Source organism: Lipophrys pholis (genome assembly GCF_963383615.2).
Source record: "Lipophrys pholis genome assembly, chromosome: 12".
NCBI classification, from domain to species: domain Eukaryota; kingdom Metazoa; phylum Chordata; class Actinopteri; order Blenniiformes; family Blenniidae; genus Lipophrys; species Lipophrys pholis.
In genome coordinates this window covers 18,794,232-18,911,108 of record NC_137641.1, presented here as the reverse complement: position 1 = coordinate 18,911,108, position 116,877 = coordinate 18,794,232, and the positions used below count along the sequence as shown (strand labels likewise).

Below are 116,877 nucleotides of genomic sequence, written 5' to 3'. Positions count from 1 at the left end.
CAAGCTTGAGTTTCAAAGACAAACCACAAGACCGACTGCGTCTGGGTCTGACACAGGTTTTATGGTTTCAAGGACATTTCACATCATATTTGTTTGTCAAACGTTTTTTTGTTTTTGTTTGCGATGACGACACAAATGTTATTAAATTACACCATCCAAAAGTAACTAGAAAAAAATGAAATAACATAAATGTGGGATTATATTGTATTATTATTTTTTAAATTACACTGACGTAGAACTGCTGAAGGCTCTTGAGGGAACATTAGGATTTGGCTTTGAGGAACAATGAGAGTAAAAAAAACCCGGCATAAATCTTTGATGAGCAATAGTGAAGCAGTTTTCAAAGGTTTACTGGAATACCTTTTGATATAATGATAATAATAATGATCCACAGATTAAATGGAAATTTTATCCATTGTAAAAAAAAAAGACGACAAATTAGTCTTTCCTAAACAGTTTCCCACATATTCTCATGGAGTAAACATCTTGCTCATGACACATTTCTTTGGCGTGCACTGTCACTTTTTCCACTTTTTTTTTTCTTGACGTCAATCCATCAGCCTCTCTGCTTCTTTTCCAACTCCTTCACATATGTTTGTGGCTCCAGCTGCATCGGCCCGCCTGTGGAGGAAAAATCTGCACGCAGGACCGACAGATGTTGTCTGGCACTCTGGCTTCACGTTCAGCCTCATCATGATGTCCCCGAGTAGCTAAATCACCGGCCTCCCTGCAAAGGACACATTGTTCCTGATGGTTTTTTTTTTGGTATGCACCAGCAGAGTGCACTGAGAGCGGGGCGGAGTGTCTGGGAGAAGCCTGCTGACGTCTGGTCTCATTGCTTGGCTTCAGTTTTACAACCTCACCCGACTTTTCTCCCTCAAACGCACTGGAAGCGAATGAATTCTGGAAAGGGATCATTTGTCTGGGTAAACAGAGACAAACAGGTCTCCATAATTCATCACCCGATCCTCCGGGAGGACAGCCAGAGAGGGCCCAGTCACTCAGTCTGTGGTGTAACACCAGTGTAGCAGTGTCGTTGTGGGGCAGCTTTCACCTGAGGCAAAGCTTTGATAAACCCAGGGGGAGCTTCCTGTGGAACAACTCACTATTTGTTTACATTAAAAAAAACCTGCTAACTTGGCACAAGTTACAACGGCGTGAGTTCAAGTGAGCTAATGCTGCATGAGAGGGCTGCAAATTACACATCCAGGCTGTTGTAGTTATAAATATTGACAGAACAATAAGCTGGTTTATGGCGGCTTAGATTATTTTACAGTTTAGTACGAGGCAAATACACCTCCAGAGCAGCCTATTCTTGGCTACGGTGCAGAGGCAGGCCATTTCCTGTCTTTACAGCTGAGTGAAGATGTAAGTACCCTCTCGAGCCATTAAGGCGCACAACCTCAAGAGGTGGAGTGACCTAAAGTGTTCAGTAATGCCGTCGAGCAGGCACTTGGTTTCCGGTGATAAATTACTGTGCTGGTGCATTCAATAAAAGAAACGCGCAGAGACACTATAAAATGACAAATATCAGATTAAGCTTACATTAGTTTTCCAAATTAAAAGACATTTCCGGAACTTGAATCTTTAAATAGACGTAATAGCTTGGACACGTTGCAGACTTTTGTAAAGTGATTCCTGTGCTGAGCCTGCAGGGAACTGAATCCAGTAACCACCCAGTTGGAAAATAGTATAAATCTGAGATGACTAATTGTTTAACCTATTAGTTGATTGTATGAAAATTATTCTGGAACATTTTTGATAATGGATTGAATCGATTTTCAAGCAAAATGTCCGACATTCCCACTGAAAGCTTATTGGAACGTGAGCGGCGAGACATTTTAATACAACTTGGCAGCGTTAATCAGTAATAATTAGTGGCAGCTTCAATTATATGCTTGGTTAAAAATAGTAAACATTGTGTGAGTGAGAGCCAGTCGTGCTGGGAATGATAACAGAGGTGTGTAATTTTGCTTCTGGTTCAGTCTGTAATATTTGAAATATTGGAGAATTGGAGACCTGCAAATCCCAAAGAGAACACAATTTTGAAATCATTGGACTTTTTTTTTTTTTGTCAAATCACAAAACTTTCTTGAATGTTCTTTCCTGCAAAGTCCAATAATTTGGGCCAAATGGAAATCTGTTAATAACCCAAAGTAAATGCGTCTATAACTGTTAAATATATCAAACAAAACAAAAGAGTGTGTCTCTCTAACTGGACAGTTTGAATTATTTTTTTTTGGAGTTACAAGTGGGAAAAGTTTTGAAGACAAATTTAAGGTGTCCATTTCAGGGTCATACTGGCATAATAGAGAATTCTTCAGTTCATACAGCCCAATTTTAACTTGAGGAACCTGCAAATAACAACACCAAATATTATCTTTTTGTTTATGTCCATAGACTAGAACATGACTAAAAATGTTTCCATTCGTTTGAATATGTTATCACAAAACATGATGAATTTCAAATAGTCGATAAAAAAAATAAGAACAATTTCAACACATTAAAAAAAAAACTGTGAAATGTCCAAAAGCCACGCTTTTATCTTTTCATTTCCTTGCATTCACAAATATATGACTTTGCTGTTACTACTCAGGGCCCTCGGTTTCTGCAGCTTTCAGCATGCATGTTTTTTACAAAGTCACCCTCACGGTATGTCCTTGTTGTTAATGCTAAATAGCTAGAAATGAGGTAGTTAGCTTTCATTCTGCGTGAGTAATCTCTTGGCTTGGGTCTCAGGTCTCAGAGTTGTGCGCTGCTCGCTCCGCTTACTAAAATAATGTGATCTCTAGTGAACAGACGTTGCTTTTCTTAAAAAAAAAAAATTGAAGTTAAAATTTTCTCTTTGTCTGTAATTTATCTGTGGCCTGGAAGAGACCGTCATGCTCTGGTTCTGGCCCGAGGGCTGCATGTTTAACAGTGTTTCAATGGTGTTTTCTTTACAAGAATTACTCTAAAATGATAAAAAAAATAATTTATTGACTTTGAGTTTTAAGAACATGTTGTCTGAGAGTTGCTAATAGGAGACCAGTTTCTATGGATCTACAGCAAAATTGTGTTTATTTAAGGAGAGGTGACATTATTAAATGTTGGGAATTCCCAGTTCCGAGATAAATTGGACACATCATTACGATCATAAAAGAAGAATTTATCCCACCGAGGATGAACCCTGTGGACTTTAGAGAACACCTGATGCAAAATCAACTCCCAAAGGACTGAAGATTGTCCAACATAACGCTGCTTTCCGTGCCCGTCCATCAATCTTCTAAACTGCTTGATCCAACTCAGCATTGCTGAGCGGCTGGAATCAATCCCAGCTGACGATGAGTACACATCACCGGTCCATTACTGGGCACACACACCGACTGGCCTCTTCACATGTGTGTGTATACATGAGGAGAACATGCAAGCGCCACACAGAGAGACCCACAACTAGACACGTCCCGGGGATATTTTAACTGTGACATGAGAAGTGAGAGCTCAAAGAGCTGTGAGGTCTCTGCTTTTGTGTGCGAAGGCATTTTGAAACTGTTCATGTGTAAAATGAAACAAATCCCCAGATTCCACAGCGACCAGGGCTCCTTACACAACAGTGATCTGCAGTTTATTGTTTACTCTTTGGATTCTACCTCCTTCAATCTCTTCCCTCTTCCTCCATCCACATTTTATACCATCTCCCCTTTCCATCAGCCTCCTCCTCCTCCTCCTCCTCCTCCTCCTCCTCCTCCTCCTGACTCGCCCCGCTCTCTCCTTTCACCTCTCAGGGAATCAAACTGCTGCTCCTCAGCCAACCGGAGAGCACGGGAATCTATTAGGCACCATAGTGGAAATATGTCACCTGGGAGCCGATGTTACGAGCGATTTAGTGGGGAGGGAAGGATGAATAAGAGGAGGGATGGAAGAGAGGGGAGGTGTGCTGCAGTACCAAGGTGAGACAAGGTGGGGATAGGCATGGATGTCACGTAGAGAGAAGGCCTCCCCTCTCCTCTTTCTCTCTCTCGTTCTCTCTCTCGTTCTCTCTCTCGTTCTCTCTCTCGTTCTCTCATGCACACGCACACACAAAACACCACAGTTGAAATGCCATTATTCTCAGAGGTGATTCTGGACCAGTAATGAGATTGGAGGACTGCCTTGTTAGAGTTAAATTACACTTTACAATCCCGTAAATCCACCTGCTTGCCCTGCAGTGGGCCGAGTTACATGACAACTCATCTGCTGCTATATGTCTGAGACAGACCGATTCATTTCGTTCAATTCTCCCGGGACTGATTTTTCTTGTTTTGCATGATGCTGGTGAATCAATGTATTGATTGAGTAGATTCTTTTTGGAAACACTTAAAACATATTTAAAAAAAAAAAAAAAAAAAAAAGCCTGAAACCTGCTTGCTTTGCTTTGACACAGCTTTAGATGATAAAATGTGACAGGTTAATGGACTTTATATTGGTGATCAGACGGATGTTTTTTTTTACAACATTCTTTCCCTGGTCTTTTAAAGCCCTCGTGCCATAATTGGAAGTCTTTTGTTCATTAAATCTTTATTTTTAATTGAGCCGTAGCAATTATTTCATCATGACTTGACTGGAACACTTTGGGGTCCACAGGGAAACGTGCGCTCGTCTCACTAGTCCTATACAATGTGAATGAAAGCCATTAGCTTCGCCATCAAGTCTCTTTCAAGTCATTCGATATGTAACCTGGTGAAAAGCTCTTTGGTGAGCTGTATTGTTGATAAGTGTTTGTTTGTTTGTTTTTCTGAAAAGTTTGTGAAAGTTGTATCATGAGTCAGCATCATGCCTGGAGAACAGTGGTTCTGCAGTAATACATTTGTACTTGCCAGAGCTGAAAGTAGCTGGCAGGCATGGTGGCTTCACAGTTCCTAAATACTGGCACGATCAGACCAGTGAGACAAGCTGTGAAAAGTGCTCGGGCGCCAACTGTGAGGGGTTTTGTTGGTTTTGTAACCGCTCAAAGTTAGTTAACACAACACCTCGTGATTGTACTTTTGGTCCCATATCATCTCAGAGGAACGTTTCTCCCCATAGGTTAGTAAAGTTTGTAAAAGTACAATAGGAGTTTCTCATGTGGAACCAGCTGCCAATATCAATTGAGGTAGAATACAGTCTCTACTTTTATTATCAGGCTCAAAATGTCCTTATTTGATAACACTTTGGTCACTTTGGCCTATTTTCTAGTTGAGCTGCTGTATATTTTGATTGCTGGGAGGATTTAACTAGACTAAGCTAAGCACTTTGTTATGACATCCAGGTTCATCGTGCTCCTGGAAGTCTCTGTGGAATATGCATTGAGGAAAAATCATTTCAAGTTGAACTGCAGCTAAAGGAGCATTTACAAGGCTCAAACTTTCTGTGTGCAAATGCGGACAAACTAAATATTTCTATGCAATACGTGTTACATATAGGCCACAAACTGTTCCAAACGTTCAAAGAAAGCTAAATTAGAGTTACCGATGCATATGAATCACAGCTCTAGATTAGTAATAACTTGAAATGATGCTTATTTCTCGCCTCCACAAAACAGACATGCTGTGTTTTTTGGGTCGTCTGCTTGTTCAGAGGTCAAATGTCAAGAGTGCAGTGACCTCTCAAGAAATGTTAATGTAATAAAACACCTCGAGGGAGTTTATTCACACCTTTCATCCTGGTTTAATCTCTCCCAAAGATGAAATGATCATCACATTTTAGTCACCGAAGGGCAAAGATCAAGACTACCACAACCTCTTATTCAGCCCTTATCAGATTAATGTGAACATTTAAATTCTTTGTTGGTCTTCATTGTTGTTGCTCTCAAACTTGTCGTGCTCCAATAATTAAGGCTGACCTGCACGGACTTGTTGGAGTCAGCAAATGTCTAAGTGGAAGAATCCTGCAAACAAAACCTCGTCAGAGAAGGACAAAGTACTTTATTAGACTCTAAAGTTCTTTATTATGTTGGAAAAGGGTTTAGTTATTCTGATATGTAATCAAATGAATCATATAAACTTAAGTGGTGATTTCACAACATTCTGAAAAGTCAGATTTCTAAATATCTTCATTTTCAAATGCCTTTTTTCAATTTTAATACCATAAAAAATAAATTCCTCTGATAATTAGGATGTACGAGGATGTAGATTCGATGGAATTTTATTACATGAACAACATAAGCTGAAAAAAGAATGAAAATTTTCTTTCAAAAATAAACAACACATATATCTAACGGAGTTACCCAAGTACTGACAGAGTTGAAAACTTTGTCAGCATGACAATCTTGATACATTTCTTGATTTTTACAGGAAATTAGACTTTTCTATTTAGAAAGTAAATTATGATATATGTGCAATTTCAAAAGTCCGAGGTCAAATTTTTGATTATGATTCAAAAAGGCTTCCAGGAAAAAAGTGTTTTAGACCCGTAATTATAAATAAACCTTTTTATTGTACAATGGCATATATTAATTTCTTCATCATAATTTCGTTAGTTATATTCATGTTCACTTTGTAAAGAGGGTGCAAATGACTTTTTCACTTTCCGCTGTCAACAGTAATGTCATGTCAGACACGTCTCATTAGTCACTCTTCAACATCTGCTTCTTTGGTGTATTTTATAAGTTATTCAACATAATTATAAGCAGCTTAAGTGGTACAAAAGCCAAAAGCTAAAGTCTACGTGTCGTACCTGCTTTCTCTTTTCCTGTTTTATTTTGACACTCACCTGTTTCATCTCCACTGGGCATCTTGTTTATGAATGCGCTTCACCTGTTTCCTTCCCCAGTGTATATAAACCCCCTTCCCTCATGTCTGTGTGCCAGAGTGTCTTTTTATCTTGTGTCAAAACATCCTGCATTTGTGTTTGAGCTTCTCGTGTTTTTGGGCTTTGCTTGTGTTTTTGGACCTTCCGTTGGATTACCCCTTTCAGGACACCTTTACTTTGAATTATATATTTCAATATACTTTTGAATACATAAAATAAGTCCCACATTTCAGGTTAAAATTACTTTTGATTTTGAGATTTATTTTCTTTAATAATATAATTACAGGAGGCAACTTCACTCATGAATTATTTTAGAATCTATGACAGCTGAGGAGGTCAAAGTAAATGTATACTTCAATGAAACATTTATTCACTTCATAACCTGGCTTCCTATTTTCACATCTGAATAATATTGAACCAGAGTTGCTGGAACATGTTTGGAAATGGCCAACGACTGAAAGGCAAGGTCAATTGCAGTTTGTTGGATTATGTGAATGTAATAGAAAATCACTATACCTTATATCACATTCTAATGGAGACAAGCATAAATCCTATTCACACTTTGAGTGCAGCTGACATGCTGGACAGTCAAATGTGCTGCCTATTTCAAACCTTTCATCTCAATAGTCATTTTGCCTGCCATGTTGAGTGAGTCATTCATCTGGCCTGTGCTGGCAGAGTGACACACACATTTAAGTGTGACACACCTTTTTATTTAAAATATCAAGTGTTAATGTGTGTGAGCGAGCAGTCTCTGCTGTCAGAGTGTGCTGCAGGGAAAAGATGTCACAGTTTGACCTCATGGCTGAAGGAGCTGTTTCCTGACTCTTGTCGGCTCAGCCATCAGACGGGGAGCCTGCCTTTGCTCAGGAACTCACAGATGACAGAGCTGACAGTAATGGCTGCCTTTGTAGAGCAAAGGGCCATCTCGTCGCTGTCAACACCATCCACAGCTGCTGCACGAAGCACTTGTGCAGAAGCAGTTCTACTGGAAACCTGCACATGCTGCAAGCATTGAGAGCGGTGGCATTCAGCACTTTTCTCAAACCTTTTAAATGATGAGCTTTGTTATGAAAAGAACAGCAGCCACCAGAGATAAATGGTGCAAAATGCTTCGGATTTACTGAATGCATGTGTGGGATAGCAACTAAATACTTTCAGGTGTTTATTAGGAGAGGAGCAGGAGATGTGCAGTGTGAAAACCAAGGGAAGAAAATGATAGATGGCCTGAACAAATGGCGCACGGTAGGGGTTGTTCTTCATGTTGCATTGTGATTCCCCGTGGTCTCCCCCTCATCACACCAACAAATTGAGACCTTTAATCCCCCGCATCATCTCCGGGATTCCACAGGTCATTTATCGCAGCTGCCTGAATGTCACAGGGGCGTGGGTGGACGACGTGACCGCGGGATTCCCGTTAACTGGGGAGAATGACAATTACCATCCTGCCGCCTTTGCCTTCCACAGAGTAAAACATACCATGGTGGATGAGTCACTAGGAAAGAGGGGGAGAAAGAGAGAGAGAGACCCCAGTTTAGCCCTCTAATGAAGCTCATGTCCTTTGGTGATAAATAACGAGGGCTGCCCTGAGTCTCAGAGGAGGTGTGAAGGAAGTGGAGGAGGGGATTTGTGTATGACGCAGGTTCACCTTTTTAGGACTCGGTGGACACATGTGAACATCCGAACACAGGCGTCACTTTTGTCGAGGACTGTTATAGTTGCCGTCTGTCTTTGTCAGACATCTTATTTCATTAGTCGGTTTCATTTCCCGCCGGTCCTTATCCACCTCTGTCTATTAAATTCTTCCATCCCATCTGCCCACTTACAGCTCTCTATTTTGAAGTCTCTGTTCTCTTCTGTCTGTTTGTCTCCTTGGACTCGTTTAGGGTCAGCCATATTTTTCCAGGACTGTGCCAAATGCTCTGATTAGGTCATTCTCATCATTAGTATTCACAACAGCCATTTCCTTCAGTTGTTTTTTTTTCTCCCCTCCTCCCGATACAACAGAGTGGCTATTTTCAGGATTAATAAGAGCTAAACAGACTGGACACGTCTTCAGCACCATGGACAGAGAAAATGCTTCCATATACAGCAGTGGTTTCAATGTGTAGGGTCGGCCTGTACTGCCAGAATGTTGAACTACTTCTTTTTGTTTTTATCATGCTAACACAGGAAAACAAAACAAAAAAAACAACTTCAGGAAAAAATTATTATTGGTTTTTAAAAGGCACATTGTTAGGCCAGAATTTGCTGTTGAAATGAATAGATGAGCTTCAATTCAAAATCACAAGTGTCATGACAATATATTATATAAATACTTTAGGTACTTTAACATATATAGGAAGAGTTTGCTTTTTATTCCCTGTAAAGCACTACTTGGCATCATGGTTTTCAAATTCTTGAGAGCCCAATAAGGACTGTAATGCATGTAATGGCCAACATTCAGGTCTCACAGTGGAAAAAAAACAACAACAAAAAAAACATTGGTTCAAGTCTGGAATTGAGGTCCTATCTGTGTGGAGTTCTTCTAAAAAAACAGGCACCACATAGTCGTCACTTTCACATTTACACCATTACATGACCCTTCACATCTATAAAAAAAAACCAAAAAAAACAATTTCAACTCTGTTACAGGATCCTTCCACCAGCAAGGACAAATAAGGTTAAAAAAACAAAACAAAACCATAATTTCAACTGTCAAAGCCGTTATTACCAAGACATAACAGAATATTGCTGTTTTATTTTATAGGCATGTTCAGTGACAGGTTTAGTGTTTGTGCTTTTTTTAAATGTGTTTTTCCATTTTAACCTTTGTGAAAATCCCATCTGCTTTCCCCTGCCCCTGCTGTATACAGCAAAATCTTTTGAATTCTGTCTCTTCGGCCCTTTGGGTGAAATGTTTCTTAGGTTGGATTAATCTTAAATTTCCTGGCGGTACGGGTGTTCATGTCTGTCTCACTGTTGGCGGTTATGTTACACATCCAGGTTGATTCAATATCTTTTGACCATTTTCAGCTGAGATCAGCCCCACCTGGTCCGACACAGCCATATAGAAATTATTGGTCACTGGAGTTTTCACAACTTTAGATGTATGACTTGACGTCTTGTCGACACATTACTGAACAAGCTTCGAGACAGTCTCCTGCATCTCATTTGAATATCAAAGTTAACCCTCATATAGCAATTCTACCTCTGAGGCTGTATTTGACTCTGCAGTATGGAACTCTACTTTTCTTTTCTTTAGTTGATTAGAGGTAAAATGCTGTAATTTAGAGAAAATAATAGTGCGGATTCTGGGTCTGACAGTCAGTTATCCACAACAAACAGAATAAAGGCCTTTGTAGTTCAAACTGCAGGTCTGTGTGTGAATACAAATTGAAAAGATTCAGCCTTCACATCTGAAAACAGGACAAACAGCAGTTGAAAAAAAAAATGGTTTAGTGATTGTCAATATTTTTCTTATTGTCAGAAAGTCCCAAGAAAAAGACACACTCAACAATGTGTTGAGCATTCTTAGTGTTTATAGACAAAATTGGCCAAAGTCCCTTTCTTAGTGCATTTTGGGTTGTTATGACTTGACAAAAGATATAATACCGTAGCTGGTAAAAACGTGCATTTTTCAAGTTTTTGCAAGTAGATGAATGTTTAATATGTGTGAGTTGAAAATGTTGGAAATGTTTTAGACTCAGTGCTATTTGTAATTTAGTCCATTATTGTTTTGATCTGACGAACAACCTACACCCTTTTTTCTATGAGATGTTTACCAATCAGCTGGCGAGGATCAACAAAGACAGATGTGTTTGTCAGTGACATTCACCTCATAATCATCTTACAAAGTCTTGCAAGTTACATGTGTAATAAGAGTATCAGCACAAGCACAAACAAATAAATGCCAGAATTTTGGGTTTCTGAATCAGAACCGACATCACAGAGTGCTTGCCAAGGTTAAAGATGACCGCCGGAGTCTGGAGGTTGGAGGTGGGGGAGCAGAGTGGTACATCGCTGAGAGAAACATTGGAGAGACTTTCTGTGCAGGCTGAAGGATGCAGTGGTGATTTGGTGTGGGAGGTTGTGCGCCACAGGTTGTGAAAGGCAGAGTGACCTATTTACAGTGATATTTAAAAATCAGGAAAGTGAGACTGATTGGTTCTACAAAAACGTGCTGAAATGCAATTGGACAGAAGGAGTGACATCAACATTGAGAATCAGGTGCTTTTGTCAGTGTGGGAAGGTGGAAATGGTGAAGAAAGCAGCAGAAGTGTGCAAATTTGCCTTTTGATAAGATAAATATAGACATGACATGAATGGATGCATCTTCCTGATTGAATTTATGTATAGCTTCATTTCTGAATGAGCGCCACTCAATGAGGCCTTCAACTTTCTACTATAACTTCTATAAAACAGGTCCACCTTCCACAAACTCCAATAGATTCATATTTTTGTGTAAAAGTGGAAATCTTCAGATGGGAAATTTAACTCATTCATGTGTCATTTTATTGAAAACCTATTGGTAAAATTTTGGATTTTGGATGAGGCAGTGCAGTAGATGGGTGGATGTATGGTGTCTATCTATCTATCTATCTATCTATCTATCTATCTATCTATCTATCTATCTATCTATCTATCTATCTATCTATCTATCTATCTATCTATCTATCTATCTATCTATCTATCTATCTATCTATCTATCTATCTATCTATCTATCTATCTATCTATCTATCTATCTATCTATCTATCTATCTATCTATCTATCTATCCATCTATCCATCTATCTATCTAGGTTCTGAATAAATGCCATGTCTCTCCTCTGAAAGCTCAATTATTTTGGTGTGAGCAAAAACATCCTCACAACATTTTATTACTCATTCATAGAGAGCATCATCATCACCTTCTCCTTCATCTGCTGGTTCCACTCCATCTCCACACAAAATATAAACAGGCTGCTGGGTGTTGTTCAGACCTGCTCCAAAATTACCGGGTTCCCTGTCGGAGCGCTCTCCATCCTTTGTGAGCAACAGACTGTGAGGAAGACCAGCAGGATCCTTCGGGATCCGTCACCCCCACTGTTCCCTGCATTCCAGTGGCTCCCTTCCGGACGTCGCCTTCGCTGCCCAGACTGTCGGACTCAAAGGAGGAGGGCAACTTTTGTTCCCGGAGTGGTCCTTCGCCTCAATGCCCAGCCAAGCCTGACCTGCTGTCTCCCTGTCGGCGCCTACTCAGCCCCCCCCCCCAGTGACTACGAACTGAGCTCTACCTGTTCACTTTCTACCTCTCTGCTAAGTGGCTGGGACCACAATGAACTTTATATGAGGACTCTAGATGAGTATTTCTTGTATTCATGATATTCATTATGTGGTTTGTGTGCACTTTTACTAAGCTATGGTTTTGTGTATGTCTGTACTTACATGACTACTCAGCGTGGGCTGTTTTAAATTGCTCCTAGCGGATAAATAAAGTATTTTGAATCTTGAATCTTGAATCTATGAACTATTGAGGATTTTTTACATGCTTTTGAACATTGAAATTTTCTTCAGACATGAAAACCAAACAGAGTGTGAAGAAGTCACAAACAAGATCTCAAAATGAATATTAATAATCTATGGTGTCATTTAAATCAAACCTGGATATTAAATATTTAACATCCGCCAGCTGGAAATACACCAAATTGCATAAATTCTCAAATGCCACAGCAACACAATTCATTTTTTCTTATTTAAACTGACTAAATGCTTCAATTAACCTGCTGCTGGCCGCTTCTGATTAGCATTGGAGAACAAGGAGCAAACATACAGTACAAATATGGGCGCTCGCTATAGTTCCTAGAGCTCCATGGAGATCTGCTCGTGGCAGCGTACGCCATGCAAGGCCTGCATGCCAGTGCAAATGCTCATGGTTCATTTATCAGCTACAGTGAAAGTGTAATGCACTCACTCAGCCTTCTTAGGGAGAGACTGATGTGGCGGCTATCGTCCATATATGCAGAAGGGATAAATGTCTCCTGGCTGACCTTGTTTGTTAGTTTATCTGTCACCGGCTCTGTTGGCTCTGCGTGGCATGCTGTGAACGGGGCAGAGGAGCGGAGGCAAAGCCTGACAGGAGGTTCAGTGTACCTGTCGACACAGGCGGTTCAGATTTTTCTGGAAATGCAGGGGCACAAGTTGGGTGAAACAGTGAAATATCCAAGTCACGTCAAGAACAGTGAGTACCGTGCTTTTATACTCTAGGTCTTTGCAAGGACAAGTCCTCATGAGAGCTCTGTTCGGCTTGGGCAAGTTTCAGGATGACGATGCAGCCGGTTCCAGATTCAAAAGTGACATTTTTCAACACTTTACCTCGTTAGGGAGGGTACACTTGTTTTTTGAAGTTGCAGTAATGGGATGTAATTAAAGCGAGGCTGAGACCTCTCAGCACAAACACATTGACACACACACACACACACACACACACACACACACACACACACACACACACACACACACACACACACACACACACACACACACACACACACACACACACGCTCAACATACTTTCTCCCTGCCCAGGGATTACAATATCCATCATGGGCCCATGACAATCCCCCCTCCTCCACCAGCACACTTCATTTCTGTGCTTGGCTTTCTGTCACTTCACTGCTGCAATCCATCTCATTTGCACCCCTCCCTGCTGCATCAGGTGAGCGAGGTCCTCACACACACCGAAATAAACAGCAGCCGTTTGCTGGTCCTTCTTTGATTTGAGTGCAAAGATCTTATCCAATGCACAAATATAGTTGTTAACCTCCTCCCCTGTCAGCTTCAATATTCATTTACACAAGATAATGTGAGCAGGAAAGTGTTATTTTCTCTCTTCATTGCCCTCTGATGCCTTCCTTTTTGCTTTCATTCCATCATCATCTTTATTTTCCTTCATCTCCAGGCGGCCTGTCTGCCTCAAGAGACAGAGTTTACTGCAAAACTCCTTCATGTTATTATGGAAAAAGATATAAAGTTTGTTTAACAAAAGTGCGACACAGCACCGGGGGCCAGATTTATGCAGAAGCCAGTAGTCTGTTTGCTTTAAGGCTTTGAGAGGCATCAGTGCTGCTTCTAGATGTATTCAAGAGCTGCACTTTGAGTGGTGGAAGTGGTAATGGTATGTTAGCAGTGTCATCATTCACATATGTGCCAGTACTTTATTTAATATTTATAAAAAGTCTAAAGCCTTGCCAGCAATTTGAGCTTTACCGCTGTAGCATTTTAGACTGTCATACTGACATCACATATTAGAGCGGCTCAGCTGAAATGTATTTTGTTGAAGTGTTCCATATTAATTTATGATTTGATGACCACTGTGTGAAAAGTGGAGAGATTGTCAGAGTTAATGGAGGTCACTTTCACTGGGGAACACGAGTGGCTGCACCAAATATTGACGCAGTCTATTCAAGAGTCGTTACAAGATGTTTTTAACTGCAGTCACGGGACTACCAAAAATACGTCAGAATATTTTAGAGTTGGGGAAGTGTGTTCACAAAGTTGTGTGAAGATGTCCATTTAACGATGAGTTGTTGTTCTAAATGTGTGATAGAAAGCAAAACGGACCAGAAAATATTTCCCAATTCATCAGCTGGGTATTTTGCATACAGTATATGCAGCAGCTAACTGATTAAATACCAGGGCAAGGTAATGAAATGTACTTTTTTTTTTTTTTACGACAGTAACTTGTAAAATAATATTCAATTGTCTGTTTCAATTTGAATTTCTTAATATAGTTCACATAGTTGCATAAAGAAAGACCAACATAACATGAATATCTGTGTATAGATTGCAGGGGTATACTATGTATGCAGGGGCAGTAGAGCACATACTGAAATGTCCTTGGTAACACACTGAGTCTAACTTTGCTCACAATGGACGGTGAGTACCTTGCATGGTAACTCTATCGTTACCGCTGTGTGAATGAATGAGTGAGTGATTGAACCATTGACACTATGCATTGTGTCGTGTGGTAAAGCCAAAGAACTCATACAGCTCTACCCGACTGATGTAGTAAACTTCAAAATATCTACTGTTTGTAATACAAGACAACTGTCCTCTAACTCTTTCTCTACCCACCCCACTGAGTCTCCAATAAACAGTTATTACATGTTTGCAGAAATTGCACTCTGTGTGAATCTACATTTATTGCATGCTATGCCACGAGAGCAATGGAGAGCTGCACCTTTAAGATATGATGAAGGCCGTGCTTTGTGACATTTCCAAACAAATAATTATCATTGGTTTACCCACTGAGTTTATTAACAGGTGTTTTATTAAAAAAACGTCTCTTGGCTTAGCTTTGTGCAACTGTCACCTTAATGGTCACAAGCCCTGTGGCTTAATTAAGCAGTCAAATATAGTAAATGAGATTATAATGCACTTTCAAAGTTCATTACCGTCGGGAAGTATTGTTCTGTAATGTGAGTTCGACCCTCTACATGACCCTCGTTAAAATGAAGAGTACATTTAAAGAAACAAGGAATTTTGTGTTATTAAATATTCCCTTAGGTCTGGATGAAAGTTGAACGCGGTCTCGAATGAAGCCTTCTGAGATGTGTCGTGATCCACTATGGAGCTTTACTATGCAGTGCTACAACACCTACACAGACATTCACGATATTCATTCCCCAACCATCACCTTAAAAATTTCTCTCCATTTTCAAACATGATGCATCTGTTTCAATTCTCTTTTGAAATGTATCCCCCATGTGCACAGATTGGATATCTGGACCGCGTCGGAGGTAAAGTCACAATTCATTATCGCCGTATCGCACTTCTTCTTCAGCCCTGCTGTTACCCAAGTCCTCGCTTTGATGGTGTTTTTGATCAGCTGGTTTGTACTAATTTTCTCCCTGTCAGATGGACTGATTCGGCCTCAGATAAAAGAACTGATAGTATGTGACAGCTCACTGTGTTTTTATTGTATGACTCCAATTATAGGGCAGAATTTTAATGCTATTGAAAGCTCCTATAATCCACAGCGGTGTGTTCAGGGATGTGAGGCCATTGCTTGTTTGTCTAACTCACCATGCTAGAGTAGCAAAGTAGACCTTGGGGCTGACTATGTTAGCAGAGGTTTAAAAGGTATATTAGCTCAATAAATACCAGGTTTGGTCAATAGCCACTTCCAGATTCTTATACATTGAGACTTTCTGTGTGGAGTTCATCAGGGTGTTGTCTCCAGTTATACTAGTTAGTGTCTTTTGACAGTCCAAAAACATCTTTTCTTTTGGGATCTTTACATTTTGAATCGGCAGTGCCCCGAGGACTAAAGTGCTTATGTCATGTACAGTGCTGTAGACACCAAACAGAGATGCTGGGATTCTGTAAATGCAGGTGAGGGAAACTGGAAATAAAGACACATGTACTCTTTGGTCATTCCACAGACCAAAAACATGCATTAATTGGTGACCCTGGATTTGCTCTTAGGTTTACCCCCAGCTGAGATCCTGACCGCTACTCGAAGTTGAACAAAGAACCATAGACGATAGAGACCTCATAGACCTCATTTTTGAAGGCGTTAATGAGTTAGCCACCAGCCACCGAGGTCAGTGTCAGTGTGTGCGTCAGCAGAATGTTATTAACGTGAACCTGTTTTCAGAGTTAATTTAGATGCTTCGGTGTCACCATGAGGACAGACAGAGAATACGTTGCACGTTATTCCATGGATGCTGAACCGAGGAGATGAGTAAAGCAGGACTATAAACACACATGGAAGTCACCTTTGTGTGTCCAGCATTTTAATGGGTCAGTGAAGTTACAAACATGTATCCTGAGAGGAGCATGAATCTGAGAAGCACATTTCATGTTAATCCAGTATGAAGTCAGAGACATTTCACTGGAAACCAGATGTCAACCCTTTGAAGATGCTGGTGGGATTAACTAAACTCAGTGGGATTCAACCTCTTGAGACCACAACGCATGTGCAGAATAAACCCCTACAATCCGTCTTGAAATGATTTAAAGGTTATTATCCAATGGATATTCTAAACTGGATGACAGAGGTGAAAAGACACCGACAAGTGCAGCCATATATTCTGATATTACTGACCGACTGGACCCACAAGTTAAAATATATCTCAGTAACAGACACAGGTTTTTTTCTTCATTGAAAATATTCCTCAGAGAAACGAAGACGTGTTTGTAAGTTTGATGCTTTCAGATGGACTATACGGACCACTTGGCTTGCCGCTGCTGCAGACTCGGATATCGACCTGCTTTGCAATCAATCAAACAGTGAGTCAGGGTCAGGGGAGACACTAATATCTCGGGAAGATGTGGATTTATGGCAGCCATGTGTCCTCCTTCTCCTCCAGTTTCCACGGCCTTTCATGCATTTTGTCACTCCTTTTCTCCCCTTTTTGCACCATATCCCTGCACAGCAGTGTCCCGTAGAGACTCTTGATATCAATCGCATAACTGTGCTCCTTTTATGAAAGAGCCCTACTGCTCATTCATGCTCCCTCTGACCCCACATTTTCCATCATCTTCATCTTCTCTTTTCTGGCCTGTGAGAGACTCTGATGCCCCTGTCCTTCCATTCATTTGGTCCACATACTTCTCTGGCTCTCATCGACAGTCCATCCACACAGGCTCCCTCAGTCTCATCAGAGCTGCCTGGAATTATTTACTGCTTAATGGCCTACAGCAGCTCACACCAGCCCAGAGGTGCTTTGCTTTATTTATTGATTTTCATTCCTTTTGTCTTAGTGTGTGTAAGGGAAGAAGAGAGAGGCCGCATGTGTTTGCAGGACCAGCACACACTGGAAGATAAAAAGCCCAAGGACGTCCCGCACACTTCAGCTGCGAGTAAAATGACCTGTGGATTGAAAGATTGATTGATTCGATGTGTGAAGGCTAATCGAGTGTTACACGGTGATTCGTCTGCTGCCTGCACCTCGATCTGTTCCTATGAAATATACATGTACCTATGTGTGCGTTTATGTGTGCACACCACAAAAAACTAACACTCCCCATCCTCCATCTTCGAATACAATGATTAAGTGTCTTGGAACAATGGAAGCCAACAAATTTATTTAGGGCTGGATTTTAAAAGCACACTTAAGTCTGCACATAAGGGAATCTTCCTGCATGGAATTGCAATAAGAGAATGTATGTTTGGACATATAATTAGCTGCATTCACTGGATCTGTTGGATAGTTTGATGAATGAATAAACATTCAAAGGCACAAACAAACAAACAAATAAATGTATGTGTGTTTGTCTCTTAAATATTATGATATTCTAAGGTGAAAAAACCAGATCTGCACATTTCCTTTTGCAAATGAAATGGCAACTAATGAATGAATAGTTAGAGATACTATGTTACACAGTGTCTTACGGAGTTACAAGTAAATTACTTACAACTAAAAAAGCAACCAATGAAAAGATGTGATAACGTGTCTTTTTTGTAAATTCTATCAATTTAAGATGTTGAAATGCAGGTCAAGGTCGATGCTTTCTGGATGGTTTTCGGACTTCTTTTAACTTGTTGACATATTTCTCTTTTCATCAAACAAAAGGTGGATTTACCTTATATATTTATAACACGGTGTAAATGCATTTTATACCAGACCAATTTGGAAACGTGCACATAATGTGGGAAAAAATGTTTAAGAATATCACAAACTGCTTTTGTTTCATGAAGCAGCCTGTATTTAGGTAAAAGCTGTGGACTATAGTTCAGCGCTCTTTTCTACTGTTAAAACCCTGTTATGATGGATGGATGGATGGTTTATGCTCTAATATTATCTTGCTGAAATATGAAAGCCCTTCTTCAAAAGAGATGTTATCTAGAAGGAAGCAGACGCTCAAGCCAGATGTGTAACTTACCAGATGCACTAATGCAATGCCATCATCAGAGATACAGGTTGGACGGTCCCTACCAATTTTATTCTGCAGTACATGATTTCCAAAAAGATTTCCATATTATAATAACTATAATAGTTTTCCATTTCTTTGCCTCAGTTCATTGATCTGAATACTTCAATTGATGGAAGAAAGGAAATATCATTTCACACTCAAAAAGGGGAAATATGGTAATCCTTTCAAAAATAGAAAGTGCTCCTGTAAGTCACATGATCTTATTGTACTTGATTTAAAATACTACATTTTGAACAATGCAAATGGTTTCATTGAGGTTGTGGCTGGAGGTTGTGCCTCACAGAGGCGTTACACACAGTGAATGAACCCAGCTTTATGAGCTTTCAGTCCCCAACGCTCCTTTGAATACAGATAAGGCTGACAGGTCCTGTAACACCGCCTTGGAAAGACTAAAAAAAACAAAAACAAAAAACTAATCCAAAGCAGAAACAACAGCACACTCTAAAGCTCCTGTTATCTTGGTATTATTTAAAGAGATGCTCACGCAGACCACTGCAGAGCCTCACCCATGCTTCCTCTGTCCTTACCCGTGAATGAGAGTCTCCTCCATCTCAACAAAAGAAGGGTGCTTTCACCAAAATGACCGATTACGTAACACAATGAATGAATAACGAGAGAGGTAATCGCCCCTAACAGTGGATCAGGTGAATGGCAGAGGTGAATGACACGAGTCCCCTCATGGAGTACATCTGGTCCCCTCCCCTCAGTGAGCACTATGATGATATCAACACTATCCTCACATTGCTTTTTTACATCAATGGGAAAGAAAGAGAGAGAGAGAGAGAGAGAGAGAGAGAGAGAGAGAGAGAGAGAGAGAGGGGTCTGGGTATTTTCAGCCACTCTGACAGCTGTGCAGCTACCCCACGTACGTGCTCATATCCGGAGAGACAGACAGAGAGGGAGAGAGAGGCATAAACAGACAGAGAGAGAGGAAGAGAGAGAGAGAGAGAGAGAGGGAGAGAGAGAGAGAGAGAGAGAGAGAGAGAGAGAGAGGGGAGAGGCTGACGTCCGTCTTTTTTCGCTCCGCAGACGCGCGCGTGACCCATCTGCTCCTGGATTTCCCTTCAACTTTTTGCGGTTTATTTTTCTTTTCTTTTCTACTGTTTTTCCTTCCCCGGTCCCCGTCGTCCTCTTTGGAATGAACTGCTTCGCTGCCGGCGTCGTTTCCATGTCAGCATGGGAACTGCCGTGTCCAAGAGGAGGAATCTGAGAAACGATGCGATATCTTCTGTGGCAGCAAAAGTTAGGTGAGCTCCTCCGCCCGAGCCCGGGAAGTCTAGACGGGTATTTCGAGGCTCTCTGCGGAAGTTAGCGGGTGTGACAGCTGTGTGTTTTTGATGAATTGCCGGACTCAGTCAGCAGCACGAGCTTTGCAATGCGCATGAGACGCTCGCTGCGCTTTTCGTGTCTGCCGACTGTCCCGTCCAACCCCGGCGCGTGCAAATCAGCAGATATGTGCGCAAAAAAGACACGTCTGTTTGTTCCCTCTTGCTGCATCTGTGATGGGAAACATCCGGATCCCTCCAGAGAGGGTTTGCATTTATTCTGTGTAAATGGTGTTTTTTTTATTTTAGGTGTTTAATCAGCCGGAGACTTCATTTGCTCCCTGCGCGTCGGTTCCTTCACTGATGTTGTGAGTGAAGCGTCATTGTATAACCAAAGTCATGCAGATGTAAAGCAGAGTGGCAACGCTGATTGCATACATTGACTCATTTTGGCGTCACATTTCAACCCACTGTGACAGAGAACATGCGTTTTTGGTGCATTTTTCCTAAAAAAAAAAAAAAAAAAAGCCGAAAAAAAAAGAAAAAGCCTAAGCCATTTTCTCTCTGTGTCCGCATCACCCGGAGCTCACGGCGCGGTGATGATGAGGCGGATGTCTTCACAGCCCGGCGGGCAAATGAACCATCTATAAATCAATCTCTGCGATCGACTCAGTCGTCCGCACTGATCACTGATCACGGCCAGTCACTGGGTCAGTCACACAGGGCAGCACCAAGTGAGCTGCTGGTAATTTATTCAGCCTGGGCAAAAATTTAAAAAAAAATAAGTAAAACGACTGTTTGGCAAAAGGTCCAGCCCTTTAAAAGCTGTTAACGACTCACTCGTAGGAGACGTTTTTATGCGGAGCCCGCACAGCATCCAGCTGTTGGAGCACCATGCGGAGAGAATAACAGCCACATCCGACCCGCACTGTCTCCTCCGTCTGAGATGCTGAGCCAGAGCTGCAGTTTGCCCTAAGAGCACGTGTGTTCATGTGTCCACACCACGCATCAAGTGCAGACTGTGTCTTACAACCCTTATAGGTGAGGTCTGAATACAAATGCAGAATTTCTTTGCTTCACAAGTGGCCTGGCAGCGGGCCCTAATATGTGATTGTAATTCAGTCAATGAATGACCTTGACTTGTGCAGACTCCAACATCCACAGATGTGCGCTGATGTGCTGTTACGTCATTCTCCTTTGCATGTCTGTTGTCTTTCGTATATTATATTCTACTTATAGCATGGGGAGCTGCAACCAAGCGGTCGTTTTTGTTTCTGGATGCTTCTTGGAGAGGAAGATGAGGATGTGCTGCTTGTGCACAATGACATGTGGCTTCAGAGGGAGTCCTGAGCAGGCAGTCCTCTTTGAGCAGGGGTGTGTGTGTGTGTGTGTGTGTGTGTGTGTGTGTGTGTGTGTGTGTGTGTGTGTGTGTGTGTGTGTGTGTGTGTGTGTGTGTGTGTGTGTGTGTGTGTGTGTGTGTGTGTGTGTGTGTGTGTGTGTGAGAGAGAGAGAGAGAGAGAGAGAGAGAGAGAGAGAGAGAGAGAGAGAGAGAGAGAGAGAGAGAGAGAGAGAGAGAGACAGAGAGACAGAGAGACAGAGAGACAGAGAGAGAGAGAGAGAGAGAGAGAGAGAGAGAGAGAGAGAGAGAGAGAGAGAGAGTCCATCTCAAGGTTCAGTCTTTTTCTCTCAACAGGAATGCACCTGACACACACACACACACACACACACACACACACACACACACACACACACACACACACACACACACACAAACAGAAATACAGTCGTGTATTCAGATATTTATAGTTATTTATAGTTGCATCCAGCTCACTGTAATTCTCACTCACGGTGACCCCCCCCTTTTTCCCACAAACACACACACACACACACATACACGCTGAGTTTAATTTTTGGGAGTTAATGGCAGCGTGAACCTTGCCTCCAGTGGATGAGAAAAGCAGCTGAATCACATCCAATATTTATCAGCCCGTCACCTGCACATGACCCCCATGAATGTGGAATCAAGCACTGAACCGCACTTTCTTTTTTATCTCTCCTCCACACACATGACCAATGATATCTACAAACATGCACCAAGGTGTGTGTGTGTGTGTGTGTGTGTGTGTGTGTGTGTGTGTGTGTGTGTGTGTGTGTGTGTGTGTGTACACACTTCATTTGATCTACAGGTGCTTGTTCTTGCACCATTCCTTCTTGAAGGACAGGCTGGACCTTGCAGATAAGGGTGCCAGACTTGTTGACTCTCCTCTTTCTCATTACAGTCCCTTTATGCAGCAATTTATATTTCCATTAATAGATTCTCCATTTCATTTCATTTTCCATTTTATTTCAAGGATCCACTTAGTACATTTTGTGCTGAGTTTGTATCACATGCCATCATAGGACAGTGGGAGCTGAGCAGTAAAAAGCCTAGTGCCCTCCAGTGAAACCTTTGGATTCTGTTATTATCTGCACAGTACCTGTTGGGATTTCAGCCTTTTTACAGTTAGTATAAGACCAAACAAATAACTTTCCTTTCATTTTATTTTGATGATGTAAAAGGTATATGTACCTAGTTGTTTTAAACACATGAAAAAAATTACACCTTTGCTATTTAACGAGAAATCTTTTTTTTATATGTCACATGAGAAAGCTGGGTTTCCATCACTCCAAAGGACATTGCAATGACTTAATGTTAACCAGTTGTTACCTCAAAACCAATTTGATCTTCACTAGATGGGTTGGATCCTACAAATGTTGTGTGGTCAAATGATTCAGACCCCTTAAACAGAGTAAACCAAGGAAATAAATAGTTTTCATGCTTCTCAGGAGCATTGCATTGACTTAGATTGATTTTCTTTGTACACAATACCACAATTGCCAAATACTTACCCTGGCCTTTCCCTGAGGCATCTTAAAACATATTTCTAACTGGAAATGTGATCAGTGTTGTCCCTGGATGATTGCATTTCATTCCCACAAGAGTAATAAGTCTTTATAGTGTTAGTGTGGAATCGGATTTCTGTCCTCACAACAGAAATACAGAAATACGTTTTCCCCGTTTTCAAAGCATCGTGCACCAGGTTTAACTTCAATGTCATCCGAATTATTCTTGGCTCCCTTTAGGAGGCAGCTTTAATTAAAAATCTGTTATTAACAAATATGTTAAACAGTCACACATTCTGTTAACCTGTACAGCAGAATCTCCTTCAGAGCTTGCATGGACCACCACGGGGACAGAAAAATATTAAAGATTTACCATCCATCTCTGATACTCCTTTATCCAACCTCGGATTGTGAGAGGCTGGAGCCCATCCCAGCTGGTGTAAGCAGGATACACCCCGGACAGGTTACCAGTCCATCACAGACCCAACACAGATAAAGACGATCACACACTCAAACCTGAAAGCAATTCGGAGACACATGAACCTGAAATGTGTCTTTTGGGAGAAACATGCAAACACCACACTGAGAGGAACCAGGCTCGGACTCAAACCAGTGATATTCTCATGATAACCACCACACTATTGTGCAGGATGTGGTTCGGGTTCGATTGACCAATCAAGTTATTTCATACTTTTGCAGAAGTGATCACACAAATATTGTTTGTGTTTTTCAAGCTAAATTTGAAACAAAGTTGTTCACTAAACTTTGCTGCACTTTAAAGCTGTATTTGGGTGCTGACAACCTGACCCTTCGAAGGTGCGAAGTTTACAGTTTGCTTAAGTCAACTAAAGCTGATGGTCATAAACTAAAGGTCAACAAATGTAATGATCATTCATAAGGTTATGTGTCGAGGGCATTTCAGTGAAAGCCCCAGGTGTTAGTGTTAGTGGCACACAGGGAAACCCTCAGAGAAGATTGTTTAAATCAATAAACATCCACCCCTGAGGGACATGATGCCTTTTACAAAAAGACACCAAAGTTGTTCTAATAAGCATGTTTGAATACCATAAATACATTGGAAGCACTGGAGAGTGTGGCAATGTCATATTTTGCATGTTTATGGAACGCTGTTTATGAAACAGGTCACACTCAGCCCTCTAGCAGCTCCCGAGAAGAAACCAGTGAGGGGGGAAGAGAGAGAGAGCGAGAGGGGGGGGGGGGGGGGGGTGGGGGATTACAATTTGTGACACTGAGTGAGAAAGCAAAGCTTTGATCTGTCCATCAGCCTGAGAGGGGGCCTGTGCTGCAGAATTTGGCTGAAGGGCAGCGGACAACAGTGTGCAGAAGAGCTGTGGAGGTATGAAGAGCGGCACAGAAGATAAAAGAATTGGGTTTTGCAAATCAGACACAGTCTCTTCGGACAGTCAGGTGTCATATTGTTGTTGGCCTGCAGACACTGAAGGGGGTCCAGTTCTTGTCGTTTTTTGTGATCTTTATTTCTGAGCCACTTAAGCACCGATTTCTTCTTGAAGTCTGAATTTGTTTGTTGGTATCCTGCTTCAGTTTCCTTTCCTCTTTAAAAGTCTGTAAATTCTCACCATCGTGTTCTGTGCTTTTCAGTATGATTAAATCAAACCTGTTTGAATCAAATACAGCAACCTCTCCATCTCTTTACCTTTTCCTGTGTTCAATCAAATCAGTTCCTTTTCTCAAATACGCTGAATGAAGTAGATTTCATTGAGGACTATGTGAACAATGATGATGAATCCAGCAGTGACTTGGAGCTGTTTGTCTGTGTCTGCTTTTGAGTAAATTTTATTCAGTTTTTTCTTTATTATTTGACAAAAACAAGAGTTAAAAACATGCCCGTCATCACAGATGTAATATTCAAATTAGTAGAATTTCAGTATGAAGCTAATGCAATTGCAGATCAGTTTGTAAATAGACCAGGACATCAGACACTAACCTGTACTTTTCATATGACCTATCTGCAAAAAAACAAAAACAAAAACAAAACATAATTTTTCTGTTAGATGCTGGAAAGTGTGGTTGAAACAAAAACAATTATTTGTTAGTCAACACGTTTTGTATAAACATGTGGGGACATCAGGGAAAATATGCCATGATTGTTTATTTCATCAATCTGTGTAATACCTTGTGGTTTTGTTTACCATTCTCACCTCACAACTACATCGTCTCACTTCAAGTCTGGGCTTGAGTTCCCTCCTGTGTATAATGTACATGTTATCCCTGTGGAGCCATAGGTTTGTTTGTTTTTTACTCCATTTTCCTCTCAAAGTCCGAAGACGTGCATGTGAAATTAACTGATGACTCTAAATTGTCTGTAGGTGTGACTGTGAGTGACTGTATGTCTGTCTGTGTTCGCCTTGTGATGATCTGTCGGTGGTGCCTCCACCCATTATCAGCTGCGATCAGTTCCTTGAGTGGCCCACAGTCTGAAGTTGGATAAACTTTTAAGTCTAGCAGCTACACTGTTTTGTAGGGACATCCTCCATTTTTGAGTTTTAGACTTGATCATGATCATTGATGAATGGGGTCTTGATGATGGATACTGCTTCTGTTAGTCTCACCACAGGTTTCTTGCTGTGAGAAGTTCAAATATATGCGGGGAAAAGCCCCTTTTGTTCTTGCAAAGTTAAAAGTTGAATTGATGTTCGAACCTCTGCTGGGAAACACAGGAGTGCTGTGTGTGTGAATTAGTTGCATTGCGTCACTTGGCGCGACGTGCGATTGAAGTGGTTGCGTTCAGCTGCGTGTACTGACATTTTAATCAGTGGCCATGATCCGATGCTGGGCTCCCACACGTCCCATAATGCACCACAGCTTCAAGACTACAATTAACATTCCCGAGTCCCCTCGGCCCTCAGCGTGTGCAACAAGGCTCTCAACAGGTTCTCATCACCCCAGCTGTGCATATTTCTATGTGTGTGTGTGTGTGTGTGTGTGTGTGTGTGTGTGTGTGTGTGTGTGTGTGTGTGTGTGTGTGTGTGTGTGTGTGTGTGTGTGTGTGTGTGTGTGTGTGTGTGTTTGTTGGAAACCCAATTCAATTAGAGCATCTGAGAAGTGGATTCGATTAAGGAGCATTAAAAGTGAGGAATTTCTTTTCTTGGCAGCCCATTGTTTACAATGGAGAGACACCCAGAGGAGACATCAGCTCTGTTGACATTCAGGCCAGTGGGAAGACTGCCATGGGACTAATCACCTGTTTGCAGCCATCAGGTGCTTTACCTCTGAAGATATACAGCCAGTGTGTTAAATGGTATCCAAATCCACGGGGAAACGGCACAGTGGTGATTGGAGAGGTGTCTATATCAGAATGAAATACTGTTGCCGCTGGATTAAATCTGGGAGTCTTCAGGTTCCTCTGCTTTAGTCTTGGATAGAAATGCCAACATTTGCAGCCTGATTGTGAGAGTTTTTGAGAGAGAGACGCCATTAAATGAGTCTTAATATCACAAGGTTTTAGTTGACCAGATATTCATGTCTTCAACCCACAAAATATAGTATTTTAATCCATAAGCAATAAAACAATTAAGCAAAACTATTGTGATTGTATTGAAGTAGAGCCAATGAAGTGAGCAAGCCAAGCAATTATCTCCTGTTTTTTAAACCACTTTTTACCCAAGGACGGCATAGTGAGCCACTGCTATTCTCAATCCAGAAGAAGTGGTACGGCGCTAGATGACACATGATAGTGGTACAAACAATATAAAGTCAAGCAACAAATAAACAATAGTGACCACTTCCCATTGCTTTCCATTGCACTATTGGTATTACACACATTTGACATATTGTATCATTATTTTTATACTCATATACTGGTGATTTATCCACAAGAGGAGCAGTAGAACAGCAGTTTTATCAGTAGACTTTGGGGAAACAATTAAAACCATTAAATTTGGTCATTTTGATGACCAACCAAACATCGAATGAGTGAGTGAGCCACGACATGTTTATTGGTATCTGAAGAACGAAGAGGTGGTGTGGTGTTGCAGTGGTTAGCGCTGTCATTGTGGAGTTTGTTTGCTGTGTGTGTGCCAGTGTGGGTTTTTCTCTGGGTACTCCAGCATTTGGTGTATGTCTGTCTCTCTGCGTCAGACCTGTGTCCACAGTACACCTTCTCATGCCTCCACCTATCACCCAATACTGGCTTTGTCACACAGAAGGTCATAATGTTTGGTTCAACGCCAGATTTTCTAGTGTTTTCTTTTCCTTGAAGTATTGTTAATGGTTGTTGGGGTCTGAAGGCAATATAAAGCTGTTGCTTTATTTATTTTATTTTATATTTATTTATAACTATTGTCTTGCTAGTTAGAGGCTTTATATAGTGTGCAACAGCTAAAACCATTAAAGTTATTATATTATATATATTTGCCTCAATTACTCTTAAAATGAATTCAGTCCTCTCATGGGCCTGCACTGGATGAAGCAGTATCGAAGATGGATGGATGGATGGATGGATGGATGGATGGATGGATGGATGGATGGATGGATGGATGGATGGATGGATGGATGGGGAGTCCCACCCCGCACACACACACACACACACACACAACCAAACTGGTCTACAAAAATATAATTCACACTACAGGCATTTCAAACGAGCTGTGTTATCAATGCAATAAGAAATATTCCCCTGCCTGAAGTGCATAGTGTTGAAAAAATAACAACTGCAAAATAACTACACATTTTGCCTGTTGCAAAAAAAAAAAGATTTTCACAAATCTCTCCTCATACCAGACAATCTATTTATCTGAGGTGCAATTCATATCTCCCTTCCAGTTGCATTTATGTGTGCATGCTTTTACTTTATCTCACCTTGAGTCACTTGAAAACAATGCCCTGTTCTTTCTTCTAATAAACTATGGATGGGTTGTTTGGAGCCTATCCAAGGTGCGTGAGCATTTCCTGCACGACAGAGACAACCCAATGAGGAAGAACAGTTTGAGTGACTGCTCGTGAACACTAGGTGTCAAAGCACTTTGAAGCAGGTCAAATCTGAGAGAAAAAGTTAAACAAGAAGCAGAAGCGGTTTTAACAACATAAGTGATGTTCTTCCATCTTGGTCTGTTCTTAAGTACAAAGCAGAGGAGGATATTAAAAAGGGCATGTATACGGTTTTGTCATGTACCCATCTGTCAAGCGTCAAGTTAGAAATTGCTCTGTTTGGATCCATTATAAAAGCCGAATATGCTGAGGTGTCCCTCCTTGTTTTTGAGGGTCATTTCATGCGTCTCTGAAGTGGTTAGTGGAGTTCGAGGTAAAATGTGTTGAGAACGTGGAGTGTGGGTAATTGTGTCTGACTCATTCAGGTTGAGAAGTGCTCAGTGCTCCACAATATCTACTAAAGACAAAGGCAGAAAATATGCTCATATTCACTATTACTCTCTCACTTTGAAGAAAAAGGAAGAAATGACCATGCATATTGCCTATCGTTGTTCCCAGAATATGATTGGAGCGGCTCTATGACTCGAGTTCTGACCCTGTTATTTTAGCAAATGGACAAAAATGATATGTTGTCGCTGGAGTGAGGACGCCGTCCTGCCGCTGCAGTGATTATTACCCTTGTCTCTCAGGAGAAAAAGAAGTCAGGTTATTATTTGACTGATAAAATAGCAACCTTAAGTCAAAAATACGCTTTTCTGCCTCTTCTATTCTTGTAATCTGACACCACAGGGATTGCCGAGTCTAACCATAGCGCTCAACTTTAAGCAGGGTGTAGTTATGAAACTGGGGATGAGGGACATGTTAAGGTTGAACTACTTTAGGAGCAGAGCACGGAGTTAGTTTGTAACACCAAAGCACCTTCGACTACCAGAATATATTTTACCCAAACTACTTCCGGACACGATTGTGATGATTTATATGTACATTCACATTTTCTGGGTTTAAATTAAGCCAATTTGTAAGACTGTGTTCTACTTTTATTTCATGTCTTGCACAGCGATTTCCCAAGTTACTGCCATCGATCACAACAGCCAGTAGAACATATATAATCGTCATTAGTATTGTTTAATGCATTGTCACTGCACAGATCATCTTTAGTCACTTGTCCTCACCCCTGCTCGCTGTCATTTTAAATACAGAGTGTTGTCATGTCATGTTATGTAGCGTTATTAACTATTGGGGAGCAAAAGCTTTTGACCAAAACACCTTTTCTATTAAAGCCAAAAAAATATGTTTTTTCCAGAATTACCACAGTCCTTACTTTGATCAGTTTAGGGTTAGGGTTAGGGTTAGGGTTAGGGTTTTGTTTGTTTGTTTGTGGATAACAGTGTTATAAAAGCCATTCATGGTGGTTAAATATATATTTCAGTGTCTTCAGACTAATTTTCTCAAAAGGATGTAGAAAGTTTCCAGTCTAAATGAGAAATTTTGACAAAATGCAGAAATCCACACAAATTCAAACTTCAAAGTTCATGTGATCTTTAACTTAATATCGTCTGAGAGAAGACTGTCTTCTCTAATGCTCTTTTTCAGTGAACTCAGAACTGCTGTGAAAACTCGTGGAACACAGTATTTTTAATGCGACAAGTGATTTTCTGTTGGGCAGATTTTAGCTGGTAGAGTGAAGGTTTCACTCTCAGACAGCCTCGAGCAGCGCGTCACCGTCAGAATCCCTAATGTGGTCTTACTTCTATCCACGACACGAAAGCTTTATCTTGCACTCGCATTGCCACTCTGGTTTCACTCGTGTACACACACTTCCCGCCTCTACATCTGGAATCACCTGTTATTTGATGCATTGATGCATCTTATCGGGTTTGAGGGTAGAATCTGCATAATGTTCAAAGACTCCCTCCTGAAGGAAAATGTCTGCGCTTGTTTCTCCTCCATTGTCCTGAGTGTGTTCTCTCCCTCTGTTTCTTCAAGTTCACTTTGCCTTTCATTTTTAATATGCCCCAAATTCCCCTCGATATACGGCCCTATTTTTCCGCTATAATCACTTCTCTCATCTCAGAATCTCGCCGCCCCGTGTGTTTCTTTCTCCTCACCCCTGTCACGTGGATGACAGCAAGCAGGACAAATTTTACATTTGCCTGTCAAGCTCTTCCTGGCCTTCTTTCTTTTTCACCTGAACGCCGTGTGCCTCCAAACTGCCAAGCCAACACATCCGATATCCCTGGTGTGTCCTCCTGATCGCATAGCTTATATAGCTTACACATGGAGCATGTAGAACAGTAATAAGGGACAAACCAATACAGAGTGATTCCTTTTTAAAATTAAAGGATTGAAAGACGTTTCGCTCCATCCATTTCTAACTCAGTTTCCTCTCATGTTTAATGGATGAAACGCGTCTCTTGGACTATTGTTTGCTGATTCTAATCAAAGGGCCCGGCCTGTTGAATAATGAAACAGGAGGGTGAAATGAAAATGTCTCAGAGCTTCAGAGGGACACCTGCTGATTAGAGTATAGACTGCATTTATCACAACTGTCCGTAATGGAGATTGTTTCCTGTTACATCACCACAGGCAGGCACACACACTGACACGAACATATTTTAACCTGTTTCCCCCCCCAAATCCCTCTTTCGCCATTGTCTTTAAACATAAAACTCCGGCTCACGTGCCAAAAGGCATCTGCATGCACAAACAAGACTCCAGCGTGAGAAGAAGAGGAGGATTTCAGCAGAGATGATGCAAGAGACTAGAATTGCAATGGCATTACAAGCTATTTTTAGAAGTGTAGTGAAGGCAGTTCGATGGTGTCGCAGCACATGCAGAAACTCTAGGTCCTCAATACCATCCCCAAACCGTCGGGGACCGTGATATACTTTAGCCGTGGTCTTGCACCACTGAGGGTAAACAATGGGAGCGAGCCTGGAGTCTGCAGGAACAGAAAAACATCATAATTTATGAATGCTGCACCGCAAGAGGATATGAAAATCATAACAATATGCAAGTTACAATAAATTGGTATTTAATCAACCAAACTCTTCAGTTCTCCTCAAGGAGGCCCTTTAATTGAGTTTCCAGTCAAAGCTAAAGAATAAGACTCAAAGTTCTCAGAGAAATCGTACTATTTTTGAGGTAATAAATAAGTGCAAATAAATGTAAAACATGAAACAACAACATCAGAACAGACAGTTGCAGAGCGAGTGGCCGCAATGAGAGAAGCGTCTCTGGTTATCATTTAACAATTATCAACTAATTTCTGACACTTCTCCACTGCAATGTCGTCAACCTCTTTTACATTTGCAGCAGCTTCAATAATTGGGAGATTTTAGCTCTTGCCTGATGTTTTCAGGAGACATTATGGGTCAGTTTAAAACTGTAATCTTTCCTTTGTGCTGGTGGATGTACACTCTGGGATGTTATCCCGCTGAAAACACAAGACACTCATGCTAATCCTAGTTTTTTAAACCCTGGGGTAACACATGTAACTCAAAAATGCCTTGGTTAACTTTGGATATCGTCATCAGTCCCTGCAGTGAAGTAGACAGTACAGCAGCTCAAGTACAATAAGTCAAAAAAAAAGACTTAAAGGATCGTGGCTAGTCTATGGCAGATATTTGTCGCCCATGTCTTTGATTTATAACTTTCTTTTCGACATTTCACCTTCATTTTTAATATTTTCTGAAATTGTCAGTTTTTACAATGGTGATCTTCACATTCTTAACAATAGTGAACAATATTTCTAAACATGAACATTGATGCCTTAACTCCAAAATGAAAATGGCAAGCACATGTTCTTCTTTCTTCTTTAAGTTTCAATCAAGACTTTAAAGTCAAACATTAGTGGACGTTATCAAAACCTTTACATGAAATGAAACATCATCAAACTGAGACTGAAGCATTTCTGTCTGAACTCACTTCTGGCAGCTCTGCGGCTGACAGTTTCTTTCATTTCCCAACACGCACTCTACTACAGGGAGCAAGTCGCGCTTTATGTAGAGGTGAGAATGCACAAAGGAATTCAGTTTCTCTCTGAAGCGGTTCTTGGAGGTTTTCACATGAAAACTAATTCTATCTCTCTGCATGTGCTCCAAAAATCACAAACAATCTAGCGAGCAACGCTACGAACAGAAAGTCCAAAAGCGTCTTGCGTTATTCCCACTGGAGCGATTATACAATCTCGCCCCCTCTATGATGACAGGCTTGCCCCTTCTGAAGCATTTCTGGTTGGTTCAGAAGACAGAATCAAGTATTTGCTTTGAAGAATTTGCCTTTTGCTTCCATCTTTTTCCCTCTTCTAATAGGATTTCACAGTATATTGCAAATTTATACTTATTATGATATCAACATGTGCAACATGTTTATCCCAGGAGACTGATAGAACTGCACATTCAAAAAGCAGACTGAAATTTTAAATATGAAAGAAAAGTACGATTACTCACAATTAATTCATGAAATATGCGCTATTGATATTATAAATTAGGAAGACGAACTGTTGCTAAACGGTTTCACACATTTGTTTGACCACATGTGGCCTGTCATAATAGTAGTTTATGAAAAGATTGCTTTATATTTTTTGAATCGTGTCCTTACCCAAAGAATTCCAGTCCTCTTTGGTTTTACTTTAGAGATCTTCCATTTAACATGTGCAATATCTCTGAAAGACCATTTCCTTAAGAGAGGTGGAGGAGGAGGTAGACGGTGACAAATGGCATCCTGAGTTTAAATCAGAAACTCTTTAAGAGATGGGAAGTGTCTGTTCACCTCGGAACGAGGGGGAGAGTGTAAGTGTATGAGGCGGTGCGTTTGGGCGAGCTTTAATAATTGGCAGCTCTGTCAGGAAGGAGGTGTACGCCCACAGATTTCTCTGTATACGGGGGATTCTTCAGCACAAATGTGAGTGTGTGCCGCCTCTGACCCCGGCTCAATATGGACAGCGGAGCTCCCGGAAGCATGCAGGCTGAGCTGCTGAACGAGCTAAATGATGTAAACACCTAATTAGCTCCTGATATTGTGACTATGTAAACACAAGGGCTTATTTACAGTACACACTGGGTGCTGTTTGTAAAGAAACCAGGAGGGACTATTAATGCTTGATTAAACACACATTTTTGGGAATCGAATGTAGATGTAAAGTTCTGCAGACAAATAAAATAAAATGTATGGTGCTAATATAGTGCAAAATCACAACTGAAACAAGTGTATTGGGTGGAGGCTATAAATGATGACTCATCATGCCGTTTAAAATAGACACTTCCATTGTCCTTTAACGCTTGTCAACATTAGGATGTTATAAGAAAAATAACCAATTGGCTCTAAATGAAATGTGCAGTGCAAGTTCAGATTACATTTTTAGTTCAATTGGAATAGTAAGACTTTGATGATTTTCTATGTGGAATCTGCATGTTGAGCTTGTGGGTGTGTTTTTCAGGTACTCTGGTTTCCTTCCTCAGTCCAGAAACACGTTTGAGGTTAATTGTTGACTCTAAATTGCCTTTAGGTGTGAATACGAGCGTGTCAGAGGGATCCAACTCCTAACAACCATGAAGTGGATAAAGCTGGGTAGAAAATGAATGATTGAATGGAGGGAGGGGATAGACAGACCCCACGAGTGTGATGAGTACACAGGATTGCATTCTGTATACAAACAGCAAACTAAAACAACTATGCTTCATCTTTTCAGCTTGATGAACATGAGCATTCACAAGAGATAGTATTATTTTTTTAGAAGAATAACTGAAGAATAATGCCATAATTATTGTTTTATATATCCTGAGCTTACCGCTTTAAATGCTGCAAAGTGGTTTCAATTGCAGCTTCATTTTAATCAGTCATTTTACTTACGAATCATAATTACAACACACACGCGGAATTGAATAAAAACTTATTTTCTTTTCATTTTCACTGCTTGCCACTTTAACGTCAAAGCTGAATGCGACCTTGTCTTTGAACAAAGTCAAGTGCTTGCTAACATAATCAAAAGTGATAATTAACTAAATGTCTGTGTTAGGGTTGCCATGGTGATGGAGTCACCTGAGACTATTTACACAGCGCACCCAAAAAAAACATGTTTTATATTTATGTCCAACTTGTGCCCGTCTATTATTTGCAATAATAGATATCAAATAATGAATTGATTAATTATTATCATTAATATTTAATAATATGCAATTTGTAAAATTATAGTTGAGCATTAGGTCTTCAGCCATTCAGATTTAACATTAGATTTGTGCCATCTCACTCATTACAAACAAAACAAACAAGGAAATCTCGGGACTTTCATTATAAAAAGGCAAATTCCTTTGTCTTTTACAGCTCAGACTCCATTTCTGCTACTTTCCCAACCTGTTTGAGGACGTGTGCAGGTTTATTTGAGATGACATCTTATCAGGCAGAAGGCCGAACACCATTACCAGATCTGTCTTTGTGGTTCTCATTTGACGATTGGTTAACACAATGTGACTGAGCGATGTATTTATCTAACAGAACGTATCGTTCCTCAATCCAGGAAAAAAAAGAAAATATCTCCTACCTCTGTAAAATTACAATAAAACAAACAAAAAAAAATGCTTACAAAGTAAATCCTTCAAAGGTCTTTTGGAACACATTGTTCCTTTCGCAGTATTGCCATGAATAATGGGTTAGTTGCCAGCATAGTTTGGGTTACTCACAATTTCTTTCCTTTTCTCTGGGCTGTCTCTACTTATTCTTGAGTATGAGCACAAATCATTATTTCTAATAGTTATTGCTGCGGTACATTTCTCCTCAGTTATTACCCAGACTGACACTGAAAGAACATCCTCATGGTTATCTTTTTTTTTCATCCCTTCTCTCTCTCTCTCTCTCTCTCTCTCTCTCTCTCTCTCTCTCTCTCTCTCTCTCTCTCTCTCTCTCTCTTCTCCTTTTCATCACAGACATGCACTCGAGGAATATTAGCAGGTCAGTGTCATTCAACTGCGAAACCTCAGGCCAAAGTAATAAAAGTAGAAGCCCTCTTTGATATAAGGTTTCAGTTAAATGTGGTTGACGGGGTGTCTTTCGAGTATTATTGTCAGTCGAGTGCCTCTTTATGTGAGTGAGCAAAAGAAGGACGAAGACAAAAGAGGAGTTAAGAGCCAGATGTTTACAGTTTTCAGTGCGTCTCTAAGCAGTGATGCCGTCATGGTTAAGTTTTTTTCTCGACACATGAATTCAGAGGAAGCATCGCCACACTCGCATACTGTGTGTGTGTGTGTGTGTGTGTGTGTGTGTGTGTGTGTGTGTGTGTGTGTGTGTGTGTGTGTGTGTGTGTGTGTGTGTGTGTGTGTGTGTGTGTGTGTGTGTGTGTGTGTGTGTGTGTGTGTGTGTGTGTGTGTGTGTGTGTGTGTGTGAAACCACAGCGTAAGGGTGCTCGCGGGCTGCAATTAGATCCACCAACGCAAACTGAGGTCATCCCGAGAAATGAAGTCTACCTAAAACAATCCCTCACTCTATCTCCTCCTGCTGTCTCATACTCTGCCTCCCTCTCAGTCTGAGGCGGCCTGAAGTGAGAAGATAAAACGGCTGCATCTTAATCTGTGGGTGGCACAGGCCTACAAAGAAGGCAATTAGGATTACAATTTACAGTTCCCCTGTCCGTCTCTGCTCTCACCCTTTCCCTGTTCACTCTTTTTCTCACTCATCCCCTATTCCCACCCATGAATTAATGTCTTTGTCTGTCTCATAAATGTGTGTGTGTCCCAACAGAGCAGCGCGAGCATTTGGAGAGTACCTGTCCCACACACACCCTGAAAACCGAAACGGATCAGGTCAGCGTCTCTGCCATCCTGCCATTTGCTCATCCTTTTATCCTGTTCTGTGTGTCTCTTTGTGGTTTTAATCCTTCCTCCACCTGCATCACCTCATCCTCTTTTGAAATGCCAGGCTGTGTTCATTAGTGCCTCTCCAACAGCCGAAGAGAGACGATGATATAATCCTCTCTGTCATCCACAGCATTTTCTCTTCTTTTACCCCACTTCCTCTATTTACTTTCTCGTCAGCACCTGGGTGGACTTCTCCTTCTCCTGCACTTCAATTTGTCCTCATGTGGTTCTCCCCTTTTTTTTCATTTTCTAGCTCATCTTCTCTGTGACACCTTGGTGGGTCCTGATCCGGAGTCGCCGAGAGACGCCGTCAGCCCCAATAACAACAACCACGTCCATTCCTGCTCCAGTACCAAGGAGTGTGGAAAGACCCCTGAGCCCAGTTTAGTGAAACAGCCACTGGGCCTGCTCCAGCCAGCTCCTCCTTCCATAGCCATTTCCACCAAACCAGCGTCGCTGTCCCTCGAACGCAGCTTCTCAGCAGAGGAAGACCAGCAGAAGTGTGTGGAGTGCACCTTGCAGCCCGCCCGCGTGTACACCATTACCTCTCGGCACGGTATGCTGATGAGCAGTGGCCGGGGCAGCAAAGAGAGCCTAGAACTGGACGTCCTCAAGGAAAAGTCGGGGAGTGGTGGGGTGGGGTCTCGAGGCAGTTCGATCCAGCCCTCCACTTCCCCCTCCTCAGCCACATCGTCTCCAACCCAATACCACCGTTCCAGCGGCGGACGTGGCACCAGCAGCTCTGCGGGCCCCCACCATCACGGCAACCATCATCACCACCACCACGTTTTGTCGGGCACGAACGCGCCGTCCAGCAGCGGAGGAGGAAGCAGCGGAGCAAGCGGAAGCAGCAGCCAGCAGCAGCTCACTGTTGCGATGTCGCACTCCCATCATGGATCGCACCACCACGGCCACCACCATCACCACCTGGCCCAGCCGCCGCTGCAGACCTCCGTCAGCGCACACAACATCCGGAGCTGGGGCGAGGGCGGGAAAGGGGAGGCGGAGTGCAGCGGGCTAGCCTGCGAGTCGTGCAGCGGCGCGCCCTCGCGCAGCCAGGGATCGCTGGACCTGGAGAGCGCGTCCCGAGAGGCAGGCAAGCAGCACCGACGCCTAGAGCGGATGTGGAGTGTGGACCGGGTGACTGGGCTGGAGAGAGGTGAGAGGGCGGAGGACACAGAGGAAGGGAGAGGCGCCCAAATCCAAACTAGGGTGGGAAGGGAGGTGTCAAGATTGTTGAGGAAGCCCCAGTGGCTGGGATTAGTGGGATTGGTATGAGACGAGAGATGGAATAGCATTTGAGCTCTGTCGATGACGTGGCAAGGAACATACACAGTTAAATGTTTTCCTTGTTGCTTCATCTATTCTGTAATTATATAAATATAATGTGCTGGGATACAAAAATGTAAATATTAGTAAATAGATAGTAAAAGTGCTTTCAAACAATGCTTTCGTATTATAAAATAAAACAAACATCCACACTGAACATAGTCACTAATATATTTAGATTAGTTACTTAATGCTAATTTTGAGTAAATGCATGACACAAATTGACTTTATAAAAGAGGTTGATGGTTTCTTTTAAAGAAAACTTTTTTTTAACTACATTTATTAATTTTGCATTTATTTTTGCTGGGGGTCACAGTAATTCTTTACAACACCACAACACTCAGCAAACCTCTTAACTTTAAGAATGAAAAATATACTTAGAAAAGATTCTGTGATTAATACAAACAGTATAGTAAACTATTAGAAACACCTTCAACTTCAAAGCAATTAAACATATTTAAATAAGAGTAACATTTATATATTCATACTTTCATTTGAACACGTGTTGGTTAATTCATTAAGATATTTATTTGTTTATGGCTGCTTACGATCAGATCATTGATATGAACTTGAATGCAATTAGTGTTTAATTGATCTGCTCAGTAGTAAACATTCACATACATTTGATCTTGAGTCATTAAACTGTGAAACGTGAGTCTGGAAATAAAATATGCGCTTTGGTTTTTAATGAATTAAACAGAAAATCGGCATGAAATGAGCTCCTATCATTTTCAAATCTTCACACTTCTCTCAAATCTATTTCCTCTCAGGTCTGGTGGGATTTGAGGGTTTGATGTTGGATGTGACGTGGTGGTCTGTATTCCTGACTCTTCGTCTCCCCCGTTTCTCTCCTCTGCTGTCCCTTCCTCTGTGTCTCCCTCTCTCCATTTGTGGAGTGGTGCACTGTGAAGTGCTGTTGCTGGTTTTTGTGCTTTCATTGTTTTCCCTCTGAAATACATTTACGACAACCTTTGCCAGCATGCCACATGAATCTTTTCCCTTCGTCCGCTTAACCTCGCCATCCTCATTTTTCTCTCTAATTGCAGACGACACTAACTGGTTTCCCAAGGAAAACATGTTCAGCTTCCAAACTGCCACAACCACCATGCAGGCGTGAGTGTCCAACCTTCAAACCCACACACACACACACACACACACACACACACACACACACACACACACACACACACACACACACACACACACACACACACACACACACACACACACACACACACACACCAGGATACCTGTTGTTGGAAAGGTCAGCGTAAACGAGGCGTTCTAGTGTTTTTACATGTTTCGGGCCATTAACTACAATCAGGCCATTACCTGAATTCTTAACAGTACCACCAACTACTTTCCAAAGCATGTTATTGGTTTTCAGATTGGTTTTGTGTCTTCCAGGCCACCATTGATTTTCATTTCAGACAGCTAAAAAGAGAAATAAGCATCTCAAACTTGCTCAAGGACTGCAATCAATCACAGTGAATATTTTGTCAATTGCATTTTTTCCAAAGACATCAAAGCCCGACTCGACATTGAAGGGAGAAGAAAAAGAAAAAAGACTATTTGAAAATAAAATAAAACATATATTACAGCTATGGACTTTTTATAAAGAGGTAACAGACATTCTAAATGACAATTAGAGAGAAAATTAAAGAATTAAGCATCATGCTTTATATTGATCCCTATCCATATTTACTACATAATGAAATTGACTCTGAGCCTTTGTAAATGCTCAGATCATAACAACAGGAGATCCTCAAAATCGCCTCTAGCTTAGAAACATATTTAGCGGTCAAGATCTGAAAAAACGGACTCTCTCACAGTCCTAGAGATGTTTCTGTCCATCACGAACATATAATTGTCATTTGAACTTATTTTAATGCGTCAGATGGACGTTTGTTCGATGGTGTTTTGGTCACAAAATCAGACGCAGCCAAATCGCTGCTTAGTGATCGTTGGTGTGGCTCATTAAATAAGCACAGTCCAGCAGCAGTTATGTGGTGTGACAGGTTGACTTTTTATTCATGGAGGTCAAACAACGCCACACTCTCTGTTGTGTCTCTGTCTCATTAAGATTGTCTCCTCATACTGCATACCTAAAATGTTTTTTTTTTTTTCCTTTTCTCCCTTCTCTTTTGACTCTCTTCTTGCATGACAACTAATCTTGGGACGCTCCAACAGGATATCGTGAGTATCTTCCACTGCTTGCCTTTCTCACTTCCTCGACTTGCTTTTACCACCTGTCTTTAACCGCTGCTGCTAATCCTTAATGTCTACCATATAACCTCCATACCTGGGACGCACATGTTAGGGAATAGAAAACAAATCATTATTTTGTACAGTTTGAGAGTACACGGTGTGGGAGTATATGTGTGTTACTGTGTAACAGGCTGCTGTTAAAGTTGTTTTTTTTTTTTTTTGCTTTACATATACAGTATATTATTTGAGACTCCAAACTTTTCTAGAGGTCGAAAAATCAACATATATTCCTCTATTGATTTTTTGATAGACAGCTGTGGATGATTGGCTACAAGCTCAGTCAGCACAAATATCATCTTTTACCTCAAGTTAAAAGCCAAAAGGAGGAAAATTGAGTTACAGGATTTCTGTGCGGCAGAAGGGATAAAGTCCAGACGAAGCCAATGCAGCTGAGTAAGTCGTGCCAAACCCAGGTCCAAAGAGTGTCTCTCTGTGTGTGTTGGCTGCCCTAAAACCCTGACAGCTGCCATCCAGCTCGCAGCTAAGACAGGTTGGCACACACACACCGACCCGCCGCCACTCGGTGACAAGCAGAGACTGGCCATTTAAGATGTTTGTGACGGTCATGTTAGCGCTGTAATCCTGCTCCACAGTTTGCCCAATTATCATCGAATCTGTGTTGGCTGACTTAGAAGTTGTGTTTGTAGGAAATTTAGTGTTGGAGAGGTTTAAGAGGAACAAGTAATTATAGCACCGAAACATGCCCAGAGTCTTCTGTTCAGCTGTAGTTTCACACAAAGTTTGCTGTGGGTCAGTTTTCAGTGTCGAGTGAACAATTATCCTCAAAACCTGGAAGATAAATATCATATATATGAAAAGTGTGCAGATCGCCAGCTTTCGTCAGATGGTTCCTGAGCGTGAAGATTATCTGATCAATAATCAGATTACTGCTAACATTATTAACCCTGAAGGTGTTTTCATGCCATATGTCACCCTCCTTTGCAACCACATTGCACATAACTAAACCCAACTAACCTGAGCTGCTACTGAGCGTTTGACAAGTTTGCCTTGTTTTGTTTGCCAAGTTACAGACAAAAGCAGAAATTGGGGTTTATTAGTCTCTTGATGACATTATTCGTTTTGATTATAATCTAAAGACCAAACCAACAATGAGTGATTGTAATAAAAAGTCTCACCTTGGTCTATAATGAAATTAATCTGTGGCATCGAGCTCTATTGTTGGCTGAATTTTGTTCATTTTGTCGCTTTAACTTTATATTCTAGTTTCTTTTTTTGCCAACTAAGTAAGCAATGTAAAAACATAAATTTCTACGATGTCAGTAAAAAAAGAAACTGGAACATAGAGCTCTATTGTTATCCAAACATGATTCAAATTATTGCACTGAACCTCTTTGTTGACCTTTGGTGCATTCTATTATAGTTCCTTTCCAATAAATCAGTGGTCTGGGACTGAAGGATTTAATATGGGATACATTACCGCAATTTTTGAGAAGGACTCATGATAAAAAGAATAAGGTGAATATAAAATCTAGGAACTATTTGAGTAAAGTCCATATTTTATTACAGAATTTAACGTAGGATCATAATAAAATCGAACAGGATAGAAAAAAAAGCATCCGTATAACTGTTGCAAACTGCATATTGAGACTTACAGAATGAATTTTAAAGGCATTAGACAAAGCATCTGTATATTCATTGCAACTCCAATGAATAAACACAAATTAGTTGATTTTGAGAGGATTTTTTGCAATTTATATATATTTTTTTCTGTCAAAATTCTCAAAAGTCTGGTGTTTTTTATACATTTAGTTCTAAATTGTCACTGAAAGTAAAATATCATTTTTGATCTAATTGATTTATTTTTATATATTTGATCTTTTAAGATGTTTTTTTTCTTTCTTTCTTTTTTTACATGCCACTATCCGGAAACCAATTTTTTAAGAGACACACACATTGCTGTTTTTGGTCTTTTCAAGGTATTTGTTCCATGACTAATTAAAGTAACAACAAAGATAGACCCCTGTTATTAAAGGGACGTGTTGTTTGGGGGAATTTCTACAAGCCAAATTCCTCTACTCGCCCAGAATGCCAGTAACTATGGATGAAACACAGAATACCATTATCTTTAGCAGAATTGGAGATGCTTCATCTTCAGCTTTGTTTCAGCTCTCAACAAATGTTAATCGGCTTCACGGGACCGTTGGGTCACGTCTCTCCTAGTTAACAACAATTAAGTCTGCTGAAGACATAATCACACATTGAAAGTGATGCATTTCACACCATGTTTGTACTTTGACACATAAATGTCCGGCGTGAGCCTGGCAGTATCACATCCTGTCAGTCAGAGCAAGTTTCCACAGTGGCTCGTGTGAATGGACCACAGGTTTCCTCAATAACTCAACAGTTTCTGCTTGCTTGCAGGATTTTAGCAGAGATTAAAAAAAAAAAAAGTGTCCCTGAAAGCTGGATACAAACAAGGCTGTGAATAAGAAGTAATAAACTGACAGCACTGGAGAAGTTTTGGAGTGGAGCTGCTCCTTGAGCGCACAGACCTTCAGGAGCTATGTTCAGCTAGTGTACGCTCCAAACTCAACACAACTCTAAAATACAGGAGGATACAAAAACAAGCAAGCATGACTAATTCTGGGAAAGTATGAGAAAGTATAAAATCCCCCTCAAAACAATGTTTACCTTCAAGGAACGCTTCAAAGCCAAAATGTCATACAGGGTCACCAGACCAGTGTTTCTCTTGGGTGATGGATTATATCAGAAGGCAGACTGGCACATTTCTTGGCAGGGCAGAATAGAAAATGAGATTTCAGCGAGTGATGTGATTTCACCCTCTGGTCTTTGTAGTGCGAGCTATCTGCTGTCTACCTACAGCAGTGTCCTTTTCACAGCTAAATACACCCTGCAGCTAAACGCCGCGGCATCAGCCTCCCCGCACTGCCCTGCCCCTCGCTACGCTAGCATTCCCCCTCTCTCTCATCCCTTTAATACTGTGCCACGTCCTGGCAGGGCTTTCCGGGGATTTGTGCAGAGAAAGAGGAGAGAGAGGGAGCAGGATTCTGCCGAAGTCATCCAGAGGTACGGAGTGCTCGTCCACAGCCAGCGCTGTGCCTCGCTCGAGCACCGCTGGCACACAGTTCTGGGTTTGCCTCCGCCGTTGCTTATTTACAGCGGTATAATCTGACTAAGCCACGGAGTCAGAGTGCGGCTCCTGAAGGTGTGAGGACGTCAGCAGCTAACAGAAGCCGCTAAAAAAAGGAACCGCTCACCGTGCCCTAATTTCCAGGTCAAACAGACGTCAATGAAAAGTGAATCAGACCTTTATTCTTTGATGAATCATCCAAAAAATGCACAGTTTAAAAATCATAAATAAGCTGTTTCAAGCTGATAATTCAAATACGAGCAGAGTCATGAAATGCGTTGGGCTGTGAAACCTTCAGCAGTCAAACCAGCAGAAGAAGGTACTGTATGTCTCTGCAGCATTTTGAATATCATTGTTTATTTCTTTTAAAAATGGGTCACCAAGCACAAGCTAGAGTCTAAAGCCAATGGAGTGAGCTTCTGCAACACTCGGAGTCAAGACTTTGATAACAAGTTCAGGGAGCGTCCCACTCAGGCCCAGATGCTCTGTCACAAAGGGGCAGATGGTGACTGTGACACCAGGCAATACATCTCAATTACCCTGACATGTCCGTGTCATCCATCTGCAGTGTCGACGTCATTAACAGAGTGCGTTATTTCATCAACTTGAGTGATATGATGATGAAAAAAAAACATGGCAGAACAAACTTTCAGTGATACATAAATGTCTTCTTGTAGAATGAACATGAACATGTTACAACCAACGACAGTATTCAGACCCAGTGATGAACTTTAGCGGCCCTCACAACGATTGAAGTTAACCAATTCTGTTCAAAGCTATAATTATCCACAGGCAGAAATAATATGGGGGACCAAGTGAATTTCTGAACTTCCCCCCTTCTTTGTAAAAATATATTTCTTCTACTACCCATGTCATAGCAATACCTCCCCCAATAACCTCAAATGATAAAACATGTTCGTATAATTTTTCTATCCTTTTATTTCACTGCGGAGATGAGCGTTTGACCATCATCAACGTGCTGAAAGAGGATAAATGACGATATATCAGTCAAAAGAAAAACCTTGTAGTTTAACAATAAACGGCTCTGGAGACATTGTTTTCTCTTCAGTGGATCATTTTTTTTGTTTCTGTAACCAACAGACAACACTTTGAAAACAACAGAAAGCGTCTTTGGGTGAACGGTACGGAGCTTTTATATTTCCCAGCCTTTTCAATTTGATTGTTTCATTCTACACATGCAAGTCTGGATAAAAAAGCCTGGTTGTAAGAATGGAAGAGGCCTACATTACAAAGCACCGTGGAGATGATTATTTTATTACGGTGGCACTTTAGTAGGCAGGGGTTCTGCAAAATACAAGCGAAGCCTCATTCTCTCCATGAGGCTCCCGCTGTGTATGTACTGGCGGACTGAAAGGTTTGAGCTTTTTGTAAATCCAACACAATACAAATGAAGGTAAAATGAACTCCAGGTCTCAACAGAGCGAGTGAAGGAAGAAAAGTAAAAGAGCCATATCAGCATTTGCTGTTCATCAGCTCATTATCTCAAGAGGAGTCCTTTTCATTATTAAAAAACCTCATTTTTTATGCTCTTCAAGATGTTCACTTCCTCTTTAATCAAGCCTGCATGGTCTCCAATAACAATGCACCCTGAAACTTTTGAGTAAGTGGTGCTGTCTCTTTTCTTTTTAATCAGCCCTCTACTTTTTATTGCATTGCATTTCTTTTTTTGGTTTTTTAAATAAACTTCCTAAAATTACACTCTCCAAACCTTGTTTGCTCAGATTGGATCTCTCGTAATTTTGCTTACACAAACAAAGCACTGACTCTATTGTGTTGCTCAAACTAAGACTGCACAATCACCACAGGCTATATATTTTGGTTGTAGTCTCCATCATTTGCTTTGCTGCGTCACAACACAGAACATCAAACCTGAATACAACAAGAAAATGAAAAATCTAACCTCAATAACTAAAGCAACCAAGTAACTTATCATTACTCTCACCTGGACTGTAACACCACATGAGTGATCACACATTTCTGCTTTTCCATTCAAGGATTCAGGATTCAGTCTGGAATATTTACCCTTACGTATGTAATAGTAACATTTTTATTAGTTTGGAAGTAAATTATCCAAATTTATACAGCAATCTGTACTCAAGTACGGTCACTGTTATGTTGCTTCACTAAACTCAACTACAAGTGAAATGAAAGTATATACTTTTTCTCAAACCTACTCAAAGTATCGGTTATGTTTTGGTGTATTGAATTGCATTGTCAATAGATGGTCAATTCAATTGAATTTTATTTATTTGGTGCCAAATACAACACAATATACACAATAATAGTCCCTACGGGAAGCAGGGATACTGTGAAAAACCATAACTCTCAACCCTGTAGCACTCAAGGTTTTAGTTTACCTGTATGAAATATCTTCATTCCAATAACGTTTCTAAGTTACTGGAGTTTACAGGGGTCATCACAGCAAACCAGTGCAACTCTCTCTGTGGACTTAACTATTTTCCTTTCGGAAGTACCCATCGACTAGAGACCTAGACACTGATAGATGATTTGAAAGTAGTAAGTGAAACAGGTTACATGGTGTTAATTGTCCTTAAGTATGAGTAAATGTATCCACATTAAAAGAAAAAAAGTACAAAGACCACCTAGAATTATCACATGTTGATGATCAAAATAATGTGGGATTTTTTATTTTTATTTTACCTGAGTAACAGGTTAAACAAGGACTGGTTTGAAATGAGTAAACAGTTGTATAAAGAGCTGAAGAAGGGAGTGGGAGGAGCTGTCAGACTGTCACTGGCTGGAGGTGGATGTAGTTTCTCTCACTTGTCTCTGTCTAAATCCTGTTAAAGTGCAGGTTTAAGCACGGGACATTCAGACTGACAACTCTCGTCTGACTCATTGCGTTAGCGTGCAAAGGTCTCTTATTCAGAGCACGAAGCGCGTGGCGTTGCTCATGTGTAATTACTCGTGATTTGCTTGTTTTTAACGAGGCTGTTTGTCTGGGTTAATAAAGTTACGAGTGACATTTATGGTTTCATGTTACTTCTGTCCTGCTGACATCATTACGGAGGTAAACCGGGGACAAAAAGAAATCACAGACTTTTTTTCTCTCTCTCTCTCTCTCTCTCTCTCTCTCTCTCTTTCACGCGACATCTATATTTGTGCACTTCTCTTCCACCAGATAAACACGAATATACTTCCCACTCGCTCATAACCACACGCCGAGACCATTAATAATGAGTGTCGCCTGGTAGCTTGGTGCACTGATACTGTGTGCAGAGGCGACATGGGAGGGTTGCAGAGAGATAAAAGGATGTTTATCTGGGACTCTTGCATAGAACATTATGTCAGCATGAGGCAGCAAGTCACCAGGAAGGACTACATTTTTATTAAAGATGTTCAGTGGATTTTAGGTGGAACGTGGCCACAACAACATGTGTATTTGTTTAGCCTATGCATAATCAAGATATTTATCATTTCAATATCAATTTACTGGGAGAAATGGGAGGTTTTGAGAACAAACCTTTACTAGTGAAACTGCGTCAGCAGTTTTATCCTATTCAGCTCTTAATTAGTGTGGATTTTACTACTGCGTGTGTGTGATCCGCTGTTGGACGGGTCTAAAGCTGCGCTCCCCTCAGACACACAATCCCTGTTCATTTGGATAAGACTGAACACACCATAGTTATTACTTTTTATCCTAGACCGGCCTGTATTTCGATGTCATCTCACCCAGTTCACAATTCATTAGCGACAAGGATACACAGGATTCTGCTGAGTGATCTAATATCTCCAGTAATAGCCCAAATAATTGCCTTTTTCCCAATGCAAATCCTGTTATATATAGACAGTGGGAAATGACTTCCCACTTCTCCAGGATAATGAGTGTGTATCCTATATTAGCAGGAAAGTCTGAATATTTTGGATTTAACACTGAGTAAGCCTTTTAGAACTAACTTGAATAAGTTTCTTTACACAATTAGAGCAAAACCCCGAGCACGAGGAAACTACTTTTTTCACCTTTTATACTCAAAGACTGCATTAAGAAAACTCAAGGTTTCTGCTGCCTCGGCAGCTTCAGTTTAACTAAAATAGCCCCTTCGCCTTTAAGGTTTAACTACGGTAATAGGATGAGCTCTTCTTGAGAAAGACCTTTTATATATCTAATGTAAACAAACTCTAATATTTGTGCACACCTCTTCCCAAACTCAATATTTTAATGTGGTTGGTTACAAAGTATGTTAATATAAGCCGAATGAGTTTCTGATAAATGCAATAGTTTTGTTTGTTTGTGTTATTTCTTGTTTGTTCATTGGGGGTCATACAGTTTTGATGAGATTAGCACATATATCACAACACTGAGACCAGAACAGAGCTGATTGCAGCAAGAAGCTTGCAACCGTTTTGCTCGTGTGATCTTATGATCTAAAACTTCAGACGGCGAGGGTAGTTTGTGAAAACATCCTGTGTCCTGGTGACAGGCCCTTTTCAACAGTGGCTTCATGCAGGATCATCTTCATTTTCCTGTCACTTTTAGTGAGCTTGTATAAGATTTCCACGTCAGAATCAATAATTGTAATTGCCCCCTGTAAACATGATGTATTCCACCTTAACGTGAGCACAGAAACTGGTGACTCCCCCCATTATTCAGTGTAATATTTGAACTTTGTTAAAATTGTTCCAGAAATAGAGAAAATACAACCCTTGAGTGAAAAACGTAACTTATCTGACTAATTGGGAAAGAGTGCTACGTCACATCTGAAGCATCTGTAAAAATGTATCTTACCAGAGAGAAGCTTAACTAGACAGGAAAGTTGTTCCATTCATGTTCTGCAGTGAATGTAGTTCAGTCACACTCACTCACATTCACATCCAAGCGGGATTAAAGAGTCACCATTCAATGTCAGAAGTATGTTCCTAGACTTAGGGAGGAAAGCCTCATGCACACAGAAAGAATGGACTGAAAGTTGTTGGTAGGTTATTGTGCTCTGGTTTTACTCATCCGGCCCAATGGAGATCAACCTGAACTTTATATTTAGCCTCAACTGAAAGGAGCTCTTGGACTTTGTCTCAAACTTAATTATAGCGCACAGTATTGTTCCAGTCTTTATGCCAAAAGGAAATCTGGCCAAAACTCAGACATCTTTCTCCGAGGAGATCCACAAACAGATATTTCAAATGTAACAAATATAAAAGCGGGGCTTCCCTTTTGGCTGGTGTTATATGAATGAGTCTCCTGAGTCTCATGACGCAGAGCTAAAAAAGATGAAATGAGGCATTGTTGCCATATGAAACAATACTCCCACACCACTCCTCTGTCCACTCGCACTGACAGGGAAATGCATATATTTACCTAATTATCTCTTTTACAGCTTCTGTACAAGTGCAGAAGCTTGACACTGAAGTCTGCTCTTTTTGTTTCCCCCGGCTTTATTTCCCACCCACCCCTTCCTCTTTCTTTCTCCTCTTTACATTTTGGTCCTTCCTCTCATATTCCTCCTCCGCTTGGAATTTGCTACCGACAGGAACTTCCGGAAGCATCTTCGGATGGTGGGCAGCAGAAGGATTAAAGCACAGAGTGAGTCAGATGTGTGTGTGTGTGTGTGTGTGTGTGTGTGTGTGTGTGTGTGTGTGTGTGTGTGTGTGTGTGTGTGTGTGTGTGTGTGTGTGTGTGTGTGTGTGTGTGTGTGTGTGTGTGTGTGTGTGTGTGTGTGTGTGCTCAAATTGACTGTGATGTTGTTCACCCCGCCATCATCAGTGTGTTTTGTGTTTTCTTTTCGGTGTGTGTATGCATGTGTGTGGCACCAAGCACATCTGCATTACTGGGATTTCATGTGAACGGGTTCATATATTCGATCAGTGTGTGCTTGGTAAACCGGTGATGTGAGCCTGTGCATGCGTGTTGATGAGCGTGTAGGACGTGACGTAGGTGGCCTTTCGCTGTTGTCTCTTGAAATGTTTCTTTTTTGTTTGTTTGTTGATTTGTTTGTTTGTGTGGCTGCAAAGTTTGCAGACATGAAGACATGGCATCATTTTAAGGAGGAAACATAGTGAGGGAGTGACTGTCGGGTGTGGAAGGATGTGGTTGTGGGGTTATGTTGAAGCCATTACTTTCAGAAAGGGGGGTAGACGTGACTTATGAGATGTCATGTTTGTAAACAAAACATGTGGGGAAGATACTTAAAATACTTAAAAAGCAACACATGCGCCCTCTTTGGGACCGACACATGTTTACTGATGCACAAAGTCAACAATAGTGATTTTATTATTTGCCTTTTTGTTGTGGTGGTTATAGGAATTAGCATGTTAATGTATCAAAGCACTTGCTTTTGTTTTTTTAGATATCAAAACGATGTGTTTGGGTTCATGGTTATTAGCGATGTAATGTCCAGTTAAAGACAAATATTTTCTTTAGCTTCCAACACGACTAAAACTCTGATTGAATACATATGTTTTATTTTATTTTATGAAAAATGTCATGAATTCGAAATGGAGTTATCACCTTAAAAAAGCAACAATATTTTACTCAAAGCCACCCTTTGGGTTCTAATTCACTGGGAATTTACTAATCTGATCCAAACAAACTCTCTTCATTGAAGAGCACTGAGGCCTATCACTACTTGAAACTAAACTATCATGTGACAATTAATGAAATAAAGCACATAAGACAGGATTAACTTTTTTTTTATAGCATTCCTAAAAGACCCAAAAAGACTGAAAACAGTGATTTGTTGCCATAAAATGGGACGACAACAGTCCTTAGCTGTGAACGCTTCATTTCATGTAACACCATGCTTAACGTACGCCAGTATTAATATTGATCTTATGTTTTACTGGTATGAATTCCGACAACCACAAACATTGTGTGACCTCACGTGAGGTCCACATCACATATTCCTTCTCTTCTTCAGTTTTTCCAAAAGCTTAAGCGATCAACACGTTTGCGGATTGATAAAAAAACTGATTTCTCTAAACATATTTCACATGGGAATGATCGGATTGACCTGATTGGTAAATTGACTTCCTTTAACACGATGATCCCATTGGCTCAACATGCAGGCTGCTCAAAGTAAAAGTAGGTTTTGTCTTAATCTTAACAAGCCTGAAACCAATTAAAGCCCAAGCATGACATCAACTCTCACAATGTTGCTCATCAGCATATTTTTCTGCACTGGAGAGCGACTTTATTGCCCCAAATCTTGCTGCTGGTGACAGTAGCATTAAACTTATTCTACACCTCAGACATCCTGCTGCGAGGAAGAAATTGTTCTACTAGAGCTAATTTATTCCCCGAATAATCTCCTCTCACTTTCCTTCATAACTTGGGAGGGAATTGATCTCCTCATGGTGAATTTCTCTTCATGGTCACAAAGTTTGTGACTAATCAAGTCAAATAATATAAATGAATAAAATGTTAATTAGGTTCCCGCTGGCCTTGGGGGGGGATTAGAAAACAAAAACTTTCTCAAAGAACGAAGCATTTCACCTCATTAGATCACAAAACGAAACTTTGAAACGAGTGTAAGAGTTATCCATCAGAGGGAACCTTGCAAGTATGTCTTTTCAGGTGTGAGTGAGAAAACTTTCAAAAAAGTTGACCCTCTGAATGCGTCAGCTGTAAATGAAAAAGAAGTATCCACTCAAAAAGAACAAAATGAACACAGGGTGAGCAAGGGTCTGTCAGCCTCAAAAGCAATGGCCAAATAAATACAGCCCCCTGAGGGACACTGTTGATTAACCATGTCAAAACGCTTTCAAGTAGTCTAAAAATATTCTGAGAGCTCAGTGATTACTGCTGAAAGCAGACATGATCTTATCTTTGAGCAGCTCAGGAAATCTGTGAAAGAAGTCGTCTGTCTGAGTCCACGAACAAGGAGGAGCAGCAGGTGGATTGTCCGTCTCCTGTTTGTGTGTCCGTTTGGCAGCTTGTGCATTCGTGTTGAGGAGGGACGGTGTTGTGAGCACACTATAACCGTGCACTCGCTGCATCCGCCTTTCCGCCTTTGCACTATCGTGTGTTTTGGGGTGGTGAGCGTGTCGAGGAAGCGGCCCGTTTCGCAGGCCTCCCCGTGTGTGCGTATGTGCGTGCGTGACGATCTCTCCCCGCCTGCCCTAGCATTCGCTGAGCGTAGATCGAAGAGTTTCAGCCGTTCCTGGAGCGATCCCACCCCTGTCAAGACTGACTCTCCCAATGAGCCCAGAGACAGTGAGTGGACACGGACCCACACATGTGCATGCACACCAACAGAACGTCACACGCACACAGGCGCCGACACAAAGCCGCAGAGGGCAAAGGAAACCAGAGATGATCAAAAATTACTGCACAAATCACTTCTGCAAACGTCTGTTTGTGAGGCAAAGACCAGGCGAGTGGAGCGTAAGCTGGCAAAGCACCAAAGAAATTAGTTTGTTAAAGAGGAATCTACAAAAAACAAGGAGATGGTCCATTTTTTCTTATTAAGTCGTGTCACTTTGTATTTTTACTCATTCTTTTGACTTCTGAGAGCCAATTGTGAGTGTCACTCTCTAAACCTTGACAGGACACTTATTGGAAATCTAAATTTCAACCCCTCATGTTTGATGTAAGAATATTTAAAAAAGCGTTTAATCACCCGAATAACTTTATGAAGTAAGTAAAAATGCTATTTTACTCACTTAAAAAATATAATCAAAAATGGTTTTAAAGTGTGAAATTGGCCAAAATAACATCTTTTTTCAAATAATGCAGGAATTACAGTATGTTATTGTGTACTAAATTTCAATGATTTGATTTGTCGTGTGAGATACTCTAAAGTGTTTGTGTGATAATGAACATTTACAAACATGCCTTGTGTTTTATGTTTTCATAAATGCCCTATAAATTTGATAATACCCTACTCATTCCACACTAAAAGTGTATAGTGTGCATAGTGTAACTACTTACTCATGTGTTAAATAAATATTAGCTTTTTTATTAAAATGGAAAGATATGAGGAAGTTACCAGGTATTGTCATGTGGCTGTTATAAGGTTATAATGAGCTGTAAGGACGGGTGACGCCAGGTGAACCTCCTGGAGCTGCAAAAAAGGATCAAAGGAGGTCCTGCATTGTATTGAAAATAGAAAGTATGTGCAGAAATTGTAGGTCGGGGTAGTTAGCTGTATTCACGACATGAAGATGTAAGAAAAGATCTAAATAAAAAAGTTTTCCGCAGGCTTTTAATGGCTTTATAGTGAATCGTGCCAACCTCTATTATAGATCAGCAGCTGAATGGGACAGGTCTTTATTTCTTTTCACCAAAAACACTTGCTAAGAATGGAAATTTAAATCCAAGACTCAACCAGCAAATGGCATCATTTCCCATTGAAATACCATTAATATTAGTATTGATGAAAGGTTATTGTATTTTTAGCCTACATGTTCAGAGAAAATGATTGCAAATATACATTTGGAAGACTAATATAAAAGTCAGTTATCTGTCATAAAGGGATCCGAATCCCCCCTTTTTTTTTTTGCAATAATACACGAGGGACAGATATCCCACCCACAATAAGTACATTTTAGTTTCCTCCCTTGTCTTCAAACATGCTCTCAACAACTTCATCTAACATAACCTGGATGTTTTAGTTATATAACTATGGAATCGCTGTGACGGCCTCATACAGACGTGCCTTTTCACGATGATGTTTGGAGTCTGACAAAAGGGCTGCAGTGAAAACACATGTCGGTACATGTTTGGTGGGTGGCGTGATAAATTACGCACGTGTCCCCTGGTGCCCTCACACTGTGACTGGCAGATTGATTGCAACAAGGCCGGCTTTGTACTCGCTCAGTACTTTTGTCAGTAATTAATTTTTTAAACACAGGTGGCTCGTAAGAAAGTAAAAGCCACTCAGCAGCATTTGTCAGCAGCAAAAAACACTCCGACAATCAGCACGTTGATATACGAGCTTCGGTCGACGTTCGGTGAAGGTGTAATGATGCCGGATGATTGTTAGTCTGACATGAGTTCCATCTGAAAACGGGAGCAGCCTTTGAATACAAAATGTATCATATGACAGAATTATTGGTATATTGCTGTTGTGACATTGACCATTTTTAATTGTGTTGACTTTAATTACCTGAAGGTTGGATTTTTTGAAATTCAGCTGTTTCAAGGTTACCAAGCTATATAAAGGGCAACTTGTTACAAATGATCGGAGTGAATAGAGTTCAGAGATAATATTTCCATAAAATACCTTTTTTTTTCTTAGATTATTTAAGATTTTATTTATCAAACATAGTAAAAATCAATTTGAAATCTTTGTGCTGAGGGTTGGTATATTTAGAGTGCACTCTAAACGTCCCTGCAGGATAGTGAGTGACCAGAGGTGATCGGCCAACATCAGCAAATTAGAAATCTGGCATGAAATTACCTTTGTTTTTGTGCAATTTTTATTAACATTCGTGCATTTTGGAACTAAAGATATACTGATGCTTTGTCGTAAATATTACAATACAGTGTAAAAGAACATCTCAAGCAACTTTATTATAAAAGAGACTTCTGATTAGTTCTAAACTTAGTTTACAGACAATACGAGAAAAAACAACAACTTTTTTTGCACAAATCTTAAACTTTTGAGTGAATTACATGTTAGAAATGAACGTTTCCCCGATCAGTATAATTGTTGCGATTCTTCTAACCTCCTGTCTACTAATTAATCCTGAAACTAACTCAGACGGTTCCATGATAAGAGGAATATTAGCTTCATCCTGAATCTACAATACCTTTGATGCATTAGTAGCCTTAAATAAAAGTGAGCTTGCCTTTCTGAGATCTGTCTGCGATATATGGCATTACGTCTCAGCTGTGTCTCTGCTTCCTGAGGTTTTCATGATCTCATTAGTCGGCCTCTTTCACGAAGCTCTTACATTTAGACTGTTGAGCATTTTATTACAAATCATTGAACTTACGTTAGTCATGACCAAATTAATGAATCACTCATTTGACTGGCCCACACAGACACTGCAACAATACTACAATAATACAGCTCTGTGCACAATATTAAGGCTGCAGTAAGAGACACGTCGAGTGCTCAAGAGCTGGTTGCTTTTAATTTCCAGTAAATATTCAAATGTTTTTTTAGTTCAATCAAGACTAACTCACTAATTAGAAAACACTGGATTTCTACAGATCATCATATTTAAAAAACATTAGGATTGTCATGGGATTTTTTTCTTCTTCAAATTATTATTAGAATGTTAGAATAAACTCAGTAACTTGAACATTTAAAGCCACTTTTCAACACATTTTATCCACGTCCTCCACAGGACTTGGAATCTAAGAATAAGCTTGCAGTCTGTGGTGTAGGTTTCTTTCAGTCAAGCGTCGATGTGACATTTTGTCATCACAGTGTTTGAGCTCACTTCCTGGTTTTGGCGGATTGAGGCAAACTAACACACGATCACACGTACAAACTGACTGTCTCTGCCGTTGACTCTGACCCTGTCCGTCTGTCTCCTTATGACCGTGGGTATTTCCTCAACTGTCTGACCCTCTCTCTTTCTGTGAGTATGTCCTCCAAACTGGAGTGTGCGTCCCCGTCCAAGTGTGTCAGCCAGTGCAGATGTTGATGCGAGGGTGTGCGTGTCTCCGTGTGTCCGGGAGGCTTTCAAGTTTATGAATCAACGCACACTGTTTGCATGCTTTTTGTCTGTGTGGATGTGTCACTTTTTTTTTCTTCTTTTCTTCTCTCCACCCTCATCAGTGTTTCAGTGTTTCACGATGTGACAAAAGATAAATGAATTGTTCGTGTCTAATGGTGGTTGAGGCCTCATTCTTCCTCTCTTCTCGGTTGTTCAACCTATGGAGGTCCCTTTCAGTCATTAAAAATTCATTTTGCTAATCTTTTTCTCCTTCTCACTCTTCCTCAGTTCCTCTTTTAAAAACACTACAAGCCTTTACATTTGTTTTAACGTACAGTTAACATAGTAACAATACAGTTGACATTCAGGATGACCTGGGAGCTTTTTTGAGATGATGACAGATGAATAATAACTGATGAGGTCTCTTCATATAATTCATTCACGGTTCAGGGCATGTTCGTCCTGTTTAGGCATGCAGCTTTTAGTGTGTGGCTGGATTAAGTTTATAGTAGAAGAGAGAACTGAACTAATGTATGTAACAACCAAACCAACCAAAACAGGAAATTTTAGATATGTGTCTCTCTCCATAAATATTTATTAAAGCTGTGCAATATACGACCTAATAATACAAATATAAAAACATTTATTATCAACAACATAGAATTTAATCTTAGATTTCCTTCTCATGCCAAAAACATAGTGAAACGGTAAACACAAAAAGTAAGTGTGTATTTTTGTGATGCTTGCATGTCACCTGTCACATGTATGGAAACTTGTATGTAAATGTTTAATATGTATCTTGTATTAAAAAGCTTCAGAGTTAGTAGTTATCAAATGTTTCAGTTTTAGACTAGGATTAACTGCAGGGGACTTGTGATATGATGAATTCTGCTATTATTGTGGCTACTTACAACTACGAGTTTTCTTACAATTTATTATAAAGTTTATAGAAGAGGAGTAAAGTGTGGAAAAAACTATCTGAACACAAAGAGTTTTATATAAAAAGTTTCAATAAAGAAAATCTGAGTATAACTAGTAAAAATCACTTTTGTCATGACAGATACTATAGTGTGTCACATTTTGATAGAATTTAAACTTGAACATGTCTGGAGAATCCCTCCATAGTCCAGAGCTACGATGGGAAAATTAGAACATTGTGAGGTTCACAACAATTTGCTCCTCACGACTGGACGGCCACATTGTGACTGTACTGCAATAAATAGAAATTATGGATACTACTTTTGTGAAATATTCAATTGAAAACATTATAATGACAAATAAAATATTATCCTTCTAAAAACCTGTGAAATCAAAACTGTCCCACAAAGAGCAGCCATGACACTGCATGTGGCCCATGTCTGGTCTGTAGAGATCATCACTAGGGCTTACAACACCTATAGTTTAGGACAACAGTAAATCTTGGAATTCCCACACATTGCAATTGTATAAGTTGCAATAGATGATCAAAATAACATAAAGATCCAAGCCGGCACATGGATAATGGATGGAATGAAACTCCATCCCACCACTCAGACATCAGAGGGTTGCAGACAGCATCAGTAAACACGTGTATCAGATCATTATGGAGCAAACCGTACATTTTTCTCTAATCTCTTCAAGCCTGCTGCCACCCTGGCTATCAGTCATCTGACTCTGCTTCTCGCTCTTCCATCTGTCATCTCCCTCCGGCGCTCACACCTTTAACCATCCTTCCTCCTCTCCTACACACTTACCTTGCTTCACTTCTTGGCCACGTCTTTCCTTCACTCCAAAGTTCCATTTTTTCCTGTCATCTTTCTGACCTCACAACGTGACTCCCACCACCACCACCACCACCACCACCATCACCACCGACAGCCTCATTACTTCGGCCCGTTTCCTTACCTGTGTCTTCTGATCTCTTCTAGGTGGAGAACTGCAGACTTCCTGCAGCACTCTGGAAGAGGGAGGCCTGGATGACAATGTGGACTGGGAGGAGGAAAGAGAGATGGAGAGGCTGGCCTGTGAGGGGGATGACTTTGTGCCTCCCAAAATCATGGTAAGAGATCAGCGTCAGATTGATGTGCTGGAGAATGAAACAGAGACGCAGTCAGCAGGATATCTGATTTCTTTGAACACCTCCCAATAAAATGAAAATGCGATGGAAAAGTGTATTTTGGTCAAAATTCTCAATTGACAGCAGGAATATTCTGATTCGGGTCCAGGCTTTGCTTTTATGGACAGAGTTTGCATGTTGCCTGTGCATTTCATTTCATTTCATTTATTTATTCATTTGAGAAGCAGAGTAGTGCAAACCTTTTTACAGAAGAATAAATCAAGACAATTGGGCTCAAAAGAACTTATGTAAACCCACCCTTCATCTCTCGTGCATCTAAAACATCACTTGACAAAGTTACAGCGTAAACTCATTCAAACAACACATGCCCTGAGTTTATGCTTGTACATTAACAGTTGTTTATGGTTGAACGATGAGAAGTGAAAAGACCAAAACAATGTGAAGTCATACAAATAGCAAAGTACGTAGCTTACTTTTCGTTTAGGATCGTACAAATTGTCCCATGAGGATTTGTCGTTTATAGTCGTACAAAAATAAAAAACACCGTACAATATTGGAGATCTATACGTATAGCAAAGCACTTTTCTTTTTCATTTATGGTCGTACATAATGTCAGGTAAGGATTTATCGCTTACAGTCGTACAACATAAATGCACTATACAATAATGAATAATCTATAACCATGTAGAGACGACACGCTTCTGTGTATGATCGCACAGATAATACAAACTGTCTGCCTATAGTCATTTAAGAGACCTATACATATATATTGTATATACATATATGTATGTGTAAGATTGGCTTTTCTTCATTTTCCTCCCGCAGTGCAAAACCTTGCATTTGAAGTAAATAGCCCAAAGGTGCATGCACGCGTATGTACGTGCGTGATGCATGCCTTCACACATAATCAGCTGTGATCTGGCCAATCTCTCCTTATAAAGCTTTATAAAGCAATTTAGATGATAGACGAATGGACAGGGTTGTATTTTTTGTGACTTTGAGGCGATTTTGAGGTTTGAGATCCAATAGAAGTTGCACATCACTGCTGTGTTTCCAGTTTAACTCTGCAAACTGAACTATAAAGTATAGTCTTATCGAATAAGCCAGATCCTGCAACACCGAAGTTGGATTTGATGTTATTGAAGATAGGTGGACTGAACTTCTACATATTTCAAATTTAGTGCACATGAATGGGGGATTTTTTTGTTGTTGATACATTAAACCCATGGGGTTTTTTATAAATCAAAAATAGAGCATCTCAGGATATTAGACTGCTACATAAAATATTTTGTTCCCTTTTTATTCAGAACATAATTTTCACAGCTAAACTTTTTTAAAGATGCTTGAAACTTTTCAGCTTATTTTCTAAAATCTGTACACAAATAACCCCCAGTAGAAACAGTTACTGTCTCAAATGGGGGAAAGCACCTGTTTATCAGCTGTTTTACATTATATTGTGCAGCTTCTCCTTGATACAACAGTCAATATTTGCCAGTGCTTTTTTTTTTCATACCTTATCTTTACACTGTAAGACCAAAGCAAGGACAACTGTAACCTTGTGTTTAGATTTAACGTTGTTTTATATCTTGTTACAGTGAGGGATATTGGGTACAATACCTCAGAAAAGAAAGAATCTAAATTGCTAAATCAGTGCTATTTATTGACGGGAAAACAAAATGTTCTTATAAACTCGTAAATTACTAACGATGCCCAGCTAAGATGAGCCTGCTGCTGGGACCGAGATGTGATTTACAGGCACAGTGCCTGAAATGCTCTGAAGGCATTTCCTCTCACATCGCTGCATACGACACAGAGCTGTGCATTTCAAACAAAGAGGGTGTGATGAGAATTTTAATGCCTCTCCATTTCACTTCTCATTCCTTTTCCCATTTTCTACCCGTCTTCCACCTTTTGCTTCCTTCACGTCCAGTCTAACAAATTAAACGTGCCCTCTCTGCTCCCGCTTCACCTGCAGCTGATCTCCTCGAAGGTCCCCAAGGCGGAGTACGTTCCCACCATAATCCGCCGGGATGACCCTTCCATCATCCCCATCCTCTACGTGAGTCAAACACACGGCGGATGTGGAACAATCTGCTACATACTGTACATGTACATGTAGGACTCAGGTGCCCCACATCTAAACAGTTAAATTCTATAAAAGTAATGCTGTATTCTGTATTTTCCTTTAGGACCATGAACATGCAACCTTCGACGATATTTTGGGTGAGTGTTTCTGTTGATTGTGTGTTGAGATTTTGAACTTTGGAATATTTTTAGGTTTATTCACATGCACTGTGTTTTCACTTTGTGTTTTTGTTACATTGGAATTTCTAACTACTACTTCTATCACAGATTTCCATTATCATTGGCACAATTTGGCCCGTCCCCTTTAAATCAAAGTTTTGTAAAAATACAATCGCAGTTTTGTTCAGTTTTACTACAATTTATGACTTAAACAGCTAACAAATGAGGTTTTTTCTTAATCAAAATGGTTTGTTGTGTAGTTTCATATTGCATTTTTTTCCTCAATCTAACATTACACAGAAGATAACCATCCACCAAAATCAATGTATTATTCTATGTCATTTATTATTACTAGTACTATAATTGTTAGGGGAACATTGGAATGTTGTTCTTTTTTATTGAGTGGTTTGTTCCTATGATGAAAACTTGCACGTAAAGTCCAGATATAAAATAAGCAAGAACTCTCTCATGAAATACTTGAAAATCTTAATTATTCTTATTATAATTTTTTTATAATTGCAGTTTAAAGGTCAAAATACAAATCTTGGAGTTAACATTCTCAACATAAATAAAATGTAAATGGAATATTCAAAGGACAAAGAGTTTCATTTGAAACAGTAGAGGTATAGATAAAGAATCGCATATGACAACGTTTCCTCCTTTTCCTTGAGTTGAGCCTGAGGTGGGAAGTCTGACCTCACACTACAGGGGTCAAAGGTCAGAGAAATAGCTAAAGAGTGAATCTCTCTTGCAGTAAGATCATATCACTTGGATCTGGATAATATGGTGTATTTTCCTCAAGACCAGTGTCAAACCCTGCAAAAATGACTAAACGACTCCTTAGAACTGGTTTGCAAAAAAGCCTGAAATTATTAATCATCTTCAGTAGATATTCCCTGGAGTTTTAATGAACTCTGCACTGAATGAAGCTGCAGCAGAGCAGCTGAGAGGATGCCAGTGACTATCATTTGCACAATACCGATTTCGGATTTCCATTTGAATGTGTCTTATTGATCTGTTTTATTTCCCTGTGACATCTCGAGCTGCTGCGAGTTACACGCTGTTGAGTTCAGTTTAAATCCCGTCTGGGGCCTGAGTCCCCGTTACCTGATATTACACCTGTACTTGAACTCAGCCTCCAGAGACTTCCTTTGTGTTCACATCACCCCTCCCCTGCGTTGTCTCTTTATATTCTGCTTCTCCTTCCCTCCGCCACTCCCTGTCGTTCACATCAATCTCACCCCCATTTTGTTCTCTCTCTCGCAGAGGAAATCGACAAGAAGCTCACGGCTTATAGGAGAGGGAGCAAGTTCTGGCGGATGCTCATCTTTTGTCAGGTGAAGACACTGTATACCTTGTAGAATTGTAGATTTTACAAGTTAACTCCTCACTGTAGCATTAACACATATGTAAGTCGGGTTGCAAAATTAAAAAAGCCAACATTTCTATGCACAGTAACAACTGTGATGTGTTTGATTCTATTAGGGAGGACCTGGTCATCTGTATTTACTGAAGAATAAAGTGGCAACCTTTGCAAAGGTGGAAAAGGAGGAAGACATGAGCCAGTAAGTTGCCGTTGGACTTTTAGGTTCTGTGATACTTAACAAACAATCATGCTGTAGATTCTCACACGTGGTTATTGATGTTAACCCTCATTTTGATGAGGACATTGATGTATTTAGATTTTATGGCTGTAGTATTGTCAGAAAATGTACAATGAATAGGAGCTTCTGCCTCTTTTCTCCAGGATCTCCATGATTTCTGGCTGTTTTTTAATCGTACGAATATCCTATACTGTCCACCAGTAAAAGTGCTATTCTGTGTCCTCTGAAGAATAAACTTATTACAACCTCAATTTATTTAATGTTTAAAACATTTAAAAAGTCAGAACATGAGTCATTAGAGAGCAAACTAACAATGACGCCACCCTGGAAACACTGCAGAATAAAGTCTGTGGAAATAATGAAGTTATAATGTGAAAAATGTTATGAACCATTAAGCCGAATTTGACCGAACAAATTGGTTTATAAATGACATTAAGTCTCATCATGGTGAAGAAATTAGCAATGTCGTCTGCTCTAAACTTTATCTGGGGAAAAAAATTGATGTAATTTTCAACTTAAGTGGACTTTTAAGTTATGTTTGCACAGATATATATTTGATAAATACTTAAAAAACAAAACGAAACATGAAAATATTTATTCCAAATAATTTGGATTTTTTTTTGTTCCAAGTGCCTGGTTAAACTTATTTGCCTCATGTTTGCTGTGGCTGGAGTTCCAGGACATTAATACTCTTACTGTGAGCGATAAAACATCAGAGATGCTCTTTTGGGATGGAGTGGCGCTTTCTATTCTGTTCGTCATTTATGAGCCCTTCTATGACGACTTTGACTCCTGCGTATCAGGGAAGACTGTGTGAACAGGCGATGTTTACCTGCAGAGCTACAAGCACAAGCTTTACCTGCTGCTTAAGTATAAAAGACTTGTGCTCCGATGTAAAAACTGTTTTTGAAAATCTCAGCAGTGCGCCAATGAAAAAAATTGGCATGTGATTATCAAAGGTTTATGTTTATTGTCAGCCTTTCATATGGGCTGATCAAAAAAGAAGAAAACAAGCCGTGCAAGTCACTATGATTCTGTGTTTTTCAGATTCTGGAAGAGACTCAGTCGCTTCATGAGTAAAGTCAATCCGGAGCCAAACCTGATCCACATAATGGGCTGCTACGTCCTGGGCAACCCCAATGGAGAAAAGGTATTCAGATAATAGTGCATAATCCACAAAAACATACACACACAGAAAAAAAACATGGTGGCTCAAGAAACATTAGGCATTGTAATGGAGTGAACCAAGAGCAACACAATTTCAAGAAGAAGGAAAAAAAAAAAACCTCACTCGCTTCCAACCATATCATTTATGCTGATGAAAGTGACAATAACACACGTAAACTGAGCTGAACAAGCAAACAAACTTGCCTATTAATAAGGGGTAAATTACAGTAGCAGAGAGGTTCAGTATTTGTTCTTAAAAATGTATTCTGAGCTTGTTAGTTTAGCGCTTATGGTGTCTTAAATCTACTTTTCTCTGTATAAACCAGTGTGCGTTTGCTTCTGTGTCTCTTCATCCCTTTGATGGGACAAGATGATCCAGTCCATCCAACTTCTTAGTTTAAAAAATTAATGGATGGATGAATATACTGATATTATTATTGAATCGAGACTCTTACGTAGTCTTTCTTACGTAGGCAACTCATTCTCCAAAACTTCTAACTAGATGGATTGCAAACTGAGAGTATAAGACCAAGTATAATTGTCTTAAACTGTAGCAAATAAGACTTTCTCTGCAGCCTGTTGATACTGATTTCAAAGCTTTAGAGACTTGAAGTTTATACAGCTTTGGTTTCCTGGTATTTTTTTCCCCCCTGCTCAGTTTTCACTCTGATTTCCTTATATACTCTCCTGTTCACGGGCCTGTGCTTTCATTTCACTGCTCACCGCGTCTGTTTCCATCCCATAATCAGCATGTTATCCTCCTGGCTGTCTTCATTTCTTCCCTTCTCCTCTTCCACCTGTGTGACTATTATCTCCTACTGGGTAATGTTACTGGATGAAGCCGAGGAGCTCACAGGCCGAGTGACGCCGCTGATGTCAACAAATAGAGCCACATGCACACATACGAATACAACCGCGCACAAACAATCTGGCACTTGCGTACAGACGCACACAAACACCACAGCCAGCGGTGTTTGTGTGACCTAACTGTCTGTTCCAGTCACGTCTGCCAAATCTGCTTTGAAAATAAAGCGGATCTCTCCAGGGTTGATGGACAGTCTGTGGAGCCGACTGCACATCAGCGATATCTCCTCCCCAACAGAAACAAACACACGAGCATTTGTATCTCCAGTGTGTGAATACAAAACAACAAAAACATTTTTCTCTTGTCTCAAGAGTTTGGCTCAGTTCCTGAAGCTCAAAGTGATAGTTTCCAGCCAGAGACTCAGAGACGATGAATTCATTCAGCACCTTTGTCCAAAGAAAGTTTTAACTGCTTTAACCTTGAAACGTGTTTCTCATTTTATCTTTACCACCGCTACTATGACTTTAGTAGATCGACCTTTCATGCGTTCTATTTTGAAATTAACCATGGAAATGATTTCGTCGATCATGTAAAACTGGGCTGCAGTGATTATGCAGGGTAGATGTGGATGCCTGCATCAAGACACCCTGCAGGACGCCAGTCCATCACAGAGCTGACACCGACAGACAATTACGCATTTGCGTTCAACATGCCTCTCTTTGAACTGTGGGAGAAACCCGGTGTATCCAGACAAAAACCCACAGGGAGAACATGCAATTCCTCATATAAAATACTCCAAACCAAAGATCAAGCCAGGGTCTTCTCATTGTGGAGTGTTTACTCTTACAACTGAAGCTTCCTGACTGCAGATTTACAGCGATCACAAGTAACTGTGTATGTGTAATTCCTTACCGTAAATGAACAATTGATCCAGTTGTCTGTAATACACAGTAATGTTCATTTTTCTGATTCGTGTCAACACAAATGATGTGTTCCCATCTAGAGAATCTACGGACGCTGCTTCAGAGTTACTGGACATAGAAAGGATGAAAGCAGCCAACAGGAACAATTATCCACTGAAACGAATAACCGTGATCACGTTATATCAACTATGGCTGAATGCTTCCTGTTTTTACCTTTTAAATATCAGTCCTTAAACAGCATTTAGGAAGAAAATTATTTTTATTTAAAAATGAAATCTGTTTCTAATTCAAAGCTGTGATATTAGTGTTATTGTTAACCATTAGGCTGCTTTATTTCCAATAACAATACTTTGAGTGTGTTATTGCATACATCTATGTGCATGTGACTTAGGGGAAGAATTTCAGTGTTTCTGGAAACTCTACAGATGACAGCAGTAAATATTATGCATCCAAAGCCACGTTTTACAACTTTTGCAGAGAAAATTGTGCAGTTGTAGTGGAGGAGCTCAAATATTTTCATATATACACATAAAAACTGACTTTTTTTTTTTTTTAAGCGGTAATGATCTAATCAGATATCTCAAGAGTGACAAACAAACATCTTCCTTGAAAAATAAGCACAATTGTTTGTTTTTTAATGTCAAAGCAATCACGCTTTTAACAGTGGCATTAGCTGATTTCCTAATGTTAGTTATCTCGATGATAATCATTCAGGGCTGTTTGATTGTAAATGGAGCCGCATGCTGTCATCCCAGTTGGGTTAAGGCCTCCAGAGAAGCTCAACTTTCCCACTCAAAATGCCGTTTTACCGAGTGTAGCAGGTGGCTGGAGGACGGAGAAGTGAATGTAGAGGATACAGATGGAGACCAGTAGGTGAGCAGGTCAGACAGGGAGCGTGACCCAGTTTTCACACCGTGTCAGACATCCAGAGACTCTCCCGTGGGTTTTACTTTGTCAGCACTAAGTCTGCATCTTGTTATGGCTTGGGAGACGACAGCCATTGTTTGGCCTGTAAGAAGCCACCCAGGACAGACAGGAGACGACCCGGCACGCAACACGTTGTTTGTTATGTGCCTGCAGCTCTTTGTGTGCCTGCATCTCCCCACACGTTCTTCCCTTCCACATCAGACATCGAGCCATTTTCTTTTATGTTCTTCAAAGAATGGAAAACACAAGAAAATAAAAGCTTTGCTATACCAGCTCCATTTTGACACCCTAAAGTGGAAAACTAAGGCACATTTGCTCTTTGATTATTCCTGACATGGGGAGTTGTGCGTGACTAAATTCTAGAAGAAATTCCGTAAGCTTTGATTTAAACTACCCAAAGGGACTATAGATCCTGAAACTGATCTTTTTCTCACATTTAGTTACCAGGTCTTTTATTCTAAATAATGCTTTAAAGACAATGTATTGGTCAGACAGAGACAGGACTCTTTTCATTCCCACTGGCTTCACTATCACGGATTTGTCCCCTTTTTGTTTACACAGACTAAAAAAAGGTGTTTGACTTTTTTCTGTCTGATTTGGGGAGTCGGGGTCTTAATTCCTCAGACTGATTACACCATGAGAGTTTAGCTGAATAACAGCTCTGGTTATGTTCATTCTGTCTTTATGGTTCTCACTCAGTAATCATTCTATCTACAGTATGTCTGTAAACCACTGTAAGGACCACGGCATGATCTCCTCTGACTGTTTGTGTTTTTCAGATTCCTTTTGTGCTCTCTATCTTTTCACGTTGCTTTCATTGACGCAGTATTTTTCTGCAACTTGACAGATATTGTAAATCTCAGCTGCATTGAGAGAGAGAAGGACAGGATAGAGGTAGAGAGCCACAGACAAACAAGTCGATATCAGATCGAAATGAAAGTCAATGAAGGTTTTGCTTAAATTTTTCCTCCAGGAAGCATGTATGTTGCAAAAATATGGGTCCTAACTATGAACCCTGTGGAACTCCACAATTCACCAAGTTAGTACTTCAATCCCCGTGAAATGGTTCAGTCTCTGTTCTATGTAGTGCAATGGTAGTTGTATCCTCTGAGAAAGCGCACGCACGCACGCACGCACGCACGCACGCACGCACGCACGCACGCACGCACGCACGCACGCACGCACGCACGCACGCACGCACGCACGCACAGCAGTTAGATTAGTAAGATCTTACTTCCTTTTATTTCCTGAGTTAGCTCCATGTGTTTAAAACCTTCCTACACATGAGAACTTTAAACGGGGACACGAGGACCTTTTGCAAGCTTTACTGATTCATAAAAAGAAAGGGGGTCATATGGAAACCTTAAAGAGAAACGATCACCTCTGAAACTTGCTTCCTTATCTCCTTTTCTCTCCTTGTTACCTGCACAACAAGACACGGCATTTTTCTCTTTGGCAGTAACAAGCTAAATGCTTCGTTGTCCTTCTGTGCGTTTCTGTGTTTGTGTGCGGCGACTAAACACGCGGGTTGCCCCGCTGCAAGTGTATCCGAGCGCAGAGGGATTAATTGGGGCTTGCTTTCTTATCTCGGCCCAACAGCTGTTCCAGAAACTGAAGAATCTGATGAGGCCTTATTCTGTTGAGTTCGAGTCACCGCTGGAACTGTCGGCGCAGGGTGGGTCCAAACAAACATGCAAATGCGCTCACACATGCACAGTGATTCATGCACACTTACATATGCTTGTGTTAAAATTCAGTACATATGAAATGTTGCAGACACACACCATCTGTCCTTCACTGACTGGTGAAGGAATTCGCTGTAACAGCTGTGCACTTATGTAAACATTCTGATTTATAATCAGTGTGTCACTTCATATTTTCTTCTCATATTAAATATGTTTATCTGATTTTAATTGTATATATTCACATTTCATTTGAACTATTCCTTTTCCTTCAGACTAAATCAATACCTTTCATTTAACCAGATATAAATGAAATTGAGATTAAAACCTGTTTTTTTCCAAACGTGACCTTTTCAAGACAGCAAAGTTACAATACACACAAGTCCACGTTTAGTCATTTTATTGCTTTGAATTTGCCAAACTTTAGGATTTCTAATCGCTCCGAGTCTTCCTGCACCTCATCCCACTTCAGGTCTGACTCTTTGGAAATGCGTCGGTACAATAACCTGAGAATCCAGGCAATGATGGTCGAGGTTTCTAGACCTGTAAAGACACTTGTCAGAATTTTCCAAAGAATAGACTTAAGGATCAAAGCCAGCCAGCGAAAGAGTCTACAGTCAAATAAAGATCAACAAAGTACAGCAGCACAAAAAAATACAGTGCGCTGCAGAAAATAACTAAGTACAATGGTGCGCAGTGTGCAGAGAGGAAAGTCGCACTTTGTTAAGACACACTTCTTCCCATCACTGCAGATGAGAGCAAGGACGTTCAGTCCTCTTTTCACTGTGATAGCTGGCATCACACAAGCCTGTATTTAGTGTTCGGAATAAGCAGCGCTCTTTCACTGATCCAGACTGTCTCTTCTTTAACCCCTCAGACGTGTTCCCTTTCTGCGCTTTTCTTGCTTGGTGACAAAAAATTACATGCTCACATCACACAAAGCACTGATCATTTGTACGCCGAAAAAGATAGAATTATTTAAAAAAAAAGAAAATCTAATTCAACTTTTTCTCCTGAATAAATGAAACTGTACTGGATCTTCTGTATTGGAGGTAAAACTCAAGTTTTGTCTAAACATAACTACAATGGTATCAGACTCATGAGAGGCACACTGTAAAAACAAAGGTCAAAATGGAGGAAGTCGAGGCTGAGAGAGTGTGGCTCTTTGTTTATATGAGTCAACCTCCAAAAACATTGATAGCCTCTTTCATTAGATCGTTCCTGTCTCCTAAAAGCCCACACCCACCGCTCTGGAAGGCTCCCTCGAACACCTCACACGTTAAACCTTTATGAAAGACACATTCATACCCACAAGAAATACTGTACAATAAGATGAACTGGGCACCATTTGGGTTTCATAAAAAGATAAATGACAAGAGAACGATCAGTAGGGTTTGGTGAAAACTAGTGCTGAGGTTGTAGATTTTTGTTTGTTGATTGAGAAACCTAATTAAATCAATCCAATTTCCATAAAAGTGCTTTCAATTAAAAAAAGAAAAACTATTAAGATCAAATGCACAAAAAAACAATATGACAATCACACAATTTTGGAATCGAATGCAACAGGGAACAAATCTTTAGCTTGACTTTAAAAACGTCCATTACACAGGCCACTCTCACAAACATTTTCAATTTCAGGCGACTAATACAAAATATATTTGTGAATGTTCTGTGACCTCTCCTTGATTCCTAAACCGACTGACTGTAAGTGACTGTAAAAACAATTTGGCAACACTCAAAAAATCAATCCAACGCATTTTTAAAGTCGAATATGAAGAAGGGGACTTCGCGAAAGTCATTTTAATATTCTTCTCACCCTTGAACTACTTGAGAACTTTAATCAATGACAGTGCAGCCATACTTTTCTGACAGCTTCTGATGTCATTACAGCCGAACAACTCGAGTGAATGAACATGGTTTTGTTTTTTTCCCCAACTGTTGGTGATTGGTTAGGTTAAGGCAGCAAATATTTATGATGAAGTTCATTAAAAGTTCCTGGTTTCCCACATGTTGCTTAACTTAAATTGAAATCTTGACTTGGCCACATGCCCACATTAAAACTCTTCCTTAAGCTCCCTTTCTTACTAGGCAACTAGCAACAGCAACCCGCCTTATGTAAAATGCAAAAAAGAAAAAAAGAAAATGCATACATTAGCATCAAATTTGACTTGGAATGACACCAAGGTTGTAGTCTGTAAGTGTTCCATGAATGTTTTAGTAATTTCTGGCTACATTTGGGTCAATGTATGCCTGAAGTTTACGTGTATCTCACATACTTGCTCAACATTGGATTTGCACAACATTCTTGGACAATAGGCACACAAATGTGTGACAATAGATCATTTGTGACCATGCAAAGTGGTCTCTCCTCATTCAAGCGATGATTTTGTAATTAAAAAAGCAAAATCCAGCTCATCAAACATATGTAAACACTGCTAGATGAAGACCAGAATGAAGGCTCATCTCTTGAACTTTGCGATTTGCTGAAACTAAACTGAGAGAAGTCCGAGATGACTATGGAACTACTTTCCAAAGAAAGTCATGCAAACACAGCAAGCAAATCACAAAGTCCTTAGAGGCTTTTCAGTCCTAATTGTTATTGTTAGTTGAGGTTTATCCATCTCTCGCTTGACAAATCTACTCCTGTTGCTTAATTAAAATGAAAATTGTGCTAAATGCCTGCCATTTAAACCTTCCCTCTGTTTCTTTATTTCATTTAAGGCAAAGAAACGATTGAGTTGTACTTCGACTTTCGCCTCTACCGCCTTTGGAAAACCCGCCAACATTCGAAACTCTTGGACTACGAAGACTTTTTGTGACAACGGCACCGGGATAATGGGAGCAGCAGAGCCCTCCAGTGCCACGACGAACCTGTTGAAACTGATCCAGCAGCTGCACATTGCTCCGCTGTAGTGCTCGGCCCGTCAAGTCAATATAAACAGTCATGCCTGCTTTCATCCTGGAGAGGGCTGGGAGAGGAGAAAAGGCAATAGTAGAACAAAGAGGCTGAAGATGATGTAAATTTTGCTGTGCCTCTGCTCTCCCTCATTTCCAGAGTGAGGATAGCGGACTACAACTGCAAAAATAGCCAAAACATGACCTAAAATCGGGAAAAAGCCAGAGACAGCGGGACTTTCCACATAATAATCACCAAATCTGACTGCCTCTTGAGTTCAAAGTCCAAAATTCAAACGTGTAAAAAGGATATACCATTTTTTGTCATGGCTCTGTTGCAAGGACGTACTCTTTGATGCTGACACGCTTCGGAGAAATTGCTGAAACTCATCCTGCCATAATGTGGTTCTGTGTTTTGATTGGACCTCTCAGATAATCTCACATCCTGGAGACATACATATACATAAATAACCCATACGTCGATGTGTGTGTATATATATATCACATGAATATATTAGCATAGCTTTAGTCATGCAAATAATACTCTACATGAGATGAATGATGCATCATTTATTTTTTAATGTGCATTGTTGTGCAGTTTCATATGAAAATATCTCAGGTTTTAGCCATGAAGTAATTATTCTGTTTGTCTATCCTATCAAGATATTGTACTCCCCATTGCAATCACTTTGAATGAATGTATTATCTTTTTAGAAACACACGAGGAGACGTACAATGTGCTGATTTTTTTTTTTTATGTGTGTGTTTACCATGTTAAAAGAAAAGAAAACATGCAAATGTGTGTATTTTCTCCAAAAGCAAAAAGTATCACCACCATCATGCTCACATGCATCTGTATCATACGCATCAAACATGAATTCATGATGTATGATTCATGATGTCAAGAGGGATGTAACAGCCATCCGAGCACTCCTGCCCCTGTACTGGAGGAGTTGAACTATTAATCCCTCCTGCTCTTCTGCAGAAGGTTCAGGCCACTTAGCTGGCCCCTGTCATCAGTGCTGGCTGCTCTCACTATCTGCCAAAACACTCTTGGCTTCGCTCAACGGCAGCCAAACGAGCTTCCGCCACCTCTCACTTCTTTGGGCTGTGATCCAGTGTTGAGGAGCAGAGCTCTCTGAATTAAACAGATCTGCCAGCAGTTTAGGCTGTTAACAGCTTTCTGCTCCCGCTCCCCCCCCCACCCCCCGCCAGGTGTCAGCGAGTTAAAAAGGCCAGAAATATGCACCGAGAGTGAGTCTGTCTCAGACCGCCCCGCATCCAGAGTGACCTCGGCAGACCTACGCAGATTAAGGATGGTCAAGCGCTAACACACACATACAGATACACAAACGCGAGGGCTGTTCGAGACATGTTACGAGTCAAGTCTAAGGGTATCACCACTTTAAGTCTGCATGCTCATCGTGAGTCGTGTAATAACATTTTGAACAAGGGCGGCTGTAAGGCCAGAGGTTTAAACTTCAGTACAACACTAGCATTTAGAATATCCCTTTAGGTACCGCAGAAAGAAGGGACAGAAAGTTATATACTAGTGAGGTAGAAGTGCTGTTACAGTGCTGGTATATGGTTGTGCCATGAATAAACCACTAGATGTCTTTAAATCTGAAAGAAGGGCTTTTAATTTGTAATGGGAACAGGAAGCTGTGGTATTAGGCTGCCACGTCTCCGTGCAGCCTCGGGTTGATTCACTGTTGTTTTTGGGGTGCTTTGATATCATTCAATAAGTAACCATGGGATTGTGTTGTTTCAAAGATACAATCATAAACAATTGATGGTTTTGTCGGATCTGATTTCAAACCAGTCTCCAGAGAAAAAGTTGGTTGTGACGGTTTCTACAAGCCATGAAAATGCTGACGATTTAAATGCGTCCATTTTCGAGACCTACGGGTTTACACAAAGACGGGGGACCAGGTGGACAGGGGGGCTTCACATCCACAATTTTGAACATTTGACTGCAACTACTTTCTCAAAATTGTATCATCGCGGCAACTAAAGTAAATACATCAACAATCCTGTGACACAACTACATTTTATATAAAGGTTTGGGCACTCTGACTAAAGAAACGACTGGTTTTGGATTGAAATATGTTGTCTACTTGACTTAAAGCTCTTCCAAAACTCAGTTGGTAGAGTGATTTGTCCCCATGACTTGCAGTTGTGCCCAATCTCATAATCCTGGCCTATCCATGTGTTAGAGTGTTCTTAAGTGTCCAGATTGTTTCCAATGGAGGTCGGCGTGCAAATGTAGGTGTGAATGGCGAAAGGAAAACACAAGTGAAGTCAGTGTACCATCTGATGAGCAGTACCAACTTCTCTTTACAGTTTCGTCATAGTTTACAGAAATTTACTGTACCAACTGTTTTTCATGGAGACTTGGGAGGCAAAACATCTTCTGTGGCTCTGGGGGTCTGATTCCGTTGAGGAAATGTTTCCAACAGACAGCATGTGTACCATGATATTGCGTTTGAAAGGACGTTGGTCCAAATAGGGCAAATCTAATTGAGTACGCCATAAATCTGTATTGGTGAAAGCGTAGGATTCAAGGTTTATAGGACTTAAAATGATATTTTGGTTTCTGTGAGTTTACTTCCGACCTTCATTTGTATAGTTTTTACAAGCGCCTCAACTTTAGGCGCAAATCTAGATCACTGGAATGCCCCGATAACAAAAACAACTTATTATATTTCAGCTTCAAAAGGTTCTGACTTCATAAGTGACACTACAAAACAAAGCTGCAATTACACATTTGAAAAATAGGGGATTTTGATCATCGTCACTTGTTTTAAAGTCTGTTTTTCTTTACCGTTTTAACTTTCAACTATTGTCTTCAGTTCTTTCTAATGATAAACTGAGTGCATTTCAGTTGTGAAGACATTTTCCAGAAGAAAGCCAAATAAGTGGCAGATAAATCACAAAGAAATACACACTGACAGATTATTCAGCGGTGAAACTAATCATCAAATGCAACCCTAGTCCCAAAGCACAAATGACTCGGTCCCGTGGCCTCCACTTTGCTATCTAATTTCTCAGGTTTTTCCCACAAAAAACAGCAAACTTTCTTATATCCAGCAGAAGAAATTATTCAAAACCGTGTCAGACGGACGATTAGTTGAAATAGTGCTTATGATTTAATTGATGAGGGGTTGTGAACTGTGCAGCAGGTCAGTTACATCACAGCTCACTCTTCAGCTAATCCCAAACAGTTTCATATAATGAGGAGAACTCCTCATTGTCGGTAAAGTGTCACATCAAATCAGCTGCTGAGTGTTTGGAAGGAGAAAATTAGCAGTTTTGAACGGGGAAAGCTTTTAGACGAGCGTGGTCGAAGCTCTTGCATCCATACAAACACACGCAGATCAAGATACATCTGTGTACGGTAAATAGTTTTCCATCTGTCATTATTTGTGTGGGTTTGGTAATAGACGGCCATTCTGTGAAGGATATATTTATTTATTTTTCAGTTCAGGTCAACCGCTCTCAGAGTGCTCTGTATCTCTCTACCAGCAGCTCCGGTTTGCCCTCTCTGACATTGCATTGCTCACGATGCAGTTTGTCTGGCGCAGACAAGTGCTCTCTCAGCCCGAGTCGTCCTGCCTCACTATAGATTTGATATTCAACAATTACGCAACCTGTCCCTTCAGTTTTAATTCCAGCTCAACAAAGTTTCCCTCGATAGCTGCTGGGTTTAATGGGCTTCTTTTTTTCTTTTTCTTTGTTCTCTGAACTTCATCCTGTATTCGTTTTACTGATCAAAAACATGCACAGCATTTATTTTAAAAGGAGAGCACCGATTGAAAAAGAAAAAGAAAAAGTGCCATAAAAATGAAAATAATCCAAAAGGAAATGACTCCTTTATTTCTGACTGTTTCAATTAATAATGAAAAGACCATGATGTGAAGAGCACTCTGACTCAGGAGTTTGAGAGCGCTTTCTTTTGTTTTCTCCCTCAGCAAAAAAAAAATAATTACAAAAGAAAAAAAAAAAAAATCAACATTTCACCGGAAATCTAATTAAAGATGCAAATGTGTTTGATTGTGTGTCTTGTGTTGTTTGTTGGGTTCATTTTATCTGAGACGATCAGGGAGAAAGCAGGGGGGTGCAGTTAGCAGGTGGGAATATTTCTGGAGTTGGAGCTGAACAAACCCCATGACTGATCCTCACGTCACGACGTGCTATTTTTTTTGCATAAAGTGAAAATTGAATCAAGTGCTGAAAAAGTCAACTTTGCAGATTTGGTCAAAACTGCTACCTAATTAAATAAGTTGATTGAATTCTGTTTGGGACGGCCTAAATTAAGTACTGGTACTGAGTAGTTACAAGCCAAAAAACACAAGTATTGAGTAAAAACGTAAAGATGGTTTTAAAACTTAGCAAGGACATACATTTAAACCGAATAAATATATGTTAAAACAGTACATGAAAACAGGGTGACTTGACGTGCTCAAGAAAAAATTACTTGGGATTTACTTGAGACTTTCACATGTATGACTTGGTCCCATGTCTGACGCACACATGTGGACACTTGTGGACACACACCCAAAAGAGCCTGAAATCCCTAATAAATCACTAATAAAAATAGTTAACTTTTTATAAATCTTTATTGTTTTGTGAAATCTTGAAGCAAATGGTGAGTGTGTTTCTTTTCTCCTACAAACGGGGTTTGAAGAGTTGCTCCACCACCCTGTGGGGGCAAAAACAAAGCTGTCATGGTCATTTGCACAACGCCAGTATAAAAGCAGGTGTCTGACTCTGATTGAGTACCTTTGCATCACAGACTGTGACATTTCTGTCAACCTCCTCTTTTGAGTAGTGATAAATAGTCATAAGGAAATAAGATCAGCATGAAAGATGTTTATATGCATAATCGTTCTCCAATGGGAGGTAATCGACATATCATACGGGAGGGATTTGAGGTTTAATTGTTCCACTTACAATCAGTGGCCTGACTATTTTCAGAAGAAAAGACATGTCAAAGTGTAAAACTCTCCCGAAGATGGTTGAGTGTATTTTGTTGAAGGCGGGGACGCCTTATTGAAATGAATGTGAGAAAGTGAAGAAGAGAGTCAATCAAGTGGCAGAGTACCGACCTCAACCAGGTCATCCAGGCCACTGGGCAGCTCAAAATAAGACTCCCACTCTTGTGCTGGCGGGGCATTCACCACTGTGTATTCTTCAGGTGTCTGCAAGAACAAAAATATCAAAACTGTTACAGAAATGTTCCTGGTAAGAATATTAAACCAAGTCTAACAATAAAAGGTAACTTTACCATCAGTCGCCATGTTGGGCTGTCATCACCAACCTCCTCCTGAATGAAAAAGTATTCTGTGTACTTTCCCTCTGAGAGCTGGTGGTCCGGCAGCTGGCCCAGTATCTCGACAAGCCTCATCATCTGCAGGCAGAATCACAGACGCATCAGCAGAGGTTCTCACAAGGTTTCCACCTGGTTCTGGAAACATGTTGGAACATGGCAGATCTACTATCTGATATTCACGGTGGACAGGGAAGAGGTTGTCTGTGAAGTATCAGAAGGCCAGGACTCCCCACACATCGACCGCATCGGTGAACGGGAGGCCGAGACAAACCTCTGGGGCTCTGAGAAGGAAACACAGGAGAGCTGAAGAGCTGACCAACATGGAGCCTGATCGTGTAGATGACACCAGGATGTGAGCATACCTGTACCCAATCGGCTGGATCTCCAGCCCGGGATGGACTTGGGAAGCTGCTGGAACTTCTTCCCCAATATCCACAAGCTTCACTCCAAGGGGCCTCTTCTCGGCACTGACCAGCAGGATGTTGTCCGGCTTAATGTCAGCGTGCAGGATAACCAGTCCTTTTAGAGCGTTGAGCGCCACCAGGGGGCTTCACAGCAAAACATGAGAGGATGGGTTAGTGAGGACGCACTCACAGTTTCCTCTACCGACCAGATAAGATTATTGGAGCCAATCAGATAAACCTGCTCTACGATGTTGTGAATCTCACTGAGATAAATAGGCTTGAACTCCTCCAGTTCCAGCAGGTCAAAGAGGGTGATGTCGAGCTTTTCAAAAGCCAGAGCGGTGTGCCCCTCAAAGAATCTGTCCTGGTTGGTCTGGTCGGGATCCAGGACGCTGATGGCCTCATTCATGGATGGATAGATGGATGGATGGATGGATGGATGGATGGATGGATGGATGGATGGATGGATGGATGGATGGATGGAAGGTAGACAGACAGACTTGGATATAACAGGCTCAAAAATAGCTTATATCCACAAGCTGTCAATTGTCTCGTAGCTCACTCCTAAATGATAATGTCACAGGCCAACAAGTGCAATAGTCAGTCAAGTACAATATATATGCTTAACTCTTTATGAGGATGAGGAAAGTGATCATATTTGATAAATTCTATATTTTTTCCAAATAAACAACGAAACACGAGGGAGTCGCATGGATAAAGGTTGATTAAGGTGCTGCTGTTACGTGTTGACCCTTTGACCTCTCAGTGCACCTGATTGTGTTTAACTTAGAACTGTGAATTAAAAAAAAAAAAAAAAAAGTGCTGAACCTCATAAAACTCATGCTCAAGTGTCACTTATTTGTAGGAGGTCATATTAAAGGATTCCAATCCTTCACAATAACCCAGTAAGAAATCATTCAAATTTCTTATTTCATTTCTTTTCTTCCTAAGGCTGGGCTGCGACTAGATAACACACATGCAACAGATAACACACACTCATCTACTGTTGTCTGACAAAGTTATGTAATTACTTGGACTTCAGAAAACACAAGATACTTTCATCCATGAATGTAACAGAGTTCGTACACATCTGGATCGCATGGTTGGGTCAGCAGAAAGACACGCTGATCTTTGCACACACTGACATGTCCGTCCTCGACAGGTGACAGGTGACAGGCAATCTCTTGTCCCATTGAGTTCAGGCAGCGCATACATCACATCAGGTGGACCGCGGGGGACGTTGGGTGTTTTTCGATGGCCTTATGTTGTGTGCATTCCACACCTGTGCAGCCTCATCCAGCTCGTCCTGTTGAAAAGGTGAAAGACAAATAAATAAATAAATAAATAAAATACATTCAGCAGTAATAACCCACAAATAGGTAAAATATTACTTTTCACACAGTTTCACAGTCTTGGCGAATACAAGAGATTCAACTTCAGGATTACAATCCACCCAGCCTCACAAACACACACACACACACACACACACACACACACACACACACACACACACACACACACACACACACACACACACACACACACACACACACACACACACACACAGTAAGACTCACCTGGATGAGTCCCATGCAGCAGAACTGAAGTAGACTTTTGTCCAGAAAGCCTCCATCGAACAGCTCGTTGTTTCTGAGGATCTTTCTCTCACACAGTCCATGTTCTCTGCATTTGTCGCACATCCACCCGGATACCGTGAAGTCACCCGGAGTATTGCAGTTGGTTGCTAATGCAGTCTTCTTTACGGCGGTTGTGTCCCCGTGAGCGAAGTATCCTCTTCACCCGTCTGTCACTGATGTGAATGTTGTGCCGACTAGCAAGCAAATCCTTAATATCTTTATATTTTAACCCGATTTCAAAGTCAAAACCGATGAACGGGCGAATACCCTGGTCTGCGGACGACTCCATTGTGATGAACTCTGACCCGGAAGCATGGCTAATTTGCATATGACATCACAAGATACCAAGATGAAAAATTGACGAACTTTAACGTGAAAAGAGACATAAACCTCCTCCTCAACGGGCAACTCTTCATTTTGGTGTTGATTCGAAATAGTAGTGGATAGTGTGCATATTTCTTTTTGACAACTACAAAAACGCAGCATCTCCTGCTAGAGAATGGACCAGGTTAGTCTGTTTTAACAATACTTTGCATGTTTTGACTTGCTTCTGCTCCAACTGTCCAACCAATTTGAACCATTCGAGTATCAAAATGTGCAGCTTTTTATTTTTTAAGACAAACATGCATAACTTTTTAATATCTCTTCCCATTCCCATAATCCCACATCTGAGCTCCTTGCACATTTTCTTCCAATGTGGTTTTCATACTGCAAATGGCTAATAAACTGAAATGGAATTTGATACTGATATTTAAAAAAAATATCAAACAGTTAAACATCATGTCCCGTGTTTAATGATTCATTAAAATATTTAAACTTTTTCAAATATTTCCTTTGGAAACGGACGGGGAAAAATGTATAAAACACATAAAGATGTGTCATTATTCAGTCCCAGTTGTCGGTTTTCAACCATCGACCCAAATTAAATTTGACACACCTGATCTATTTCCTGTTTTTTTGTTGTTTTTGTTACATATTAAAGGTAAAATGATACATAAAAGTGCATGTCCTCTTCATCCTAAGCAGATTTCAATGAGCGGCAGCCGCCAGATGTTCACCTTGATAGTAAGTATGATGATTTGCCCGTCATACACAATGTTTACAGAAAGCACTGCGTGGCACTTTGTGATGGAAGTCAGTGGCTGTTACAGTTTTATAAATGTTGCGCCCTCGGGTGGCTGTTCTGATAGGGTTCAGGGTATTTGCAGTAACTCACACACACCAGGAATACACAAGTAGGCTAATCATTTGTCTCATTATTCTCTTCACCAAGGTGTTCCTGTCCTGGTGTAACTCTCAGCGCCTAATGCAGGCACTTAAAAGGATGTGGACCCGGGACTTCCTTTGGGCCTTGTTTGCAGAATACTCGGCCACTTTCATCCTCATCGTCATGGGTCTGGGCTTCACCATCAACCCGGGCGAGGGGAGCCTCCTGCCCACCGACCGCATCCTCATCTCTGTGTGCTTCGGCCTCAGCATCACCATCTTGGTGCACTTTTTTGGGCCCATCAGCGGTGGGCACATCAACCCAGCCGTCACTGCCGCCATGGTAGTGACGAGGAAGCTGAGCCCGGCGAAGGCTCTATTCTACGTACTGGCTCAGTGCCTGGGGGCGGTAACAGGTGCGGGGATCCTGTACTTCATCACGCCGCCAGCTCAGCGGGGGTCCCTCGGCGTCACCACGGTGAGAACTCCACCTCGCCTCAGAGAATCGTGAGCACGACCACTATTCTCCTCACTGATTGGACAAATGTTTTGTTTATAGGTAAACTCGGACATCCATGTGGCACATGGATTTGTGGTGGAGATCATCATCACCTTCGTGCTGGTTTTAACCGTCCTCGCCAACTGTGACCCCAAACGGACCGACCTGAGGGGCTCCGCCAGCTTCGCCATCGGCATTGCTGTGGCAATAGGTCACTTATTTGCAGTAAGTCGATGTTTAAGCTGTTCAAATCAGATTTAGCCCGAATCGATTGACTTCCACTTGGAATATTTGAACATCATGGTGTTTGAGAATATTTTAGAGTAGTGACTTTCTTGTATTAAAAAAAACCCCCCAATATATCAGTTATATAGGATTAAATGGATTAATATCCCATAAAACATCTTAACAAGACTCAATTCTCACTGGATTACGGTAAACTAATCCCTCCACATTTCAAGGTACTAAGGTTACTATATTGACATTCATACACTGCCATTTACATGCATGAAACAAATCCATTCTTATGTGACTCTGTATGAAAATTAAGTTTCTTTTTGGAGACAATGGAAATTCCTCAACAGCCATTTTTGCGAGGGGAAATCGCTGTTCTCTCTCATACAGCTCGTGTAATTTCTTTCCCTGAGTGCTCGACAAACGCATGCAGCGTGTTCATATAATACAGTTTATTTACTCTCCATTCCTCAAGATTTAACATATTCCATAAAGCAGAATAGGACATGAGCTTATTCTTCATTCTGCAGCTTGAAAAGTGAAAATGCAGTATTTTTTTCTGTTGTAGATTCCGTATACTGGAGCCAGTATGAATCCGGCTCGGTCATTCGGGCCTGCGATGGTCACAATGAACTTCCAGGACCACTGGGTAAGACATGGAGCAGATTATCAGAGCAGATTAGGCACTAATCATTCCGCTGGACGATTGAATTGAAAAAGGTTTAGCTTAGGCTAATTTTGTCAGTGTGTTGATTGAGAGAAAACCCAAACAAGTTACAAAGATTGTGAAGACCTGCTGTGATGGTTTTATGTGCCTACTCCAAACCTGTGTTGGAAGTTTGTTGACTCTAATGGTGATTATCCATTACGCAGTTCTAGCACTACTCCACTCGACTCGCCTCAGTTTCAGTGGTTTTCCATTACAATATAGTCTAGAAAAGTACCTGGTATCAGGTACTAACAAGTAATGGAAAAGCCGAAAAAATCGAGACGAGCCGAGTAGAAAAGTGGAGAGGAAAATGGAAAAGTCCCATAAATGTACTATTGGAGTGTGTGTTGAGTTCACCCACAGTCATCTCCGGGTATAGATGATGGACGGATGCTCACCCAAGGGTTGGTCTTCCTGGTTTTTGACAGGTCTACTGGGTGGGACCCATCCTGGGGGGCCTCCTGGCCGCCATCCTGTACATGCTCCTTCCCGACTTCGAGACGACCCAGAGACGACCTGAAGTTGCAGACGTTGAGATAGCACTTGAGGTTTTAAACCATCGACCCCAAAAAATTTGACACACATGATCTATTTTCTGTTTTGTTTTTGTTTGTTTTTTACATATTAATGGGGAAATGATGCATAAAAGTGCATGTCCTCTTCATCCTCAGCAGATTTCAATGAGCGGCAGCCGCCAGATGTTCACCTTGATAGTAAGTATGATGATTTGCCCGTCATACACAATGTTTACAGAAAGCTCTGCGTGGCACTTTGTGATGGAAAGTCAGTGGCTGTTACAGTTTTATAAATGTTGCGCCCTCGGGTGGCTGTTCTGATAGGGTTCAGGGTATTTGCAGTAACTCACACACACCAGGAATACACAAGTAGGCTAATCATTTGTCTCATTATTCTCTTCACCAAGGTGTTCCTGTCCTGGTGTAACTCTCAGCGCCTAATGCAGGCACTTAAAAGGATGTGGACCCGGGACTTCCTTTGGGCCTTGTTTGCAGAATACTCGGCCACTTTCATCCTCATCGTCATGGGTCTGGGCTCCACCATCAACTGGGCCGCAGGCGAGGGGAGCCTCCTGCCCACCCACCGCATCCTCATTTCTATGTGCTTCGGCCTCAGCATCACCATCTTGGTGCAGTGTTTCGGGCCCATCAGCGGTGGGCACATCAACCCGGCCGTCACTGCCGCCATGGTGCTGACGAGGAAGCTGAGCCCGGCGAAGGCTCTATTCTACGTACTGGCTCAGTGCCTGGGGGCGGTAACAGGTGCGGGGATCCTGTACTTCATCACGCCGCCAGCCCAGCGGGGGTCCCTCGGCGTCACCACGGTGAGAACTCCACCTCGCCTCAGAGAATCGTGAGCAAGACTACTATTCTCCTCACTGATTGGACAAATGTTTTGTTTATAGGTAAACTCGGACTTCCATGTGGCACCTGGATTTGTGGTGGAAGTCGTCATCACGTTCGCGCTGGTTTTAACCGTCCTCGCCACCTGTGACCCCATATGGACCGACCTGTGGGGCTCCGCCAGCTTCGCCATCGGCATTGTTGTAGTGATATTTCACTTTTTTGCAGTAAGTCGATGTTTAAGCTGTTCAAATCAGATTTAGCCCGAATCGATAGACTTCCACTTGGAATATTTGAACATCATGGTGTTTGAGAATATTTTAGAGTAGTGACTTTCTTGCATTTAAAAAAAACAACAATATATCAGTTATATAGGATTAAATGGATTAATATCCCATAAAATATCTTAACGAGACTCAATTCTCACTGGATTACGGTAAACTAATCCCTCCGCATTTCAAGGTAATAAGGTGACTATATAGACATTCATACACTGCCAATCACATGCATGAAACAAATCCATTCTTATTTGACTCTGTATGAAAATTAGGTTTCTTTTTGGAGACAATAGAAATTCCTCAACATCCATTTTTGCGAGGGGAAATCGCTGTTCTCTCTCATACAGCTCGTGTAATTTCTTTCCCTGAGTGCTCGACAAACGCATGCAGCGTGTTCATATAATACAGTTTATTTACTCTCCATTCCTCAAGATTTAACATATTCCATAAAGCAGAATAGGACATGAGCTTATTCTTCATTCTGCAGCTTGAAAAGTGAAAATGCAGTATTTTTTTCTGTTGTAGATTCCGTATACTGGAGCCAGTATGAATCCGGCTCGGTCATTCGGGCCTGCGATGGTCACAATGAACTTCCAGGACCACTGGGTAAGACATGGAGCAGATTATCAGAGCAGATTAGGCACGAATCATTCCGCTGGACGATTGAATTGAAAAAGGTTTAGCTTAGGCTAATTTTGTCAGTGTGTTGATTGAGTTACAAACAAGTTACAAAGATTGTGAAGACCTGCTGTGATGGTTTTATGTGCCTACTCCAAACCTGTGTTGGAGGGTTTTTTTTACTCTAATGGTGATTATCCATTACACAGTTCTAGCACTACTCCACTCGACTCGCCTCAGTTTCAGTGGTTTTCCATTACAATATAGTCTAGAAAAGTACCTGGTATCAGGTGCTAACAAGTAATGAAAAAGCCGAAAAAATCGAGACGAGCCGAGTAGAAAAGTGGAGAGGAAAATGGAAAAGTCCCATAAATGTACTATTGGAGTGTGTGTTGAGTTCACCCACAGTCATCTCCGGGTATAGATGATGGACGGATGCTCACCCAAGGGTTGGTCTTCCTGGTTTTTGACAGGTCTACTGGGTGGGACCCATCCTGGGGGGCCTCCTGGCCGCCATCCTGTACATGCTCCTTTCCGACTCTGAGACGACTGAGAGACAACCTGAAGTCAAAGCAGCACTTGAGGAAGTCCATTTGGAGGAAATGCAGATTGGGGATGAGGTGCTGTCCTCGTCAGGAACAGGAAATAGAGATCAACCTGTAGAGCATCACCTCAGTCAAACTGACGCCCCCCCCCCCGCCTCCCACACCCCACTCTGGATTAGTGTTGGAGTCAGTCTATGTTCAGAATGACTAATAAAAGCAGATAACTTTTTCCTTGTGATCATTATTAAGCACATTACAGATCGGTAGCAGTGTAAGACTTGTAGCACCGCTCCCAGCAGCTCCACCGTCACAGCCGTGTAACACTGCACTCCATCTTCAGTGCATTAGTCAGGGAAACTTCAAATGCTGCTTTCATTCAAACTTTATTTACTATGTTTCCGCATCTACATGATGACTTCTCTTTTCCTGTTCTACTTAGCAGTTTTATATTAAAAACTTTGATGAACAAGGATTTTTATTTTGAAGGACTTTGGGCTCTTATTTTGAAAGCCAGTTCACCCCTATGCCTAGCTAAACACCTAATATCCATTTGGAAGTCTACATTGGAATTTTTGATAAACAAGGGCTTTTATTTTGAAAGAGTTTGGGGCTTTTATTTGTAAAGTCAGGACATGCAGGTTAAGTGGTCACAGTTAATTGACATGGTATTGCATAAGTACATATTTTGGAAACAACTCCTCAGAATCCACATTGTTCGGGCAAATATCTTGATAAAATTGTCATTTCCTGAGAGGAAAATCTGTTGTCTTTCAGTCTGTGTGAGTTTCAAAGCAGTCAGATGTAGACTTTAGACACTAGGAGGCACAGTTTGACGCAGATGCACGATTCTGCTCCATCTGACAAAGAAATCTTCATTGACACAGACCCGCATATGCCCCTGGTTCAGAGTTTTCATGAGCACGCCAAACCTGTAGGGGGCAGTGTACCGAGAAGCACAATGTCATGATAGCCAATCAGACTCCTGGAAAATAAATCAGATGTGACATAAATGTCCGCCTACCCCTCTTTAGATGCAAACGGAGACATTGAGTTTTTCTAAATCTCCACTGTGGCGAGAGTTTTCAGAAATCATCATTTGTGGTGACTCGTGGCTGCGTTGATGTGTAAACGTAAGGCTCAAACGCAGAGAATTATCACAGCTCTCTATTTGTTTCACTAGGAGGGTTCTAGTAATCCTACCACAGTTTGGCATACAAGTTAAGAGAAGTAATTATACTGTGATTATTAAACGTGTTGATTTTATTCACTCACTCGCTGCCAACAACAGCTTAAAATCAAATCGAGGCTTACCGACCTTCAGGCTGCGGACTTACAGCGAGGCTGTGTTTCGAATGCAGGGAGAACTTCGCAACAACGCCGTGATCAAACTGTTTCAGTGAAGCTTCATAATGGATGCTTTTGCTAAAGCAGGTCAATGTGAGACAATCTGATCAGATGAAGAGCACGTTAACTCCCATCCATCTTCTATACCACGACTCAAGGGAGAAGAATGCTTTAATTCACACCCACAGGCATTAAAGTATATACAATTAATTGCATGTTATGTCCCGTGAAACACATGTTTTGGGTCTGTATTAGGAAACACAGTAAGTTTGGGAACATTCAAACTGCACAGAATGAAGCCGCAGATTGTAGACGGTGAGAAGTCCCCACACACACACACACACACACACACACACACACACACACACACACACACACACACACACACACACACACACACACACACACACACACACACACACACACACACACACACACACACACACACACACACACACACACGTCAGATGAAAAGCTCTCAGCCCGGCCAGAATCCACCTGCTGTCTGTAACGTCGGTCTGATTCATGCAGAGCTGCAACCGACTGGAGAAAAGTGGACCGAAGTGGTTACTTTGAAGTGCAGAGTCCAGGAAAACGTCTATCACGAACGTTTCTTCTGAGAAAAACTCAACTCGGTTGAATCTCAGTGGAGGCACACGGAAACTTAATGAGAGGTTTGTCAACAAAAACAACACGGGTTATGTTTTAGGTGGAGCTTAGTATGCAAAGTAAAATGCAGATAAGGTTCTCCCGATACTCGATGGAGTCGTTTTACGGCGCTTTATCTTTCTGTCCCAGAAAAGGCTTTGGAGCCATAATCTCCACGCACATTCTGCCTTCTGCACGTTGCTTTTCTACTTCGATCTTTCTTTTCCTCCACCCCCCATTGAAGTGGAATGCCAGATTAGCATTGAGCGTATGCAAACATCTCAGGCTGTTAATATTCAACTGTGATCTGAGCGGGACAATCAACAGCAAGTCCTAATTGTCCAGAGGTTTCCTCCCACCGCAGCCTTTCCCTGTTATCCACATGTGGCAGACGCAAGCTTGATGGAGAAATTGTTGAGTGGCAGCGCACAGGGAAATGAGGAAACACAGTTTGTTTACACTGGTAGTTACAGTAGTCACTTCCTCCGAGTCTCTAAAGGTCATAAGAAAGCTCTGCAAAGCACTTCCCGGGGCTACAAAGCTGCAGAGGATGAAAAGTCACGTCTGTCTTTAACACTGAGGGACACTTATGTATTTAACATATCACAAATCAGAAAATATGTAGTTTGGTAATTTTACATAAGTGATTTCTTGTGTGTAAGCAGCAGACGGTCTTTCTATTCGATTAAAGTCAAAAATTTCATACAAAACCAATGTGAAGATAAACTGCTGCTCAAATTATATGTCGTTTCTGACAAATGGAGGGTTAAAAACAAAACTAAGACAATAAGAGTGTAAATAACTTTCAGGGGGGGTTTTAGTGCAGTGTTTCGCTCGTGCAGCCATTTAAATGAGAAATAAATTATGCAACCGAAGCAACACATGTAACCTGCTTTGCTGCACCATTCCAGAGGTGCTCCGGAGACACATGTGGCTCTCGGGCCACGGGTTAAAGGGGTTAACATGTTTGTCTCGCCTCACATCAAGAAGGGTGGAATCTGACTCGAGGGTCTTTCTGAGAGGAGGGTGCAATTTCTCTGGGTACCCCAGGTATGCTTAGACTTAAAAGGAAATAACAAAACTATCAAAATATATATTTATATAGAATATTTCTGGCAACCAACAAGAGTTGTCCAAAAGTACTTAAGTACAGTATATAATGAACAGTTACCATTTTGAGGAGCACATGTTTTTTGCAGATTTGGATTTGACCCTAAATATTTCAAGAAATAAATAGTGAGAGTTTAAACTTCAGTTAAAGAACAAACAGATGAGGAATAGATGTAAAAACTGGGATCCAAAGGCAATAATGCGCATAACTGTTCTCCATAGTCGTACCTCTATAGTTTTCTATTGGAGCCAGTCTGTGTGTTTAATACAAATGATGAATTGATTCCTTCTTCAACATAAAAATAAAAGAAACATTGTAGTGAAAAGGTCAGTACCTGATCCTCAGAGTTCTCTTGTTGCTGCCTCCAGCCTTCTGGTACCTCATGGGGGAGGGCCGGCCAAAACTGTGAAAATCACTGGTTTCGACATTATAATACGATGGACTGTGAAGTAGAAGTACCAACCCACATGGCTTTTTGAATGAATTATTCCCAAAACTCATTCAGTAAGAAAGAAGTTGATTAAATAAAAGTCCACTTGACACAGACCGAGCCGAGTTTCCCATTAAAGCAGCTTTCCATAGAAACAAGTAGGGAAGCAGAATGTGCGCTCTGGTAAAAATCAAAAGCAACAACTAATGTGGAAACATGCCACAAAAACCTTTTTCAGCCATCCAACGGCACACATGGCACTGATAATACTCATAATAAATAACATAAAGATGCATATGGAAATCAGCCCCCATGAAAGCATTGAACAACAACCACAAATGAGCTCGGCCACTCTGAGACGGAAATCACTACACGTGCCAATCACAACGTCTATAAGTGACACTTCCGCAGAAACAGGGAAAGGAAAAATGTTTGAGAAGGTGCGTTTCCTATACAACAGTCTGTGGGTGGCGAGTGGATCAGCGAGAAGGATTTTCCACTCACAGGTAAAGGCCACAGATCTGAAACCGGACAAGAGCTTAAGTACAAGATGATTAAAAACAAAATGCACTCAGTGTGTGTGAAACAATATGAACATCGTTCATTTGAAGCTGCGTCTTGCTCAGGTATTGATAGTCGACCTTTACCGAATGATGGCGCCACTGTATGTGCTGCAACATTTTCCTTTCCTTGAGCAGAACAAGATGTCCAGTGCAAGGTTCCAGGGTTCTCTGTTAGCTGCCATGTTCATGTCCAAGATACTGGAATTAAGGAAGTTGTGAAAGTAATAAAGTTGCATCAATGAACTCTTGCATTGCTTTCGATTGTCTCTCTCAGTCAGAGCCGTCCTAATGATACACCCTCCTGATTCTAGTAGTGTGAGGCAACGGTAGACACCAGTCGTATCAGGAAAATCTTTCATTTAAATGATAAGATTGAAAGTAATAAGAAGCAGAAACAAAGTGCCAACAGACTTTCTGCTCATTCATCACAGGTACTGTGGGTACATCCTGATGTTACACACACGTACAACTTTTGATGACATCAATAGTGAAGCTCAGAAGACAAAAGACTGAGAGACAGCAGCTCTGCAACTCCCCAACTGCTGTTCATGGAACGACACCAAAATAGCAGAAATTCTACCACATTCATGAGACTAATAATTTCCAAATAAGTTATTGCAAACGGCGGGATTACATTACTTCATGAGGGATTTTCCGCAACCCTGCTCACACCGGTACTCCTAATATTCTTAGAAAATAACCCTTCAAACCCTTTTGGTTTTACTCTTGAAATCGACTCAGTTGGACTTTTGTCTGCAACACGTTGGTCAGTTTGAAGATTGATCAGTGACTGCTGAGCAGCGACGAGGGTTTAAAGTCTCTGTTTGAATTAAATAAATAAATAAACACCACAGAAACAATCAATCTTTGATTTCCTCTTAAATGCAGTGAAGAAGTGCCAAAACAATACTCCAAATCGTACTTGGGTACAATAAAAAAGTATGTAAATGCTGAAGAGGCGTCGTTTCTCCTGCTGTGACAGACGGTAAAGTGACATTTTCTGCTCTGAACTTACAGAAATCCTTCATTTCAGATTGACAAGAGCAGACATTGTCATGCACCTCTTTACGTGCTCTGAATTTAGATGTTGATTTTTTTTTTTACTATCGAATACACAATTGAATCATTGTGCGGTTTATAATCACCAAGGCTCACTCAGGGAAGTCGACATGCTTCCTTTAGGAATTTGTTCTGTAGTATAGATCTTTAAAAGACCGTTGTGGTTTTATGTAAATCAAACACAAAAAACTGTATGATGCCTGGATTCAGACGAGACCCAATGAAGCGGAAACTTGTCAACTTGGGAAGATGTCGAGGTAAGAACCTGGCAGAGAGAAGACACAAACATCTGGCTCCCCTCTTTAAAATATCATCAAATTCAAATAAAGACTCAGAGCAAATAGAGCTGAAAGCGAGAACAAAAGGAAGTAAATCACTGTCACATATGTTGCAGGAGTCGTTAAGAAACTCTTAAAGAAACATGACATCCTCGTAAAGCCGGAGGTAAAACACTTTAGCCTATGCAGAGCATTGCTGATCAATGCAGAGCGAATAGGCATGAAAAAAATGTTAGAGTTATTCCACTAGGAATTCAGTCTTTCATTCATCTTCCACACCATTTGTCCAAATTAGGGTCACAGCATGTTGAAGCCAATTCAGCAGACGGTTGTGCAAAGGCAGGTTACAGCCACTTCATCACAGGGACCAACACAGAGACAGACCAGCACACACAATCTTTCACACAGCAGGCAGTTTCAGGACACCAAATTAACTCCAAATGGATGCATTCTAGCGAGGAAAGTGGAAGAACATGCAGACTTCACACAGTAAGGCCCCGGGGGTTAATTAATCCCAGACTTTCTCACTGTGAGGTGATAAAATAGTAAAATATTTTTTTACAACTGTGATTGTGTGGCTTTGTCAGAGAAATACCACCCTATCCATATATTATTACAGTATTGGCTGCAGTTATTACATTTTAATAGGATTTTTTCTAACGCCACGTCTCTCGTATGATAACTTATTACAATGTTGGTAAAATTATTTTACCATGTTGGCTCAAAAACCTGATTACACTGCTGGCAAATTATTACATTATGGGCTTTATTACATATTAAACAGGCCATACTTATTACATTATTGGTTGTTGGCAGGTATTTTACACAGTTTGTCTCTCCAGGTGCAGAATCAGCAGCAACGATCATGTGACCGTGACAATACAGAGGCCGCAGAAAGACTTAATCCAGAAATAATTCCGGAGAAAGGAGGCTGCATGTCTGAAGAAGCATGTGTTTCTACAGAATGCTGATCAAGGCCTTTGTTGTTTTGTTTTGGCTGTTTCTGTTTTTACCTCCAACCAGTAAACAATTAACTGAGCATGACGACTGAGGCCTCCGATTCTGTCACAATCAGCACTTCCTACATGCTGATGTGGAGGTTTTTCGGCTCCCTCGCACAGCCCAGCTGGGAGCACAACGCACCAACCAGTTCAAGACCTGAGTGAGCCCCCGAGCCTTTTCTTACGCTGGGTCCTATATGGCCAACGTTACTTTGTGCTGCAGTGAGCAAGATTGTGAGGGATGGACGCTCCGGGGGACTTCAAACAATTCTAACCTGCCCTTTTGCTTCTACGCTGATGTTCTCAGTGCTGGAAGAGCTGATTATGAGGTTTAGTCTTTTACTCTCACACACACTCCCAATATGTACTAAAGAAACTTTATTTGTGTGAATAGTTTTTGTTAGATTTCATGCACATAAATTTGATTTTTTTTGGTGGTTAAGTGGATTTCAGTCTCGCCTCAATCGGAATATTCTCAGTTCAATGTCTGTTCAACTCTGCATGTTCTCCCTGTGCTTGTATGTCTTAGGTGCACGTACATCGACTGTATGCGTCTCTCTCTATTTGTTCCTGCAACATGTGCAACTTCACTCTTACCCCCATGTGCATGTAGTGCAAGTGAAATGGATGGATCATTCAAACTGAGATTTACTGTCAAGGTATTGAGTTTTACAAAAGGGCTCGTCTACACAGAAAACCTCAAGAACAAATGTGAATGTTTGACTTTTTGTGACTCAAAGAAACATCAAATACAAACTGTGAGTGTGAAAGTTGTTTCGCGTGAACTGTAATGCATCCCTGCTTGCACAAGAGGTCAGTGTGGTGCTGGTTTTACTGTGATGTGTTGAATCACCTGTGTAGAAGAGATTTTGAACTCCATTCAGTTCACTTCCTGTTTTAGTCCTTTAAAGAGAGTTCAGCAAAATAAATTAGTAAAGATCAACATTTTATATCATTTCAATGAGTAGAATCAGCTGCAAAATACACAACTGACCATCGATCGCTCATCTTTCACAAGTTATCACCTAAAATATTCTCTTAATGACATGGACAACTCAATGTGTAAAACTACATTGCTATTTCTGTCACTGGTTGTGGGTTCAAAGTCTGTCATTTCAAAACCCAAACAAATGTAGACAGTGTGGTATTATTATTAACTTTAGTAGAGATGTATAACAAAGGAAAAAGTAACACTTACAGAAAATACAGGTGAAGCCATTGAGGGTTTGTCTTCACCATTTATATGTTAAGGTTTAAGAGCGTGAGCCACACAGTACCGCTATAGGCTCCACTCACACTGTCACTTACTAATTAGTAGTTTCTGGTTGGATTCCATAATTCCGGTTTTGCACTGAAGCAAATATTTATCCCTTTAAATAAGATTCACTTTTGCATTTTACATTGAAATTGATTATTGTTTCAGTTTTATTCTCCACATATTTATTTTGATCATGATTTCCTCTCAAGAATAAAGGAGAAAAAACAATGTCAGGGAAAGAGCAAGAATCAAAAATTAGATCAAATATCACTTGCAGATATTTGCAGAATGACAGTGTATAATTACAAGTTCGTGAATATTTCAGACACATTAAGCCAGCCTTTAAAAATGTCTCAATACAAAGAATTTCACGGCATGAAATCTTTAAACCTGAAGCAGAAGAATGAAACTGCTGTTGCAGATGTGAACAGAACACGATGGGACATTCAGCCTCTCCTGAGCTTCACACAGATGTGACGGTGCACAGCGCCCACTAGTGACCTTCTTGTGTAACTGTAAAATAAACCTCAACACAATGACGGCACCACAGGGATTACAGAAAGGCAATAATAGTTTTATTCAAATGATTAACAAGGTACAGTATGTATAGAATAAGTAGTTTTTAGGTCGCTGTTTCTCACAGAGGACCTTCCATGCTATGACGATACGGCGCTATGCGTTCAGAAAGTTGGCATGCATTCAGGGGAAAAGAGCCCCCAAAGCTCTCGATAAAAACAATGACACGACAGCATGAAAAACCATTTGTGAACAATAAAGGTTAGTCACTCAGCCTGCCTTGTGTCGCCACGAAGGGCAGGCGCATTGAAACAAACTACAAGTTTAAATATTGGATGTAGAAAAGTTTTATCTTACAGGTTTTTTTTCTTTCTTGTGGCGTCCTCTGTCACCCTGCATTCACACTCCACACGGCCCTTTAGTTGATGCTCACAAAAGTCCCTTTATGTCAGAAATGGGGATTTGAGAGGCAACATTTTACACAACATGAATGAATTATTTGCCGTCATCATTTGGGAATTGCACTTCAAATGCTTGTTTGTTTTTTTTTGTTTTTTAAATCTGTGGAAATCTTAAACCGACATGTGTCGGCATGAGTCAAAAGCCAGAGTTTATTTGCTTACACACACTTTTTGCCAGCAACATTTAATACAATAAAAATGACTTTAAAAGCACAATTTCCATACTTGATGGCGATGATGTTCGAAACTTATTTGCAGATAAGTGTGGGGGTAAACATGTTAGCCGAGTTTTGTTCTCTTGTAAACGCTCCCAACTGGGAAATGGGATGTTTCCAGCTGGTTCCCAGCTCCGTGAACGCGCCGTCTGTGTTCCAGTGAGAGGATAGTGATCGATCAGCCACATACAACGAACAGTCTGCATCCAGCCACTGAGTGCGCACGCTGTACATGACAATCTGACAGGGCGTACTGTTGCACCATTAAGATACATCATGTGCATAGTACTAGTCGTAAAAACAGACATACCGTAGGTACAGTTCAAAGTGACATGCAAATAGTAAGTAGAAAATAATTCCAGTCCCTTTTATTTTACATTCAACACACAAGTGCTGAAGTAATTAGTGCGTGGAAGCATTTAAAGTTAGAATCAATCTTCAGTCAATATTTGAGGTTGACAGGACAAATGTTAGGTGATTATCTATTTATACTGACGCTCACGTCTTTGGGGGGGAAACTGCAATGAAGGGAACCGAAGCGGGTAGAGAAAAGTAGTTCAGAAGAAGAAATATTTGCAGAGTGGCCTGCACCGCCAGCCAAAAGATGACAACACGTTTTTAACTCCTACGGATATGTCATGCATAGATTTGTACCGAACGTCTGCATCTGCACTATGCTGCCATCGTGTCATCCTCACACCAGTCACCAGCTCTAATACTTCAATCACTGGATTTCCTTTTTCTATACAAAATCATATATCTCTCTCTTTTTTGGTGTCCTGAAATGTGCACTTTCAAAATAACATTAGTAATTCTTACAAAACAAAACGAGAAAAAAAACATTCTTAATTTAAACATGAGGTTCAGTTTCAATTTGCACACAGACTTTGAGAAGTGAAATAAATACATGACACAGGTTAAAAACAAAAAATGTTTAAAAGCCCTAACCAGTTTCCCAAAACAGGAACACGAACGTCCCTAGTGGTAGATTGGAGTATTGTAGGGAGTAGGAGGGAGTCTTCTTTTTCAATAATTACATAAAAATGACTACATATGCATCATTCTTCAATTCATCATATTACATTGGAAACACTCCGAATGTAAAGCAGATAAACTTAATTTTACAAAATGAATTTGCAGAAAGGCTTCATGGCAGTAACAAACTCACTTCAGTGCATTGCAACATTACAACATACTGGACCTACAGGTGCACCTCCAAAAATATTAAATAAACAGGTAATGATTGTTTTTTTTTTTAATCAATTAATTTTATACTCACAACATTAACTGAAACATTTCAAGCATTTATAAAATAATAATTGTAATAATCGCAGGCTATGTTGAAATAATAAAAGAAAAACATCTGATATTAAAAATTAATCATATTATGAAATATAATTTTTTTTTAGTTCAATGACTTACAAGCTAAAATTCTAAGAAATTAAAACAAAAAGGTCGAAAAAGTTAAATTTTAAATGTAAAAATTGATCCTTTTTAATCAAATAAAGTGTTTTTATTTTATTCATTTTTAGAGTTGCACCTGTACTATTCAGTATTGAACTCTGTTTCTTTCAATATCATTTATTTATCAACTGCTGTTTTGTGCTCATTAGGTGATACTTAGCTGGAAAATAACACAAAAAGGGAAACCGACTGTAATAAGTATGAGAACCACTGGTCTAAACAATACAATTTTAACAATAAGTAAAAAAAAAATATGACCTTAACCTGTTTTTATTCTACACAGTAACGTTGCACAGACACATTCAGTTTGTTTCTAATCTAATTAGGTAGCTCCATGAAGTTAAACACCTAAAATCATATTTTTCAATCTAAGAAGAATCGCTAGAAGTGCTAAATCTGCTAAAGAAGAAAAATCTAGATGTTTTTTTTACGGTCATGTTTTTACAGTGATGATGAAGGTGATTGTTCACAGAGCACTATGTCAACTGATTTAAAGCTTTCTATTGATTGAAATATGCATGAGACTGAAAAAAAAAAAAAAGAGTTAAACAGGGATGTCTATAAGGGTGGGAATGTTTTTTTCTAAATAGCTTATATAGTGTTTGCATTGGGAGAATAAACACATGCATTCAATACAGTAAACATTTTTCTCAACTCCCTTTTTTTTTTTTCTTCTTCTCATTTTTGGGTAAACTGTACATCTGCTTCACTCAGAATTATGTTACAAAAACTGATCAGTGCTGCTCCGAAGCAGAGAGAACCAGACAATCATCAAGAAACCTGCGGCGAGGGTGAAGACCACCATGACCATGTCCTGTTCCCGTGCCCTGCGGGGGGCGGGGGGGGGGATAAAACCGTACAATTGAAGCCTGAGACGAAGCATGCTGGGAATATAAATGCATGCAGGATAATAGGAGGAGGAGGAGGAGGACAGCAGGTTGGGGGAAAAAGGCGGTGAAGGATCATTTGGAAAGCTCCAACATGAGAGTCAGAAATCCCACAACCCCAAACTAAGCTGAGGGGCGGGAGAAAAACAGGAAATGATCGTCAAAGTGCCTTAAATATTCATCCTCCCTCCTCGTCTTTCAGAGTCCCACTCACTTGTCCACCTCCCCGGAAACGTACGTAGGTGTTGGGATGACAGTATAAAACTGTGAGTAAAGGGTTGTTGTCTTTTTTTTTTTCCTTTCTATTTTTTGCAGGCAAATACTAGCGTGTATATCAAACCCTCCGCATCAGGAAAGAGCCTCGTCTTCTCCCACGTAGGGCAGGTCCATACTTCTCATACCGTCACCACTCTCCTGTTTCCTAAGTAACACAGCACAGACAGCACGTTAGCTGCAGCGGTGCGGCGGGCCTCCCGTCAATCCCACGCCACCGAGCCTAGAAACCAGTCAGCCACTCTTAAGGATAGAGAGACAACCATTTATCGGTCACATAATGAAAGGCGGTGCACACTTCATTCAGTCACTCGCCTCTGAAGCACACACAGTGTGCAAAGAGACACTCGAGGAGAAGAGGAGAAAGGAGAAACAGAGGAGGTCAGAAATTACAACGACGGAAAAAGACATTGGAAGATGTTGTTATGTTGAAAGGTTATTCCCTTTAAAAGACACGGTGGCGTTCATTTACAGGCATGTGCTTGCAATGGAGGAGCAGAAAGCTTCATGCAGGGGATGAGGAACAGTTCTTCAAGATAGACGGATGCTTTTGTATGGATATTTTGGTTTTGACTCTTATCACAAAGGCAAAGTTTCATGTGTACTTTAAATATCATTTATAAGTGGCAAGTGTGGTGTTACTGTATGTCAAGTATTAGCTGCAGCTAAAACTTAATTATGTCTGACACTAGCACAACACCTGTGTTTAACAGCTCTTTATACCACACACACACGCAAGTGTATAATTATAATTGATGACATATATTTATATAGGAAATATACCATTTTAAATATTATTTTTGGTAGCGTTTCCTCCCCATTCCTGTACAAGAGATTTGAGTGAAATAAACCTAAGGCCTGTCCAGTGAAGATGCCTGTCTCAAATAAAGGCTGAATTTCATGATTACGACTATTAACAGTGCAGTTTCTCCATTTACTAACATTGATCAGACATTACATTATGACCACATGCCTGAGATTGTGGAAGCCTCACTTTTCCTGCCCAAACATCCCGGACCCACTGAAGACTTCTCCAGGAGTGCTGTGATATTTGACGTTAGCACTGGAGTGAATGCTTCGAGTCCTGGACATTGCGAGGTGGTGCCTCCAGGGGACCATGTAACTCTCTAGCCTGAGCAAAGATTTTTCTTCCTCAGATAAATGCTGACCATTGCAGACCGGGAACACCCCGTATGAGTTCCCGGTCTGATGTATTCTATTCTTTAACACATCAACGTTGAGGACAAATCATCCCCCGCTAACAAGTGTCAAGATAAAGGGATCACAAGTGTTACTCACCTCACCTGTCAGTGGTCATAATGTTATGGCTGATCTGTGCAAGCTATCAGAGGATTAGTTTTTTTTTTCTACACTGCATGACACATGCTTCTGCAAAAGCACCCTCAGCATGTAGCACTGCTGGTATTACAAACAGAGGAGAAGAGCACAGCATTCCTGCAGATGGCTTGTTCAAACACCCCTCCACGAGCACAGGAGCATTTGACTGTCGCAGCCATGTTGGGATGTACAGCTGCTTATATCATGCCAGGGGTCTTAAAGTACTCTCTCTGCAACTTAAATGGTACCACAGCAGGCAAGAGTTGTCCTAAAGTTTATTTACCTTTTTTGGCTACAATGAATGTAGCAGTATCTCACATTGCCTGCTCTGCCTTTCCTACAGAGCAGGAGAGGAGGGGAAGATGATAAAAGTCTACCAAAGGTCTCCCACACACACACACACACACACACACACACACACACACACACACACACACACACACACACACACACACACACACACACACACACACACACACACACACACACACACACACACACACACACACACACACACACACACACACACACACACACACACACACACACACACACACACACACACACACACACACACACACACACACACACACACACACACACACACACACACACACACAACTTGAGAAACACATACTGATGAAAGCAAAATAACAGGAAACCACAACAGCTCTTGATGACGGTGTGGCAATGGCAGCACGCTGCTTTAAATACTGTCGCTAAAGTTTTTTTTAATTGGTGAACCTGAGCCTGAGTCACAATCTGTTTTGTGTCTGTCCACTTACGTGAGCATTTGCCCCGAAGCGCACAAGTTGCTGCGCTCTTCTTTCCGGCCCCAGTCGAAGGGATTCCCGAAGGAGCGCTTCCTCAACATGGTTCTCACCAGGATCTGTAAGAAGTAAATGAACCACTGAAGCACACAAATCCAAAAGCTGTGATCAGAAAGAAGAAAAACTTTGTTTGAGGCAATTTAAATTAATCAAACTTCAGTTTAAAGCCTCAATAAAGTGTCTTAATCCCTTAATCTACTCTGTAAAGGTCATAGTACGAGTGCATCTCAAAAAATTTGAAAACAAAATGATCTATATTTTAACGATAATTTAAAAAAAAATGTTTAGTAAATTTCACATCAACTCACACAAACTGTTTCTACTCTTTCAACTTAGTTGAGCCCAAATTGTGATATTTTTCACAGCATCCATTGTTGGAATAAATGTACTCACTACATACTGAAGGGCTAGAATTTAAAAACAATTTCTAGGATGATAACTAAAGGTATTTGTAATACGAGGGCAGAAATGATTTGCTCCTGTAGTTTGAGTGCAGCTGAAAAAGAAACTAGAACCGTTTGTGATATTTCACTTAACGTCACGAGAAAACACAAATTCTCTCAGCCGCATGTCAAATGGTTTCTGAGACGCTCACCACTGTCGCCAGGCTCGGGATGTGTTTGACAGAGTTCTCCACTTCCTCCTCGGTCACCTCAATCAGCATACAACAGTTGTCGTCCTCGGGGGGAAGCGGCTCGGCGCCGTGTCTCGTTACCCATGGGTGCACCTGAGCACAAGTTGTTACGTACTTCAACCCCAGTTTGTGTCACAAACACAGACTCAGACTCGGCGGCTCTCAGGGGCCACCGTGACAAATTTAATAAGACGGACGCAACAGGTCTGACAGTTTCTTCGGCTTTTATTTACCACCTTTCAGTTAAAGATACAACTGGAAGTGCTTTGCTGTCGGGGACAGACGACGACTAACAATGACAAATATAAAACACGCCAAATGTTCCAAACGCATTAAATTGTCAATCAAACTCACTGCTGCACATGAAACACAGTGAAGCATCAAAGTCAGAGGGTTTCCAATCCTTCACACAGTTGAGCATGTGGTGCTACATCTAAAATATTTAGTTGTCTTGGAGCAGGACGACATTAAAAACCTGTGGGACTTTGAATCTAAATGACCTGACAGGGCCACAGAGGAAGAAAATCTCCGATGTGAAGGAAATCAAGGTCATTCAAAGGTTCATAATCCAGCAGCAGAAAATTTAAATCAACTCTGAAATGTAAGAACTTGTTGATCAGTGAACCTGGAGTTATCAAATCTCTCACCTTAATCTGTGGGATTGATATTCTCGTCTCTGGGTTCTTGTCCAGCATTTTAAGGAGCAAATCTTTGAGATCATCTGATATGTCGGCACTGTGGTGACAGAAAAATAAATCACAACAACATAATTAAAGAAAAGGTGACAGTCGAGTGTATTCAATCAAACAAATGTCATAAGGAAGTGAGAGGAGAGGAAGAGCTTACTGTTCTGGTAACACCACAGGCTGTGTTTTGATTTTCTGATGCAGACTCAGAATGAGCTCATCCATAAATGGACACTGTGAACACAAGACATTGTTTCATCCACAGGACGCAGACTGACATCTAAAGGAAAGTTGACAACTATTGGCGACATCAATGACATCCGTCATTGCACCCACTCACCACTCCGAAGACGAAGCAGTAAAGCGTCACTCCCATCGCCCAGACGTCCAAGGCCTGAGCAAAGAGCCAAAAAATTACCCAACAGAAATTCAGTATTAATAAATTAAATATGTCCACAGGCTTAAGAAATACAGGCGAGTATACAAACTGAAATTGAATATGAGCTAGGTTAGCATATAATTGAATCCCCCCCCAAGAGAGGGCGCTATTTAGCCTCACCTTTCCAGAGAAGTTCTTTCTGGTCTCAGAGAGTGTTTCAGGGGCGAGGAAAGCAGGTGTTCCCACTGTGCTGGTCAGTAACGCATCGGCCCCCTCGAACTGGTTACTGACTCCAAAGTCTGCTATCTTGATGTGGCCATCTTCTCCCACCAACAGGTTCGAGGGTTTCACGTCTCGGTGGATGATCCTCTGGTAATGTACTGACATAATGATGGTTTCTGAATTAAAACGTCATTCCAGCAATTACGTAAAGATGTATTTATGTTATTTCAAATAGGTGAAAACAAGTCAGGGTATTTTCACAGCTACTACTTGTAAAGAAATCAGTAGTCGGTCTGACAAGATAAAATCATACTGGCTTAGAGTCTTGAAGAATTTGTGGTAGTGAAAAGGTGGTAGAATAAAACCTCCGTCAATTATGTGATACGCCCCAAGTTTCTACATAAGATGTGAAATCAGAAGAAAAATAAAAAACAAGTGTGTCATGTGCACTCTTCTTGGTAATGACCACTTAGAAGGAGAAAAAAAGAAATGGTTCTGACTATTTTTGTGTCCCTGGTGCAGAGCCCCCCCCTCCCCTTTCCTCAGCACTAGTCTCCTAGACGACACTTAGTGCAGAACCTGTTCTCTTCAAACTGAAATGCATTAAAGGAGACATATCATGCTTTTAAATCCTTCCTTTTTACATATAAATCATACAGTTGTGGTCTATACAACGCGAAACTGCAATGCTTGGGTCTGAATTCCTCATTATTATAGCTCCACAGGCCCCTTTTCAACCCCTTTTCTGATGCGCTTCTGAGAGCAACTCGTTTTGGGGCAGTCTCTTCATACCCCGCCTCCTCTCCAGGTTGCAGAGGTGACACTCGGTTCAACGTCACCCTGTTCGGCCATCTTTGTAGTTTGATAGAACAGATACAATTATCTAGCGGCGCAGAAACTTTATATTCACACATTATTTACAAAATGTCAACAACGGAAGATTTGTCCATCCAGCCATACATGTTGGAGCCAGAGTCGGACCCGGCGGAGCGAGATGAAAATGACGATGATGCACCTACAGAACAACGTCTTCATATGGATGTAACGCAATGGTGTGTTACTATATTTACACTAACTTCTCCATCCATGCCCACTACTACAATACTGCCTGTATTACAACGACTATTTAACACAGAAGTTACATTATAATCTAAAACGAGCACACAGCGCTAACATATGAAGACGGTGCAACTGCTAATGCTAACAAAACAATGACAGGGACGTCTTATCATCACACTTTTTAGCGTTATATACAGCTTACCGAAGTGCTCTGTTCGTCGTCTCCATAGATAGAAGGAACTGACCGCTCAATCAGACGAAGTCTTTCGGCAAATCCTTCTTTATACTGGCGGAGGTTGCTGAAGCAGTCGTCCTTAAAGTGATTCGCGCACACAAAAATGACCTTACCCACAGATGTGGGTACATTTCTGTGAAAAATAAAACTCAACCAGGCACTTCGAAAAGGTTCTGATGCTGGGAGACGGTGTAACGAAGCTTGTGGGTTACTACATCCAACAACCGAACATTTCGACTTATCCTCTCGTAACTTCGGTTGGACTACAAAATCGCAGCGAGAAACAAAAATGGCGGATTGCTCGAAATGTCGATGTCCTAATTTGGCAGTTCCGCTGAGAATACTGTGACGTCATTGTTCAAAAAACGTAATAGAGAATAGAAAAATCGAAACCGATCGCAAAATATGACCAAAACAGAATATAAAGATATCAACGGAGCACCTGAAGAGACTACTTTGAACTTTTCTGTACTTCTAAACACTCTAAATATACAACAACATGCATTTAAGGGCTAAAAAAGTGGATTTAGCATGATATGTCCCCTTTAAGAGCCACTGAGATGATGTGAAATGAGCCTTGTGGGTGGCTGGAGTCAAGAACAGAACAGATGAAGGACTTATTTAAATGACAGGGAGGAATTACAGCATGAGGGGAGATCTTGATCGTACAGTAAGAGCTTTTTTCTATTACCTCGGTCATGCAATTGTAATTTTGACATTTAAAGTCGTTGATGATTCACTTACATCTCTACAGGAATTTTACAGAATTGTTACAGACAAATGGTACGTATGTGTATAGTTTTTGGCATGAGATGGTTTCTCCTTTTGCCAAAGCTGTTGTTGTTGTCCTAAAGCTGTTCCTAAAAAATAAACTGAATAAAAAATAAAGTAAATAAATAAATGGGGGTTAGGGTTTCTGAATTTCTTCTAAAATCAGGGTGCCATTTGACAGAAAGAGCAAGGACACGCTGATTCTGGACTACAAATTCCCTCTCGTTTTGTTCTGGGATTCTCGGTTAAAATGTTTAAAATGCGTTAAATAAAATGACGTAAGCATATCTGAACACATCGGTCTCAAAGCTGTGTGGAAGAGTGAAAACAGGTTTTGTGCGACTCACAATACTCAATTCCCCTGAGTAGATCCTGGAAGTAAAAGCGCGCCTGGTCCTCGCTGAAAGGCTTATCTGTCGGCACCTCCATCACAGCCCTGAATACACACCAGGCCGCAGAAACAGGTACACATGCAACCAAGCGCACGCACAATTAGCAATCACGACTAATGAGGTTGAGCTCATTCCAGTGTCACAATCACAATCACCATAAAAGAGGCTTAGCTTACCCTTGTTTCACCAGCTCAAACACTGTGACAGAAACACACATGAGGTTAGTGAGCAAAGCTTTCCAAGTTTAAATGACCTTATTTTCCGCTTCATGTACCACTCTGAGGCTGTGCGATGTGTGAGTGTGACTGTGAGTGTGTGTTTGTATGTGTTGTTCTGAAGGCTGAGTGTCTGGCCACAACATACCCATGTACAGATGGTCCTCACTGGGGTCATCCAAAACCTGGCGCAGAATCACAAGGGAATGGAAATGAGTGTAAAAACACGCGCGCACACACACATATATACACACACACACACGCTCAATAGATAATTTTAGCATGCGGTAGAGTAAAGTACACCTTTTGTAAAATCAATAATGAAACCAAATTCTGTTTTCAGAGGCAGGAGCAAAAATACGAGCGTGTGAAGTGTGTGAAAAAAGTCTCAGTATAACAGAATTCAGCTGTATTTGTTTTCCATCCATATGCTTCTAGTCACTCCAGGTCAGAAAAGATATGTTTACACATTTTCACAACACTGATGAATTGTAAGCATTTATCTATCCTTCCTTCTGCCACATTCAACACATGAAGCACAATCAAGAGACATAATTAGAACACTTAGAATGTACTACACTCGTGTGCCACTAAAGCATATTTTTCCAATCTGTTGATTGCCATCGAGCAGTAGTTCGTGTAGCATTGTATGATTAGTTTAAAGAGCAGACATTCTGTAATCTGTAATTCTTTAGTATCCAAGTGCCAACATAATCTTTAAAAGTATAAACAGTGAGGAACCGTGGCAGCGGTGTTTCTGATCCACTGAATTCCATCGTAACTGTTGAACCGCCTCCCAAAAGCCTGAGTAGTTCTGCTGATCGCAACAGATGTTTAAAAAAACTGGTGAAAATAAACATGCTGTAGTACTCATAGATGACGTTGTGTTTGTAACTTACAAGTTCATCTAGAAGTGAACTGTTGGTGGTTTGTGCCTTTTATTTGAGTGACTGTGCCGCGTGCAAAAAAGCTCAGAGTTACAGACTCGAAACAAAAACCTAGTGAGAAGCTGAACACTCTGTAAATCTATTTCTATTTTTGGTCTATATTCAATGAGATATTTAACCTGTTGTACTCATGCTTTTCATTTTAAATGAATATGAGTCCAAAAATATGAATAAACATGAAAGAATATTTAATCGCACAACCCTCCACTGAGGTCTGAAAACCAAAAATGATCTGGACACGCTAACAAATTAAGTTAGTATTAAGTTGAAACAGCATGTGTCGAGTTTTAATCCTTGTACTCCTATCATGTTATCGTGTCATCTAAAATTACACGTTTTTTCTTGTTGTTTTTTTAAAATCGATCGCCATCTTTCTAATATGACAATTTAGCCTTCTGGTACTGAGAATGACATTTGTGTGGCCCGCACTGTGATCTAATTTGCTCATTCCTGTCATACACTGCTTATGATACCCAGATAATTCTTAAACTACCAAAAAGCAGAGAACACAACATTGCAATAATACAATCATTATGGTAGACCAGAGCAACGTCCAATAAGAAACGATATTCACCACCTCACAAATTTTTGGAAGATGCAAAATAAGAAAAACAAAACATCGTAATTATTCAATTACTGATTTAGAAAAGGGGTGGAAGCATTAACCCATTCCATACTTTTGACCATATTACATTTAAAATGAATGTCTGAATATCACAATATTCATCTGAGCTTAAAAAGACTCACCTCTACTAGTTTGACTACATTAGGATGGTCCAGCTTTTTAAGGATGGCAATTTCTTGATAGACCCGCTCCAGTGGCCCTTTAGGCTGAGGGGGGCCCTCGGGAACTGCTCTGGCTCCACGAGGAGGAGGCCTCCCTGGTTGAGGACATACGTATCATGTTTCGGGAAACGGGTGACGGGTGAGGAACATGCAGTGTTCATGCACCAAACATTAAAGACTTTGCCCTCCAATATGTAAAACCAACAGACTTACGTGGGAAACCTGCCTGCCTCATCAGTCTCCTCTTGGACAACACCTTCATTGCCTACAGGACAGAGACGGAAATGCAAATGTATTTGGAGAAGGTGAAAATAAAAGTAGAGTGGATAAGAAATCTGAAAAAAAATCCTTATTTAACAGTACTCCCACTCAAAGACAAACTGATGACTATCTTTGTGTCTATATATTCTTCTCTTGTCCTGAACATCTTTTTCGTGTCCGTGTCACCCCAAGACCCAAAGTTGGATAGAGTAGTAATAGAAGATGGATAAAATGGAAGGCATTGGCTGTTCCAACAGCCCAGCATGAAGTGACTGTAAACAAAACAAAATTCAGCAAAACTAACTCATTTATTTATGTCATCTGCAAATGTCACCTTTCACCCTTGTGAAGAAATGAGGTTGTTGTGAAATTAGACTTATATAAGGTTTAAATGCAAATGTAACAAGAAATATTGTTAAAAGCTTAAGAAGACGTTTTTAATCCGAATCGCTTCGCTTGTGAGCTTGTAGATGTCGAATAGTACATTTTTCATTTGTATTTTCTGATGAAAACTTTTTGCACAGAGATATAGAAAGAAAAGAAAAAGAAGATGCTTATGAAATCAAATTCAATCGGCCATTTTTATCTATGATAGAATCGAATGAAGGCATGAGAAATGTAATTGTTTGGATTTCAACTTAATTCTTGATAGTTTACCGTCACTGTTAATTTAGGCAATTATTATTTATTATTATTTTAAAAACAAAAAGGTTGAAGGCAAACTACAAATACCAGGATAGGCTTTATTTATACACTGCAAAAGTGTGGAACGCAATTTGTTTGAGAGGTGTGTGATTTTTAATTTCCAACAACAACATCAACTGAGCAGCACAGAGTGAGTGATGGCACAATTATTTTATATTTATCTTCCTCTGAAGAAACTCACTCCTCCCTTAATAGCCTCTATACTCTCGGTTATTATGGCAATGGTATAATCACTAAATGCGACATGTGGGCTTTGTCACTTGGGAGGAATATTAAAATAATCCCCATGTCATTGTCAGTCGCTATCATGCAGCTTAATGAGAACCGCAGCAATAATCACAAGCAGACAACCGAAAAGCCTCCGCTGATGTGAGCTCAATTATCAGGAGACACTTTCATATGTGCGGTTTTCACGTAGAATCGCATCTGCAGATGTGACAAAAGTGTTTGATTATTTGTGAGATTCGCGTGAGGAGCGCCTCACTCAGGCCGAGAAAGTGTTACCGGTTCAAAGGAAGTCGCATCTGCAAGCAAGAAACTCACGTAGTATGTGTTGTCATCCTCATTGTAAGCCAGCTTGACTACACCGTAGGAGCCCTGGTCAAAAGAGAAGAACAGCCAAAATTGAGGTTGAGCGGCTTTCAGTTATTCATGTGACAAATAAAAAAATAAAAAAAATCACACGATGTGAGATGCAAACATTCCAAATGCTTACATATACAAACGAACACCAACAAATACACAAGCATGTACGCACAATGGAGGTGAGTGGGCTGACGGTGTACACTGAAAGAGCACCAGCTGTTCAAAGTGAGAACAGAGAAATTCAAATCATCTCTCCATCTCACGCTTTTATTTTTTTCTATTGCGGGCTAATTAAGGAAACTGGATCTGCTTTGTGTCATCAAGCTCCCTCTGCCCACACACAGGAAATTCAGGATAAAAAGTGAAAAATCTGTAGCCTCTGCAGACAAATTCACGCACAAATAACAAACCGGGAGAGAGGGTAGGAAGAGTTCCTGCTGGGGGAGCAGATTGCACATTGGTGAGAGAGGACAAACAGCTCATCCAACAGTCCCAGATACAGTATGAGCTGATAGCAGGAGCCTGTCCAACAATCCTTAAAAGACTTTAATTGTCTCTGCTGGGCTCTGCAATGCAACACATGAACATGTCTACCTACATGCAAAAAAACCAGACATGCAGTGTGCCTTACATGGCCGACAATCCTAAACACACACCAAATGACTCAAGCACACTTGTATCCACTAAGCCTTTCACAACCCTTAGAGAGCGCTATTTATACCAGGCTCTCATCCATCTTCCAACTCTCCCATGGCCTGGTGGTTTACACAGTTTTCGGGAAATGAGGACAGTCGAGAGAGAGAAAGAGGATATCAGAGACGGTTACTGCCAGCCCTTGATGGTGTGCACTACATGACAGGCATGCGGTCGGCGGAAGGGAAAAGAAAATGGAAGAGACGGAGATGGGGAGCAATCAGCGAGTTCTCCCTGATGGGTACCTTTCCAATCTCGTCTTTCAGCTTGTACTGGTTGAGCTGAACACAATCCTTGAAGACAGAGAGAGAGAGAAGAGACAGGAAAGCAGAGAGAGAGAGAGAGAGAGAGAGAGAGAGAGAGAGAGAAAGAGAGAAAGAAGAAATCACATCAGCAGTTACAGACCCCAGAAACTTTGATTTAAAAGCTTTTCCTGAGACATCCAAAGCTATCAGCATTGACTCTATTTTACATATTTTTGTCCTCCATTTGCAGTTTCAATATTTCTGCACCTCCCTGTTCCACGAAGAGTCTTTCAAAGTGCGTCAGATTTTTGTGTTCTTGTCGTGCACATCGGTATGAATCTGGAATCACTTTTGTCGTGACACATCCAGGTGTGTGGTTGGATGCGCAGATAAATCCAAAACAAAGACTTGCACTTCATCTACATTTTGGCAGTAATCCCATCTAGTAATCTTTCCGTTTGCATGAGGTCCTCGAGGCCGGATGCCGAGGCCAGCGATAACAGTTTTGGATCATATTTGATAATCTTTCTGTCATGATCCGTGTTTTGGGTTGAGCTTTATATATTTCTTTCTGCTTAGATTCTTTCATTGTGTCTCTTTTGTGTCATGTTTTATACGGTAGTATTGTGTGTTTGTATTATGTTATGAAATGTACCGCATTGATCCAAATATCAGATGGCTTTCTGTGCTGGAAATAGCTCTGAAATAGTGGGATTGTCTTATTATTCCTCAGAAACAAGACGAGCATATTGTGATGTGATCTACCGATACCAGAGTCAAACGTCAGATGCACACAGTAAACTTAGTGAATAAGGAGGAGGGATGGCAAGCCGTTGGGGGCTGGAGTTTGCGGTTAACAAGCTGTTCAGCGGTTTAAAAAAAGATGCTGTATCTTAAACGCTTTGGACGGCAGCAACCAGAGCGTGAGTGCGACTGTAGCTGGAACAAAACCGAGGCAGGAGCTCTGTGTGAGGAATGAACTGAGGACACTTGAGACAGGAGACTTTACGTAAGACCGAATGTAACCAGGGAGCATGTGGGCAACGGTTTAATTCCATGTGTTTTTTATCGGGAAAATAAATAAATAAACCACATATCTTTGTAAAAACAAGATAGTTTTGATCTGAAAAACCTTTTTCTAAATATGACCCTTTGAAAGGTGATTGGTTGTCTTATGATGAAGGTCATCTTACATTAGAACCAACCAATAAAGTATGTTTTGCATGTTTGGATTTGTCATTTCTCTTCAGTTTCATCTAAAAGTACTTTCTCTTTTGTCATGTCTGGGTCTTTGCTTTATCAATTTTCATTCAATCAGTAACAATGATCGACATATTAAAATCAAGGTGAATCAAGGATCATGAGATCCAGATGTTTGATTTAGCACAATTTTCAGATCAGATGACCTCCTGACACATTCTGTGGAGTTGGGGACTGAGGCCCTCACTCAGTCAGCATTGGGGGTTTGAATCAGCAAACTTCTTGGTTACAAGCTTGTTTCTCTAACCTCTAGACTACCCCTTCTTTTATTGTGAAAATACTTATCATTAATGCTATCAGCGAAGACATCTACAAGAAGGTTTGCGTGGCCATTGGTGCAAGTATATATCTTATGAATGACTGTTATTTGTTGTTTAAGCATTATAATTAGAGTATTTAATTTCTTTTTTTTTTACTTGATTGAAACCTTGATATCTTATGATCTTTGGTTAACCGGGGACCTTAGTTCAGGAATTTAAACAAAACTTTTCGGACAAAGAACTTAGAAATGTTTATTCTGTAAGGATTAATACTGCACTGTTATTCTAGTGTATATAAGTCATGTGTTTATCGTCTACTTTGCCAGTTCATCTTGTACAAGGTTTTGTCTTGTTGTCTTGTTGTTTGACACTGTGCTTCTTTAAATGTTGTTATCTTACTAATTTCAGTATTATCCTGCTTGAATCCCACTAATCAGCTCTATTAGTATAAACCTATATTAGCTCCTAATTTGTATCAATGTTTTATATGCTGTTCATTTTATGTACCAATGTAACACTTTCATCAGAAAACAGCGCGATAATTCTTTAATTCTTTTCTATCTATCTATCTATCTATCTATCTATCTATCTATCTATCTATCTATCTATCTATCTATCTATCTATCCTTACCTCTACATCCACAAAGCTTGGTCTTTACCAGTGTGCTGCTGCTTTCAAGAAAAAAAGCAAAAGCAGTTCTGCTTACTTTCCAACAAGGGTAATATTACCGCACACTAACATGTGTTAGTCAAAAGAAGCACCTCGCATAGTGTGCCTGCACATCAGCTTGTTCATTCATGTGTAATGCTTTATGCAATACACAATCCTGAGGGAACTACACGGGCCCTATAGTGCAGAGATGCTAAATTGTGTAATCACAATCATTATTATTAATCCAGTGGCTGTAATCTCATATTGCCGATTTTCTGCAATTGTGGGTTATCATCAATATAGGGCAAACAGAACTGCCTTAGCTTTACTGGGGGTTGTTATTGTTGCTTGTTGACGTAAACATCAAGCCATGAATACAGCAGAGAGTAATCAGTTTGATAAAGGCAGGTTTAGAGATTGGAAGCATCAAAACTTTAGACTGAAAAGATGATTAGATGAAGCACAATCCTACCTGGAGGTCTGTGATGGAGACGCTGTGGGACTCCACAGTGGGCCGGCGGGGCAGGCGTGGAGACGAGTGAGGCGACGTGATGGGGGAGTAAGGTAACGATGGGTAGATGTAGCGTCCGTTGAGCCCAGGGGAGCTGCAGGGTGATGTTGCAGTCTGCGAACGTTCCTGCAAAGACAGCTTCCTGTCCGACAGGTTTAATCTTCCCCTTTGCTCCAGGCCTCCGGGCAGCAGAGCCTCGGATCGACCGACTGTGTGGGACAGCAGGTCGCAGGACGGAGTCCGGAAAGGTGCGGCCACAGAGGAAGCCGGCTCGGGTGTCTCAGAGCTGTCCATCTCTTCTACCTGACATTGGACACGTTTAGATCTTTTTTGAAATCGATTGTCTTTGTGTAAAATATGACGTTAGTAGTAATTTTCTCAGACAAATTTGAGGATTTAAAATCAATGCAGCAACATTTTTATTCAAATCTGCCATTATATTTCAGTGATTCCATTTGAACAAAACGACAATCCAATGCAATGAATTACTTTCTGAAGGTTATAAATTCTCCTTATTTCTTGTGGAAGTCTTGTCTTGATTCCAGTCATGCTGCTTTATTTCGATTGTTGATCATTCAAAGAAAAAAAATATTCAAACGGATGTATCGTTAAGCCTGTTTTGTACACTTCATTCATTAGAGAGCCGAATATCCAATTAGACTGCATATCTTGCGGAGGTGGTGTTAGCAGGGTATGTTTCATCTCACCTCATCCTCGCCAGCCTCTCCAGGCGGTCTGCTGGGCTCGTATTCTGTGACCACGATGAGGGACTCCATGGGGTCCGGCGAAGGCGTTTCCGAGTCAGCGTTCAAAGGTGGAGCGGGGCAGCTGCACAGCAGGTCAGGCAGGGGTTGCGAGGGCTGCACTGGAGGCGCATGGCTACCACAGGATGCCGGAGGTTCAGCAGGCGGCCAGGGGGAGACGTGACAAGGAAACATGGTGCCCCTTCGCAAAGACTGACAACCACTGCTCCATCAGATGGGAGCCTCCCGGGGAACGGTGTCTAAGAAAAAGTGGAAATAAAGAGATGAGGAAAAAAAATCCTTGTATTTGCTGATCTATGAATACATATTTATTCCTAATCTTTACCGTTCTCCTATGTCTCTTGAAATAATACCAGTACCTTAAACCTCATGTATTCCTTTTCCCATGTACATTTGTCCATCGATGACAACCATCAATAGTCATTTCTCACCAAAGCACAGACTATTTTTCCAACTTTCCCTCCTCTTAGTGCAATATGTTTCTTAATGTCGTTTGTCTGTTTCCTTGCATTTGCAGTTTTGACCCTGAAGTTTGAAAGTTTTTTCAAGCAGCCTTAACAAGGTCCACCTTCATTGATGCTTTTATTATGTTCAGGTAGTTCAAGGTTTCATATTGTACAAAGCAACTCTCTAGCTGAGAACTCAAACTCTATTAACGCTTTAAAAAACAAAAATCCAAATCTCAATTACTTTCAAAGAGTTCGATTAAATAGGTCTAGATTCAAGGGATTTCTTCTGTGTGCATGTGTAAAATTATGTTCGCTGCCAAGAGCTTCAGAACTGTTTTGTAAATTTTAGCAAATTTGTATTTACAACTAGATTCAAGACACACTATTAGATCATTCTGCATCAGTCCCACCCTAAAAGGAGACACAAGATAGCCGCATTACAAGAACGACGCTCAGGATTTTATTTACCATATTAATCAGATGCGCAGTTACTGTGGATATACAAAAGAACAAACCACAACCTTACAGAGGGAATCCTAAACACACAGCAAACTGTAAATGACGTTTGTAAAAAAGAGCTCTGTGTCTGGATGGATGGATGGATGGATGGATGGATGGATGGATGGATGGATGGATGGATGGATGGATGGATGGATGGATGGATGGATGGATGGATGGATGGATGGATGGATGGATGGATGGATGGATGGTTACTTGGGGTCTCTGAAGCATCCATTACTTTGACTAATTAAAAGAGTACATAAGGTAGGTGAGTTTTTAGCAAAGAACACTTAACAGCTTGTGTCAAATGATGTTAAAATACCCCAGAGGTTTAATTACCTACACGGCTGGAGCTGTGGGTGTAATGAAAAGGTGTGGGAAAAACAATTAGAAATGCAGTTCAGTAGTTCTGAAACATACCAAGTTACAGCTCTTTCCATGTGAAACATTCACGAAGCATGGGCTTCTGCAAAGTGCTAATTAATACATGCAAACACATCTAGTATCACATATATCAGCTTTAAGAGGACAGATTTGATGCGTCTATAAAAGCCACCGTTCAGGCTGCTTTTGATGTCAGTTACACAACATCCTTAATTATTATCTGCAGCAGGAGAAAAACATTTTTTTTTTGTGTAACTTCAAGAGGAGCATTTCCATTTTTAAGTCCACTCAACTTATTATCTGCCCATTATCTGTGAGAGGTATTGGAGAGAGAAGAGAGGCAGCGAGGAGACGGCCATAAACAGAGACAGATTCTTGATTCCTGACAGGATTGTGGCTCTGTCAGTGTGTGGGAGCAGAGTGAACCTCACAGATGCAGAAAAAACAAAGGGAAGCCATAAGGTAAACAAGCTCAGCCCAAGTTCAGAATGAGGACTGTGTGTTAGAAGAGACACTCACTCCAGGTAGCTTCTCTACCTCCATTGTCAACCCATATATAGTATATATATATATATATATATATATATATAGTAGTGATGTAAATTAACCAAAGGGAAGGAATAGCAATATATATATAGTGAGTTGCATTAAGAATAACAGTTTCATCTGTAAAACACACAACTTTGAGATAAAAAGGGAGAATTAAAAAGAGCGAAATCACTTTAAATGATTGCGCCTGTTAGTTAGCCGACATAAAAATCAAGTTTGACTTTAAACACACATCATTAATGCAGTCTTTTTTTTTTTAACCTTCTGTTTACATTAAGTTTGGAAGAATTAGAGAGAGAAATCTTGCCATTATGTGAAATTGTGACAGATGTTTTTCATCTAGAAAGACAAACTAACACTTACCATCAGAAACATGAAGTTAAGAGAGTTCAGTATGACATATCACAGTTACATGATAAATCTTTTAGTTGTTTTTTTTTATAACCACTTGATTCAGGTTAGGTCACATTGGACAGATGGACTTAGGAGAATATAAAAGGGCTCGGTTCATCACAGTTCTCCCACACAGACGGACAATCGTCCTGCACACACATTCACATGAAGAGCCGATTGGAAATACTTCAAACCAACCATGCAAGAAAAGTAACTACCACAAACAAGTTACAAATACAAAAGAGATTTCCCATGTAGACCAGCTTTTAAGCAGCCCCTAAGGCCGGAGTGAGCTGAGAGCCTACAATCGTAAATCTAATTAGACAAATATCTGATTTGTGCTGTTTATATAAAAATCAGATATGGTCCAGTTTTGCCTGGAGTTTGAAAGTAGCCTGATTAAACAAACAAACAAGTCTTTAGATTTTGAGAAGACGATTGAGCAGCTGATGCTGGTGAAGGATGAACCGCTGTTTCACCTTGAAAATACTTTGCAGTTTAGGTATGTCACAAAGTCTTGACCGACAAATATAAAGAATGCATTCAAATGCAGCTTGAATCAATGCCAGCTTGTTAGATTTTACTACATGCTGATAGAATTAGGAATTAAATCTGTACAATTACAATAAATCTTGCTAATAATATCCTGTTAAACTAAAAGTTTCTACGCTAACATCATTGCAGCATGCCATTTGTAAGTTTAATGAACAGGAATAAATAAATATCTTTGGAGTTTGTCCTTTCCACTGTCGCTTATGCTTGCTCATGTGGATTTGTTTGGTTTCTCTCTGTTAATAGCACCTAGAAATAACTGTTGTATGTGGTGCTGTATAAATAAAGTAGAACTGAATTGATTGACTCAACACTTTTGGACATATGTCGTCAAATGATTGTTAATTCTTACAATGTAGCCTCCACCCTGTGGACAACGATACCATAAATAACCTAAGTGCTCCCTGAAGCCCTGATCCCATGTGATCGCAGGAGCACGCTGAAGAACAAGGGGTGAGATTTGAGTCCCCGTGAAACGCCAACAGATGCTGCGGCACTCCAGATGCCGGACTGTGCCTCTTATCATAACAAAAGTCATGTGACTTGACCTTCACTATCTGGGCTAAAAGAGGAGGGGGAGGACTTATCAGAGCCTGTGGGGGGTCTGAGCCATGTACAGCATTAATAACAACACAGACACGGTCCTAAAGACATACCAGTACAAAACCAGGCCATCTGGAACCAGAGGAGGATCCCCGGCTTCATTAAAAGATCAACGGGGCCACGCTGTCAGCATTCTGCGGAGCCGTGCAAGGGATAAGCTCCCGTAAATGGAGGGATGAATGTCCTCGATCAACTTTCCGGCTGGGCTATCACACGATAACGGCTGACTCTCCCAGAGAAAGAATCAGAAAAATGTAACTGGCAGTCCAGATATTCAACTCAGAAAAGGCATCACGATGCTGTCTTGTACTGGAAAGGTCTTCGGAGCAGTTCGTCCATTACAAACTCTACATTAAGAGGATTATTTCCTAAAATGGGGAAGATAGTGCAGCACAACTTTCCTAAATCCAACATAATTATGATGGAGATCAACATCTTACATCTTGCGCTTTTGTGATGATTTACACAACTGTAACAATATGATCATGGTAACAATATAATAATATTCATGTATCATCTTCAGGGCAATGCTACTAAAGGCTCTGCCAGTGTATGAATGTACTACTGAGTGTTATTAAATCCAAGATAGTACATTCTTATAGATCAACAATTTGCACACACACATACACACACGAAGCTTAAGCCACATCAGAGTCCCAAACTCTCACAATGTGCTTTGTCGAACATCAAGTACTAGTACTCTGTTTGACTGTCACATTTTATTTCCATATTTTTCTCTTTATAGGGCTATTATTGTTCAGAGCTGTTAGGATCAAAAAAGAAGATTAACAATTGTTGTGTAAAATTTAGTATATAGTCCAGGTTTTCCCCAAAACCCAGGCATCCCTTGACTCATAAATGTTTGTTGTTGTATCCTTCAGAGCCCTCAACTTATAAAGAGGCAATCCGACTAAAGTTAGGTCTCAAATGGTAAATGTCACTTGATCAAAAGTGAAAAGAGAAGTGGTCTATTCCACATTAATGTCTACACTCATATAAGCCCACAGCACCAACATAAAGCAGAAAGCTGACAGCAGCAGCAACGTTACATAATAATATTCATTTCGTGCAGCTTCACCCTGAGAAGTATTAGAGGCATCAGACCACAATAAAGACACTTTTTGCAATAAGACACAAACAAAAGACGTTTTTTTTTTGGAGGGATTTACATTTAGATGATCCGCTGGGTTTGTTTAGCTTCCCCACACAGTGATTGCTAACTTCACTGACAGCTGCAGCGGCCATGCGCCTGTTGTTATTCACGCTGACACTCGGTCTCAAATGTTGGGGGGGGGCATGTGTTCACCAAGGTCCCACACAGTGACAAGCCCGCAGCCTCCATCCTGCAGCCTCCGTCCCGCAGCCGAGCTAAACGTTAGCAGCATCTGTCCACATCCAGATGTTGCTGCAGGAGTCAGGGATGCTAGCCGCGTCCACAGCACGGAGACACGCAACGTCAACAGAACCAAACACGCCCTTCCATTCCGGTCAAACGGTGCCTTACCGTGTTACTTCGTTCCCGTGGTGGGAAACCTGCGGGCTGCCCTGCGTCTCTCCGCCGGCGGTGGGAGAGGATCCGCTGCCCCTCCGACAGCTAGCTAGCTGCGAGCCTCACGGAGAACCGAGCGGACTGACAGGCAGCGGGGTCCTGTGGACCAATCCAGCCGAGCCGCGGAGTCTCGTGCTCCACACCAAGGAAGTGTTAACAGCTCACGAACAGTTCTCACTTACTTCCAGCCGAGGTGTTTCCCTCGCAGAAGCTGCCTTCTGTTTCCCCTTTTTTTTTCTCCTGTTTCTCACGACTTCAATAGAAAACACTCGAGGGTTGTGTTGTTAGGGGGGGGGGGGGGGGGGGGGGGGGGGGGGGGGGGGGTTCGCATATCAACACTACGTGATTACCTGGCTCCCCCTTGTGGTGGTAACGAGATTTGCAACCTATGATCACCAAATCAGGCTTGAGGACAATAAATTCAAACCCGATTCCAGAAGTGGAAAATAGTAAGCAAAAATGCCCTCAAATCCAACAACTAATCTATTTGGTTGCCTGTATTTACGGTGTTTGAGCGGGTTATTTGTCTCACTGCAGGTTTCTGACAGGATTGCCAGGAAACTGCAGGTCACTGTATTAAACAAGTCTCTTCTCACTGACAACAGCCCCTTTTACTTTAAGATTGTGCAGTTTATGCCAGATTGCTTCAGGTTTTCAGTTGAATGTGTTCCAGCCTGGTGACTCAACTTGCATAGATTCAGTAAGATGTGTGATTTGTTCAATTAAAGTCATTGGTTTAGTTATTTGCTTTCCTGTGTCACAATTTTTATTTTTTATTGGGCCAGATCAAATGGATTTCTTATATTGTACAAGTAAAAGTATTGTTTAATTACTGCTTACATTGTATTGTAAAAGCTTGTTTTAATTCATTTTTTGGTTAAATTCTTTTTCCACACAAAAATGCAAATCAATAGATTTACATAATCTAAACAATACACAATAGCATCTTTTCCTTTCTCCCATTTGTTTGCCCTCTGGGTGACTGGTGACCTGTCCACAGTGTACTCAGTCTATGCCCATTGTAAACTGGGATTTGTTACCATTAAAAAGTGACATTATGTTAGATGAAGCAGCATAGAAGTTTAAGTAGATAGGGTTAGGTTTTGATAGTATTTAAGTAGGAGTAAAAATGTATGTACACAACACACAATTTTCCAAAGTGAAATGTTTATTTCAATAAAAAAAAAAGCTAAATCAAAGCACGAATCTGCAAATTGCAAGAATGACAAGCCTGTCCAAGTAATCCAATCCAGAAAAGACAAAATTTAAAAAGAGAAACAATATACAATGCAACACTGTCAACACAGATGGAGCAATTATCGCCTCTTCTGGAAGATGTTCCCTCTTCCCATTCCACCACGACCCCGCCCTCTTGCAGCCACTGCAAGACAAACATAGAAACAAAAAACGTTTTAGGGAAATTTAGACCCCAAGGAAACGTCTCGCTGATGAGTGGAAGTTGTCCCGGAAGAATCTTGACTGGTTCACTCACTTTATCAATACAGATAGTAAAAAAATTATGTAAATGTTTGCATACTTTTGGCTGAAACTTTATAAGAAAAGCCGAGCACTACTTCTGTTTTTATTTATGATACAGCTTATAACTAAACCAGTGGCTCTCTCCCATGACCCCACAACAATGAATAATGAACAATGTTTCCCTACAATCGCCACTGGTTTAACTGCAAATGTGCAAAAGAGAGTCCACATATCAAATTATGAAGTACCAGAAGTTTACAGAGAACGAAAAACATGCTGTGATTCACAAAATGCCAGTGACTTAGGCAAACACCTGTCCCAAAAGCTCCACACTCACCTTGTGCTTTAAGTATAGCTGCCTTGCCCCTTCCTGCACCAGATCCCTGGTTCTTGTTCTTCATACTCTTTAACATCGGTGCATTCTTTAACATATCAGGAAGGATCAGGAAGCGGATCTTGCTGCCGCGGATGTAAACTTGCTCCAACTGTGCAACCCGGCCGTCACGGTAAGTCACAGTGATATTGGACATCTGTAGGAAAAGATTGACTTATTCTTCATAAAGCAGAAATGTAATTGATGCAGGTCATTAGATTATTGGTTATCCAGGTGAACAGAGGTAGTATCTTATTCAAAGCACATTACCTGTGTAGTATTGATGTATTTTTAAAATATACCATATATATATATATATACACACACACCCAAATCAGAGAGGTATACCTTATGGGGTAGAAATGCTTAGTCAAAATTGGGTCCTTTGACAATAAGGATTACAAATGATCAAAGTTGCTGCAAATAAAGTTTTGGAAATTTACCCAAGAACTGCAAAATCTACATGTATGGTTTGCACGAGACGGCATACGTGTTCATTAGCTCAAGAATGACAAGTTGTGTTTGTTAACTGGATAATTTTTTACCGAAGAGTTTAGGTTGAGGGCTACATATGTAAATTACATTTTGTGTTAAGAAAATGACTATTTGCTGTGTGGAACACTTTGAAACACTCAAGAACTGACCCCAGATTCTAGAAAATGTCTCGATAAAAGATTATTGCAAACAATTCAGGTTAAAATAAACTGGGATGGAATGTCAATAACATAACCAAACCAGGACACTATAATGAGTTTGTTCATCATGAGCGAACCTGGCAGTTCATGTTGTCTTCAGCTTCGATGAGTTTTCCTCTGTAAACCTCTCCAGTGTTGGTCTCACAGGTCACTATGTGTCCTTCTGCTTCATGCAGGACCTTGATTGGCACACCGATGGACATTTTCAACCGCTTTCCTGAAATAATGAAACAAAATGTGATCAAGAACAATTCCAACCTCCATGGTATATTTGTATTCTTGAATGCGTGTGAAGAATTTAGAAATCTGGAGGGAGGGAAAAGGGGCATTTGTGTTACCTGCGTAGAATAATTCACAAATGCTACGTATTCTGACGCGTTTACGTGCGTAAAAAAGGAATCCTCACGATTAGTTTACCTTTAGTTGAAAAACTCGTTGATTTAAACGCTTCAGGAGAGATTTAGCAAACCAGGCTAATTTAGCCACATTAGCATTGTTAGCAAATATAGAAAGGCTTCACACAATCATTGACCTTTGTTTGGCTTTTGCGCTGCAGTACATATAATAAATTGCATTAAAAGGGATTGTAGACTTAATTTAACTATGAGAATAGTTACAAATGTAGAAACTTTCGAGTCCGGCTAGCAGAGCAGTCCCACGTTAGCTCCCAAATGAATGAGCTGCAACAATAGACACGCAAACATCCACAACATTACCAAAACCACGTTTTTATAACATGATAAACACCAGTTCACAATTCTTACCTTGACTTTCTTAAGAATTGCTTTCTTTAGTTGTGATTCTTGTGTGGGTCAGCAACGTGCGTTTAACGCTTCAGACGAGCTTTTTGAGCCTTTTTTCCGCCTACCCACAATGCAACAGGGCTTCAGCTAAACACTTCCTGTGACCTCTGAGGTGCATTATGGGATATGTAGTTTAAACAAATGGGCGACCTGCGGGTTTCCTCTGACCCATGTGTCTAGATTAATCTGTTGGTTTAATTTAATAAGACACAGATTGTTTTAAATACATAATTTGTTGTGTAATAAGTGTAATAACGACAGGAACAAACACTGTTTGAAGACTTACCAGAAGTTTTCAGGTTAAACATACAATGTTCTTGGAAATCCTGCTAGTGTGTCCCAGATAAGTGACAGTATGCAGGCCACATTATTTTAAAGGCAATGGTTCCTCCGACCAGACAATGCTTCATTTTATTCTTTCATTTTCCTTCAGCGTTGAGATCATAAACAGTTCAAAGTTTTACTTTATTGTCAGTACTGCTACACATGGACACATATAGAGAATGGAAATGGCATTTCTCTCACACCCTTATTTAAAACCTCTAATCCACATGTTGAGAAAGTACAGGTTAAACATAATGAAGCTACATAATTCAAAGGTGAAGAATATATGAGCTACAAAATATACACTCACATATAAATATAATAAGTTAAGAGTCAACTGAACTAAATGCAACAGTGACATTGAACACACAGTGCAGCTGGGTAAGCTCATACTGATGTTTACGTACTGTAAAGTGATGTCGTGTCAGACAGTCCTTATGTCACTCTCAGTCAGTCCAGTTTAGCGGTGAGTGACCAGTTTGTGTGTGCAGGGGGCAGAGGGGGGAGGGAGTGCATAGCTGGTAAAGAATTCAGCCTCCTGACAGTCTGATGGATGAAGCTGTTCTGCAGTCTGCGGGTCTTGGCCCTGAGACTCTGCAGTCTCTTCCCTGATGGCAGCAGACTGAATGAGGTGTGCGAGGGGTGGGTGGGATCACAGACAATGCTGATGGCTTTGCGTGTAAGGCTGTAGATATCCTGGAGGGAGGAGAGAGAGACACAACGACCTTCTCCGCTGGAGAGTCCTGCGACAGGAGGCGGTGCTGGAGCCACACCACACAGTGATGCAACTGGACAGGATGATGATAAGAGCTGCTGTCAGATTTCCATAGCCCAGGGGTCACATGTGGCTCTTCAGCTCCTCTGTGGCAGGCGGCTCCATGAAGCTTTTAGAAAATTACTTCTAAATAAACAATTGGTTTTCAATCTTTTCTCATTTTCATTCCACACTGTTTTTAAAAACTGGTCTGATCTCCAAGCAGAAAGCAGCTAAATAAGGTGAAGAAAAAACTGAAAAAAAAGCGATAGATGGATTTGCTAAAAACAGAAAAAAATAGGTAAAATTACAACAACAAAAATCATACATAAAGAACGGTGAAATTAAAATGATCAAAGTTGCTAGCACAGCTTTTTTTTTTTTCAGGAAAAGAAAAGTTCCAAAAAGATAAAAAGGAAACAAAACAAAAGAAAAAGGATAAAAATGGTGGCGGGGGGGGGGGGGGGGGGGGGGTAAATGCAAACAGGGAAAAGGAAAAAAAGAAAACAAATGGATTAAAAAAAGAAAAAAATGGGTGGTAAAACAGAAAAACAATTGC

At 40.7% G+C, this 116,877-nt stretch overlaps 5 protein-coding genes across 7 annotated transcripts; 3 read left to right on the top strand and 2 right to left on the bottom strand.

The window, feature by feature from the left end:
* Window positions 1-19,824: 19,824 nt before the first annotated feature.
* Window positions 19,825-68,928, top strand: nsmfa (NMDA receptor synaptonuclear signaling and neuronal migration factor a; the record flags this gene model as incomplete). The annotated part of the gene is made up of 15 exons (XM_080477680.1): window positions 19,825-19,895; window positions 35,439-35,500; window positions 35,808-36,713; window positions 37,930-37,996; window positions 42,131-42,199; window positions 47,771-47,823; window positions 50,362-50,451; window positions 55,757-55,887; window positions 57,881-57,964; window positions 58,095-58,128; window positions 59,416-59,486; window positions 59,635-59,714; window positions 60,801-60,903; window positions 65,175-65,250; window positions 67,979-68,928. The coding sequence occupies 15 exons, from the start codon at window positions 19,825-19,827 to the stop codon at window positions 68,074-68,076; spliced, it is 1,995 nt and encodes a 664-aa protein (XP_080333806.1). The 3' UTR covers window positions 68,077-68,928.
* A 7,921-nt stretch (window positions 68,929-76,849) lies between these two features.
* LOC308118271 (aquaporin-4-like) lies at window positions 76,850-78,751 on the top strand (the record flags this gene model as incomplete). Its single annotated transcript, XM_080477621.1, has 4 exons — window positions 76,850-77,209; window positions 77,291-77,455; window positions 78,033-78,113; window positions 78,602-78,751. The coding sequence occupies 4 exons, from the start codon at window positions 76,850-76,852 to the stop codon at window positions 78,749-78,751; spliced, it is 756 nt and encodes a 251-aa protein (XP_080333747.1).
* Window positions 78,752-79,146: 395 nt separating this feature from the next.
* Window positions 79,147-85,287, top strand: LOC308118270 (aquaporin-4-like; the record flags this gene model as incomplete). Its single annotated transcript, XM_080477620.1, has 5 exons — window positions 79,147-79,512; window positions 79,594-79,758; window positions 80,335-80,415; window positions 80,901-81,086; window positions 85,204-85,287. The coding sequence occupies 5 exons, from the start codon at window positions 79,147-79,149 to the stop codon at window positions 85,285-85,287; spliced, it is 882 nt and encodes a 293-aa protein (XP_080333746.1).
* A 6,719-nt stretch (window positions 85,288-92,006) lies between these two features.
* Window positions 92,007-112,185, bottom strand: camkk2 (calcium/calmodulin-dependent protein kinase kinase 2). Of its 3 annotated transcripts, XM_080477353.1 has the most exons (18): window positions 111,846-112,172; window positions 106,854-107,149; window positions 106,108-106,449; window positions 103,464-103,511; window positions 102,484-102,537; window positions 101,188-101,239; window positions 100,936-101,069; window positions 99,390-99,426; window positions 99,203-99,224; window positions 98,982-99,070; window positions 96,528-96,727; window positions 96,309-96,362; window positions 96,129-96,202; window positions 95,930-96,017; window positions 95,244-95,375; window positions 94,604-94,707; window positions 94,102-94,155; window positions 92,007-92,628 (listed from the first exon to the last, which is right to left on the bottom strand). In XM_080477353.1, the coding sequence occupies exons 2-18, from the start codon at window positions 107,082-107,084 to the stop codon at window positions 92,556-92,558; spliced, it is 1,788 nt and encodes a 595-aa protein (XP_080333479.1). In that variant the 5' UTR covers window positions 107,085-107,149; window positions 111,846-112,172; the 3' UTR covers window positions 92,007-92,555. The 3 variants fall into 3 exon arrangements, with proteins under 3 accessions (XP_080333479.1, XP_080333480.1, XP_080333481.1); XM_080477354.1 differs by lacking the exon at window positions 94,102-94,155 and having other exon boundaries at window positions 111,846-112,185; XM_080477355.1 differs by lacking the exons at window positions 94,102-94,155; window positions 103,464-103,511 and having other exon boundaries at window positions 111,846-112,170.
* An 852-nt stretch (window positions 112,186-113,037) lies between these two features.
* snrpd3l (small nuclear ribonucleoprotein D3 polypeptide, like) lies at window positions 113,038-115,317 on the bottom strand. The gene is made up of 4 exons (XM_080476750.1): window positions 115,202-115,317; window positions 114,515-114,654; window positions 113,707-113,899; window positions 113,038-113,271 (listed from the first exon to the last, which is right to left on the bottom strand). The coding sequence occupies exons 2-4, from the start codon at window positions 114,638-114,640 to the stop codon at window positions 113,207-113,209; spliced, it is 384 nt and encodes a 127-aa protein (XP_080332876.1). The 5' UTR covers window positions 114,641-114,654; window positions 115,202-115,317; the 3' UTR covers window positions 113,038-113,206.
* Window positions 115,318-116,877: the final 1,560 nt, after the last annotated feature.

Bases quoted from the DNA above. Each gene is read 5' to 3' on its own strand.
- camkk2 (XM_080477353.1), bottom strand. From the start codon at position 107,084: ATGTTTCCTTGTCACGTCTCCCCCTGGCCGCCTGCTGAACCTCCGGCA. The intron at 99,071-99,202 runs GTAAGCTAAGCC...GTGTGTATTCAG, and splicing joins TTTGAGCTGGTGAAACAAGG to GGCTGTGATGGAGGTGCCGA. The intron at 95,376-95,929 runs GTGAGAGATTTG...ACTTGTGCTCAG, and splicing joins TATCAATCCCACAGATTAAG to GTGCACCCATGGGTAACGAG.
- snrpd3l (XM_080476750.1), bottom strand. From the start codon at position 114,640: ATGTCCATCGGTGTGCCAATCAAGGTCCTGCATGAAGCAGAAGGACAC. The intron at 113,900-114,514 runs GTTCGCTCATGA...CTTTTCCTACAG, and splicing joins AAGACAACATGAACTGCCAG to ATGTCCAATATCACTGTGAC. The intron at 113,272-113,706 runs GTGAGTGTGGAG...TTTGTCTTGCAG, and splicing joins AGCTATACTTAAAGCACAAG to TGGCTGCAAGAGGGCGGGGT.